Source organism: Petromyzon marinus, chromosome 27, assembly GCF_048934315.1.
Source record: "Petromyzon marinus isolate PM22_M1 ecotype Great Lakes invasive population chromosome 27, UKy_Petmar_22M1.pri1.0, whole genome shotgun sequence".
NCBI classification, from domain to species: Eukaryota; Metazoa; Chordata; class Hyperoartia; order Petromyzontiformes; family Petromyzontidae; genus Petromyzon; species Petromyzon marinus.
In genome coordinates this window covers 638,215-755,544 of record NC_133693.1, presented here as the reverse complement: position 1 = coordinate 755,544, position 117,330 = coordinate 638,215, and the positions used below count along the sequence as shown (strand labels likewise).

Here is a 117,330-nt window from a genome sequence, read left to right as displayed (position 1 = left end):
TTACAAGGGTATGAAGTGACATTGCCACACACAAGGAATAACGCCTATATAAAGATACAAAAAATATACTATTTATACAGTATACGGTTATAGAAAGATACGTACGTAATAGTGCACTTACTATATTGAGTGTATGAACAAGGCATAACGCTTGCCTTCATTTAAATTTGAGTCGTCTGGGGCCGAGGGGCCGTCCATAAATGACGTCACGCGATTTTGGACGATTTTGACCCCCCCCCCCTTTGTCACACGGCGTCCCAAAAAGTCAGACCCCCCCTCAAATATGACGTCACAAAGCTCTGCCCCCCCCCCAAAAATATATAAAACATGCTTCAAATCGCTTTAAACTATTGTCAATGTAGTGCGTATTTAATGTGGCGCTGCACTCTGATGTTGTAGGAGAAAACATTTATTAAAAAGTATTTTTTATTAAGTAGAACGTGCTGTCTATATTTATTTAAAGTTGCGCATTTTGATGTGACGTCACATTTCTCACCCCCCCCATCCCATCGTCACACATCGTCACAAATGTCTGACCCCCCCCCACCCCTAGGTGCGTGACGTCATTTATGGACGGCCCCCGAGCATCGGAAAATATTCCACACTTTGACTTGCAAAATAAAACTTGCTGTCAAGGGGTAGATCAGATGGTTAACAAAAAAATAAACTGGCAGAATTGACGAAAACGGGACCCAAAACCTGCACACAAAACCAGTGCTACGTCCATTGATGACGACATTACGCCTGACGTCATCTCGCGACGTCGCCACTCCACGACTCTCAGTTCCACCGCATGGGAGCAGAGGACAGCGCTAATAAAACATGTTTAAACAATTTAAACCATGGCATCAGCAAAGACCGGTCCACGGAATGTTATAAGGAAGGCAGATGGCCAAGCCTCGTGATCTACTCAAGAGGTAGTCAGTTGCTAGCCGGAGCACAAAAGAGCCGCCGGCCACGACCTGCCCAGACTTCGGTAGACAGTAATCGAGCGGCTACGCAATGGAAAAGCTGCCGGGCTGGGTCCCATCGTGTCGGAGTTCCTGAAATGTGGCGTGAATGGGGGGTTAGCATCACCTTGCTTCATTTGTTCACACTCATTTGGACCTCTTGACATCCCGCGCTGGCCTCTCAGACGTGGACGACCTCAGCTCGTCCTCAGTGAGACGTTCCAGCTGCAGTGTCAAGCTGGTGCTGGCTCACGGAGTGTACTAGAACCAGGGGGTACAGTCACGGAGTGTAATAGAACCAGGGGGTACAGTCACGGAGTGTACTAGAACCAGGGAGTACAGTCACGGAGTGTACTAGAACCAGGGGGTACAGTCACGGAGTGTAATAGAACCAGTGAGTACAGTCACGGAGTGTAATAGAACCAGGGAGTACAGTCACGGAGTGTACTAGAACCAGGGAGTACAGTCACGGAGTGTACTAGAACCAGGGGGTACAGTCACGGAGTGTAATAGAACCAGGGGGTACAGTCACGGAGTGTAATAGAACCAGGGAGTACAGTCACGGAGTGTACTAGAACCAGGGAGTACAGTCACGGAGTGTACTAGAACCAGGGGGTACAGTCACGGAGTGTAATAGAACCAGGGAGTACAGTCACGGAGTGTACTAGAACCAGGGAGTACAGTCACGGAGTGTACTAGAACCAGGGAGTACAGTCACGGAGTGTACAAGAACCAGGGGGTACAGTCACGGAGTGTAATAGAACCAGTGAGTACAGTCACGGAGTGTACTAGAACCAGGGAGTACCGTCACGGAGTGTACTAGAACCAGGGAGTACAGTCACGAAGTGTAATAGAACCAGGGAGTACAGTCACGGAGTGTACTAGAACCAGGGAGTACCGTCACGGAGTGTAATAGAACCAGGGAGTAAAGTCACGGAGTGTACTAGAACCAGGGAGTACCGTCACGGAGTGTACTAGAACCAGGGAGTACAGTCACGGAGTGTACTAGAACCAGGGAGTACAGTCACGGAGTGTACTAGAACCAGGGAGTACAGTCACGGAGTGTAACAGAACCAGGGAGTAAAGTCACGGAGTGTACTAGAACCAGGGAGTACAGTCACGGAGTGTAATAGAACCAGGGAGTACAGTCACGGAGTGTACTAGAACCAGGGAATACAGTCACGGAGTGTACTAGAACCAGGGAGTACAGTCACGGAGTGTAATAGAACCAGGGGGTAAAGTCACGGAGTGTAATAGAACCAGGGGGTAAAGTCACGGAGTGTACTGGAACCAGGGAGTACAGTCACGGAGTGTACTAGAACCAGGGAGTACAGTCACGGAGTGTACTAGAACCAGGGAGTACAGTCACGGAGTGTACTAGAACCAGGGAGTACAGTCACGGAGTGTGATAGAACCAGGGAGTACAGTCACGAAGTGTAATAGAACCAGGGAGTACAGTCACGGAGTGTACTAGAACCAGGGAGTACCGTCACGGAGTGTAATAGAACCAGGGGGTACAGTCACGGAGTGTACTAGAACCAGGGAGTACAGTCACGGAGTGTAATAGAACCAGGGAGTAAAGTCACGGAGTGTACTAGAACCAGGGAGTACAGTCACGGAGTGTACTAGAACCAGGGAGTACAGTCACGGAGTGTAATAGAACCAGGGAGTACAGTCACGGAGTGTACTAGAACCAGGGAGTACAGTCACGGAGTGTACTAGAACCAGGGAGTACAGTCACGGAGTGTAATAGAACCAGGGAGTACAGTCACGGAGTGTAATAGAACCAGGGATTACAGTCACGGGGTGTACTAGAACCAGGGAGTACAGTCACGGAGTGTAATAGAACCAGGGGGTAAAGTCACGGAGTGTACTAGAACCAGGGGGTACAGTCACGGAGTGTAATAGAACCAGGGAGTACAGTCACGGAGTGTAATAGAACCAGGGAGTACAGTCACGGAGTGTACTAGAACCAGGGAGTACAGTCACGGAGTGTAATAGAACCAGGGAGTACAGTCACGGAGTGTGATAGAACCAGTGAGTACAGTCACGGAGTGTGATAGAACCAGGGAGTACCGTCACGGAGTGTACTAGAACCAGGGAGTAGAGTCACGAAGTGTAATAGAACCAGGGAGTACAATCACGGAGTGTACTAGAACCAGTGAGTAAAGTCACGGAGTGTAATAGAACCAGTGAGTACAGTCACGGAGTGTGATAGAACCAGGGAGTACCGTCACGGAGTGTACTAGAACCAGGGAGTAGAGTCACGAAGTGTACTAGAACCAGGGAGTACCGTCACGGAGTGTAATAGAACCAGGGAGTACCGTCACGGAGTGTAATAGAACCAGGGAGTACAGTCACGGAGTGTACTAGAACCAGGGAGTACAGTCACGGAGTGTACTAGAACCAGGGAGTACCGTCACGGAGTGTAATAGAACCAGGGAGTAAAGTCACGGAGTGTACTAGAACCAGGGAGTACCGTCACGGAGTGTACTAGGACCAGGGAGTACAGTCACGGAGTGTAATGGAACCAAGGAGTACAGTCACGGAGTGTACTAGAACCAGGGAGTACAGTCACGTAGTGTAATAGAACCAGGGAGTACAGTCACGGAGTGTACTAGAACCAGGGAGTACAGTCACGGAATGTACTAGAACCAGGGAGTACAGTCACGGAGTGTACTAGAACCAGGGAGTAGAGTCACGGAGTGTACTAGAACCAGGGAGTACAGTCACGGAGTGTACTAGAACCAGGGAGTACAGTCACGGAGTGTACTAGAACCAGGGAGTACAGTCACGGAGTGTACTAGAACCAGGGAGTACAGTCACGGAGTGTACTAGAACCAGGGAGTACAGTCACGGAGTGTACTAGAACCAGGGGGTACAGTCACGGAGTGTACTAGGACCAGGGAGTACAGTCACGGAGTGTACTAGAACCAGGGAGTACAGTCACGGAGTGTAATAGAACCAGGGGGTAAAGTCATGGAGTGTAATAGAACCAGGGGGTAAAGTCACGGAGTGTACTAGAACCAGGGAGTACAGTCACGGAGTGTACTAGAACCAGGGAGTACAGTCACGGAGTGTACTAGAACCAGTGAGTAAAGTCACGGAGTGTACTAGAACCAGGGGGTACAGTCACGGAGTGTACTAGAACCAGGGAGTACAGTCACGGAGTGTACTAGAACCAGGGGGTACAGTCACGGAGTGTACTAGAACCAGGGGGTACAGTCACGGAGTGTACTAGAACCAAGGAGCACAGTCACGGAGTGTACTAGAACCAGGGGGTACAGTCACGGAGTGTACTAGAACCAAGGGGTACAGTCACGGAGTGTACTAGAACCAGGGGGTACAGTCACGGAGTGTACTAGAACCAGGGAGTACAGTCACGGAGTGTACTAGAACCAGGGAGTACAGTCACGGAGTGTACTCCATGCACGTGGGAGCATTCCAAACGGCCCATTGATGGAACGACAACAGCTCGTGGTGTCACTCACGGCTATCGCTAAAGAGTTGAATAGGACTGTGTGGATGCAAATTATTGGATGGTATACGTGTTAAAGCGGAAGACTGTGCAGCCGATTTAAACAGAAGGTAGGAGAGTGGAGGCACCCTGCAGCACGGGACGAGCTCAAGAGGAGATCTCATTCATAATTCATACTAGTGCCACCTCGCGGCCAACATTGTCTATTTGCCGATTCACCCTCAACTACAACGCGGCCAATATGAGATTCAATCTTAGCAACTCAGAAGCTGAGAGTCTCGACAGGAGGCTGCCGAAACGTGCGAAGACGATTGCCCACAAGACCAACCCAGCCACGGCGTCTCGGTGTGACGTGGGGCACCTCATCTCAGCAAGGCGAGGAGGAGGAAGAGGAGGAAGAGGAAGAAGAAAGCTAAACAACGACGCAGTGACCAACAACCCTCCCTGTGTGTGTGTCTGTGGGTCGGCATCCAGCCGCTGGGATACACTCCGGTCGAGTGTTGTGCAGCCAGCAACACTCAACTGAACGCTGTCAAGTGATTAATATAGGATTAGTGATTGATACTTTGAGGGATTATATCGCGATAAGTGATTAATTCGTATCGCCATGATGGATGATATCGCGATAAGTGATTAATATCGTATTGCCGTGAGGGATATCGCGATAAGTGATTAATATCGTATTGCCGTGAGGGATGATATCGCGATAAGTGATTAATATCGTATCACCGTAATAGATATCGCGATAAGTGATTAATATCGTATTACCGTGAGGGATATCGCGATAAGGTATTAATATCGTATTGCCATGAGGGATGATATCGCGATAAGTGATTAATATCGTATTGCCATGAGGGATGATATCGCGATAAGTGATTGATATCGTATCGCCGTGAGGGATATCGCGATATGTGATTAATATCGTATCGCCGTGAGGGATATCGCGATAAGTGATTAATATCGTATCGCCATGAGGGATGATATTGCGATAAGTGATTGATATCGTATCGCCATGAGGGATGATATCGCGATAAGTGATTGATATCGTATCGCCATGAGGGATGATATTGCGATAAGTGATTAAAATCGTATCGCCATGAGGTATATCGCGATAAGTGATTAATATCGTATCACCGTGAGGGATGATATCGCGATAAGTGATTAATATCGTATTGCCATGAGGGATGATATCGCGATAAGTAATTAATATCGTATCGCCGTGAGGGATATCGCGACAAGTGATTAATATCGTATCACCGTAAGGGATATCGCGATGTGATTAATATCGTATCACCGTAAGGGATATCGCGATGTGATTAATATCGTATCACCGTAAGGGATATCGCGATAAGTGATTAATATCGTATCGCCGTGAGGGATATCGCGATAAGTGATTAATATCGTATCGCCATGAGGGATGATATCGCGATAAGTGATTAATATCGTATCGCCGTGAGGGATATCGCGATAAGTGATTAATATCGTATCGCCGTGAGGGATATCGCGATAAGTGATTAATATCGTATCGCCGTGAGGGATATCGCGATAAGTGATTAATATCGTATCGCCGTGAGGGATATCGCGATAAGTGATTAATATCGTATCGCCATGAGGGATGATATCGCGATAAGTGATTAATATCGTATCGCCGTGAGGGATATCGCGATAAGTGATTAATATCGTATCGCCGCGAGGGATATCGCGATAAGTGATTAATATCGTATCGCCATGAGGGATGATATCGCGATAAGTGATTAATATCGTATCGCCATGAGAGATGATATCGCGATAAGTGATTAATATCGTATCGCCATGAGGTATATCGCGATAAGTGATTAATATCGTATCACCGTGAGGGATATCGCGATAAGTGATTAATATCGTATTGCCATGACGGATGATATCGCGATAAGTGATTAATATCGTATCGCCGTGAGGGATATCGTGACAAGTGATTAATATCGTATCACCGTAAGAGATATCGCGATAAGTGATTAATATCGTATCACCGTAAGGGATATCGCGATAAGTGATTAATATCGTATCGCCGTGAGGGATATCGCGATAAGTGATTAATATCGTATCGCCATGAGGGATGATATCGCGATAAATGATTAATATCGTATCGCCGTGAGGGATATCGCGATAAGTGATTAATATCGTATCGCCGTGAGGGATATCGCGATAAGTGATTAATATCGTATGGCCGTGAGGGATATCGCGATAAGTGATTAATATCGTATCGCCGTGAGGGATATCGCGATAAGTGATTAATATCGTATCGCCGTGAGGGATATCGCGATAAGTGATTAATATCGTATCGCCGTGAGGGATATCGCGATAAGTGATTAATATCGTATCGCCATGAGGGATGATATCGCGATAAGTGATTAATCTCGTATCGCCATGAGGGATGATATCGCGATAAGTGATTAATATCGTATCGCCGTGAGGGATATCGCGATAAGTGATTAATATCGTATCGCCATGAGGGATGATATCGCGATAAGTGATTAATATCGTATCGCCGTGAGGGATATCGCGATAAGTGATTAATATCGTTTCGCGGCGACCATGATAAACATGGGGGTGATGGTTTACCGTGACAGCCAATAGCACGCCACATTTCTACCCACGTGACCAAAACTTCCACTTCCCGATTTCCCGATTCTCCGGTTTATTAGATTATTTATTCGATTCTTCGCGGGAGGCCGTTTTAGCGATTCCCCACCGACACAGCGCAACGCGGAATCGAAACGATGTGAAATTAGCAAATGGAATCGCTGCCAACGATTCAAACCCACGAACAACGTTCGTGGGTTTGAATGCGCGGCCGCGTCAGGCTGAGGGAACGCGAAGTGACGGCGAGAGGGTTTATCCTTTCCCGCCCTTTTATTGTTCGTCACAATTCATATTAATTATTCGAGGTTGTATTCTGTCGAACTTATTTTGGCATCGTACGTCGCCGGCCGTGCTAATCGGGTGTGCGGGTAAAGTTTCAACGCCTGCGTGCGGAGTGTGTGCGCGCGCGTGCGAGGTGCGTGTGGTGGTGATGAGTGCTATAGCAAGTAGGGAGACAAAGGCGGCCGTGGTGCTGGCCACCGACCGCCTCGTGTATAGGTGCTCACTAACAGCACTTGCCGCTACAGTGTGTTAACGACTATGGGGGTGGGGTATTTGTTGAGTACGATAGAGGCGGCGCGCAACCCCGATTCGTCTGCTTCCTCTCTCTCACTCGCGCGCATTTGTCTTGTTATGCAGTAATTGTTAATATTAACAGAACAACACTTCAAGTGTTATGGTTTGTGAGAGGCAAACCCTGCGTTGTCTAGTACATATCAAAGATCCCCCGTATAGCCTGAACAGACTGTTGGTACAAGTGCTGTTAGCGAGCGCCAGAACCACGCCCGGCCGCCTTTGTCTCCCCTAGTGGCGATGTTTACTGTACACCGCTACACCAGGTACTCAGGACCAGTTCGGATAATCGTCGCTGGTACAGTATTTCTAGATTTGAACTTTTCGTGACTGCAAGGATCCATACTCTTTGGTTCTTTCGGTAAAGTCACGTAGGTGAAAATTTAATCAAATAAAACAAAATGAAAACATTTTGATTTAAAGCTTTCGTGACTGCAGGGATTCATATTCTTGGTTCTTTTTGTAAAGTCACGTAGAAGGGAAACAATAAAATAAAACAAATCGCGACGTTTCTGGCGCAACACAAGCGTCCGTCATCAGGTGGGGACAACCACAGCGAAAAAACAATCGCTGAACTATGTTTAAGAACAGCTTGTGTTGCGCCCGAAACGTGATTTAGTTTTCATTTTTGTTTTATTTTATCTGATTTTTACCTACGTGACTTTACCGAAAGAACCAAAGAGTGGTACAGTATTGACCGTGAGCGGGAATCGAACTGAGTATCGTCCTCTATAACCCTTTTAAGAACAGCAATATCATTTATTAACCTGGAAAGCTTCACGGAGTCTTAAGACTAATTTTCAGGAGGGTGATGTGCGTCTGGTGTGCGTGTGTAAAGTGTAGTGAGCGCACCGGGCATCTGAAATCGATTCTCTGTCACGACTAACATCAGTGGCGAATTATATCTGAAATTGCCCTGGGTTTTCCGCTTCACAATCCCGCACTGACCAGCATAGTGATGTATGATTTAAAAAAACCCAACCTCCATGACTGACACAGCTTGAGGAGATCGTCATCTGGCAGCTGATTTACAAAGGGCTGTAAATTACACCTGTCCTGGGCCTCTCCTATCAATCGACTCACCATTTCTAGATTTGAAGCTTTCGTGACTGCAAGGATTCATACGCTTTGGTTTTATTCGGTAAAGTCACGTAGATAAAATAAAAGAAAATAATTAAATTATTTTGCTTTATTTTATCTACGTGACTTTACCGAATAAAACCAAAGAGTATGACTCACCATTTATCAAGTGCGCTGGGGAGACGAAGGCGGCCGGGCACTGACCACACCACATTCATGTGCGCCGTGACAGAATTAGTCCGCGTGACTACATGTAATGTCCTGGTCGTTGCTCTTGGCCGTAGGTGTGACGGGCGATGTCTCAGAAACGGAAGACGAGCAGCGACCGTCGAGATGCGGCCAGAAAGGTCCGCCGTGTGCTGGAGGAAGACGAAGAAGACGACGAAGAGCGGGTGGTCAGCCACGGAAAGTCAGCCGAGCCACGTGGACCCTCCCACAATGAGACGCAGGTGTGGGACAAGAGCTGTTCTCGGCACCACTGGTCTTAAACCCTCATCCCATAACTTCAAGCATAACCCCTAAACCAGGAGTGGCCAATATGTGGATTGCAAAATATACATTTTTATCCAGTTACATATAAAGTGGCTTCCCTCATAACAAAAAAATGCTTGGGAATTACAGGGTTAAATCTGGGTAATTGATGGTAATTTATTAGGAAGCCACTGGAGCGATGCACTTTTAAATCTAGATTGAAAACGAATTTCTTTAGAACTGCTTTCCGTTTAGTTTGTTCTTCCCCCGCACCTCCAATTAGCACGGTTGGCTATGTATGGTGCAAAAGAAGTTTAACATACATAAATCAGGTGGATCGCGTAGCCAGTAGAGATCCATAAAAATGAATCCGTGCTTGGTGTATTGGCCACCACTGCCTGAAACTCTAACCCAAAGATTAATCTCTCAACCTGGCGACCTAAAACAGTGGTTCCCAAGTTTTGTTGACTCGCGCAGTACTTCATATTCTTAGTTTTTTCGGTAAAGTCACGTTGAAGAGAAACAACAAAATAATAAAATATATAAAAGCAATAAAAAATATATTTTATTATTTTGTTGTTTCTCTTCAACGTGACTTTACCGAAAAAACTAAGAATATGAATTACTGCAGTCACGAAAGCTTTAAATCAAAATTTAATCGCGCAGTACTGTCAACCCTCCGTTTATTTTCCTGGGCCGCCATCCAATAACATTCCTTTAATTAAAACAATCGTATCTGCAACAGTTCTTTGGGCCACTTCACACAGCGTTGTGCAACTACCAGTGGTCTGCAAACCATAGGTTGGGAACCATTGCCCTAAATGCTATTTTATGCTTGCATATGGCAATATTTAGATGCTAAATGCCAATATTGATCGGTTTCTAGCCCTTAAGGCCTTTTTCGGCTTTTAACTCAAATGATTATATTTGGATCCAATTTAATAACGTCCATTTCACCTGATGGTATTAATTGTGTTTAAGGTAATATGAAACGTGACAGGTGGGTTGCGAAAAGTTCTTGGTATAAAGCCTATTCCTTAACTTTCAATTAAGCCCTCAACATCACATCGCTAGCCCTTAATCTATGACCATAAAGCCTAAACTATGAGAATAGGTTTTCCCCTTTTTTCTGGCAACAAAACAGGTGTTGAGATGTTAAACCTCCAAACTGAAACCTTTTTACAAGGAATCATGTCTGTGTTAACCACAATACTTGTGGTCAGAATGCATTTAACATTTCAACACCTATTTTGTTGCCGAAAAAAGGGGAAAACCTATTCTTATATTTTGGTACTGGCAAAGGAGGTCCCATGATAAAGCCTAAACTGTAAACCTGTCATGGCATGGAGAGGCCTTTATTCAATGGTGAATTGGGAATGACAGGGATATATGAACTTGTAATAGTGTACATTTTTCAGTATGCCAGACATCCCCCATAAAAAGAAAGGCTGTTCCTGAAATAAGTCCAACTTTGAGGGCTTTTATTGTACTGAAAAATAATGTGATGTGTCCAACACCATTCACGATGAGCAGAAGTCTGATGTTTACTGTTGTTAAACTCTTTATTATTCATAGCCTTGAAGTGTTTGCACAACTAAAAATGTGATGTGCAAAATTACACCCTAAACTGTCGACTAATTGCTAAAATGGAGTTGTATTGATCATAAGTAAGAATAGATGCTTGTGTCAAGAGTGTAAGAAATTGTGCCATTTTGTGTCCAACTAATAACGAAGGCGATTTTGTTTTCAGGTGAAGCCAGACTGCGGTGTCATTGAAGCATTAACGCTTAAGAACTTCATGTGCCATTCATTGCTTGGTCCATTCAAATTTGGACCCAATTTAAATTTTGTCACCGGTAATAATGGCAGTAAGTATTTTCACACATTCAGTGAATCTGTATCATGTAATTATTTAATTTCCAGCAGATAAATTATCAGGCAATATCAGCTGGTAAAGTCTTTTAAGTTAAGCAGCTCTTTCACAAGGATGACCGCAACCCTAGACCGTCAGCAGTGGTGGCAGTTACAGGACATTGTAGGGAGAAATTTGCTAACAAACAAGAGGAAAAAACTTTTGACATTTGTTTCATGTAAATAATGCTGCAAACGGAATAAATATTAAATAGTGCTCAAATACAAATAAAAAACAAAAAAAAACCCTGTCAGATGTATGTATGTAATATTTATATCCTGCCTTGGACATAATTTCGCTGTAGCATTTGTAATTGTGGCTGAGGTTATCCAGCAGCATGGCCTATTATATGAAAGAAGGTACATTTGTAATATTAAAACTATTACGAGGACAAATTAGTATCACTGTGTTGAAATACAAGTGATAGAGGATGATTGTTTCAGTCAATTAATAGTTCACTAAATTCAAGCTGAAATTTTATATTTTAAATATCAGTTTAAGCTTAATATCTTTAAATGAACAGATATGTACTGTATTCTCCGCATTAAATAAATCACTTTTTTCCAGTATTGTAAAACACAAGTTGGGAGTCTGTTAAAATCTGTTTGGGGTGTGTGACCAGATTTGTATAACGTGTGACGCCTTGCACATGTTTCAAGTGTATCTTGCTGCAATATTCTCTACATTGCAAGCAGCCAGCAACAAACAGCACTATCAAAGTTGTCATAGATAAGAGTTAACACATTTTTTTAATTGAGGGAAGAAGCAGAAATAAAAGTGTCTGAGTTTTATGGTGGTTGAACACAGTGCATGAGATTAAACAGTCTTGTAGACCAAGGATTCAGTACGGGTGGAGGAATCAACGAGTGAAATTCATGGGAGCAGAAACCATGGTAGTCGTGATAAACGAATCATAAGGAGGTGACTGGCCGAAGGTGAGAGTGACTAGAGTGATTTAATGATCCCTGGATCATCAATCACCCTCACTGTATTATGTCAAAAGCTATAGAATAGAGTAAGGTAAGAAATTATTACTGGTGTGATTTTTTTTCCCCAATAATTATTATTGTAAGTCAAAGTGGTTTGATGTAGCGTGAGTGCTGATAAGACGTGCTCTCTGTGACTTCTACGTCCTTAGGTGGTAAGAGTGCTGTACTCACAGCACTTATCGTGGGGCTGGGAGGCAAAGCGCTCCTCACAAGCAGAGGTTCCTCCGTTAAAACCTTCATAAAGCACGGACAGAGGTACCGATACATAATCTCTTGCACCACTGGCATGCCCCCTCAATAAAATGGAAATACATGGTTCTTAACCCATAATAAAACCTTGATTTCACAATTGTACTATGTAACGTAGTCTTCAACAATTAGTCAAATACACTTAGACCTCGCTTAGTGCTCAAGATGTGTTCCTGGAGAAGTTAGCGCTCATTAAATCGGTGCTAAAAGGGGTCATTATACCATTGTCTATATGGGGATGCGTTCCTGACGGCATTATTTATTACATGTGAGCAATATATGAGAGCTTCGGTGGGGTATCAGTAAGCAAGTTCTGCCTGTATTTCGGTATTCCAGCCAAGCACTTGAATGTTTAGCATTAGTTTGTGATTACGCTTTTTCCAACAGTTCAATCAATAATCACAGGGGAAATGGGTATGGACTAGGGTGAAAAGTAACAGGGGAGGGAAATCGCTGACAACGCATAAAAGGTGCACAGCAATGTGCCAAGTTTCAAGAATATTAGTTCTAACAGGTGAGAACTCAAAAGACCAACATAAGCCTCATTTGCAAGGGTGACTGGGGTCACCAAAGTGACGAAAGTCCAGTAAGAAAGCAAATGGAAATGAGACCCAAAGCAATGGTGTCACGTGAGAAATAGAAAATATTGCACACCCAAATTAGAGTTGAATAATAATTTGGCTTGGGCAAAATCTTTTAAGACTGGTCATAGTACAATTACAATTAAGTTTCAGAAACATAAAATAGTAATAGAGTGAATTGTATTAATATCTAAACAGACGAATATATACTAGTTAAAAGCAATTGCAAATTAAGTTATAAAGAAGCGAAAATTTAGCATCCAATCGTGATTTATCTGAGAGAGTAACTTAGGATATTTTTTTAAGCACTGGAATTCCAGGTTTTGGAGCATAAACAGATTGGGTGAGAACCATGTGTGGTGTATTGCCTTGATGCAATGCACTTTGGGTGTTGTGGGGTGTCTTAAGATTTTAGTCCTCAATAAACATTGAATAGGCAAGGAACTGAATTATGTGTGTGTGCAATAAAGACAAACTTGGTTAAATGTGTCTCCCTCTGAGTTGAAATAGCGTGAAAACCGGCCTCAGTTGAGCTCACAATTATGAGTGGAATAGTTTATTTGTAAGATAAGGCAGTGAGTCCAAGCAGTTATATTATACAGTGGATTGACGTGTTCATGTTGAGCTGTGTTTGTTTGTTCTATGTTAAACAGTTCTGCAGACATCTCCATAACACTGCGGAATGTTGGGGACGACCCGTATAAGCATGACCAGTATGGAGACTCCATCATCATTGACAATCACATAAGTTGTGACGGACAGCGGTACAAACTGAAGAGCAAATCTGGTACGCTCCTTACATCATGCATTTCTTCCCTCTGAAGTGTCTATAGCAAGCTGTCTCACTTCATCAAGCAGACTTGAATCCTGTCCTTTGGGAAGGATGCATATTAATTATTAATCCTCTGGATAAGAATTGGGCATATTTTTTATACTCTTTGGTTCTTTCGGTAAAGTCACGTAGGTAGAAATAAAACAATAAATCACGTTTCGAACGCAACACAAGCGCCCGTCTTCAGGTGAAAATCGCGATAGCCGCGATGTCTGCTGCGAGCAGCACAAGGCAGCAGACATCGTGGCTATCGTGATTTTCACCTGCAGACGGGCGCTTGCATTGCGTTTGAAACGTCGTGATTTATTTTGTTTTATTTCTACCTACGTGACTTTACCGAAAGAACCAAAGAGTATGGATTTCTGCAGTTACGAAAGCTTCAAATCATATTCTTTTTACTTTGCTGGCATGTTATTTTATACTCCACATTATAACATCATGAGAAACCCCATTAACTTCATGAAACTTGATTTTAATACTGACATCATTGAACATGTTTCAGAACCTCCAAAATATGTATTTTACTTTTGATTCTTTTTTGCAGGAAGAATTGTGAGCACAAAAAAAGAAGAACTTACCACTATTTTGGATCATTTCAATATTCAGGTTTGTCAGTAAAATGAACAATAAAATTTGTTAACAGTAAATGCAGGTATTATTCTGTAATTGTTCCCATTACAAAGAGCGGCTGTGGGATATTATCGTCTTATGACAAGAGCCAACCATATTTTCCAATTTTAATAGCTTTTGAATAATTTATTGGCATAAAATGTTTGGTGTCTGGTTTTTCCGTGACAATAAAAAACTATTTTATTTAGGTGGATAATCCTGTTTCCATACTCAACCAAGAAATGAGCAAGCAATTTCTTCATTCAAAGGATGAACATGATAAGTACAAGGTAATTAGGATGTGTTTGAAGTCTACCTGCTGGATATTTTTGGCACCAAAACGTTTTTCTTTGCTGGAAAACATGTATCGTGTTACACATGGGTAAAAAAACATGGTTGCATTCAACCACATTTTTAATTACGAGGAGTTGCTAATTGCTGTAATTGGTTTAATGCACCTTGTAAATTATATTTTCAGTTTTTTATGAAGGCCACTCATTTGGAGCAGATGCAAAATGACTATCAGCAGATCATGGAAACGAAGAAAATCACCGAAGAAAAACTGTGTCGGCAGGAAGGCGTATGTAACCATTAAACCCATGCATTAAAATAAGTTTATCGACACATAAACACAGTTATACAAATGCCCTCATTTACCTATTAACATGTACAAATGTGCACACAATAACAGGTTATGTATGTGGTGTGGAGATGAATGCTTTATTTCGTTTTTCTAAATTATATTCCAATTGTGTTATCAATGTTATGTCATTATATTAAGACATTTTCATTCACAATGTTTGTAGTAAACTGTAATGGCACTCAAGTGAATGCCAAACTTTTTATAGTTCTGAGTATTCGCCCAATATCAGAGGGGCAACGGCTTCTAGAACTAGCTCACTACCTCTAGAACTCTTTTCTGTGTTATGTAAAGGAATGTTAGAAAAATCAAATGTTTATAATAACAATTTTAAAAGTTTTTTAGTTATTTTATTTTTCAGTTTGAGTTTTTATTGTAAAGTCTCCTGCCATGCTCCGCATGCATAGCGCTACATAAAAGCAAACTGTATTATTTGAGAAAATTACCATTGTAAAATTACATCACAGAGCTAATTATGACGTTTCTTAATATTTATCTTATTCACAACAGGTGGTGGTGCACCTTTAAACATAGTTTGCTACAGAAGTGTTCATCCCATGGCAATCAAACCAAATCTCTACTTTATGAGGCGGAATATTCCAAATTCAGTGAAAAGCGACATTTAATATGGTGCTTTGTGCATTCCGAAGTGAACAGGCTGAGAAGATTAACTCGCTACACTTAAGATGCCAATTTGATTACAGATTTGACTTGAGGATCTCGGCAGTGGTGGCTCTGCTCTTAACACTGTATTAGCCCCCTCAGCCAGTTTTCAACATGAATGTCCTTAAGCTATACAGTTATTTTTTTCTTATCTGCTGACATGTTTCCGACTGCTGTGTGGTGTCTAGAGCTTACGTGACCTATCAAAGGTGGTCAGGGAGAAGCAGAAGAAATTTCAGAGAATTGCCAACATGCAGGATCTCGAGCGTTACATCATGGAACTACAGAATCAACTTGCCTGGGCTGAGGCCAGTCCTGCAAATTATTGTTATTTGTACCCACTCATTGCATATTTTTAATGCAGTGCATGAAGCAGGCTATAGCCTGTTACAAGCGGACCTTGAGTTACACCTTGTACGTGCGTTTAGACATGTGTTAATTTGAATTGAATCCATTGTAAACAACCTACACAATGTATTATGTCTAAGGTACACACTGTCTGATTATCACTCTGACTTGCAGGTTCGGGACAAAGAGGTTACCCTGAAGACTCTGCAGGATCAGCTGAGGATGGAGGAGAATCGAACCGTAAAATTTGACCAGAATGTGGAAGAACACCAGGTAACTGGCACTGGTTGACGGTGCAGCAATCTTTAATCCTTCACGTGTAAACTTCAAAATGTGAATTAATGTGCTACAAAAGCACATCATTCTACTCCGTGGGAAAATTATTGTACATTGTCAGTATTCCCATTAAATTCTTGGTTCTTTCGGTAAAGTCACGTAGTACACAAGTAAAATAAAGTATTCCCATTGTGTTTGTGTCCAGAATCCACATTTTGTGCACTGCCTAAAGAGTCAGAAAGGTAATGGATTCTTTATGTGATCCAGCTGTGGCTCCAAGTAGACAATTGGCCACGTGGCATGTCCTCACTTCGCTCTCACTTTTGTTGTGTTTGCCCATTCATGTGGCAACAGAAAAAGCTTCAAGCAGCCGAGTTGAAGTACAAAAGCTTTGAAGATCAGCTAAATCAGCTGAAAAACGATCTTGAACTGTTCATGGAGCAGAATGTGGAAGGCAAACGCAACCTGGATGCAAAGAAGAGCGCTGTGAAAACACAGAAGGTGAATGGGCATCGACCCCTTGGATACCATCCCAGAACAAACCATAACAATCAAACTTTTTGTGTGTACATGCTCATAGATTAATTGGATAATTACTTATGGTATAAACAAAATCTTGACTTGAAGCTATTGTGACTGCAGGAATTCATACTCTTTGGGTCTTTCGGTAAAGTCACGTAGATAGAATTTTTTTTTTTAAATCACGACGTTTCGATCGCAACACAAGCAATCGTCTTCGGGTGAACTGCTGAGGCAGGAGAAATATAGCGGGAGAGCTTCTGCATCAACAGGTTATATAGGTTTGAGATGGGTGTAACCCAAGGGTAAGTGGGTGGGTCTAGAGATGGAATTTACATGTAAATGTAAGATCGGAGAGCCTGATATACCTCACCACTACGGTGCTGAAGAGGCGTCCATTGTATTGCTTGAGATTAGCATGTCAATCTGTAATTTGCATGTAAACGACTGCGGTCGTGAGGTATATCAGGCTCTCCGATCTTACATTTACATGTAAATTCTATCTAGCCCCGTCCACTTACCCTTGGGTTGCACCCATCTCAAATCTATATAACCTCTTGCTGCAGCAGCTCTCCCGCTATATTTCTCCTGCCTCAGCAGTTCGCCTACTGTATTTTTTCACCTGAAGACGATTGCTTGTGTTGCGATCGAAACGTAATTTTTTATTATTATTTTTCTATCTACATGACTTTACCAAAAGACCCAAAGAGTATAAACAAAACCCTTATTTCTAGTTTCATCACTGCTGGATGAAAGCTTCCCCAAGCTGTTCCCATCCACCTCATATCTACGCACCAACTGATTTAATTGCTCCTCTTGAACGTATTCCATTCCTTAACAGCCACTCCATTACTGTCCTTGACCATCGGCCATCATGCCTTGTGATGTGCCTTGCCGAAGCTGTTTTTCTTAACTGTTTGATTGATGTGATGTTGCCTGCATATGTTCTAAAATCAATGTGCTAAGAATCATGTGTTTGACGCAGAGAAATCATATATGTTTCAGGCATTGGTGGACTCTTTACAGAACCAGCTAAGGGTTATTGAAAAGGATTGTGACAAACTGGCCAAGCACATCGATGAGCTCAAAAACAGGTGGACATGTGTTGCATACACCCCACTCAACAATGTCTCGCTTTGAAACACGACCTAGCAAACACGCATGTGTATATGCAGACGTTAAACCACAAAGTGGCGCATACCTACTATAATCACCCAGGAATGTCCTTAACGCTTGTGACGTCACTCCACATCGACCAGTCCCCCTCACTAATAATCATGAGCAAGTGACATCACTTCACATCGAACAGCCCCTTTAATTATGAGCAGCTGACGTCCTCCAAATGGACACCCCCCCATTACCTACTATAATGAGCCAAGAATGTCTGTGCAATGCTCGTGACGTCACTCCACGTCGACCAGCCTCCCTCAATAATAAGGTCGAGGCTCCTCCCCCCTCAGCGTCAACTTACAACCCTCACTACAAAGGCGTCACGCGTACGTCACGCGATCTCTGTAAAGCTATTGAGACATCAAAGTAAAAAAGGACGTCATGGATGAACAAGGGATTATAACCTTAAAATTAAATAGGTCTGTTTCACCGCACCCTTACAAATTGCACATGCATTAATGCAATCAATATCATGTCGCGGTCTGATTATTGTTTAAAAGTTTGAGATTTACTGCAATACACCCGTCCTTGGACGGGCAAAAGGCTAGTATGTTGGAAATACGCATGAGTAAAAAGTATGCTTTACGACTGCCATCAGAATTTTTCCGAATCAGAACTACAGTGGCTCATCGATTATAACCGGGGGAGGGGAAGGGGGTGGCAGGTTTTCCAAAATGGCGAATAATCACAACATTATTTAAAATACCTTATTTTTGCACGTTATTGTATCATTGTGTGTGTGTTTGCATTGGTGTTATGTTTTTTAGTGTTTCACATTTGTTTACTATATGAAATTTGCATAAATAATCATACAAATAGACTAAAAATAAATATATTGTAAAAAGTTACTGTATTTACTGTACGTACCACTCCAATCTCTAAGACTGCATGGGGTGATGTACGTACGCTCTTGTTTCAACAACATGTATTTGATGATTGCCGGACTGATACAGCCTTTAGACCAGTGCTCCGGCGAATGCCGAATGACACACTTTTCGGCGGATCACACTGTATATTTTCAGTTTTTATTACTGTAGTTATTAGTCATGAAAAATGTATGTACGTTCAGTATTTTCATTGTTTAAGTTGTATGTAGTGTATAATGTTCTGTGGAAAATATTTGACACTAAAATCAAGCATAGCTACTTTTTTTGTCATGCACATGGTGGCAATCGCCGGACTGGTAAAGCCTTTGGAATGGTTTTGCCGGTTTCGCCAAATCAGCCCGGGGCCGCCGGATAATGATGGAAGCCGTATAATCACGCGCCAGATAATCGATGATCAACTGCACTTACAAAACAGTGACTTTGTTGTGTTCAACGTCAATGTCTAGAAATGGTCATTCATATCAGCACCTGTCTTGTAAAACAAACTGAATTGTGCAGACGGCACAATGGTAGTGCACCTTGTCGAGACATGGCTGTTAGACGTGCATGTTTCTCTCTGCCAGTACGGAGCAGCAGTTGACGGAAGCGGAGCGAGCGGAAAGGGCCCGGAGAGTGCTATCACTCAAGGAGGAGCTGACAGACTTAAAGGCCCAGGATGACACGCTGATCCAGCAAATCGAGCACTTTAAGCAGGCCATCAACAAGCAGAAGGAGGACTCCTACAAGCTCCGGTGAGTGCTGTGGTTCTTCGGTGGTGACCGTTGTGTTTGCAGGATTGTTACAATAGCGTGCATGATACAACGGGAGTGGATTCTTACTCGCTGCATTTTCTCCTGCTTAGCTGAATAATTACCATTGGTGTTGTTGTGTGTGTGTGCATTGGTGTTATTGTATCAGTTTGTCTCTGCTTTTGCTATAGTAATTATATAAAGAATTCATCACCATCTCAGTTGATGCCATATATGGATACTTTATCACAATTTGGCTCATGTACAGGTTCTAGTTGGATTGTTACATCGCAGGATCTTGCGAGATGGGAATGGCTCATGTGCAGCTTTGTATTGTTTATAGACTGTATGTTGGAGAAGTTAACATCGATGTTTCTTGACAGAAATTGTTTTTAAAGAACTCAGATTTTCTGAAGACATAGTCATTGTAACACCTTATGGGTAAAACCTACAGAGAATGTTGGAGGAACTTAATAATAAAAAAGACTACTGCAAAATTGAGCTCAAAATAAAAATGAGAAAAACAAATGAGAATAGGTTTTCCCCTTTTTACTGGCAACAAAACAGGTGTTAAGATGTAAAAAATACCAAACTGAAATATTTTACAAGGAATCATGTCTGCATTAACCACAATACTTGTGGTCAGAATGCAAACAAAAACATACTCTAATATGCATTGTCTTTGAAACTGATTGGTCCACAACAGAAACAGCTTTCTTTTGAGCCTAGTCTCAAACGGTGTTATACCAAAGAACGCCAAAAGGCGTAGCAAACAAATGTTAACGTTGAACACGTTTGCTAAACAAAATGAGAAATCTGTTGAAGGGACATGACTGGAATACGTATAAGAGTATGTATACCAAGGACTGCTATTGAAAGTGACCAAGACCACAGTAATGCCATTACATTATGGTCAAATCTATATTATACATTTCCAAAGCTAGGATTTAGCCATATTAAGTGCCAAACCAATTTTGATACTATGTTTATTTCGTGAGTTCATTGGTGATTGAGCTGAAACCATCGACTTGCTAAACCCGAGTACCAAGTTTATTCAGGTGCGGTTTCCTGAATATGAACCATAGATCTCAGGGCTGGCAGCTCAGCGTTCTGACTACTGAGTCACCTCATTACCTCTGTACTGTGCCAGCCTTAATAGGTGCTTGCATACAGCACTTGCCCCGAACATTCTATGTAGGCTGCAAAAGGGATTGTCTGAATATTTTTGCGTGCATTTACAGACGAGAGTACCAGGACCAAAAGCGTAGCGTTGACGCTGCAGAAAAGCGGCTGCAGCAGCTGGCCGCCAGTCGCACAGAGAACCTCAGTCGCTTCAACACGAAGTTCCCAGAGTTGCTACAAAAGATCGAGAATGCATATCAGGCTGGGAAGTTCCATCAAAAACCCATTGGCCCCATCGGTAAGCAATATACAAGTGATCCTCACACTGCCTGTCACTAGACCACTCCCAGCAGAATGCATTCACACATGATGGAGAGTTAATCATCATGAGGCGCAAATGCCTTGGGGCATAGCAACCCCCATGAGATACCACCAGGTTATCCTACCCTGTGTTCGCCACCACGCTGAGTGCAGGCCAAGGCCATGGTGGTGAAAATCAACCTCAGGAGTGCGTGTCCGTGTCATCCGGGGTTGTCTTCAATCCCGTGGTGGGCCGTCACCAATTCGGTGGTGGGTCGTCGCCAATTCGGTAGTGGGCCGTCGATGATCGTGCGCAGGTCTCTGGTGTGACCTGCAGAGGCATCCGCCCGTTGAGTGTGTCTGAAGAACCAAAGTCTTCTGGGTCTGATCGTGTCAGATACTGATGGGGCACCCTGTGGAAAGGCAGACCTCGGCGTTGGTGATGTGCTCGATGAAGTGAATGCGGAGTATCGGTCGCTGGGACCACTGGTCGAATGGGCCCAGTTTCTAGTTCAGTGATGCTGTCGTTGACCACGTCTCTGAGCCACAGAGTAGTACAGGAAGGATGTTCACATTGTAGAGGTGGACCGTTGTTTATGCTATTGTAATGCTGAAGCACCCGATGTATTTTGTTGAGCTGTTTTATACACTCGGGTGTAATTGACTCGCATTTTTTTTCTGCTTCGCTACTTCCAGTATGTTGCAAATTACAACCGAGATAAATTAACGAATTTACTACTACAATTGGTACCTGCTATTTGCACTTTAGTTAATTCGAGTGGCTTCTCATCAGGAACAATTATCTGTTCATGTCGATGCATTTAAAGAAAAAAATGTATGTGGAAATTTGCAATCCTGCCCATAATGATGAAGTTTTAAAATTAAACTGTCCTATATTGATGTTGGAAATTGGTTCATCTCTTCAGCCGAGCTAATTTACCCCTGACATTCTTGAAATCTCACCGCTCATTGTGCCGAAGCATTGTCCCCCATTCCTGTCAGCCACTGCTGCCTGAAAGAGGTGAGAGTACAGTGCCTGATCCACTATTTTGTTTTGCCCGACACGGGACAGGTGCGTTTATTAAGGCTCGAGACCCGGAGCTGGCACTGGCCTTGGAGAGCTGCCTCAAGGGGTTACTGTTGGCCTTCTGCTGCGGTCACTCATCTGACGTGGTCATTTTGGAGAAGCTCATGCAAGGCCTCTTCCAGGGTTGGCGACCACAAATCATCTGCGTGAAATTCCAAAACCAGCTACATGACACCAGAGCCAGGTGCCGTTCCACCATTCTCACAAACACGCTGGCAGACAAGCTTAGTGGTGCTTGCTTGCCTCTAGGATTGCCGCAACCTAACTTTTTATGGCACAATGCGTTATCCATTTTCACAATATAGCAATTATTTCTCTATCAGAATAAGAATATTGTTTTAGACTGGAAGAATCTGATGAGCTTTAAAGCTCTTTTCACAGATATCTGTTTCACATAACCATGTAATTGTATTCCACATTTTATTGTTGTTGTGCATTGCTGTATTTGTAATACAAATAGACTACTCTAAACTATGCAACTGCAGTTCACTGAACATATACCTGCCATTATTATTTATAATTGTTATCATATATAATGCTTTTAACACATACTGTCAGTTATACTAACATGTGAAAATGATGAAATTTACTCTGTGAATGCCGTTCATTAATCCAAAAAATGTTTAGCAAAGCACTAACTTTTAATTGCAGAGTTTGATAGTTCATGAATATTTTACTCAGCAATAACTTATTTAAGACATTAAATGAGCAGAAATCACCATTTAACGATATTTTTAAAACGGATGATACAATTATCATGGATTTTATATTGTACGATATGTTGTATCGCTATACCGCAGCAAACTATCCTTGCCAGTGACATGCAGTTGTGCTTTTAATGCAAGCCCATGTGGTGGGGTGTTACCGCAGGGCTGTGAGGCATCCCATATACTCTTCTGTGTTGGAGAGCCTGGAAATAGAGAAACCATTCGTGGCAAACATCTTGATAGACCATCGTGGAATCGAGTCCATTCTACTCATAAAGGTAAGAGGCCTGCATTTAAAAATGTGGAGAATGGTCAGGTACTCTTGAAAGTCTTTGCCTTTGCTCAAAATTGTCCTGTTGTAGAGTCAAGTAAAGCTGGGGCAATATAATTTAGAGACCTGCCAATAATTAATTCTATAAGTGAATTAATGTCAATGTATAAAGTATGTTTACTATATAGTCACTCCTGGCTTAACATTTCGGTTGCATTCCTGGAAAATGCGACTTTAAGTGATCAACATTAAGCGAAACCGATTTTCCCATAAGAAACAATGTAAATAGGGGAGGTTATGTTCCTGAGAAATTTCCTATCACGTGACATAAACTTTCTTCACATACATATTTAATAGAAAATGTAATAATAACACTGCTGATTAACTCTAGCTATACGTCTGGAAAAGGTTAGTTTAGGTTAACCCTCACTAGTGTGTGCTATGAAAAAGGGCTACTGCCCAAAACATCTCTGATATAGTTTTATTTTCAGGCCACACACAGTTTGTATCATTAACAAATGCATTGAGTTTACATTTTTTGGAGAATTCATCTCAGGTCAGCCCGGTTCGTAGCGCAGTTCGCTAACCACTGCACCAAAGACACAGATCCCCCTGCAGCCTTTAACAAACTAGGGGCAAGTGAAGTTAGCAAGTAGCATCTATGAAGGCCGCCACTACCTCTTTTTTACCATCGCTTTTTTCAAACCTTTGGGGAGTGTGTTGCAGTCCCATTTTCTCAGTTAAATATGTGAGCCCCTTTTGATGAGTACATTATTATACACCAGTTATTTTAAGCATTTTAACATGTAGGTTTTCACGACCAATATCCATAATAGAGGTTTTTTTTGTTTAGAACGCATAAATATATAAATGTGTCGTTAAAACCCGCCACCACCCAACACAGCCAACTAGTAAGGGTTGTCACGTAAACAGAACATGCCAATTCGTCACTAGTACAGCACACCTGTGTGTTGGAGAGCGAAGCCACAACATTTACAATGAGTACAACGTTTCGCCAGTAATTCCAGCTAGCTTCATTAGGCGACAGCTAGATTTGTGGAGAAGTCAACCTGTTTCGTTCCTTATATAGATGCATAGATATGGTGATCAAAGGGCTCGCATTATGCGAGCCCTTTGATCGTGTCCTTCCTGTCCATTGTGTGTATTAAAATATTAAAATAAGCATGTTTTCATAATTTTTCTTTTGAACATATGAATCTTTTGTACACGTCAGTTTTGGAAAAGAATGAACACATCGTCATGCCTTTATTAAATTAAGGAGAACAGCTAACCCATTCCGACATGCTTCAAGGTTAAAATTCAATGTGTGAGTAATATTTAATCCACCTAAGGTTTGTAGTTTAGTTTATTTGAAAAATGCTTCATTAAAATAAATAGGCTGCATTCTCGACTTTTATCGCTGTTTGTAGAATGTTTTACACCTTATTTAATTGTTCCGATTTCCTGGAGGTGTTTGGCTGTATGTAGGCTTAGACTTAGAACAGAGCAAATGTGCAGTGCAGCCTGAAGTGATCATGCATACGTGAAGATTTCTGAAACATTTCATAATTTGCTTCGACTTCAAAGCCCACTGGCTCTCAGGTGGCCATTAAGTGGCTTTGTGATCCTTTCATTATGGACTTTTGAGTGTCATTCCCTCGTTCTTGTGGATTTTATCCGGTTGCTCCGTTACTTCCCCTGTACCACACATTTATAGAAAGGAGCCAATTTCCTGAAAATGTTATTGAAGCTTACCTGAGTAAATGACATAATTAACAGCAATAGCAGGTAGAGTCACATTCTCCACTTTGCAGGAAAACGCCACCGCCCGCCAAGTGATGCAAAGTGATGTGCCACCCAAGAATTGCAGGGAAGCCTTCACCAAGAACGGTGACCAGGTGTTCGCCGACCGATACTACTCGTGTGCTTTTTTTAATCCAAAATACCTCCACGAAGACATTGAAAAGGAGGTCAGGTACGTGTGCTTGCAGTCGGGGTAATGTTTCCCAAGTGTCACTTCATTGCTTGCAGAGTGCACAGTGGCACCAAGTATGCTAGGCTTAAATCTTGACTTAAAGCTTTCGTGACTGCAGGAATTCATATTCTTTGGGTCTTTTGGTAAAGTCACTTAGGTTGAAATAAAATAACAAAAAGCTACGACGTTTCGATCGCAACACAAGCTATCGTCATCAGCACGAAAGACCCAAAGAATATGCTATGTTTTTTTTAAATATTTAAACTAGCCAGTGTATTTGTTTATCCTTGGAATGCATTCTTTGTGCTTGCACAACACCATCTACAAAGGGTTTCCACTAGGGTTGCTACGATATCACCTCTCACCATATGCTTTATTAATGTTTATAATATATTTCCCATAACTTAGTTATATTTAAAAAAAATGTATTTTTGCTGTTTGCTTCCAGTAGGAATAAATATTTACTTAAAAGTTCAACTGCAGGTTACTCATGATACAGGTTTTTTGGGTTAGATCGCATAAATATATAAAGGTGTTGTTAAACCCGCCACCATCAGACAGTCAATTGGTAAGGTTTGTCACAAAAACAGAACATGCAAATTCCTTATTTGTACAGCACACCAGTGTGTTGGAGAGCAAAACCACAACATTTACAATCTGAGTACGACGTTTCGCCAGTACAGTAAAACCTTGGATTGCAAGCATAATTCGTTCCGGAAACGTGTTTTGTAATCCAAAGCACTCGTATATCAAAGCACTCGTATATCAGTTGTGATCACGTGACGCTCGGCAGACAAAGCGTATACGTACAACTCGTATTGCAAGACCTCGCTCGTTTATCAAATTAATACTTATTTTAAAAATTTGCTCGTCTTGCAAAACACTCGCAGACCAAGTTACTTGTAATCCAAGGTTTTACTGTCATTACAACTGTAGTGTCTTCAAAAATTACTCACACCGACACGTTGTAACAAGTCACCTGCTTACACTTTATTCACCTGTTCTTGCACCAGTTATAGGCACTCCTATAACTATTTGTACGGTTATATATACTTAACTTCTCCCCGCTATTATCTATTCTGCACCTCACTTATCCTGCACTCAGCAGCTGTGCTCTCAGCGACTCCACACACAGCAGCTTTGCACCCAGCGACTCCGCACACAGTGTCTCCGCACTCAGCGACTCCACACACAGCGTCTTCGCACCCAGCGACTCCACACACAGCGTCTCCGCACTCAGCGACATCCGCACACAGCGTCTTCGCACTCAGCGACTCCGAAAACAGCGTCATCGCACTCAGCGACTCCGCACACAGTGTCTTGGCACCCAGCGACTCCGCACACAGCGTCTTCGCACTCAGCGACTCCGCACACAGTGTCTTGGCACCCAGCGACTCCGCACACAGCGTCTTCGCACCCAGCGACTCCGCACACAGCATCTTCGCACCCAGCGACTCCACACACAGCGTCTCCGCACTCAGCGACATCCGCACACAGCGTCTTCGCACTCAGCGACTCCGAAAACAGCGTCATCGCACTCAGCGACTCCGCACACAGTGTCTTGGCACCCAGCGACTCCGCACACAGCGTCTTCGCACTCAGCGACTCCGCACACAGCGTCTTCGCACTCAGCGACTCCGCACACAGCGTCTTCGCACTCAGCGACTCCGCACACAGCGTCTTCACACTCAGCGACTCCGCACACAGCGTCTTCGCACTCAGCGACTCCGCACACAGCAGCTTTGCACACAGCGACTCCGCACACAGCGTCTTCGCACTCAGCGACTCCGAACACACAGCGACTCTGCACACAGCGTCTTCGCCAGTAATTGCATCAGCCAAAACTGGCTTTTGCCTGATGGCGGGTTTAATGACACATTTATATATTTACGCGATCTAACCCAAAAAACCTATATTATTCATGATATTGGTCGCGAAAGCCGACGTGTTCAACTGCAGTTTACTCAACTTAAGCCTGCAATGAGTCTTTAAATAATTGTGAAATCTTGTCATGACATGCTGCTCGTTACATAGTAATTGATTAATTATATCACTAAAATCGTCTTCAAACTAAAATATTTGTGATGCAAGAAAACAAGCATGTATAATGAGTAATATAGCATGAATTAACAAATATTTAGTCAGGAAATAGGATTAAAAAAATGAACTATATAACTATATTTTGCTCAACAGACAATACGGTTATCGAGGACTGTATTTTGTGCGATATATTTTTGTCTAGCTATGTTGCAACAACCATAGTTTACACTTGGTATTTGACTTCGTCGATGTATGTTCTGTTTTATAGAGATTACTTTGGATGCTTTGAGTGGTCTCTATGTTGTGACACATGCCGTTGGTATGCTGCTGTGTCACATGCTTACTTGTTTCTTTAATCCTTCTTGTGCTCAAAGGCAGCTTCAGACTGAGAAAGCGAACAGACAAGTGCAGCTCCAAAAAGCATCAGAGAGTATAAAGTTCAACCAGGAAGAGAACTGCAAAAATGAGACGCAGCTGACCAATAAAGTTCAACAACAAATGATAATTCAGGTAATGTATATCAGCTTATATTTATGTATGTACATCCAGTTGTAAAGGTGGCATACTTACTATCAACGGTAAAAGGAAAGTACAGTCCTCCAATTGCTTGCTCATGCCACTGCTGGCAGATGGGCCTTCATGAGAAGCTGTCAAGACCCCCCTCTAGAAGGTATTTGGCCTACTCTTCCACGATCACCATATGTGACCTCCTGGTCGACTAACTGGTTGCTGTACCCATTTATACTGCTGGTTGGACAGGCAGAAGGATTAAATAACATGCCCATATTTCAGAACTGCCACACCGGGAGATTAAGTCGAGCCAGCAACCTTTGGATTGCAAGTCCAGCGTGTGCTTACCGCTACACCACGGCAGTGTCAAGTTTTCCATATTTGAAATATGTGTGTGTTTGTGTTTCTACAGGGAAATATAAATAAACTCAGTGTGCAGATCGTGCAAATAGAAAACATGGAAGAGCCTCCTCCCTTGGATATCAGTGTCTTGGTAAGATTTTGTTACATCTCAGTGGAATAAATACTCCATTGTTTTCTAGACATTACATGCACCTCTCTCTACCTACCTTTATCAGAGGTACTCCTTAACTGGATGTTTTTAAATACAGTTTAAACATAAAATAGCCTTTTAACATGATTAGAACTTGTATGTTAAATTTTTTATTTAAAGCTTTCGTGACTGCAGGGATTCATATTCTTGGTTCTTTCGGTAAAGTCACGTAGAAGGGAAACAATAAAATAAAAAATATATTAAACAATAAAATTATCACGACGTTTCGACTGCAACACAAACATTCATCATCAGGTGTGAAAACCACAACAAGAAAATTCTACGTTTAATGTTTTTCTTTCATTGAATAATTTTTAAAAAAATATATATATAGCTTTGTATCTGTAGTTTTGTAATTACTTCCCTATATAATGGTTTTTGTATTTATGTATGTTTAGTACTTGGGGTGTTTTGCATGAATGGTGCTGTAAATGTAAAGTTTATTATATTATTACACACGCATGTTCGCTATTGGGTGAATTATCGTCTTACTTTCTCTTTTGTAATGCAAAACAAGCATTAACGTAATATACATACAGTAGTATTTTCCCCATGGCATTCCATTCGTGCAACTTAAATATATATTTACAATACGGACCAGACCTGCATTTTTCCATATCCAGGGGAAGAAAGACTCTATTAAAGGCATCTCAACATTCTCAGTAGGATGTCTTAATAATTTAGAACATTTGGTATTCACGCCATTCTAAAAGCACAAGTTAATCACAAAGGCACTATGTTTCACAGATGTCAGTAGTTTCAAGTAGGTGTTAATGTTACCGTGTGCAATGGAATAATCTGCAGGTAATTTTTTAAAATTTTGATCATGACACTAGTATACGATGTCCTATTGTTTGAATGACATCAGGGGATGTTTCGTATCCACTGTGAAGCAGATACCGCTTACTTTATGGTTAATACATCCGCAGCAATAACCAAGGCGGTCTGCCAGATTAGAACCGCAAACTTCTGCAACAAGCTGCGGATGCACTACTGCTGAGCCATGTCACCACTTAATTAGGGCACTGCATTGTATGATGGGACATCAGGAGGAGGAGATGCGGGAGTATTCTGAGCGCAAGGAGAGCGTGGACGCATCGCTGAAAGAGGCTTTGGTTCGGAACCAGGAGGCCACCTCCGAGCTGCAGGTCGCGAACAGTGCCTACAAAGACATCAGAGACAAAATGGATGCAATGAGGGAAAAGGCTGGACCCATAAAGGTATATTGAGAATTCTCTTAAACATTTTGCAACTGAACTGGTTGTGCTTTTTAGATTTTTTGGGTCTTTCGGTAAAGTCATGTAGATGATTGTGCTTTCGCTGGTTTATTTACTGGGTGAGTGCATTTGCGCTCTATTTTCTTTTATTGCGTTTTTATGTCACAGACTAAACTATAGAGATTACTTGTACCTGTACCTAATTTTTTCAGGCACCTCTTGCTAATTTATTTGCACTTATGATTTGCGTGTATTTAATTTACGACCATTAAATAGTTTGTTTCTCGTACAATATTCCTTAAGGACCCTGCGCTCATTCTCTGCAATGTTGTTTCTGTTGCTGCTGTGCTCATGCACCAAGGATCTGCCTTGTAAATTAGCCAGGCAACTGGTTAAATGGGATCATCCATGTAACAAAATAAACTCAAATAATTTTTTGCAACTTCTCATTTTGTAGCAGTGATGTCACTGACTCCTAGTGCTATGCTTCTACCTCTTTAGCATAATTTGACTCCAGCCAGCAATGACGTTGAAGAACACAGTCACAACCTAAGTCACTATGAGGCCAAACGCAGGGAGCACCTGAGGAAGATTGCAGAAAAGAAGACAGAGCTGGACAAAGTTGAGCATACCATCACTGTGAGTCACACATGGGACAAGAACAAAAAATGTATTAATAAGGGAGCCCTTTGTGGTTATAATTACAGTTCATTTAATTGGTTTCTCATCTAGACCGCAGATAATTGCATAGTTGATTTGATGTAAAATTTTGACTTTGCATGTGAAGTATGGAAGGCAAGACCCTGCCCTATTTTAGTGGTGTGGAAAAAGGTGGTGAAGCCTTCCAGAGAAGAAAGACTGGACCACCCAGAGAATATACCTGTCAGCTACAACTGGATTCTGTCCAATACATTTTGACAAAATAACATTTTACATTTAGAAGATGAATTACATCCCAGATATCTGTATCATTCATTCACCATTATTTTTTATAATGCACAGTTCCCAACACACAACTAATTGTACACTTGTTCAGGTGAGATATTGTTGTCCTGTACATGTTAATGAAGCTGGATCTGTCTTCCTGTGAGCCAGGAGGCCGTGGAGATGGCACAGAGGATTTGCCCGCAACGTGTGGAAGTGACGAAAACCACAAAAGCCATCATCCTGGAGTTGAAGACCAAGCAGGACAGGGTTAATCAGGAGCTGGATGTGATTGAAGACACTGAGGCCGTCACTCGGTGCGTCACGCAGCATACTACAGCACACACCTTAAAAGTTGGCTAACCCTGGCTCGTGGCGCTAAATGCATGTGTCAAGCCAACATAGACATGACCACAACTCTCACCCTCTGCAAGAAGTCCTTGCTTCGCATTGCACCATTTATTTTAATATGCATCTGCAATTTTGGATTGTCCTTTAATTTTAACTCCCAATTATTTTCAATCGTGTCAAACCAGTATTCCACTTCCATACAGTTTACTGAGAATGTTTAAAGAATGCGTACATGTTTTTCTTCTTTTTGTGAGGATTTTTATTGTGCAAACACACTTCCACAACAAGCAGAATGTTTGTTAGGTGAAATCTGGAGTGTTCTTCATTGTTACTCAATAACAATGTTTCTGTCTTGTTGCTGTAACAGTTTAACAGGTATGCCTGAAGATTGGGCAGCTTTGTCAAGTTTTTGCATTAGTTGAAGATGTTCCCAAATATTCTCGAAAAACCTAAGCACAATAGTTTCACATCCCTGTGATGCTAAATGCACTTAATTTCATGCATTTTTTTAGAAGAACCTTCAACATGTCAAGTGTGTTTTGCTGGATCGAGTATCATTTCGGTATTTTTTAGGATGCATTTTCTCAGACCGTGTACTAATTCATAAGGAACAATTTGTCTTGCTATAAGCCTTTGGAAAGTGAGCCCTGAATATATTGATGATGAGTGGTGGACTCCTATTTAATTAGATGTTGTTTCTCTTGTTTTCACAGAGAGTACCACGATGCTGTTAAAAAATATGAAAATTCCAAAAAGCAGTTAAAGACAATTAGGTATTTTGTTAATGTCTTAGATAAAATTATGGATGAGAGACAACATAACTACAGTCAGTTCATGAGGTGAGTGTCATCTCCCACAGTAGTGTTTTCCATATGTAAGTGGTTTCAGGTTCGAGTTTGTTTTGTTTAACTAGGTGAGAACTCCAGCGACAATAATAGTCTCATTTTCCATAGTGACCTGGGTTTAATTGCAATGAAAATGTAATTCAAATGGTACAGCTATATATCTCCCATTCACAAAAACAAATTTGTAAAAACACTGATGTGCTAATCTGCAAATATAACTGCCATCCGTAAGACAAATAGCGATTGAAGATCAGCATTTTGGCTCTACTGGGCTGTCCAACACCACTTTGAATGATGTTGAGAAAAAATGTTTTAAAGTCCTGGTCAGGTATACAATTGTAGCACTGGAGTTACACCACTGCAACATAACTCCTACATTTATGTTAATACAGTGGAATCTCTAGCCCTCTGACAGCACACCTGTTATTGATTTTAAAATATATTTTTTTCGTGAGCAAAAAACCTTCAGACATTTCAGAGCCTGGAAAACAGCCAAGGTGTTTTATCTGCAAGAGAAGAGCTATTTTCTGGATTGTATATTTTATACATAAGATTAAGATGCCCCTTACTATATTTTTTAGTACATTACATTTAATTGTGTTGGATTAAACAGATTCCACATGAACATTTTTTATCAGCCTACACACCTGGACAAATGTTAGTCAGCAGTATTTGTTAAGCCATGAAAGTCTAAACCGGTTTTAACACGACTGCATCTAGATTTTTTTTGGTTTAACACGTAGGCTTTTGCGACCAATATCCTGACTACAGTTTTTTGGGTTAGATCGTTTTCTAACCCACAACCGTATTATGGTTTATTTTTTTTCGTTTAATGAAAATCGTGTACTTAATACCAGGCTAAATATATAATTAAGTATTATAAAAATAGAAAGAGCAATACAAAATATTAGGTAAATGAACTTCACTAAAATCACAAGCCGATCCTGGAATGCAAAATCCAGTGTTATCATCGTATGGTTTTACAGTGGGACACCCTGGTGTGTGATGTTTATGTGCGTCAAGTTAGCCTTTAGAGCCCGTTACATTTTTGAGCTTCATGAATACAGCTTTACAGTTGCTACACTTTTTTTCTGACATTTTTAGTCTCCCATCTCAAAGAAAGATTTTGTTATGTGCAGGACACTATTTGCACTCACATATTTTTGGAGGGCCCATTGCAGTTTTCAGCTTTTGATGATATTTTGTATTGTCGCTTCCGTAGATATATTTCGTGCCGGTGTAAGTACAACTTTGACATGATGCTCGCCAAGTTGATGTACCAGGGGAAGATAACGTTCGACCATGGGAAAAAGACGTTGCAAATCGCGGTGAGCAAGGCAGAGCCATCGAGAGGCTCTCACTTCCCCCCCCAAGCAGTGGGCTACCTTAAATCCTATCCATCCTGGCTACGGCGGTAGAAATTAAAAGCATAGTCCAAAATGCAAGTGCGGCGCACCGCAGTAAACAGTGCAATGTATCGTGAACTTACATCCACTACGAGCATTTTCTGAGTCCACTTGATGTCTTCTGAAGCCAGTAGCTAGGATTCACAACTTTTAGATCAATCTATAGTTGCTACTCTATATATTCCCATACGAAAGAACAAATACAGCACGAGCAGCAACAGTGGGCACTGTTTCTCAATTTTTCTTGACTCATTAACCCAGCCAAGCTGGCGGTGGGATTCCTTGTCCTCCTCAGTAAGACGGCATCATTAGTGGCTCATTTGTGAGGATGGGGTGGATAATTAACTTGGGCTTGCATTGATCTTCCATCCCATTTTTGTCAACTGAATTATTTCTTGAGGATTGTTGAAGTTGGGCCCCAGTCAGTGTGGATGTGTGCGGGCTTGTTCTTGGGGTTTTTCCTGCATTTTCCCCATAAAAAACATCAGACATTGTGCTGAACAACATGCAGCACATCCATAAAATACATAGGAAAACTATAAAGCAGTATTAGCACAACTACAAAAATATATTCAATGATGCACATGGGTAAGACTCTGAGCCTTCAGGCTCACGGTTCTGTTGTAAAAAAACTAAGAAACTTTTCCTTGGCGCCTATATAGATCGGTGTGAATGAAGGGATTTTTCAGCTAATGTGATTTATGCAACTGGCCACGGGGATTTAGCTGCAGTGGATGGGAGGAGTACCGAGCTGATAGTGGCATGGGTGCACGCGTGCAGGTGCAAACGTCGCGAGGCGACGGAGACAAAGCTACAGGCGACGTGCGCTTGCTGTCCGGCGGAGAGAGGTCCTTCTCTACCGTGTGCTTCCTCCTCTCGCTCTGGAATGCCATGGAGTCACCCTTTCGCTGCCTCGACGAGTTCGACGTGTTTATGGTATTTAAATTACGCGCCTCAGAAAGAGTTAATGATTTCCTGCTAAAATGACCATTGAGGTGGTGCTCTTTAGTTTACATCCTTGTGCCAGTGGTGGGCATTACACGTTCCTATGGTAGGGTTAAAGTATATCCATAAGATGACCTTTGTTGACACCGCCACAAAGTCGTTCTTATCGAGCCTAGAGGGATGATGTGCCAAGTCAACCGCAAACCAAGATTTGAATTCACAACATTCTGATTGCGAGCCGCTCGTTCTGTTGAGCCTCCATATATGATCTGTAATTGGTACCAAATTACACACTTTAGAGTATTAATCACAGGTTGCTGGACACCTGGATATCTCGTCGACACCAAGCAAGAAAACCACATTTTAATTCGCTGGACCCATGGCCCGGAACTTGCAGCTGAAGGAACAGAAGGACAAAGACATCTCTCTCAAAATTTTAACTTGAACTAAAAACTCACCTTTTACATTGCAGCTATGCAGCATGCTTGAGATGTTTTGACATGACAGCGCATTCTTTAAAATTCTAATTATCAAATTGATCATTTGTTTTTTAATTGCACAAGAAATAGTTAATTGGTCATTTGTATCTGTATTATATTTCCTCCTTTTGTAATTTAAATGTATTTGCCCATCTTTTCGAGTGAATCAAAGCAGTGAGTTGTATTTGACTGTGCAGGACATGGTGAACAGGCGCGTATCCATGGACATGATGCTGAAACTCGCCAAAACCCAGCAGTACCGCCAGTTCATCTTCCTCACCCCGCAGAACATGAAGTGAGGCACACCGCACATTAAAATCCTCACATGAATAGGAAACAATGTGTCTTTGTACATGTGTAGTGCAGTAGAACCACGCGGAGATGAGGAATTATATAAAACACTGTTACACTCGACATCCTACGCTCACACCAGTGCAGGTGCACTCTGTCTCAGTTCTTTACCCCGGACACTGAATACTATTTGGGTCTTACCCCCCTCTACGCTATGGGCTCTCTCACTCGTCTCCTCAGAGTGGGGGTTCAGCCAACACCACTCCGCAACGAGGAGAGAGAGAGAGAGACCCTCTTCCAGTCGACCCTTTACTGAATACCTACGGACCCTACCCTCGGCTATCCCCTTGGCTCTCCCGTTAGTCTGCCCAGAGCGGGGGTTCAGCCAACACCGCTCCGCGACGAGGAGAGAGACCCTCTTCCAGCCGATCCTTACCCTCGCTCCCTACGACGACCCCGCCTCCGTCATGGGGCCCCCCTTAAGAACCCTTTGTGAGGCTCCTCCCCCCGGCTTGGCTCCGCCCATGTTCCCGAAGGTGCTCTCCAAAGCCTCTTACGTAACCCGTGACGTTACATCATTCTTGACTGTCAACCCGCTCGCACCTCCTCCTGCTCACCCCCTCATTGGTATCTCACAATACTCCTCTACACATGCATACATTACATATTGAAATATTGTAAACATATAGTCATGAAATGGCACAAATGTTAGCTGTGTGTTTTTATAGTTTACTGCAATGCTAGATTGATGAAGAGGTGGTGAGGTGGACTAATTGATTGAATGGCCGATATGTGATGATTTATCTTCCCACCCACGCCCTAATGGTTCGGTGAATTGTCCTGTTTTGGAGGACGCATATTGATTAATGAATCACATATTTGGTATCATTTGTAATTTGTTCAGTCTCATGATCTTGTTAATTTCAGTAGTTCAAGATAAAATTTTCATATAAACTGTGTAAGTTTTAGTAATTTCTTCAATGCGTAGTTTTTTACACGTCGTAAGTCTAATTTAGTCAATACATCTTTTCACGCCAAAGGCGGCTGCCACGTCCAAATTGCCCATTTAGTAGACGAGGGGGTCTGCAGTCAACGTTGCCGTCCTATTGAGGTTACGTTCATAGTAACCACACACTCTGCCGTGAACGACTTATGTTCATAGTGAGTTTTACACTTTTACTTGTTACAAATATTTTACCTGAAAAAGCCATTGAAGTGGAACATCTAATTTTCAAGGGTTTCCTGGGTGTCAAGTGATAATCTACAGCTTATGTAGTACAGTTAAACCTGGGATTGCGAGTAACTTGGTCTGCGAGTGTTTGGCAAGACGAGCATTTTTTTTTAAATAATTTGATAAACGAGTGATGTCTTGCAATACGAGCAGTGCGTACAGTATACGCTTTGTCTGCCGAGCGTCACGTGATCACAACTGAGCCAATGGTTCTTCTCTCTGGCTGTGGGATCGTGAGTAATCATCTCCCATGCTCGGTCTCAGTCGGCGTGCCTCACTCGTATAGTTAACATCCGTGCGAGTGTATACTGTTTACAGTATAGTGTTGTGATCACGTGTGTGTGCGTAAAGCATTTTTTATTTTGTGTCCAAGTGTAGCGACTCTTCTTTAGTAACTGTATTGCAGTTGCAAGTGAAAGTCGTCCTACACACTTACCCTGCCTCCTCTCTGTCGTCTCCCTCACACCAGCCACGATTAAATGTAATTAATAAATTAGATTACTTTATATTAAATTTAAATAATAAAAATATAAAAGGTATTTTGTATTAATCATTTTTATATTAATACAGTATTTTTGGGTTGTGGAACGAATCATCTGAGTTTCCATTATTTCTTATAGGGAAATTCGCTTTGATATATGAGTTCTTTGGATTACGAGCACGTTTCCGGAATGAATTATGCTCGCAATCCAAGGTTTCACTGTATACATTTGTTGTGTCAACGATTCGGATACGAGGTTTGTAGGAGGCACCTTTTATTTAGAACATTCAGTCTGGCCTGCACACTCTCTACAGTCGCTTAGCCAAGCCGATACACAACACTAGCCATCTAAAACTGACGGCACTGACTGAGACAGCCAACACCTATCTGGCAGCACTATCGAGCGAAGATGGCAGCCACAACGGCGACGAGACGACAGCAATGACAAGACGAATCCAATCCCAGAACCAGCAGCCTCAAGCTCCCGCTCTCATTTCCTTTTATCCTACCAATGCGGCCTAACTCTGGCCTGGCCGCGCCTCCCTGCTCGAACCCACTAGCAGGTTCCAGGGGCTTCCAGACGGGGTCCTCTGTGACCCTTGCACCAGTTCCTCCGCCCTGCCGACACACCCGTGCACACGCTCACCTGCCTGTGTACTGTCTGTCCACCACAGTTGCCATTGCTGCCCACCAGCCGGTGCTATTACACTACACATTTATACAATGTCGGATACATTCATAGAGAATTAAGAAAAGGAACAAGATGGCTGAGGCAGCCCATATGAGCATCACACCACAAATCAAACACAAATAGTGCACAATGCTGAATGTTCTCCAGTTGTAACATATGAAATCGTAGAGCAACTGAGCTGCTGCTGCTGTTGTTCTGACTCTGCCATTCAGCAGCAGCCTACCAGTGAACCGGCTGGTAAAGATCCTCAAGCTGGACGACCCCATGCGGGGCCAGACAACCCTGCCATTCAGAGCTGTGCATCAGGCGAGTGACGAAGAGAGCACAGATGACGAGAGCTGAATGTAGCACGTGCCAGCGTCACACACTGGGCTGCCTGGTGACGGTGACTAAAGTGATGATGCTCATGCATAGCCATCGCCAGCAGAAAATCCACATCAAAATGTGTTGTGCACACAACTGACTGTATGGGACATCCGTGTGCAAGACTTCCTTAAGCCACTTGTCATTTTGGAGCTTGTGTTACTTTTCTATAACTTTGCGATCCTGTGCAAAATAGATTTAAGATAATCAGACTTCACTTTGTGCTATTGTTTTTGTGTAGAAGACCCTGCACTAGGCCATTTCATTGCCTCTTATTTTTCCAGTTTAAGAATGTTCTCTTTCTTGCCAGGAAAGTGTTACCACGGCAAAGCAATTTTTTTTATGAAAATGGCAAAAAAGATGTACCACGTGTTTGCCACTTTAGTGGTGACGATGCATAGTTACCTGGAGCTTCAAATGGTTGTAAAGTGCATCTCAGGTGGCGACTGGCCACAAATGTTAATCAATTAAAATTGCAGTCCCTGGATTAAACGCATTTAGCAAACTGAGATGGTAGGCGCAGTAAAGTTGTGAGTGTACAGACACGTGTAATGGACAGGCTTGACAGGCCCTTGGGAATGTATGTCTCGGCAAAAAGTATGTATGAAACAAAAAAATACTTTTGATTGACATTTTTTTCGATATTTTCAGTGCTTTCTGAAAGCAGAATTATTAAATGTATATATGTGCTAAAGAAGGACTAGCTTAAACATTTTTAAATACGAATTGGTTTGTAAACTATTTTTATAATAAGAAATGTATATCTAACCGCTTTGCTACATTTTTACTCCATTTTTTATTTGCACAATGTACAAAGCAAAATATTTCCTGGTGGTAGCGATGTCACCCTCGTGTCGGTGTTTAGCCGGGTTCATTTGTGCTTGTGAGGTCACACCCCCCCACCCACCCTTCACCTCTACAGCAATGGTTATACATTACTAAATCCTAAAAATGTCAATTGTAAAAATAACAAAAATTCTAATCCATTCAGCAGGTTTATTACCTGCGATTATGTTATGGTCCACCGGAGTTTTCTGCCAGCTATGATCCAGCATTTCCCCCATTTGACGGACTTGATTGGAGGGACATAAAAATACCAAATTGCACTCAAAGCTTGCAACTTAGTTTGCAAAGCAATGCAGATTAATTAAGCACACCACATTGTCTGCACCTATAAACAAAGTCCCATTAGCCTGTTGGCTTTCCAGACCAATATCCAAAACAGTACTGTATTGCTATGTTATTTGCGCACAATCGTCTGCTTGTTTTTGTGTTTACCCACAATTCTGCACAACGCACGAGTTTGCCGTGTCCTGCTTTTATTGTACTGTATGGCAACTACAGTTCGTGCATCCACAATCGGCTTGTGTTGTGGTCTTTATCTTCCTTTTTAATGATTAAACTTGTTTACACTAAATAACATTGCAAGCTGTAAAGAGAGATAATTTGGTTTGCACGATTAGCATAGTTAATATACTGGGGCAGCCCACCCTTTAGTTGCCTCGGTATGAACACTACCCTGTATAATGCAATTCAGAAGTTTAAAAACGAAACTGCCTGTGTGAACTCTGATGTTTTCCACTCAAGTATTGTTTGTTCTCCAATCAACTCGGTCTGATAGTTTATTTCGAGCCGATCAAAAAACGTTTATTAAATGTGTAAGTGTATTTCACACTGACCGACGATGCAAAATACAAGCATTCCTGAAACTGTAAACACCACCAAGCCATTCTACGTTTTGATTGCCTCTGGGATAAGCCGACGTTCATTTTCTCATGCAAATATTTCATCATAAGTTGTATAAAATAAACCAAAATTGGAATGCACAGTTCATGTCTTCTTGCAGTAGAAATCCCTATGGATAGTCTTGCTAATCATGCAATAAGTGAATTGCAATACAGTATAAGCGACAGGCAATGTTTAACTTTCAACAATACAACTGCTAAACAAAAACACATTAAAATTAACAAGTTTAGTTCAGCCTTTGAACAGCAAGTGTAAGGCAAGTAAAACATGTATTTGGTGCTAGATTACATTAGGATATTTTTCATTGAGCCTTGAAAATCAAATAATACTATTTAAACATACGGACTAAATAAAAAATAAAATTAACACTAAATAGAGTAGGAATGAATAGCTAGCCTGTTAATAGATTGTTATATAGCACGACAGTTGGCATGTTCACATGCATACGGTGGAGAAATGAGTAAATGGTGGATGCAAAGTTCAAAGGCGTTTCTTCTTTCTGGAAACGACTCCCAGTTTCACACTTCAGGGATCGAATGATCCATCTGGTTCTTGAGAACGCTGGAAGCCATCCTGCAGGAAATGGAAACGCTACGTGTGAGTGATGCCCCATAGCACGGACACTGCCAGCCCAAAATAACTTTTTTATTACAGCCACAACTATCGAATTGAAATAATCTTTATCATTGTAACATTTCTTATTTACCCAAAAAAGCCTTAGTTTCAAGACTTTCAGAAGGGTCATAAGTTTGTTGTTTAACATTAGAGGGTGATATTGTCAACTGAGTCATTTGCGGATTTTTTTTATTTGGTAAATTTGACCCATGACGCTGGCACACGCGGCTTACTCTTTTTCAAATAATATCACGTAGATATTTAATGTCCATTGTGAGGTGGACTGTGTTTTTGCACGATTAACACACCCGGCGGTATTAACCAGGGCGGCCGTGGGTCTTGATTTGAAAATTTGCAACAAGAGGCAAATGCGCTACATCTTGGTGATCGATCTTATCAAGTAAACTGAATAAATAGCACACCTTAAATAAAGCACCTGACTGCAATGTTTACATCTTGGTTACCATGAATAAATCTTTAAGCTTGTCAGACAGCCTGTGACACAGCCTGGGTAGGTTTCTGCATAATTAGAGACGCTTGGTTTTGCGTATTCCTTTTATGGTGTCTAACTCCCACGCAGCATTAAGCAAAACACTACATTTTGCATTAAGATATGTGCGCATGTGTGACGTGTTACAGTGGGGGACGGTGACGTGGCCACACGTTCAGGTTTTTATTGCAGAGGTTTACAGTTCAAGACAAGTGTCCACCCTGATGACAACTCGGTGTAATAACCGTGAAAATATTACGCGCAGTCTGCTTCAGTGGACGTTAAAGATCCCCTGGCATCAGTTTAACACGTAGGCTTTCGCGTCCAATATCATCCATAGTACATTTTTGGGTTAGATATCGTAAATATAAAATGTGTCATTAAACCCGACAGCCAATTAGTAAGGTGTGTCACTTAAACGGAATCTTACCCATAAAACCTATTTTGGATCCCCTGATATAATTTCCAAAAGTAGGCCATTGTGTGTCAGGGTCTAGATTCGCCAAAATAAAAATTACTCTTAAATTACTCCCAATCGGGACTATACATGGCAGACTAAAGCCCCAGGTCAATTGCAAACGTCACTATCCTGGTCTCTTGAGATCTCACCTGGTTTAACAAAATAAACTTGAGACTACATATTCCGAGCCTTGCCATGAATCACCTTTTGATGATGTGGTCATAGATGAAGGAGGGCATGATGGTCAGGGTGATGGTTGAGCCAGAAGCTGTCAGAATTTCGCTGACTTGCGAGTCCTGAAAGAAAGAGAAAACATTGAAATGTGCACTCAGCAGTTTTTTTTCTGCAGTCCTGCTATCGACGCTGCTAAAATACTACCTGCACTGGAAAAAAACATGAATTAAGGTTGGATGATGTGAAAATAAAATAACTCATCCACGAGCTAATGGATCTTCAGGATCAAAGCTTTCCAGCAGGATATGCTCAAGCAGTCAAGATTCTGGACTTTGATTAGAGGTGGAGTTGTTTTAAACTATGGCTGTTTCTGTAGTGTTAACATGGGTTTACTATGGACTAGATTGGAGATATCTGTATTGAAATAATCAATGACTAACGATTATCGGTTAAATTCTACTCGACTAAATCGGATGACATGGAAATTGTAAGAAGAAAAGTCTCGCCACGTGTGCTACTGGACGGGATGTGATGGGTGGAGTTTGTGACATCACCGGCATTGTCGACTGCATCACAAAGGATATGGATTGTAGGGGGTTTCCCACCTTCGGGAGATACGATGTGGGGCAGCCACCATTTTTAAAGGCGTCCGAGTAATTGACCACAAAAAGTAGTCAATGACAAATTGAATTGGTTGATTTACTTAATTGATTAATGGCCCCGGCTCTACTTTGGAGTATGAACAAGCAGCTGGTGTCCTCCATTAGTGGTTACTACTGAAGTCCCAAAAACCCTCGACACCATAACCACCATATCTGCTCATCCCAATCCCCACTCAATCCCGTAAACCCACGTGTGCACCCACAGTGGGCATGCCTCACCTTGAGGCCCACGACGTTCTGCCCGTTGAGCTCGCACACATTGTGCTCCGTGAGCAGGCCATTGCGCGCGGCCGAGCTATCCTTGGTGATGGACACGATGCGGCCGTTTTTGAACACGAATCCCACGTAGCCCAGGCTGTCCTTGTGCATGGTGATGGTGCGCTCAAACGGCCTGACGGGACGAAACGCGCCACATCGAGGACACAGACAAGTTGAACTCGATTGTGCGCCTCCAATTAAAACGTCAAGTATTTTTTCGCCCATGAGCCTGGCCTACGGGCTTTCTAGAGCAGTATTATGCAGCAGTATTTCACTTATCAACGACATGAGTGGAGAAATCCTTTCAGTGTGCACATAAATGCACATTTTCTCAGTCCATTGGCCTATTGGCTTTTGAGAGGTAATATTCAGCAGCATTATGCAAGCAAACTGTTAGTTTCGATACCGTTCAATTTACTTTATTATTGTGAATGCTCTATAGCTATCGAGCGGCAGGCAGTGCAACTGCACTGTGGCTCACGGCCGGAGGCGCCCAGGTGCTGAGAGATTAAGAGGGTTGAGAGGAACTGGATAGGATGGGGTTGGAAGACATTTAACTCCATGCAGCACCAGGGCCCTTGCGAACTGCCCTACGCCATCGTGCTACCTCAAATAGAAAACGTAATGTCACCAGGCGCCAGCCGACTCACCTGTCACGCACGGCCATCACGATCCTTTCCGGCGCCGCTTTCTTCAGCACTTTGTGCGCCTTGTCCGTGTCCCACGCGGCACAGTTCTCGCCATTGATCTGCAGCACCTGGTCGCCGAAGCGAAGCCCAGCCAACGAGGCCGGCGAGCCCCCCTGCACCAGCTGCACAAAGATGCCCTGCGCAAGCGGTGCGGCGCAACCATTGGCAAAAAACAGTCAACTTTGACGCCAGCGGCCGATTCCTCTTCGTTAAAATCGGCGCAATTACGATGTGGGTTTTTAAAGCATCTGGACGAGACCGCGGTGCGGAAACGGTGGGCGTATTTACGTCGTCATATATGTAATCGTGGAGCGGAACTTGCGTGTAATAAAGCACGACACAAGGTCTCGTAAGAATGTGACCACCGATGCAGGTTTTGCAACTTGCTCACCATCCTTTAATTCACCTAACATCGAAGTTGTGCCCAAGTGCACTGGCGCATTGCCAGGGTTTGAACCATGATGTGGGTCTCACGATTTAATCACGAACCACACTCAAATCACTGTTAAGAGAAGGTTACACCTCAACTTAAAAAATGCGTGAATCTAAAATCATATTTATGTCCGTCACCTCATGAGGTTATGCACAAATGTTTTCCAACAGCATTTTTTCAAGCATGCATCCTCTAGATTGGTCTCGACTTTCTGAGTTTCATCACCAGATAGAAATAGGATTTACCTCTGTTGCAGTAAATGTGTGTCCTACCAACTGACCCCTTTGCAACTTTCCAGTGAGGCTTTGGGTCGTAGCGCGTGTTGCTCGACACGATGGCCGCGCAACACGCGCTACGACCCAAAGACACATCAGATCGGAGAGTGGCGGTGCGGCGCAAACCGTGGGAATCCCGGAGAAGTGAGCGTACCACCCCCCCCCCCTTCACCTTACCTTGTCAACGGCCTTGAGGCGCAGGCCCAGCTTCCCGTCCTGGTCTTTGCACAGGATGACCTCGCGGACGCCCTGCTTCACCTCGGCGCGCCGCACACCCACGTCGGATCCCGTCACAGGCCCCAGGGCCATGCTGGAGCCGGACGGCCGAGCCACCAGGGCCTACGGGACAACGTGCCCGGTCAGCATCTCTACGCGCGCTGGCAGCGTCGTCATCCACGGCAGCTACGTTACATGGCGCAAATTCGGCCCGAGGTGGAATGCTGCTGCAGCTGTCGTATCTGGGGTGGAGCACCCAGCTCCCACCTCACTACACAAGACAATGCAATGTTAAACATTCGGGGCGATTGCTGCTCCGGCAATCGTTGCCACTCGCTCACCGGCGGTCAATCACCTCCTTATCACTCTGTCACCACTACCATGGGTTACTATTCCTGTGAAATCCACTTATTCAGTGCTCCGCCCATGTTGAGGACCTGGTGTACCATGCTGTTTTGTCTGATCCACACTGTTCAACCACCGCTCAACCACTCACCCATTCACCCCACCCACTCGCTCGCTCACTCGCCCACCCACTCACCACACCACAGGTCAAACCACTTTTCCTTCTGCTTCTTCTCTCACACTGCATGGCTTTGAAATGCCCTCCCATCATCTCTTCCCAAGCAATTGCAACCTTTCTCAATTCAAGAAACGTGTTAACTCTTATATTTTACAATCTTGAAAGGGCTGTTTGTCGCTGGCCGTTTGACATTTTGGGCCTTTGGGCACCGTGCTCAGCAATTGTGTTCAACAAAAACTCAGCCATCTCGGTCACAGCAACACCATGACGTCATGAAACTATCGACAGTTTACATCCTGTGCAAAACCGAGATAACCATCAAAACGGCAGGATCCCTGACACTGGAAAAAACTTTATCGAGCACCACCGGGAAAATATTGTTCAGCTCCAATAAGTTACCAGGATGGCATTGCTCTCGGCTGATACAGAGCTCATTGTGCCGCCGCCGTCTCGGAGGGCCGCCGTCAAGACGCTTTTGTAGTCCACAAAGTCCAACACCCTTGATGGGGGATTACACTTTGTACAGCACGCTGCCAGGCTGTGTGAACCAAGAGGTATGAGGCCGCCCTTGTCATCACTCGGCATTGCGGATGCGTCTTGCTGGGGGCTGAGTAAGACTTTCAAGTAGCTTGGGCGGGCAACAACACATTACCACACACCTCAGCGATATCCACTCAAAACGGAATTCATATTTAGGGCTCACCTTTAAAGGTGACCAAACCTGCTAAAATGAGAAACGGTGTGGTTGGTAGATTAAAAATATTCCACTCCCTCTAGTACCCGATGAGTGTGGATAAGAAGGCAGCATTAATCGACCTTGTTTGGCTGTGGCCACGTGTTCTCCTGTACAGCCACAGGGAACAACTGCAGACTTACGCTCCACAGTTAGCCACCGCAGACCCTCTCACCCGCGCTCATCCCTCTCACCGTGGCGCAAGCAATCCACGACAACAGGAGGAACTTGGTTGCACTTACACCAGGAGTGACACTCAACAGTAAACATCTTTAAGGATGTACACGGTCTTTAAATGTTATAAGCTACAATCCCAACCTCGAATCTGAAGTAGAGCCATAGTTTGAAAAAAATACTTGTCTTACACATTTCAGTTCCTGGGACCCCCCCGCCCTCTTCACCAACCCCCACTGAGCAGCGTGGGCAAAGATGGCCAAACAATCCCCATGAGCAAAGGTCTTGCAGGGGCCTTGTACACCACTGACATTGCACGCAAACCAATATTTATCATGTATTATTTTTAGTCTAATGATATTTAATTATTTTATAACCTCCAATTGTGTTATTAGATGCACTCATTCACAGAGAGCCATAACAAAAATATAAGGAAGAAAAATCATGCACATGCACGAATATTGAAATCCTTTATGACTTGCGTTATTCTTGAAAGTATTCTATTAGCGATGATAACCATGTAGTTGGATATAGTTCGAGAGGAAGTAAACAAGGGAAATGGATGCATGTAAAACGCTATCGTTGGCCAACATACCCCGGAGGAAGCTGAGGCCGCCACCATGGGCATGTTGAGGCGGATCTCCTCGTCAGAGAGGCTGAGGCCCATATACTCGCGCAGCTCGGGGTAGAGGGTCGGCGTCGGGTACAGGTCACCTGCACACGCGCACAGGCACGCAGGTACGCACACAGGCACGCACGCGCACACGAACGCATACGGGCAAACATTAGCCTAGAATTCCCGAGCACCCGAAACCACATTCACAAAATCAGCATCACTGATGTCCCTTTCAGTGCCTTGAGATAGACGGAAGTGTTCAAAGGGTTAAAGAGTCGCTCTGCTCACAATACTGCTGGCAGAAGGGTCTCCCCACTCGAGTGAGTTCTACAGAGCCCCGCCAGAGGGTGTTTACACCGACTTTTACACACTGGCCAGGCGCCTTGGAGAAGGTCGGCGATTCGCGACTTGACCCGACTGGTACAACTTTGTCAACTTTAGCCATTCGGTAAGCCTAAGCCACAGACAGCACCATGAGAAGGTCGGTAAAAGATCGTTAGTTAGAAGCGGATGGCTAGGGGTGGGGGGCGTTTAAGAAATATTGAGCAGTGCCAACTGCCGCACCAGGAGACTGAACTGGCGACTTCTCCATTGCAACCATTACACCGTGGCAGCACGCCGATGTCCTAAGCTGATAGATGATCACACTGCCACGCTCTTGCTCGAGCATTAACCATCCGCTAATCGGTGTTGGAGGGGTAGGCTGTTGTGTGTATTAGGGCACCAATGATGAATGTGAAAATTTAAAGTGCCTTAAGTGTATGAAAATATGCAACTGGTTCCCTAGACTCAGTTGAAAAAAATTGCAATTAATGAGACTCAATATAGCTGCCTAGAGCAGCTATATTGAGTCAACATGTGCAGTAGCCTGCCTGTAAAATGAACCTCAGCAGCACTGCCTAGAAAACAGAAACCAAAGCCCAGACCCTGGCACAGCCAGCAACAACCGTCCTGCGCCATCCCTACCTCGACACCGACTACACATTCACGAGCAAAACAATGAGAAAATAAGAGAACACATTTGCAGACAGGAAATTGCATGGCGAGGCTGCCTCTGTAATGCAAAACAAGGTCAACGCCAATTACATCAGTGCACAGCATTGCGTTCCATCCCACAGGGTCAGAGTTAGCGCGTGTTGCAACAACTGGATTTAAAGTTTCGCCGTAAATGACATCACGTGGTCCCCTTGTTTTTCTGCAGCATTCTGGGAGGCTAAGTTATACAAACACATTTAAGGTAAGGTTAGAGTTTGCACAAGCATACTGTTACGGACTGGGCTTGTGATTGGAAGATGTTTTTTAACTGTCATCGCATTTCAAGGGTGCACAAATGCGTGTGGATGTTGTTGAGACTGTAGTTATGGTTGAGCATGTGCCTGTGGTGGTGGTTGGGTCCGTGGCTGTGGTTATGACTGTCCCTACAACAAGCTCGTTTTTTTAACTGTATTTGTAAATATCAGTGTGATATTCATGACAATCATCGTCAGACTTTATCAATCCACTGCTGGATGAAGCCATCACCATCTCACAATTCATAAAACTGAAATCTGCAAAATCGGGCCATGAGCCACTGATTCTAGCCAATTCATTACTAGACTACTCCTTTTCCACTTCCACGCGTGCCGAGCCAGCAAGGGACCCTCACACGACAGAGGTGATATTACAAACCGTGATACTCTCGTCTCACAAGATGTGAAATCTGGCTCAGAAGTCAAGCAGGTCCAGGGGCAGGATTGATATATTTTTTGTCAATTGTTGCATAAGCAGATGCCGATATCACACGCTAGTTGCGTGTAAGGTCGGCAGCACGGCTCAGTTTTCTGCAGTGGAACAACAACCCGGGCACCTCCCGAGCCGTGCTGGCTCAGGACGGCCTCGGCACGGCAGAAGAAAGCGGTAGCGCGCGCTCTACGTGTTGGATGGAGTTTGGAGTGGCGGTGGCCGCGAGGGGGAAGCTGCCCGAGCGTTTCGTACCGCTGGCCATGGGGTCCGTCGACGCGGCGATGGCCACCGCCCCCATGTAGCCCTGCTGCTCTGCCAGTCGAGTCTGAGCCTGCACGCACGCATGCACGCACACAAAAACAAATATCCCCGTATAGCTTTAATAGACTGCTGGGGCAAGGTCTGTTAGTGAGCATCTGTGAAGCCCGGCACGGCATACAAGGGGGTGGGTTGCCAGCATCAAGCCCGACTGCCTTTGTCTTCCAAGTGGAAACGTTTACACACTGCACTAGGTACTCATTTGAGGCTGAGACAACCTAGGGGAAGCCCAGAACCAATTCAGATAATCATCACTGGTGTTGACCGTGAGCAAGAATCAAACTCAGGTCGCTGGGTTTGTAACGAAGCACTCTAACCATTACACTGCCGCTCTCCACGCACACATGCACACACACACGCAGAGCCTCGATAACACACGCAACCCGTGACCGGCTGTCGTCCTGGCAATGAGCTCCTTGTCTTGTGTGCACACTACGGGAAAGTTCGTTACACACTGACCCCAATCCAGGGGGCTGGCCCCCAGAATAGGTTGATGCATTGCCAGCTTCATAAGTTACTGGTTACATTCGGTAGAGTTCTGGTTAATCTTTAACCATGCACCATTTGGCAGCTCCCAGCACTCACATGCTGCTCAGCATGAGACTCTGGGGGTCATCATCTTGTAAAATCATGTGGCCTCTTGTATATCTGTGTTTTTTACTCCAATTTTATCTAGATAGTTCTGTGGGTGTCATGTCATTCGACCAAGTTAGAGAATGGCTCTCGGAAGCAGATATCACAGAGCTACTTCTGAGACCCATTCAAGTGACCTGCTTTGTGCAGAACTTCATTGCATCATAGCCAAACCGATAACTCTCATTCATAGAGCTCACATGAATCCATTCTATTTAATTTGCAGGCTGACACCGTCAATTCACTGCAGTTGACATCTGACTTTAATCACAGGTGACTACTTAGATTTGATACCAGGATCTCAGCAGGGTCAATTTAGAAATCCGAGCTACATGACCAACCATTTTCTTAATTATTTTTAAAATGCATTTAATTTTTTTCAACGTGAACCTATTATCAGTACCAGGAAAATCTAGTGTCATCATAACAGCATATGATGACAAGAGTTGAATTACATCCACCAAACGTGGTGAACGATGGACCCGATGCAGCAAGTGGTACCGCGAGTTGACTTGAGGGAATGCTGCCGGTACTCAGAGGGAACTTTAATAATTTAGACTGAGCAGGATGTGTCTGTGTAGGCTCTGAATGCGAGAACAATGACTACGTGTGCGCACTACGCCCAAAGTTATTAAGCCTTCAGGCTGGTTGGGAGCACTGTTGTGGGTACACAAAGCCACCGATTGTGTTTACACAGCAGTGCACGTGAACATTGTGTTAACGAGCATCGTGTCTCGCACAACTGGGCCAAATGCCGCAAATGTGCACTTGCGTCTGCTCTTCAAGTTGGGGGGCATCCTGAAATATTGATGGCGGTGGCCGCCCCTGTTCACGGTCGCGGAAAGCCGTGGCCGTTTCATCTCTCCGATACGTATTCTGCTCAAGCCACTTGCTGTTCGGCAGGACGCTTCGCTCCACGCACAGACAAGCTTCTTCAGAAACCAAATGGTTCCCGAACTTAACTGTTTCCTGAAGAAGCTCCGAGGAAATTAGAACGGAAATGTCGGACATCGTGCCAAAAAGCACACGGAGAAAACGAAAGGACGACCTGCTATTTAGCTTATTTAGCAACTGATTATTTCTTGCACCGAACCATTCCCTCAAGCAGCTCGCAACATGCGGAGTGAAACGTCGGGCATCACGGTGAACTACGCGCCGCACCAAAAGAAAATGCACCGCAGCACTGTACAAAACAAGCGCAAGGATCGAGGCAGCAGACGGTGGCTGCCTTGTGCGGCGCTGCAAGAGCACGCGATGTTTATGTGTGCGTTGTGTGCCATGTGTGTGTGTGCGTTGTGTGTGTGTGGTGTGTGTTTGTGCGTTGTGAGCGGTGTTTGTGTGCAGTGGGTGTGTGTGCGGTGTGTGTGCAGTGTGTGTATGTGCGGTGTGTTTGTGTGCAGTGTGTTTGTGTGCAGTGTGTGTTGTGCGGTGTGTTTGTGTGCAGTGTGTTTGTGTGCAGTGTGTGGTGTGTGTAGTGTGTGTGTGCGGTGTGTTTGTGTGCAGTGTGTTTGTGTGTAGTGTGTTTGTGCGGTGTGTTTGTGTGGGGTGTGTTTGTGTGTAGTGTGTGTGTGCGGTGTGTTTGTGTGCAGTGTGTTGTGTGCAGTGTGTTTGTGTGTAGTGTGTTTGTGTGGTGTGTGTTTGTGTGTAGTGTGTGTGTGCGGTGTGTTTGTGTGCAGTGTGTTGTGTGTAGTGTGTTTGTGCGGTGTGTTTGTGTGGTGTGTGTTTGTGTGTAGTGTGTGTGTGCGGTGTGTTTGTGTGCAGTGTGTTGTGTGCAGTGTGTTTGTGTGTAGTGTGTTTGTGCGGTGTGTTTGTGTGGTGTGTGTTTGTGTGTAGTGTGTTTGTGCGGTGTGTTTGTGTGCAGTGTGTTGTGTGCAGTGTGTTTGTGTGTAGTGTGTTTGTGCGGTGTGTTTGTGTGGTGTGTGTTTGTGTGTAGTGTGTTTGTGCGGTGTGTTTGTGTGCAGTGTGTTGTGTGTAGTGTGTTTGTGTGCAGTGTGTTGTGTGCGGTGTGTTTGTGTGTAGTGTGTTTGTGCGGTGTGTTTGTGTGGTGTGTTTGTGTGTAGTGTGTTTGTGCGGTGTGTTTGTGTGGTGTGTGTTTGTGTGTAGTGTGTTTGTGCGGTGTGTTTGTGTGCAGTGTGTTGCGCGCGTGTTTTAGTGCAGTGTTGGTGCGGTGAGCGTTGTGCTCGTTGTGTTTGATCGCGGTGTGTGCGTTTGTTCGCACGCACAGCACTCAGAGCAGTAAAACCTGCTCCTCAGGAAACCGGGGGCACACGCCCATGAGTCACAGTGCGACCTCGTGACGGCAACATCACGCACGCAACAGGAGCACGTGATAGGGCCCCTTGTCTGATTTGGCTCGCGACTTGGAGTCAAGTGCTGACGTCACAGGATCGAGTTGTCGCTCCGAACAAAACATTCCGAGAAGCTTAATCCTGCGCGGTGTACACAACAGCTGATCGACACGTCGGTGTGTCTTTAATTTGTGCACTTAATTAACAAAAATGTCCCCACCCTATAATAAATAAATAAGTGAGGTCTGTTATTATTTTGTACCTAGTTATGATTATTTTGATATGTCGGGTTCTCTACAGCATTCGTGATACAATTCAATAATTAATATCACTATCCCCCCCCTGACGAGGACTGGCTAATTGATTGCGACGCGTTTAGTTGTAACATATTGAAGGGATAAAGCAACGCTCTTCGATGCAGTGTACCATGAACGCCTTTTTTCCCTTAAACCGTACTGTACCCAAACACAGGTTTGCCTTGACTCAGCTCAACCCATGTAAAGATTCAGAAAAGGAATTTCCTGTTTAATTTGTTTCCCCTATTCTCAAATGCCAACATTGGCGAGAGTCAGGGGTCTATATAAAACACACCAAAAGCTGTCTCAAGGAATGAATTGCGCCTACATGAGAACACAACAGCGCTAAACCGCAAGTGTGTGAAGACGGGACAGCGACCAGCGCTGGTGGAACGTGGAGGAACGTACCTGGATCACCTTGTCCACCTTCATATCTTCCAGAGATGGGTAGAGAGACATTTTGGCTTCTTTTTAACTCCACGAGCAGACCTGCGCACGAGATAAGGCATTACCACTGCACTACATCACCACCGGTGGCTCAGCGGTAGAGCGATCGGCTCGCAATCAGAAGGTCGCGAGTTAAAATCCTGGCTGGGAGTTGATTCAGTCCCATAATCCCTCCGTCCAGCGTCGATAAAATAGTACCACACTCTGGGGAAGTGAACAGTGGTTTTCCTATGGATAGACTCATCCCTGTGCTAGAAATGAGTAATGTCCAGCACTGGCTCAGTGCTGTATACAGGAGACAAGCATTGGTTCAATGCTTGTTGGAGTAGGAAATCCCTTTGACTGCACTATCTTCTGCTTCCATCAGAAAGCTCAGTAACCTAAAGCACCTGTTATGCACCATGGCGGTCATCCATCCAAAGCACGATCTAGGCTCAAATCTGCTCAGCTTACGAGCTCGCGCTCATTCCGGCTGATGGGCCATCGGCTTCGTCACATGATTAATGTATGCAGTGGACGAAGTCTTTACGCAAGAACATTCTTTGGCACGGATACAAAGCAAGTAGGAGTGACGCATGTGGTAAGCTTTGCAAGGTGTGACTTGTTGTTTTGGCGGGCTTGTGTATGAATACACCTTAATGTAAATACCCAATACAGTAATAGTGCCACTCTGCAGACCTTGGTCCCTATAGGCGTTTGTGTTGGCAACGTTGGCCTAGGAACGGACATGACTGAGTTGAGAGTCTCTTCATTAGTTTTTCTATTCATTGCTCAGTAATTGTCTTCTTGGGTTGGAGCAGTGGCGAGCGCAGTAGGTCACACGCTGCACTATGAGTCTAGCGACCTGAGCGTAGCTTCCCGGCCATGGCTAACATCAGCGGCGAGTTCATTCTCAGCAAGTCCACCCTTCACCAACCCGTGTTGACAACGCGGTAAGTATGGCCAAACAACTTCCACGACCAACGCAACATGGGGAGGCCTTCTCCGGTAGTAGCTTGACAGAGGGACACAATGACCATCACCATTTAAACCGTTACCATGCGAAGTCTGGAAATGAAAGAAGTATTGTTTTAATGGCTATGCTTCAGATCAGCGATAAGCCACTTTAAATACGAATTCCACTGGCTTATTTGCCTTGGCTATGTTCATACTTGACCTCACCGACTTAGCCGCAAGAAGCACATGACCAAGTCATTGCAGGAGTGTACATAGTTCTCAGAAGTGTTTTCGGTTTGTGCCGCGTGTCGTTCCGCATGATGTCCGACGTTTCGCTCCACGTGCTAGGAACTTGTTGAGGAACTGCTCCCAGCACACGGGGGGAAACGTTGGGCATGACGCCGGACAACGCGCGCTCCAAGCCAAAGACGTGTCAGAATGCTCATGTATAATCAGCGCAACTGCGAAAAACCTACCCATTAGAATTGTATACATAGTGATGCAGATCAGCATCGGAAGTATAAAAAGCTCACCGTAGCTGTTATCGAAGAGCAACAGAAGGGCACCAGGCAAATAATCTGTACATAATGCGCCATTAGTTCAGAGGAAGCACAACGCCGCATTTGCACAAATGGGCCATTTAAAATATACTGCATATTTAATAATGGCATCAGAAACCACTGTCGCGTCAACATGCAGAAGGGATCTCCCTGTTAGCAAGTTTTGGTCGGGGATTCTTGAGAAGCAGGTGACAACCAATAAGACAGAATATATTTATTTTTAAAATTTGGCATGCTGGAACTTTTTTCAACACAATTTGAATGTATGTAGCATGTTAGCATAATTGCACCTCAAGACACTGTAGTGTGACCGTGCATCATGTAGAAGGTTACACATGCAATTTACATATTGTATCCTATATTCTTGGTTCTTTCGGTAAAGTCACGTAGAAGGGAAACAATAAAATAATAAAAATATAAAACAATAAAATTCTCACGACGTTTCGACTGCAACACAAGCAATCATCATCAGGTGTGAAAACCACAGCAAGAAAATTTGGTTTTCACACCTGATGATGATTGCTTGTGTTGCAGTCGAAACGTCGTGAGAATTTTATTGTTTTATATTTTTATTATTTTGTTTCCCTTCTACGTGACTTTACCCAAAGAACCAATAATATGAATCTCTGCAGTCACAAACGCTTTAAATCAAAATATTGTATCCTGTATGTTATTTTTCGATGACTGTCAGAAGAGAAGGCATGTGCCTGGACTTCTGCATCAGAATATTTATTTATACTGGAGGAATCCGCGGAGTGATACAGCTCTTTTTCACAGATGTCCAGTCACCCAAACACATACAAATAAAACTAAACCATCCCCATCCCACCAGGCAAAGCCCACTGAGGTATTAACTTATTTTTCAGAAGCGACCTGGCCACAAATGATAGGGGCAGGGAGTCAACAGTCTGGCTGATTGGGTTAAATGAGTTCCATATTGCAGGTGACATTTAACCAGGTGACAGCCAATTTAAATCATTATTACTATTCATGACTTCAGGTGTCAATGGGCTTTACATGGTCACAAATAAAGGTCAGGTATCTAACTGGCAGAACATTGCATAATTGTCACATTTACCCAAAGACGTCCCATAAACGTTGCCATCAATTATGGTCGCAAGGGTCATGGAACTTGCGCCACTTGCAATAAAAACTCCATGGTCAGGCCGAGCCAAGCGTTGTGAAATCATAGGGCGTGTATGCCTACCCCAGATACCGTGCGTCTCGTCACCCACTCACGTGATCATGTGATCGGGCTAATATTAGAGTACAGTTGCTCAAGCGTCGTGACATCATGAATTGGTCTGAATACATTGTACAGGATTGTATTATCGTGCAATTATACAAACTAGTTTGTCTGTTATAGTTAAGTGTTCGGTGGTTATCGTTGTGTACCATGAACCCTGCGAACCCAGTTTGTATCCTTACCACGGCGGACATCAGTGGCCATTGATATCTGAACTACTCCTGGGTAACCATCCATTAACTTCAGCAACGGTTAAGAATGGTCAATACAACCCCCCATCACAGCTCGCACACCCGTGGTTGGAGAAGGCAGCAAACACAACCGTGGTGATGCTGCACCGTCCTTTGCTGACCCGAGCACCTCAGCTCCGAGTCCGCCTATGGCAACCCGGCGTGCACGGTGGTCGCCCATCCAGGCATCAACCAGGCTTGACCCTGCTTCGCTTCCCCGATGAACTCCGGGAATTTGGCCATACCCACCCGAAAAGCCACTTCCACAATTGAGCAAACCCTACACAGTCTACATAAGCAAACACATGCTCATCACACATGCTCATCGCACATACTGGGGGGTGCAGTTTTAATGTTAATATCTATCGTTTCAAAACATATGGGTAATTTATGGAATATGTCAATGGTTTGACACGCACGCGAACTTGGATGTACCACCATCACGTCCCGTCGTGGATGAAAGCTCGCTTTTTGTCTCAGTCCGTCCAACACCACAGTAGCGAGCTTGAACATCTCTCCCGTATCAAGCCAAGCGGACAAAAGATTTCTCTCCAAATAACAAGGCGATAGTAATTGCTTTGACACACTATACCCATGGTAAAGCCCATGGTAAACAGCCCCTCATTGATTACACGAATTATCACCCACATCTTTAAAAGTTATTTACTGAAATCATCATCAGCTATGGTCAATCCACTGCTGTATAAAAATGCCACAATGTAATAATCCACCTGGCACCTAAAATCGAGCTGATTTCATCACTCCATCTCCATTGGGCGGTCCAATTCCATCCCTCGGCTGCCGCTCCGTCACAATTATTGACCCATTGGCCATCAGCAAGCCTCTCTAGCTGCGTGTCCCAGCCCCAAGCCCGCTTCTCCGTCATCGCAGAACTGGCAAAACAACCCTCTTCGTACGTTAAAACACCGCGACATCTGAGACAGCCAGTCTCTTAGTCAGGCCGGGTCACACTCGAAACACACAACGCCACGGCTTGGCCATTTTGGGGACATCTCTCTTCCTCCCTCTCGCGTTTCTTGGGAGACATTTGGGGAGAGCTGCGACGTAGCAGGGTAAACGTGAACACTTTGGCGAGACGGAGTAAAACACGTGTGCGTGGTGAAGTGACGCTCCTCACCTTCAAATCGTGCTTGGCAAGTGTCTCGATACTCGAGCAGACCCGGGGGGGACGAGAGAGCAGCGGCAGGAGGTCGATGATGTTCAGCGCCCGCTTGTAACGCAGCGCCCAACGCAAGGAACGGATGCGGAGAGGAACTCGCAGACTAATTGAGGATGCCAAGAGATTTCCGGAGGCGAGGCTCCCCTTTCCCATTGGCTGGGAGGAGGCACGTCACACACTCACGGGGTAGAAACACCGACTTCTGTCTGCCCTTTGGGTTGCCGCCGCTGCTGACGCACGGTCATGCGCCTTCGTGGTTGTGCCGGTGACGTCTCAGAGATCCCGATTGCAGGAATGCACTTTTACGGGCAGTTTCCTTCGCATTGCGGACTGTGGGGAGTTATTTATTTGTTAAACATACTTCACCACGCTGGTCATTGTGGATATACGTATACTACACCCGTCTTGAGCGCATGGTGCTCACCCATCCAAGCACTGGCCAGGCTCATCACTGCTTAGCTTTCGAGATCGGGCACATTCCAGGGGATGTGATATCACTGCTGAGTAGAGCTTACATCGTAACGCGTGAACTAACCTCTTTTCTTAGGAGTCATTTTTAGAACGGCTCGCTGCATTGGCAGGAGTTGGGCATTTCATGATCATCTATCCATGGTTGGATGATGTCCCCTGCCCATGCCAACCCTCGGCGTCCTCCAATGCCACAATCCATCTCGCTCATGAGTATCATCATCACCATGAGTTGTCTTTGCAATACAGCTTTTTTTTTGGGGGGGGGGGGGTCAGATCGCGTAAATATGAATGTGTCATTAAACAAATGTTGTGGATTTGCTCTCCGACACACCGGTGTGCTGTACTCGTAACGAATTGGCATCTTCTGTTTAGGTGACAAACCTTACTAATTGGCTGTCGGGTGGTGGCGGGTTTAACGACACATTTACACAATCTAACCCAAAAAACCCCAAACCTCTTATGGATGATATTAGTCGCAAAAGCCTACGTGTTAAACTGCCTTAGCAATGCTGAATGAAGGCCTCTCACCGCCATCATGATAAACCAATTCTGTCCATTGCTGAATGAAGGCATCCTCATGAACATCATCTTAACCGTACGAGATGATAGCCTATCCACACGCTCATGAAACACTGTCTATCAACTGCTGGATGAAGTCGCCTCCCACATGCTTCATCGTCCTGCAACGCCACAATCCATCTCGCTGCTGCACATGAGCTGCTCTTGTAGTTCCATCTGCGGTGGTCGTCCTCTCGGGAAGATTCCCTCCCTTGGCTGCCATTCCGTCGCCAGTCTCGTCCATTGCTCCTATAGCCATGATGCGCCCTGCCCAAGTTAACGACTCCCAAGTCAACACGTCGAATGAGATGTTTTCCCCTGAACCGAGCATGTGCCTCTCCATGTCTTTTCACCACACAAGCTCTGCCGTGACGTGCGCGCACACATGCAGCCATGACCACGGTGGTGAGGGTGTTCTTACATGTGTGCTATTTGATTAATTTGATCAATTTCACGTTGAAAACGAAACAAAATTTGTTTTGGGGGCCACGTATTGTTGAAAGATGCCGCCGTGGTGTAAATGAATGGTGAGTAACACTGGACTTGCATTCCAGAGGTTGCCGGTTCGATCTCCCAGCGCGGCACGTTAAAACGATAACGTGTCCTGAATCCCGTCATCTGTCCACCCATCATCAGCAGTTTAAATGTGTGCGACAGTGAGCTGATCCGCAGGTGGCTTGTCAGAATCAGAATATTTGTTTATATTGAAGGAATCCGATGAGCTTTAAATATATTTTTCACAGATGTCCAGCAGTTTCACAAATGTCCAGTAGATTGGGTTAAGAGTGGATACCCCCACCTCTTCCAAGGGGCTCTCACCGAAATATGGAGGACATCTTCAAATGTTCAGCAGACTTCTAGTACCATAATACAGGTGTTCTTTTGGGTCAGATCGCGTAAATAAGTGTGTAAGGGATCTGCGAGCCACCCTGACGCACACGCACCATGCAGACACGACATCTGTGATGCCACGACATTGAAGCCGCTCCGCCGAGACCGGGGCCGTCGCTGTGCTGCTGCAGCCGAGGAGCCACCCGGCTCCCGTCACAACGCTCCCCCCACCACCCCCCCACATAAAACACACACACACGCACTCACGTAGGGCCTTGTGGGGAGGTCACCTGCCCCTGAGTTTTCACCCGAGGGCCCCCCCCTCGTGGGGGTGCTCCACGGTTTCTCAGGGCCAGGGAATTGGCAGCCCCCCCCCCCCCCCCCCCCAGGCCGATTGGTACTGCGGCGCCGTAGATTTACTTAAAATCGCATGACCACGGCGGGCTCAATGAGAACCGCAATGAAGAAAGCCAAAAAGCACACGCGGACCAGGAGGCAGGTGGGGAGCGGGGCGGCGCAGGTTGATGCCTATGATGCGGTCGTGCACGCGGTTAAACAATAGGGGGCGGGGCGTCGGAGAAGGAGGATAACCCGATTGGCCAGGGGCCAGCGGATTAGCGGCGCTTGGACTGAAAGTGGGGGCATAAAAGGGAGTGAGATTGGGAAGCAAGGTCTCTTTTCGCTGGGGATCAACTGGAGAGAGGAATCGAGGAGTCGTCATCTCCCTGCTTCTCGAACGTCCGTGAGACGGGTCAGAGAGCAGCCGGGTTCAGTTTCCCAGCAAAAGCCACGGGCAGCATCATCTTTCCGCGACCTCCAACACCACGAAGTCGGATGGTAAAGTACGAAGAGGAGAGGTAAGGCAAGGGGAGAAATCCTGAGAGAGAGATAATAGAGAGAGGACAGGCCACTTGAGTATCAGACCGCAGAGAGATAGGTTAGATCTGTCCAGCTGGTGCACCGTGACACGGGTAGATTAACTCTAATTAAATAGAGAATAAACCACCAGGAGACACTAACCCGTGTCGGGGAGGGAGGGCAATGCATGGTGTGGTGAGCCTGTGCCCGCGCGTGCGCGTTCGCCGTGCACGTTAACTGTGAGCCTGTGCGTTGTGGTGCGCCGCGTGTTCTGTACGCGGGGGCACTCTCGCCATTGCGCGGCTCGTGGTTGGCTTGTACGAGACGGGCACCGCGGCATATCTGCGAGTTGGTTATTACAGCTATTTAAATCATGCTTCTGCGAGGAGCAGCAGCGAGCGGGGGAGCAGGGGAGAGCGGAGGGGCACAGGAGAATGAGGAGTCGAGGGGCAGCAGCCCTAACACATCTCTGCAGTCACGACAACACGCACCAATCACACGCGCGGGAATACGCGGGACGGGGGTCAGGGGTCACCCGGGCCAGGTGTACCCACCGTGGATGTGTATTGGGAAGGAGGGCGGAGATGGAGGGGTTAAAAGGGGCTGTGGGACGTGTGTTCGGGGTTGGTCTTGGAACGAGTGTTGCTGTGCGTTGGTGCAATAAATAAGTGCTTAAACCATTCTACGACTCCTCTTCATCTAGTGGCAATGGTGGGATGTAACGCCTCAACCGACGCAAGAACCCAAAGGGGGAGACACAGCATGAGGATGCTCTAGGTGCCCGGGACGAGATTTGCTCCAAAACGGAACCGACGAGTCGGGATTTGTCTCCCAGCTCATCGACGAGATCCGTGGCAGCTGCTCGTCCCGTGTGGCCACCTTCCTCCACCAACCCGGCCGTGCAGACACAGCGCCGCAGCCGCCGCAGATCATCCTCGAGGGATCGGAGGATGGATCTGCTGCTGGAGGCAGTCACCGCGCTGCTTAGCCGGCTGGGTCCTGAGCTCGAACGAGCGGGGGGAACCTCAGCCGCACCACCTCCCCAGCGAGGATACGGGGGCCACGGTCAGTCTTCCTGACCAGGCACTCCGCAGCATCTCTCCGGGGATGGAGTCAGACATCATATCGCCATCGACGAGTCCGTGGGGGGCGCCGGTTGTATTGGTTAAGAAATCGGATGGATCCTTGCATTTTTGCAGTACTCGCTCCGCATTGACCAAGCGACCAGATGGTTGGAGCGGCTGCAGGAGTACACATATTGAGTGGTGCATCGGAAAGAAGTCAGGCATACGAACGCCGATGCTTTGTCCAGACTGGCGGCCCCTGTTAAGTGCGCTTGCGGCAACGGATCCACGCGCTGTGGACCGCCGGCCGTGGCGCAACCCGAGATCGTGGCGCCGGTTTCCGCCGGGGACACGGACCGGGCGGGGCCGCCGGTATCGCTGGATAGCGACTTAGGGCTCACCCTACGGGAACGGAGGGACCGGCAGCAGGCAGATGCATCTTTGGCACCGTTTCGCCGCCTGGCGGAGACGGCACGCACTGATGATCTCCCCACGTCAGGGAGGTTTTTCCTCATGTGGGAAGGTTTGTTGATGCGCTGGGACGTGACTTTGAACCGTAAAGTTCTGGTGGTGCCCTCTTCCCTGCGAAGTCAGCTGTGCTCCGATGTTCAAGTCCGACAGTTGCTCCAACTAGGTAGCCGTAAGACCAAGGCTGCGCTACGCCTTCGCTATTTTTGGCCGGGCATGTCCGCCGATATCCGCCGTCGGGTAGCTGCGTGCGCGGACTGCGCATGCAGGAAGCTCCTACCGGTCGTGCAAACCACTCCCCTGCAGTCCATTAAAGTAATGCCGGGTAAACGAGCTCGTGGGTCTCGATATCTTGGGCCCCTTCCCCGCCACCCCTTGAGGGTGTAGATATCTACTGGTGGGGATGGAGTACTTTATACGATGGCCCTTTGCCTGCCCGTTGCCCGACCAGACGGCGGCGTCCATAGCGGACGCCTTTGTAAATGGCTATGTCACTGACAAGGGGGCTCCGGAGCAGCTGCTGACGGACCAAAGCAGAAACTTTTCCTCCAAACTGTTCCAGGAGGTGTGTGACATGCTGGGTGTCAAAAAGGTGCGGACGTCCCCTTACCACCCACAAACGGACGGGATGGTGGAACACTTTAACCGCACCATCTCGGGGATGCTGTGTCACTTGGTCAATGACCAGCAGACCCACTGGGATTTGCACATCCCTGGGGTTTTGACGGCCTATCGCTCGGCTCCGCATGCATCAACGGGATATTCACCATTTTTCTTGATGTATGGACGTGAGCCGAGCCCTCCAATTGAGGCACAGTTGCGCCCTGTCCCGTCTCGTGCGGGAGACTGGCCAGCCGCGTTCCGCCACTCGCTTAAGTATTTGCGCGAGGCTTGCGTGGCGGCCTCGGCAGCATCCGCGTCTGCGCAAGCTGCGAACGAGCGCGTGCGGGCTGAGCTGCCGTTCACGCATCCCTTTGCAGTGGGTGACCTGGCTTGGCTGCACTGCCCGCAGGTACCGTTGTGGACGTCAGCGAAACTGCACCGGCCCTGGCAGGGCCCAGTCACAGTGCTGCAGGTATTGCGACCTCAGTGTGTTCGCATTCAGATGGGAAAGTGTAGGTGGTACATTCACCCTTCGAGGCTAAAACGTTATGTCACGGCCGAGCCGCCCCTACCAGCATCGTATCCTTCACCACCTTCATCGTCAGTTCGGCCGTGTGGGAAGAGGCTGTCACACTCGTGGCCTACTACGCGACCGACTGACAATGCAGACACTGTCCATCCTGCAGGACTACAGGTGACCGGAACGCCAGCACCAGACCCGTTGCCGTGGCTGAAGACGCAGCCGCAACAGAGGACTTGGCCACAGGACGGAGCCCCTTGACCCGCTCACGCCGCCTCATCGCAGCTGTCGACACGGACATCCCTGAAACCCTGTTGTGTTCGGTCGACGGATCGGATCGGGGGGGAAGTCGGCGACAGAGGCAACACTCTTGATAACAAGGAGACGGAAGGGAAATTGTGTGGTGTTACTTTTGCTTTATTGCACTTTTTTTTTGTGTTTTGTTTGACTTTTGCTTCATTGCACAATTTTATTTGGATGGCATCCGCCCGGCCGCAGTTGGCTTTGAACAGCCGAGGCATACATTTGTTGAGCCGAGGACGGCTTGGTCTCAAGGATGGGGGGGGGGGGGTGATGTAAGGGATCTGTGAGCCACCCTCACGCACCATGCAGACACGACATCTCCGCTCTCACGACAACACGCACCAATCACACGCGCGGGAATGCGCGGGACGGGGTCAGGGGTCAAAAGGCAGTGACGTCACCCGGGCCAGGCCTACCCGCCGTGGATGTGTATGGGGAGCGAGGGCGGAGATGGAGGGGTTAAAAGGGGCTGTGGGACGTGTGTTCGGGGTTGATCTTGGAACGAGTGTTGCTGTGCGTTGGTACAATAAAGAAGTGCTTAAACCATTTACGACTCCTCTTCACGTGTTACACAAACTTGTGGTGCATTACTTGTTTTGCTCATATGTATATTTACCCCAAGTTTGCGGCCTAAAGTTCTTCGATCATGGCCCTGGAGTTAATTTCTAAATTGCAAATAATAACTGTCATCAGCTCATCCGATGAGGTAGTTGATATTCTCTACATTGACCTTTACGTCTTTGTTTCCCCAGCGCCAAAGTTCGATTGGATGACGTTGGTGAGAACCGCATCTTCTTGTCCGGCCCGTCACGTAAACGTATTTAGATTTGTTACACAGAGGCGTACACAGTGTGCCATCGTTTCCCTGCCACTGAAGTGCATCGTCGTCATCCGCGTGCATTCTATTCTGCCCCTTGGAATCGTTTTTGCAACTTTGGGCGTTCTGCACTCATGAATTCAGCATGAAGGGGGAAAAACCAAGTAGCACGATTTTTTCAAAAGCCGTTTGACAACAGCTGCCCTCTTGTATGGACATCCTTAATTTCAGGTATCCATTTTCTTGCACATGTCGTAAGATATCCCTGCTCGAGTTAGGGTTATATTCCTGTTACCTGGGCCCAGTGGTGCATCAGTTGAATGTTGTTTTCCTTGAATGTTACTCGGCGCCTGCAACGTCATGGTTATTACGTTGTAACTTTATTTTTTACACCAAGGAACTCAGCGGGTCATTGATATCTGGGGCGCGTGGGTGGGGGGAGGGGGTTACGGGGTTATATCCATTTGCTGATTGGTCGGCTAAATCACAGGTAGGCGTGGTTCTAGCGAATTGTACCTTTTGATTTAAAGCTTTCGTGACTGCAGGCATTCATATTCTTGGTGCTTTCCCTTCTACGTGACTTTACCGAAAGAACCAAGAATACGAATTGTACCTCTTAAGCGGAGCGGCCTTAGTGGATGGGCGCGCTCCCCTGTCGCTGATTGGCTGCTACGTGAGAATAAAGGCAGGTCCCCTCCCCCCGGAAGGCGTGGCTTGCAGGAGGAGGAGAAGGAGGCGTGGTCACGCGGCGCCCCTCCCTCTCCCCCCTCGCGAGTCTTGAGGCAGAGGCCGAGGCGCACGGCTACTACCATGGGCGTTCAAGTGGAGACCATCACCCCTGGCGACGGTCAGCGACAGTAATTTTTTATATAAAGCTTTCACCTCAGATTTATAAACAAACAACAGTCACGTTGGGCGAGCTTTTGATTTTGGCGGTGTTGTTGTGTGGTGCAATGACGATGGTTGTTGTCGGTGTCCGCCCACAGGCCAGACGTTTCCCAAGAAAGGGCAGACCGTGGTGGTGCACTATACGGGTGAGCGCTTCGGTTCCATTGCGGTTTATCTCGGGTGGAGTTTTAATGCCATCGTGATAATTATAACGTGCGCATTCAAAGACTGTTTTTTTTTGCGTTCGCGCGATAATGGCGGTGTTATCGTTGCCGTGTTTTTTCGTGGCGTAGTGAATTGTGCCGTTGATTTGTGGGGATCCACTGGCTAGTCGGGCTGTGTGATGGTGGTGGTGGTGAGGAGCGGGGCGCGGTGCCTCCGCGATTAAAATGGCGCGGCGGTGGTCGTGATCGTCGTGGCTGTGTTGAGGACGCCTGCGATGGGAGTGGTAACGATGACAGTGGTCATGATGGCGGTGGTGGGAGTGGTGGTTGTTTTGGTGGTGGTGGTGATCGTGATGGCGGCGGTAGTGGTTATGATAGTTGTCATGAATGGCGGTGTTTATGGTAGTGCTGTGGTGATGTCTATGCTGGTGGCCATGGTGGTAACCGTGGTGGCGATTGTGCCGCTGCTGATCACGATTCATTGGTTGCCTTAAAAGTCCCTGCTTCTCGCCGGTGCAACGCCCGACTGTAGTTACCGATGATTATTGGCGAGACTTCTGCTTTCGCTACTGCTTTTATGATGCTCGCACCCATTAAATGGACCTATAGCGGTATAGGGAATTGTTTCCAACCCGGTACATCAACGTGTGCTCTGCAAACCATTCCACCATCTCGCCGACCATCAACCCCCCGCCTGCTTCACGACCCGAGAGGCTCTCGCAGCAGCTGCTGCTGCCCGCCCCCCTCCACCCTGAGCGCGGTCGGGTGGGCAGGCAGGCAGGGAGGGCAGGTGTCGGCAGGGCCACGGGGAAGGGAGGGCGGTCGTAGCGTGGTTGCGCACAGACCGACATGGCCGCATTGCAGGCAGCATCCGCCCACCAAGCCTTGGGGGGCGCTGATGGGGAGGGATGGTGGATATGTGATGTAGAATGGGGGGTAGAATTGCGGTGGTGTAGTACTCTCGTGGATGTTGCGCCTGGTTGCAGCGCGCAACACTGAGTAACGCACGTTCATAAAAAGCCACGAGGAATTCATCTCAACAGAAGTCATGCATTTGACGCACCCGGTAATGGCCGGCTCTGAAGCATCGCTGACCCGGTTGTGGTGTGTATGGTTCAATAATGCACACATCACTCCACTGCTGGATGAAGGCCTCCTCACTCCCGTGTCAGTCGTGTGGGTTATTTGACCATACTGTACCACTACTCTCTATGGGTGGTGGATGGTGGGTCAGCATCGGTTCAGATGTCATTGATGCGATGTTTCCATCCAGACATGCGCCGTTTAGCAACAGCAAGAGTGGCCGTCAGTGTGAGGTGATGACACAAGGCATGCCGGCAATTACTGGGCGACAACGATGCTTCAATTACAATCACTGATTGCATTTATGATATATTCTTGCGAGCGGGAATGTTATTTCCTCTCTATGCACATTAAATACTAATATACAGTTGGCCTGGTAAAAAGAGCAAGTCAATAAATGACGTGGTGCAGACGAGACGGACAATACAAATGAGATAGAATTAGGCGGTCACAAAACAAACGGTTTAAAATAAATGGATGCTGGAAACTAATTTATACGCTGAATCTTGACAATTCATCTAGTTGCAGGGTAAGTGCACGCACGGTTGGTTACATACATATTAGCCATACTAATACACATGTAAGGAAATCCTTTTTAATATATATAAAAACTATAACCTCTGCATCGTAATGCTCAACTTAACGAACTGTAGTGGTAACATGTGAATCGAAAAAATAACCAATGGCAATCCGTGAGCGTGCATCCAACGGAACGCATTGAAAACCCACGACGGCATCATCGGCTTGACGAGGGTGGGCGGAGCGACGAGGGATGGCCGCGTGGGTCGGCTATAAATAGTCACGTGGGGAAGTCGTAGAGAGCAGTCGATAGTGTGGGCCTCCCAATTAGCAATCATGATCACACACGGGGCTTTACAAGGAGACGTCGTGGGTGATGATGCTGCTGTTATCGTCGTAAGGTCCAATTCACCCTTGATTGACTGCTTGTCCGGCAACAACGGGGTGTGATGGTGTGAGAGCAGTTCTTGGTGGTCGTCTCTACTGAGCAACAGATGGCAAAGGGTACAGGCGAGGTGTGGCTGCGTCTAAACTTGGTCTCGACATCTTGATCATAAACTATTAACTGCTAGCAAATGGCTAATTCAAGCAGACTACGGGTTGTCAGTTTGTTTTTAACACCCACCAGTTATTTTTTTCTCATTTATACATTTTATCTTAAGCATAAATGCTAATCGAGCCTGACTATGAAGGCCATTTTTCGATTTAAAGGTTTCGTGACTGCAGGGATTCGTCTTCTGGGTTCTTTCGGTAAAGTCACGTAGAATGGGAATAAAATAATAAAAATACCAGTGGCTAGCCATGTATTATTGTTGCTTTTATAATCCTGTCCATGGTATTTTAGCACTCGCATGGTTAAAGAATTTGCAAAATTGTCATCAAAAACTTACTAGGATTGTGGCAGTGCTTCGGTTAATTGATATAATATTTTTTTACGCTCAGGATAAATTACTGGAATTGTGCATCTACGATATTTAATTTGTTTACCTTGCATTGTTATGGGTTCACGTGACATCTGCTGTTGGAGGTCACTATTCACCACAGTTGTCTGCCTAGAACTTACCCACTGCTGTGGCAGACAGTACTTGTAATGCAATATGTGGAATAAAGAATTAAAGCTTTCGTGACTGCATAAATTACTCATTGGTTTTTTTCGGTAAAGTCACGTATGTAGTAAAATATTTTAATATAATTTTGCTACATACGTGACTTTACCGAAAAAACCAATGAGTAATATGTGGAATGTCAAACATTTGTAAATGGATTGCTGCATGCTTTTAATAACGGAGTGCTCTTATTTTCTTAGATCCTATCAGCTTTCCGACATGCTCATAATTCTAACCAAAGTATATTAATAAAATAATATTTCAAGTGCCCTTTTGGAGGGAAGTATGTAAATTCAAAGATAACAAATATTACATAACATTCACATAAATATGTATGGAGTGTGGTAGAATGAACCTTTTTAATCCAGAACATTGGAAACAAAGATTTGTGGAATTGCCAAACATGCTCGACTGCGAGGTAGCCAGAAGATTGTATTAAACCAGATGGGTTCATCAACCAATTTGTTAATGCACCTAAATGTGCAAGCAAACGATAATCGCATGTGAAACAGTGTTATTTTAAAGGCCTTGCTCTTATATTGCAAATACTAATCTTACCAATGATTGTCATTGGAGTTTCATCCCATATGTAACACACTAATTTTATTGGATTGGTAATTTACATTTAATTATAAACTGTGCTTTGCTTTCCCAGGCACTCTTGAGGATGGCAAGAAGTTTGACTCATCTCGTGACCGAGATAAGCCATTCAAGTTTAAGATAGGCAAGCAGGAAGTCATTCGTGGCTGGGAGGAAGGCGTGGCCCAGGTAACCAAATATGCATACAAGGAACCATTTTAAGCATGGAGGCAAACACCACAACATTTAGAAAGTGACAGTTAATACATTAACATTAACAAATACTTTTAGCCTCAACTTTCGTTAAGAATTATGCTTTGCTTTTAACGGTTTGAATGTGGCCACGCACACAAAGGGGGGGGTGGGTGTCTCACTGTAGTAGGCCTGGCTGCTCGGTGAAGTGGGTGAGGCTTTGAATTCCGATCCAGCCAGATACCTAACTACGTATTCATTATTTGGCAGGATCGTAAAAGATGCTATTTGGTGCACCCCTGTTTCACCATCGTGTTTTTTAGGCAAGCGCAAAAGAAAAAAACCTTTTTAAACATTAAAATAAATGCTATTAAGTAACTGACAGCTTAAGTAAACAGTGAGGATTGTTTAAATAAATCCATTGAGTAACTAAAATGTTGGAACAAATAAAATGTTGACTTGGTTGTCACTGTTGTAACTCGCTAATTCAGTCAACATTTTGTAGCATTTGCAGATTAGATGACTAAATGTTTTTTTTTATCAAATGCATACTTTTTGCTTTATGGTAATTTTTTTAAATATGCGTAGTCTCGTTTTGTCTAACTATGAATCTTAATGAGAAGTTGCATTGACTTTGGCCACGTTGGATTGCCGCAATGCAGAAATGTAATGCTGTGTTCTCTTTGCCTAGATGAGCGTTGGGCAGCGAGCACGACTGACGTGCTCGCCTGATTTTGCGTACGGTGCCATTGGGCATCCTGGTGTCATCCCACCCAATGCCACACTCTTGTTTGATGTGGAGCTTCTCAGGCTGGAGTAGGATGGTCACCCGCTCCCTGGTAAATCATTTGATACAGCCACCCTTGGTTTAAAAAAATGTTTTTATTTCATTCATGAGACAAAAAAACTAGGTCAATCTGCAGCCCTGCAAATTTCTTGCTCATGCCACCGAATAGAACTCTCCACGAGAGTGTATTTTGAGATGTACTTCCACATTCACCGCACTTCTTGGCCAGGTATCTTGAATGTTGACTAGACACCGCACAGACCTGCCGCTTGGCTAGCTGAGGTGTACTCATTTTTACTGCTGGGTGGGCAGGGTATTTAATAAATGTGCCAATTTATTAAACTGAAAAAAACAATGCTGTTCATTCCAAAAGCCAAATTATAACGCTTGACTTAAGATCACATGTGTTCAGGGTGGTTTGGGAATCGTGGATAGGTCGAACTTTCTGTAATCAAATAAAAGTTTGCGATGTGGGGTAAGTTAGATACTTTTCGAATGTAATGCTGTACAATCTCATTTTGTGTAACACTTTTTGATCAAGTTGGTCAAATTTCTTTTTGTCTGTTGCAGAGCTGAAGCCAGAGAAAGCAATGCCTGTCATGATGTCTATGAAGGAAAGGCATGGATAGCACCTAGCTTGTTACCATGATAGTTATTAAAGCCCATTGCATTATTTAGCTTCTGTTAAACTGTCCTTAACACTTAAATCCCATTGTTTTTGCTATGTAATGATCACAGTATGTATTCTCTTAAGATGAGTGTATGTACCTATTATGAGGTTGGTGTTTGAGTATCATGTGTCCTGTGGTGCGATTGATAATCTAGAAAACAGGATGCTGGAGATCTTGAGATGTTGTCTCAGGTCACCAGCTGGTTTCTCTGGATGTTTTTGTATCCTGTATAATGAAACCTTTCGGGACAGATTTATACAATCATGAACACAACTATAATAAAGCCTTTCTAGAACACATTTTTGGCTAATCATTTTATAATACTGTGCCGATGTTAACATTTGAATCACATTTTAAGTAAGCACATCGTGTCAAATTGCAGTAGCTCACTTGAGCCTATAGCATGCATCAATATACTTGTAGTAATAAGTACTTTCACTTCCTCAATTCTAATTAAAATATTTAATTTGATGGCTAGTAAATGGTAACTATTTTATGCATGTTTGTGGTATTTGTTTTGCTATCTTTTCAAGACAAATGAACAATTTCAATTATTGGGGTCCAATATTTTACATCCTCAGCTTGTCGGTTTCTACTGTGTATGCCTTGTGGAGACCAAGAGTGGTGCTGTGCCCTTTATGCCCAGTACACATGGGTTCCACATCGAGCCAATTTAAAGTGTTATTTCCCAAACTGATGCAGTTAAACTTCGGAAGCATAACTCTCTCATAGCGTATATATTTACAGTAACGAATGAACACAAATCTGGGTCTCAGTGTACAACACATGTATGCCAATGTTTTACTAATAGCTACAGATGGTCTGGACTAATTTTATCTTCAAACCTGAGCATGAAACTGTTCCACCACTGCATCTGCCATGCTGGCTGTTAAAGTTATTTAAGAACAGTGCGTGGGCGTGCATTGAATGTAAACCGTGTTTGGGGAGCGCCTGTGTGTACCAAGCAGCGCCTTTGCAGTGTTTCCTTGGCCTGCTACGGGTCGTCTCGGCTGCTCAGTACTTTTCACATTTTGGTGACTATGGATAAATTGCTCTTATTTACTAACAGTGATACCGTTTAACTCCTTTTGGTGTGATGCTAATACTGTGCTTTCTAGAGTTCATTATTAATGTATTCATTTGCTGCTTAGGGAAATCTTGATAACATTCTTGATTGAACTTATGTGGGTGGATTTGGTGAGTGTTTTGCATGGCGAGGGTGATCGACTGGTGGTTTCACTTTGTGTGACTGTTTGGAACTAACCAAAAGTTTATCTTTATAAAATCGAGCACGCGTGAAAATGGATACATTGTTCCTCTTGCTTTGCAGAGCATTCTATATAAATTGATTATTGAATATTCGTACATTTTGCAGTTTTGACTTTTTATTCAGTTGCTAATTACATAACGGAGTTTGCGAACTGTTAGCATCTCGCTACATTTTCAAATAGCTCTTGAGTTACAAGTTCACGTGTCATACATTCATATCGGGCAGATGCACTAGCCGTAATAGTATTTCTGAAGTGCAGATTTGCTGTCCTGACATCTGTGTAATTGCAGCTGTGTGGATTGGACTTATTTTTGAACAAGCCATTGTATTCAATGGTGACAATCCCACACAGCTGTTTGGATGATTGGGTTTTGGAAATACTGTTGTGCTGAAAGGTCTTCTATCTTGAAGCAAGCCTTCGTACGGATGCTCGCCGTATACAGAAGTACATCGTAACACCATCTAACTTGCGTTTTGGTTAAGTGAGTTTCACCAAACTATATTTATACATCTTCTGAACTCATTTGGCCAGCTAATATGTATGGCTAAAATGTATAGCTATGACCAGTATACGACATGAAAATATATATCTGAATACAATACTGGAGAGACTTGAATATCAGATTCCACCTTGTGTTTTCGGTTGAAGCAGTTTTAGCCACTCATGAAGCCATTTGCTTTTGATCGAGTTTCCCTAAACTCAGACTCTTGCTTCAATAACTGGGCGGGCCGCATGATGCTGTGTTGTTTTCGATGCAGTGTAGTTCATTTTTGCATTTGTTCTGTATGCCAATCCACTCACATTTTTCCAATAAAGCCAAAACCTGCTTGTCTTTACACTGTTCCATGCGTTCAGAAAGCTTGTCAAGTCTGAACATGAAGTTTCAGTCGCGCAAAGAAAACACTTCGTCTCTCATGTGCCTTTATTGCCCACTTGCTGTGGAAAAGTTGCTGATTAGAATGCGTGTTTTGTATTTGTATTATTTCCCTTAATTACATTCAAGTGTTGGTGAGCGATGACAGGCATGGGCAAATATTGTCTGCCCACTTGTAACCAGAAATGGATTTGGTACAGTGTCAATGTTAAGTTTAGCCCATTATAATTATAGAAGGTAAGCATGTCCTGGGTTATAAAGTTGCTTTGTAAGATGCTACAAACAACCCAATAGTGAAACTATGCAAATCCACGTTTGGTCTGGAAATTGACGACTGTTAAATTCTGAAGATTCAAGTTACATTGACAAGGCATTTCATATTTAAATAAAAAACAATTTAAGACATTGCATAGGCGGTGGTGTAAAACTACGATTTATAAAAACGCGCTACCTTCATTAACCTTTCGGGCAATGGCACTTAAGTTCATTCTTCAAAAACACCGATCTGTCGTATGTGCACACAGCACGTCACACATCCGCCCGAACCAATTATCCACCCACATCCAGTCAATATTTTGTGGTGCAACTCTTAGATGTTAAAGATTAATTTTTGATAGTTTTCTCTCGTGTACATTCGCTTCTAAACTGCGTCTTGCTTCAAGCATTTTTTTCTTTGGCCAGTAGCCTCCACCGTGTGACGGTCACTTGTACGTTCGCACATCTAGCGACACCTTGGGCTGTGAGTCCGATATTCAATGTACTGTTTTATGTTTGGCGGCAATGTGCAGCCTAATATGTTTTATAAGGTGGTGTCACTGGCAAAGATTTGGACCGCTTCACCGGAACCACAAACCACGAGAAATGTAAACATTTATATGCTGAAACCAGTTCCCCATGGAAGTTACTCATTGCCCAATGGGTTTTACCAGTGCCAATAAAAAAACCCTGATGCACGAGTGGGAAATCGAACACGTCCTGCGTGCGACTGCTGCTTCGGGCTCCAACCCATGAACCACAGCACCTCCCAGTACCCCAAACAGACAGCGAAGCAGTGGGCGGTTGCATCGACAATTCACCCAGTCAACGTGGTTGGTTCGCTAAATCGCTTTCGTCTGAATCTCCAAAAAGTTGCCCTTCATAGGCCATACGAAAGAAGAATTCTACCGGTGGTGGGGGTTTTAATCCTAGCATTTCAATCACGTGCACCGGTTCTCTGAATTGTTTAACCCAGGGCCGTGAAAGACAGAGCGAGGAGCGCGATCGCGGGGCCAAGGGGCGCGCGAGGAGGCGCGGCGCTCCGGAGGTCGACGCACCCCTCGTAGGCATCAAAGTCCACCTCCCCGATGGCGCAGTAGTGGTCGTCCCGGCACGCCGCGTCGCACGCCCTCTTGTCGTAGCTCACGGAGTTGAAGTTGTAGTACTTCTGGAACAAGTCCGGGTCTGCGTTCATCTTCTGCAGCAAGGAGTCGAGCGCGGCCGTGGACGCGTCCGGCACCGAGAAGTCCAGGCGAAGGCTGTACTCCTGGCTCCACACGGGATCCAAGTTGCCGCTGTTTGCCGTCTGCAGGTCTATGTAGTGCGTGAGCATATCCTGCACGCACATTGCCAGCGTCAGATTAGACTAACGCCTCCTGCGCCCTGCTTCACAAAGGTTTTGTGGGTCAGATCGCGTAAATAACAATGCGTCGTTAACCCATCAAACAATCAGTAAGGTTTGGCACGTAAACAAAACGTGCCAATTAGTTACTGCTTCAGCACACCGGTGTGTTGAACAGTATTACGAATAATATGGGTCGCGAAAGCCTTCGTGTCAAACTGCTTTATGCTTGTACAGTATTCTGGAATATTTCTGGGCTCAATGATACAATTTTTTTACATCAAATTTGCTTAGCAAAAGCTCTAAGTTCTGTGGCCAGCAACAAAAAAAATCAGTATTTAATGTGTAACTTTAAAGTGTGAATACGCTTCTTGAATTGAGAGAGGGGTAATAACGAACTTGGCATAAGAAACCACTGGAGGGAGTTCCAAAGGCGAGCAGTGCGACTCCGAATGGGCACGTGGTGGGCAGCCGTCCGTGTTTTACTGGAGATGTGTGTTGGGTGTGGACATGTGGCCTGGGTTGCTGACCCGGATGACATTAGGCACTGCTCTTGCGTCCAGCCGATAGTATCTGAGATTTCACCACTTTGGTCGAAAGTCACCAGCGGCTGTCCTACGGGCAAGGCTTGGTCCCTGGCACCTGAGCGTGGGGCAGTCGAGCGCAGATGAAGTTTCGTTTCACAATGGTCGTTCATGAGCCAAGGTACAAACCGGTTTAACACGCAGGAGGCTTTCGCGACCAATATCACCCGTAATCAGGTGTTTTTTCGGGGTTAGATCGCATACATTTTTAAATGTGTCGTTAAACCCGCCACCACCCGACACAGTCAATTAGTAAGGTTTGTCACGTAAACGGAACGTGCCAACTCGTCACTAGTACAGCACACCGGTGTGTTGGAGAGCCAAGCCACAACATTTACAATCTGAGTACGACGTTTCGCCAGTAATTACAACTAGCTTCATCAGGCGACAGCCAGATTTGTGGATAAGTCCACCTGCCTCGTTCCTTATATAGAGGCGTAGATGTGGTGACCACGCTTCTGCGCTCTTGCGCAAAGTGGGGGGGTGGGGGGGATTAATGAGTGAACGTACATAACTCATGTGCATTATGCGAGCCCATTGATCTTGTACTCCCTGTCCATTGTGTGTACTAATATGCATGTATAGGCATGCATTTAAAAATGTTATATCAATGTTATATTCTCATGGCCAATAAGAGAGTCATGTGGCCTTTATCCTGCAGTAGTTTGATCATGGTGATTGTTGGTCAAAAAAATGTTTATTACATTTTTCCAGTTGGGGTGATACCGACAAGTGAAATATTTGTGGTGCGTCCCACATGCGCGTGCGCGCTGTCGTGTTTGTGCGGCAGGAACGATGCCCCTGGCCGTCGTGAGTCGCTCCACCTGGAGCTGCAGAGTGGCTTTGTCGTATTCAAACACTCGGATGCCGGGGTTGTTAGCGCCATCGTCCACGCCAGGCAGCGTGGTCTTCCAGGGCGTTATTCCCGGGGCGATGAGCATGGAGCTCACGGCGTTGCCTGCACCCCTCACAAGCCACACGGCACGCACGCTGACGGGTAGCCGGGCCGACTGAGGCTCGTCACGCCATCCCTGCCTCTCACCGCACGCCCTTCGAATGTCCCTTCGCACTCAGTTCGCCCCTTCCCCCCCCCCGAGTGTATCCCGATTGTGCGCTCGTTGTCACGCGATGAGGCCACGCATCTAGACGGATCTCTCGCGCAGCGACGCAACCCCTTCGTGTTTGAGAACGGCCCAGGGGAGCGGATTTCACAGAGCCACGTCTGAGATCTCTTCAAGTGACCTTTGTTGGTACGCAAGAGGTGGCAGCACCTTCCCACCAGCCGTGCCACGGAGTAATGTTTGTCACAATAACAACCAAATCGAGTGCGGGACTACATTTAATGCGATCGGGGATTTTTTAGCAGTCATTGGTGACCGGGCTGAATCCAACTTCACTACGCTTGAGAAGCCGGTTTAATCACAGGCGCCTATCTTCATTTAAATCCATGCCTTCTTGACGCTAGTATTTACCTGAAAGCGTACACAGTGTATATGGTATGCGACGTTCCAGGTAAGAGTGACTCTACCCCTCTGGCCTCTCTACGTGCCGTGAAGGCCATTGCCAGAAACGTCTCCTATTTTCAACATTTTATTCATTTTTTTTAAATCCACGGTGTTCTTGACAAATGTGTTGAATTTTTCTCATACGCGGAGGGCGGTTTTGGGGCCATATCTGAAGTTCCTCCTCCAACCCACCCCCTGTGCCACGACCAGCCGCGTCTCTGACCCCCCTGGCTTCTCCCTGACCCCTCCCGCGTCTCACTGACCTCGCGTCTCCCCGACCCCTCCCGCGTCTCACTGACCTCACGTCTCCCCGACCCCTCCCGGGTCTCACTGACCTCACGTCTCCCCGACCCCTCCCGCGTCTCACTGACCTCGCGTCTCCCCGACCCCTCCCGGGTCTCACTGACCTCACGTCTCCCCGACCCCTCCTGCATCTCACTGACCTCGCGTCTCCCCGACCCCTCCCGGGTCTCACTGACCTCGCGTCTCCCCGACCCCTCCCGGGTCTCACTGACCTCACGTCTCCCCGACCCCTCCCGCGTCTCACTGACCTCACGTCTCCCCGACCCCTCCCGGGTCTCACTGACCTCGCGTCTCCCCGACCCCTCCCGCGACTCACTGACCTCACGTCTCCCCGACCCCTCCTGCGTCTCACTGACCTCGCGTCTCCCCGACCCCTCCCGGGTCTCACTGACCTCACGTCTCCCCGACCCCTCCTGCGTCTCACTGACTTCGCGTCTCCCCGACCCCTCCCGGGTCTCACTGACCTCGCGTCTCCCCGACCCCTCCCGGGTCTCACTGACCTCACGTCTCCCCGACCCCTCCCGCGTCTCACTGACCTCACGTCTCCCCGACCCCTCCCGGGTCTCACTGACCTCGCGTCTCCCCGACCCCTCCCGCGACTCACTGACCTCACGTCTCCCCGACCCCTCCTGCGTCTCACTGACCTCGCGTCTCCCCGACCCCTCCCGCGACTCACTGACCTCGCGTCTCCCCGACCCCTCCCGCGTCTCACTGACCCCGCTCGTCCCGGAAAAGGCGGAAGCTGTCCGTGTGATGGTGCCCGAAGAACTGCCCGGCGATCACGGCGTGGTGCTTGAGCACCAGCTGCACGTAGCGCCGGTTGGACTCCTCCGTGAACCACGCCTTGCCGCGGAGTTTCTCAAACATGCCGGGGGGCACGTGGCCGATGATGAACACCTGGCGAGTTAGCACACAGTCCAGGCGGTGGGAGAGGATCTCAGCCTCTGGATTGGTCGGGCGCTGGCATGCCTCTGCACACCCCAAAACGCCTCTTGTCAAGATCTCGTCTCAACCGCTGCAATGCGGATCCAAGGTGGGGGGATGGAGGCAATCACCCTCCTCCCTCCCGTTGAGACCCCGAAACTCGGTACTGTATTGATATTTACCAGATAAAGTACATTATTCACGTCGGGCCCTATTTAAGATGCTCTGTATTTTGGAAGCCTCTCCTCGGGGACTTTCTAGATCCGCCCCTGGCAGGGGCTGCCATTACGCTGTTTCGCGTCGATCATTTGAAGGTTGTTTCCCCTGGTTCTCTCTGTCTGAAAATACAAATAAAATAAATATAGATCTACCGCACTGTTGCTGCTGTATAGATGGATTCTCTTAACTCGCTGTATTGAATAATTATGACATCACTGCAAGTGAGTGTCGTTTACAGATGTACAGTCTTTCTGATGAATGCCTCCCAATGCCGTGTCAGTCGTGGGGGTTGTTGACCATACTTCACCACGCTGGTCAGTGCGGGTGAATGAAGGGGGGGGGGGGTGAGCTCCCAGAACCGGTTAAAAAATCACTCCCCACTGACGCTGTGGCCAGAAATGTAACTCGGGCCTCCGGGTAAATCGGAGTGCAATGCATGGCACCGCTTCGCCACCGCTCCACCCAAGCTCGTACTGTACCGCGTTTAGCCCCAGAGGAATCGTCTTTATTGTGCGACGCCTAGGCTAGACATGACACCTCCTTCTTCCTGAAGAAACCTCTCCCTGGCTCCCTGGCTGCCTGACCTCACCCAGTTAGCACCACCACCGCTGCCCGTGTGTGCTATGTCTTGCTGTGGCTTCGTGTTGTGTGGCCAGGGTGTGCGGGCGCCACAGTAGCGAGATGTTAACTACCTCGCCTGGTATACAGGAGGTCATGGGTTCGATCCCGAACCTGACGCCTGTATATTTGGAGTTTGTGTGTTCTCCCTGTGGTTGCGTGGATTTTTCTCCGAGTCCTGGTTTTTCCCTCCACATTTAGAAACATGTGTTTCTAGTATTTGGCTGCTATACATTTCCACATGATAAGCCACTTCGTTGACCTATCATTTGTGGCTAGGTCGCTGTTAAAAAATAGAGCCATATAGCTTAGTGGGGCCGCACCTGGTAAAATAAAATAAAAGTTATCGTGTGTCTCTTGTGCGTTTCATCAGCGAGCTTCTCGCCGCTCCATCACAATGCGTTAATCAACCACGCTTAGCCCATGATTGTGGGTTTTCCACCGCCCCTGTGCTAAATTTAAAGGCTCATGACCATCTGGCAGAGGCTGCCCCCCTTTCTTGATGATATGTCTAACATAATGACATCCTTTGGGGGCGGGTGCCCCCTGGCGTGCCATTGAGACGGGCGTCAGGATGGAGTGCATAGGTTGGGTTCTGGCTGTTGTGCCTGGCAGTTGGGATGAAGGCTGTCAAAGTGATTGCTGCCTTGAAAGCTTTGTTGTTCGGGAGTTCTAACCTGCTAAAAATAAAGGTATGCAATCGCTAAAGACCCCGTTATGCAGACGTATTCTTAAACATTGGATGGATCATTAATCACTGCGTGCCAAAACAGGTACATAAAGCAATTTGCCATAACCAAATGACATACTTCATCTGCATGTCCAGTACTGAATATCCAGTGGTTCTCGCACTGCACTGCGAATCTGGCGACGTGAGTACGATTCCTGGCCACAGCTCACATCAGTGGCGAGTGATATCTGATGCGGTCCTGGGCCCCCCCCCCTCCACCAGGGTGGTGAAGTACGACAGCCGACATGACCGACACGGCGTGGGGTGGCCTTCAATCCAGCAGTGGATTGAGAAAGGGCTGTAAATTCATGTTTGACACCATTATTCAGATTAGTCTGTAATTGTTCATGGATTTGCAACCCAGAATTTATATTGGTTTTAATTTCGTGATATATTTAAAAATATACATAGCTTTTAACCCACTTGGCAGTTGTTGCATTGTTTTTATTTTGATGTGAAACGCTTTGAGACGCTGTGACATTTAAGCCTCCACCACATGCCAAGCCTTGTCCTGAACACGGCTTCAACGAGGAGTTCAGAGCCTATGTCCCTGTGCCCTCTACGGACAGAACCCGGCGTAGCATGCAGAAGCGTCGGATAACGCGACGTCGTGCGAGTATCGTGGTCATCAACAGGATTGGCGTTTCCAATGGTGGACAAGACAGGGCCTGTGTGAGTGTGAACGTGTGCCAGGGAAGCGGGTCACTGATTCCACCAGTGGGCGGCCCCAGGCACAAGTAAACGGAGCAAAAGCTCAAAGGACCCTGAATTCGCTAAAATATAGTGCTTAAAATATCAGCGCACATTCAGACACAAATAAACATTAAAACATAATGAACATCAAACATTTGAATTCATATCTCGCAACTCTCTCTTGTCTCCATGTCTCCATCTTTGTTCTCAACATTACTCTAATTGTACTACATCTAGACAATCTGGATCTCACCACAAGTACGTGTGTGGTTAATGCAGACAGGATTCTTTCAATAAGGATTCTGTTTTGTGTTTGAACACCTTGACAAAAACCTATTGTTATATATGTATATATGTTGAGCTTATTCCACACACCGTATGTAGCCAACCGTGCTCATGGTAGTAATGTGTTGCGTGGTGCTGTTTGGACCACTACCTTCTCCTTGTTGGCGCTGGCGTTGGTCAAGACTTTGTCGAGCCAGTCGAACTGCCCGGCAGGATCGGCGAGGCCGGCGGTCTGCACGTTACTGGCGTAGTACAAGTTCGTGTTCAGCACCACGATGCGCTGACCCGCCCTGCCCACCAGTTTCTCGGAGTAGTAGGCTCCTGTAAAACATCAACAAAAATAGCAGCAGCAGTAGCTCGGCTTCTCTATACTCAACGCTAAACACATATTTAACACGTAGTGGACCTTTGCAGCCAATATGATAGATTTATGAGTCAAATTCCTGGATTTTAAGCTGACTTTGTGGAATTTCCTGAAGATGCCCGGCGTAGTTGCAAGCGAAACGTCGTACCCAATTGCTGTTAAATGTGGCTGAGAGGATCGTTCTTCAGCTTAGCGGTGAGCGAGCTGGCACAACAGTAGCCGTCGCGTTAAATGCTTGAACACCGCGTGCCAATTTAATTCCTTTGGCTGTGTCAGATTGGTGGAGGGTCTTACGATTAAAAAAGAAACTCGTTATGAAACAATGAATATTTGGTCGGCGTTGCCAGCGTCCACAGGATGGTGTCATTCGGTACATTTAGCATGATGTTTGTGGGCACCGCCACTTGGCGACTGTCCCCAAAGAGCTTTCTCTGCATCAGCGCAGGGCCTGAGCACCCCCCCACCCCATGCCAGCCCGTGGGCCTGCGATGCGGTCGCACCACGCGGCAGCAGCGCCCTCCACTGGCCGCGCGCGTCTCCGCGTGGCTGTTGTGTGGTTGCCGCGGGGTGGTTGTGCTGCTGCCGCTACCCTTGTGGAAGGTGCCCAGGGACTCCGGCGCCATCCAGTGCTGCCACATGCTTCCCACTCGGGAGTAGATGCTGTTGTTGTGCGGAGGCAGCTGGTTCTTTGGGTGGAAGTCGTGGTTGCCCAGGGCGGAGTACACGGTCACGCCTGCGTGGCGACACGGCGACACGGCCCCGCGCTTACAACAGGCTACGGCACGGGTACCGTGGAGGAGACGTTTGGAACGTTTTACGTCGAACGTCAGGAATGCTAATTACACAACGTGACGCAAATGCCTCGCAAACACCGCATTGACCAGGAGGCGTGGACAAGTGATATCTCTGTGCCCCTGTGGCCTTAGAAGTTGGAGGGGCATGGGGATCCAGGGAGGGGTTGGGGGCCACCCCATAGCCAACGTGTTGGAACCCACTGGCTCGCAGAGGTGGCACCACACGGGGGCAGGCAGCTCGCCCCCACGCCACCTGGGAGACTTTGGGTCGGGCGCAAGCAACGAACTTTACTCCCCTGCTAAAGTGTGGCAGGAGCTACTGTAGGAGCCATCCTCATCAGCCATGGTCATTCCACTGCCAGCTGAAGGCCTCGCTAAGCGACCAGTTGGCTTACATGTAACACTATAAAGTAGTAGGTGTTGTTTAAATAGTCATGCATAGATTTACTGTAAAAACGATCCATCTAAACAGTTGTATAGTAGCACAGGTTTAGCCAAAAAAATAATAACTGTTTTTTTTACTCGCCCCACAGCTGTGGGTATGCAGCACTCAATTGCATGACAATAGACTGCACACCATAGGTAAGGTAAAGGCGCAGCTCTGCAAGTGCCCCTCTAGTCAACATTTATATTTTCTCAAAATGTTATCCTGTGCACGGTGGCGTATTTGGCGTGGTCTGAATGGACCTTGGTGCAAGGAATGGGCCCTGGTGGTGCAAGGAATGAAATGGGCCCCTCTGTCCAGTTTTCTCTGTCTTTGTAGCCCAGAACCCGTGCCTCTCTGGCCCTTGGGCCCCGTGTAGCTGCACAGTCTGCACACTCCGTAGCTACGCCACTGCCCAGGCAGTGGTCCTAAGCCGCTGGTAAAGGAAATTCCACAGGCTTTGAAAATATGGATATAATCTCTGGCGTTTGAACATTCTTGAAATTACACTCATTACTGACCTATATTATCCGGCCCGGTGGCTCACCAGGAGAGCAAGCGACTCTCAATTGTAGGGTTATGAGGTCAACTCATGTTTGGGGGTTCATTCAGCCTATCATTCATCTGGAGTCGATAAAATAGTACCACTTTGCGGGGAAGTCAACGATGGTCGTCCTATGGATAGACTCACCTCCACCATAGGAGCGTGTGATTCCCACCACTGGCTCAGGGCTGTAAACAGGAAATTTGAGCCGCCTCAATGCTCATTTGAGTGGCAGGATATCACTCGGCTTTTGAGTTGTATTGAGTTGAACCCGGACGTGAAAATGATGGTGTCGATCACTCACCAGGGAAGGCTGCCGTGATGATGTCGGTTAAGTTTTTGATAATTTCCAGGACGGCTTCTTCTCCCAGTGCACTGTCAGGCACGTGTGGAGTGTCATCTCTGAAATTCAGCCAAACGAAACAAATGGGAGAATGAAAACCAGGTTCGTGGGTGCCTCTCGTACAATGCGGATTAAAGATCGAGGTGAAGCCCTGTAATCTCTCGCTTGTGACACTACCGGGAGAAGGGCCTCCACTCGAGGGAGCTCTCGAGAGCCCCTCTGGACGGTACTCTGGCCTGCTCCTCCATGCGGGCCAGACATTTTGGAAGAGGTGGGAGTGACCCACAATTTAGCACGTGTGACCTGCCAATCAACTGTGACGAACCCAAGATATTTGCACCAACGTTTAAACTTCCGCGCCAGCATTCTGTGAAATATTATTGAAATAACATTCAATAATATTTCACAGAATCTATTTTAGACAAAGTATTTCACGGCTCCATCTTCTTCACTAACCCACAGTGACCCAGCGTGGTGAAGTATAGTCAAAGTAATAAAAAATGGCCAAGGCAATTACATATTTTATTTCTGGGACGCTATTTTTTCCAGGGGTGTAACTTAACTCTGCGACTGGGGTACCAATCAATCCGAAATCAGTGCTACTCCGCGTTGTCGAAACACAGCGAGGACGATTGCGCTGAAACCTTGAACGCCCGCATGCACCGTAGCGGTGCATCGTGTACAGCTCGTCGAGATGAGTCGATTGCCGCGTCGCCGACTATCAACAGACTAAAAATGACTGCATCACGGACATTATGCGAGAGCCGGGGTACTATGGTACTACGGGGTACTATGGGACCACGGGGTACTATGGTACCACGGGGTACTATGGGACCACGGGGTACTATGGTACCCCGGGGTACCGCTATAAGGTTCAAATGCAAAAAAAAACCCTCAAAACGTAAACATTTTGAGTTGTTTTCACGTCGACGGCTCTCTGATCAACACGATAAGAAAGTAATTAAATAAACGCTGACATTACACACTTGCGTCATCCCTTGAGTTTGTGAGCTTAACTATCTCCTTTGTTGTCTAAAATAGGTACAAACCCTGTCGGTTTATGGCTTCTGCTGTGTGAGATTGCCCCTCAAATCCTGCCTGGTGGAGGAAGCGGGCAGTGCACGCCCAGCGGTTCCCAGCGAGCCTCCCTTCGACGCCAGATCACAGCCCCAGCAGGTGACGTGAACGCGTCGCAGTGGAGTTACTGGCAGTCGCGTGCCCGTGACATTAACTGCGTCGTCCTGAAGCGTGTTCTCAACTCTAGTCAACTCACTCCGTCGTGGTTTTTTTGGGTTGTATCGCATATTTCAAGTTTATTTCGTTAAACCCAGGCGAGAACTGAAGATAATGGGATAGTCTCGCTTGCAAGAGCGACCGGGAGGCATTGGTCCATCAGCAGGGGTGATTATTGGTGCTGTTGCTGCTGCTGCGTGCATAGCCCAAATGAAGTAACTTGCAGGGTCATTTTCGAATTTCGCAAATTTGGACCCTGAAGCCAGCACACAACAGCCTACTCTTGTGAATGACGTCAGGGGATCTTTAACGTCCGCTCTGAAGCAGGTGGTGCGTAGTGTGATTACGTTTACTACACACCGCCGCCGTATTAACCAGGGCGGCCGCTGGAGTCGAACCGTGAACTTCTGCAACGAACGGCGCTACCGCTGGGCCCCGTCACCACCCGCGTGTTGTTTGGCACGAAGTCCGACAAAGGAAGAGACTGCCGGCACGTGACACGGAACGTCGGACATCGTGCCGAACAACACGACTCGAAAAGCTCATCGAAGAGTGGTACAGCAGCACAACCTCCACTCTCACTCAACTCTACAGCTACGAATTCTACAGAAGATACTGAAAGCTACAGCTTGCGCTCACCTTATCCCTAACAGTGCCACAAGTCTGACGTCGGCCTCGTGGCTGTAGCCAATAGGGAAACAGCTCAAGCCCTGCCTCTTGTTGACGCGTCGAGGATGCAGTTGACATGTATCTTTTTGGAAATTTATGGCGTGCCTCAGATCAAGGCGCTTTGCATAGACTAAAAAGCGTAAACAAAAATTTAGTGATTTAGATGGCAGGAGCGTGCAAGGTCCAAGGAATGAGTGACCATAACAGAGGGCACATAGGGGTCACGAGAGGGCAGGGGAGGGACGAGAAGGAGTGGAGGGGCGAGAAGATGGAAGAAGAAGAGAATGGGCAATGGAGATGAGGTGTGGCTTTAAGAAAGGAATGGAAGGAGGTTAAGGAGGGGGACTGCTTAATGTGCAGGGGAAGTTGATTCCAGTGGAGGGGTGCAAAGAGTGAGAAATATCTAAAACGGCCACCTTTGTCTCACCAGCCCCAGTGGCCAAGTAACAGGAGGGACAGAGAGACAGAGAAGATGGTGAACGAGGAGAGAGGACATAAAAAGAGATGATGGAGGCAAGATGAGGTGGGGGGCCAAGGCCATGGAAATAATTAAAGGCGAGTGTAAGGGATTTGAAAAGACAGCGGTGCAGTCAACAGGAAACCAGGGAAGTTGTAGAAGAAGAGGAAAAATGTGATGGTTAATTGGGAGACTGAAAATAACCCACACGGAAACATTTTTAATATGTTGGAGGGGATTGAGGGCAGAGGTAGGGAGACCAAGAAGAAGAGAATTGCAGACCGGGTAAAGATGAGAGCATGAATCAGGAGTTTGGTGGCAGAAAGTGAAATGAGAGGGCACATTTTCCACCCTCATACTCGAGCTCTCCTCGAGACTCTCCGCCCTGGTTGGACACCTGCTTGAGCTTTCTGGTCAGTATTGGACCCAGTACGTGTCTAGCCGTAGTCGGCGTGACCTCTCGTGTCAGGTGGCAGGTGCCGACGGCTGCATCCGGCACGCCGCCGGTGGTCGGTGAGCGATGGCCGAGGCGTACCCGGTCCACAGGATGAAGTCGGGGTTTTTGAGGATCCTCTTCATGTTGTTGAGCGCCGAATGGATGAGGGCCCATGGCGCGTCACATTGGTAGTGGCCCAGTGGGCCAGGGTTGAGCACGGGATCGCGGGATGACGGGCACACGGCCGTCGAGTTATCTGTCACCTGGTACGCCGGGTCCACGTGCAGGTCCGTGATGTGCCAGAATTTACCGGCTACAGACGCACGCACGCACGCATGCATGCACGTAAGCGCGCGGTAAGCAGAGACACCTCATTTATATGGACGGTGACACCCCTACCAACCGGGCTTAACCCTGCTTCCCGTCCGCAGCGTATTCGAGACGACTTGGTCGTCCGCTACCTCCGTGGACTTGACCCAGCGGTGGGCGTCGATGGACGTGGCCCACCGCCTCGCTTCACGTTGCTTGCGGGGCCACTGGATGCCTACCACACCTCCGATTAGCACAGTCGGCTACATACGGTGCGGAAGAAATTAATCCTACCACTTTGAAACGGCCAACAAATATTTACCAAAGACTGCAAGCAATATTGACCACAATAATGTTCACCGCACTAATCACCGTGTTTTAATTAGTAGCAGGCCAAAAGCAGTTCTCAGCACACGGTCAATGGGCACAATCCGAGTTCAATCAAAGTTTAGTATCAAGTCACGTGTGTATGAATCCTTGCAGTCACGAAAGCTTCAAATCTGGAAAGTCACGTGTGGTTTCGCACCAAGAGTATCTGAAGGTCCTATTCGATGCCCATTAAGGAGAGGGCTCCCCACCGCTGCCTGAACATGTACCTGTCTGAAGATGAACTCCAGGGATGACTGCAGTCAGCAGAAGGACGAGAGAGATCCCCGCAGATCGCATTTTTCTCTGTTGGTTCGGACGCCAGCCGCCCCGATGTGCCGAGCAAGCGGATTTCAATCACCCCTTGGTCACTGTGCCAGCCGCTCAGCAGTGCCGTCCCTGGACCGTCACGACGGGTTGCATCAGAAGGGGCGCCCCGCTTCACCCGGTGAATGTTCCCGCTGCCTCTCGACTGCACAGCGCTTGCCAAAAATGGATGAGATCAAAAAAAGAAGTGCATTTTTGAGGTGCATTTTTTACGTGAATCTATGAGTCACTATGTGAGTCAACGAGTCTCTATATGGATCTCTGATGACCAGGCTGAAACCATCAACTTAATTATACTGGATAAAACTCGATGGCATTCTGGGTAGCTGAAACCCGGATTCGAACCCAGCTTCTCAGCGGTGCTGGCTCAGCGCTGGAACCTTTGAACTGCCCGGTGACCTCCGCCAACGTGAGCCGCGGTAGCACACGGACAGGATTACCGTACAGTGCATTCGTCTGCGGTGCGGTGGTTAAATCTTTTCACGAAACAACTGAGGTACAGCGGAACATCTACATCAGCCTGGGCAGGTATCTCCCCGATGCGTCATCCAGTCGCCCGTAAATACAAGACATTGTGCGTTCACTCAGCATCTCAAGACGCCGAACACCGTGCAAACACTCGTCTTACAGAGCGAGGCAGGCAGTCTCATACTAAATACTGCACGCGCACCTATAGCTATAGCAGCGACGGTCTGACATTAATCCACAGCCATGCAACGGAGAGGACAAACTCTGACCCGCATCAGAGCGCACGTGTTTGTCCTGCAACGTAAACGCCGCGACGTCCTCACCTCACGGCCAGGGCCTGCGTCGTCAGCACCACACCTCCGTCTAGCGCCAGGAGTTGCCACGATTCAAATCACGTTTCACGTCTCGTTTACAATACTGGGCAGTGCAGATTCGCGACGGATAACCGGGGTCTAAGTCCTCCTCCCGACGGCCGAAGCACGCGCAGCTGTGAGGCAGAAAACAGGACGAGAGCAGGGAGCGAGTCGATGAGAGAGAGGGGAAGGAAACGCAGAAAAATGTCAATGCCAACGCCTTAACATTCAACATTTACTGACACGTTCAACGTCGCAGACATTTACATGGCGCTCATGAAACTGAGAACACTTCTGTGACGGAAGGTCCAGCGAGATGTTTTGCAATTAGAACAAATGAGGTGTGTTTAATTACTGGATACACTACACCAAGTGTTTGGTGATGCATCTGCGTTGACAAGTAGTGCACAGATGCAATCAACACCAAAACTCAGCACGTTGGTCAATAACGCTGTGGCCTTAAAACGAAATATACAGGGTGGCCCAAAAGTCTGGACACATCGGGTTATTTCGTTTATTTTAACATTTGAATTTAAAAGATTGTAATTGTTTATTCTTGAAGTTAATATTGTACCTATTATCGTTATTACTATCTATTTTTCTTCTTCCCGTGAGGCCACCTCAATTCCGTCATTAACACAACTCGACCAACAACCCGGAGTGAATGGAGACAAATTCAAATTGACGAATGTTCAAAGATTACTCAGCTGAAGACCTTTAAAAAAAATCTGGAATTTATTTAAAAGCAGAATGAATGCATCATGAGTTAATGGTAGTCACTTTAAACATTTCTTATAACTTAAACGACCCAGTGTGATTTGTTAAATAAATATATAATGACCCTACGCCGCCTGACTTTTGGGCCACATGTTCACCTTTTATACAATGTGCTGAGTTTTATTTATAAGCGGTGTTAAAATCGGCGTGCCACATTTTAAGTGGAATCGCTTACCGACGCCGAGAGCTCCTCTGCTGTCAGCTTCGCCTCGTCTGGAGTCGAACTGCGACAACCGCACCCGAGGGCACACGGGGGGGGGGGGGGGGGGGGGTCGGGGGGGGGGGCTCAGAGCCGTCGCTACGAGCCACGCGATTGGCTCCGAGCGGCGCGGCAGCTGGTCGGTCCAACCGCAAGGCCCACGTGGTCTGCCTCGTGGGGTGGGTGGGTGGGGTGGTTCTATATTATTATTAAAGCCTCACTGAGTCTCAAGACTCTTGTTCAAGAGGGCCCTGCCGAGTTTTCAAACTAGGGGGCGATGTACGGGATGTTGAACTTCTTTCGCACCGTACGTAGCCAAGCGTGCTAATCGGAGGTGCGATGTTGCTGTGTGCGATCTCAATCGAATAACTTGCAGGTATTTTTTTTGTATTGTGAAATTTGGCCAATACGCGTTATCTTGTACAGTTTTATACATTTTTGTTATTGGAGGAAACTGGAAAACCCAGAGGAAACCCGCTCAGAATAGGGGGGGACATGCAAGCGTCATACAGAAAGACACCCACGTCGGGAATCCAACCCAGGCGCTTTTTGCTGTGAGGCACGAACGTTAACCACTGTGCTGCCACCCTGCTACCATAGGGGCGAACACCACCCCCTTCTCAAGACACGCTGTCAATCGGTATTTCGTCGATATCACCTGAGGAACACATATTGATTTAATTTGTATGACTGTAGGGCCCGATTTAAAATGCTTGAAATGTTGTGACCCTGTCCCGCCCCTTTGAGGTGTTCCTCGACCCCATGCCTGCTGCAAGGAGCCTGGTTAGAGGCAAAGTCCGATGCAAACCAACAATATATCGGAATGGGTAAATAGGTGCACAGTATAGTGTGGTCCTTGAACGCAAAAGAGGCCTGTTCAGATCCATAAAGTGTTACAAATTAACTTCAGAAAGATAACGGGGACGTCATGTACGGTGCGTTGCACTTGAAATCGATTTTAGTTAACCAGCTGAGAACTCAACAGACCAGGAGTGACCCGGGTCACCAACATGACAAAGACAAAATTAAATAACTTACGGCATGACTCTTGCAAAAGTTGTTTCCTCGACTAGTCTGCCCCAGTGGCTCAACCTGCCTCCATCCTGAACCACACAACACTACGGCTCTCCACCCAGACCCACACGCTCCTCACGAACGGGACCCGACACTACGGTTCTACACCCAGACCCACACACTCCTCACGCACGGGACCCGACACTACGGCTCTCCACCCAGACCCACACACTCCTCACGAACGGGACCCGACACTACGGCTCTCCACCCAGACCCACACACTCCTCACGAACGGGACCCGACACTACGGCTCTCCACCCAGACCCACACGCTCCTCACGCACGGGACCCAACGCCACGTCGAGACGATGTCGGAAGGTCATGCATGGTACCAGCCGTATCAAAACCGGCTTTAAACGGCTCATGGCGTCAAATCCCTCGAGTCCCCTACCCAGTTGTGGGCCTTTGGCTCAAGTGGCCTCCATCCTGTCCGCTCTCGAGCTCTCTCCTTCTGCTTCTCCGATTCACCGCACGCCCCTTTTGCTTCCTCTAGCAGCATCGTCCGTTTCCTGCCTCTCGCCCTCTCTCCCAACGTCTCTCGCCCTCTTTCCCAACGTCTCTCGCCCTTTCTCCCAACGTCTCTCGCCCTCTTTCCCAACGTCTCTCGTCCTCTCTCCCAACGTCTCCCGCCCTCTTTCCCAACGTCACTCGCCCTCTTTCCCAACGTCTCTCGTCCTCTCTCCCAACGTCTCTCGCCCTCTCTCCCAACGTCTCTCACCCTCTCCCCCAACGTCTCTCGCACTCTCTCCCAACGTCTCTCGTCCTCTCTCCCAACGTCTCTCGCCCTCTCTCCCAACGTCTCTCGCCCTCTCTCCCAACGTCTCTCACCCTCTCTCCCAACGTCTCTCACCCTCTCTCCCAACGTCTCTCACCCTCTTTCCCAACGTCTCTCGCCCTCTCTCCCAACGTCTCTCGCCCTCTTTCCCAATGTCTCTCACCCTCTCTCCCAACGTCTCTCGCCCTCTCTCCCAACGTCTCTCACCCTCTCTCCCAACGTCTCTCGCACTCTCTCCCAACGTCTCTCGCCCTCTTTCCCAACGTCTCTCACCCTCTCTCCCAACGTCTCTCGCCCTCTCTCCCAACGTCTCTCACCCTCTCCCCCAACGTCTCTCGCACTCTCTCCCAACGTCTCTCGCCCTCTTTCCCAACGTCTCTTGCCCTCTTTCCCAACGTCTCTCGCCCTCTCTCCCAACGTCTCTCACCCTCTCTCCCAACGTCTCTCGCACTCTCTCCCAACGTCTCTCACCCTCTTTCCCAACGTCTCTTGCCCACTTTCCCAACGTCTCTTGCCCTTTCAGAACGTCATTCGAGCTCTCGCCTCCAAGGATCTGTCTGATCCACATCTATTGCCTTTTTGTTGAGATGATTTTACTTTTCTCCTCCTTAACCTGCTCTACAGCTAATCTCTCCTCCCTAACCTGCTCTACAGCTAAGCTCTCTCTATCCATCTCTCTCCATTCGATGCTAAAACCCACTCTTCAAGGCTTTCAAGTCCTCTTACGTCTTCCTCACTCGGTTTCTACCGCACACAACATTGCACTCCAAGCCATTTTCCGAGTCATATCTGTTGAGTCCAAATGACACGGGCGGTAAATATAAACGATAACGTGGACAAAGTCCGCTCCTCTTACTCGACTGTGACCACAACTCTGCATATCAAGGGCAGCTAATTTGTGAACTTTACCGATTTGTGCGTGACTTACTTATGATGGCATCTGCACCGATAAAGGCTACATTACCACCGAGTATCGATTTACTCGGTGTGAAATCATTCTAAATATTTAGTTCCTGAAAGAAGCTCCCAGCTAGTAGAGTGAAACGTCGGACATCATGTTGAACGACACGTGGCCCAACCCAAAAATGTCTGAAAGCTATGCAGCACAACCGCGAAAACGTAGTCCATGGTGTTGTGAAATAACGAGGGTGTTTCCTCGACTGTTATTGTAGTTCTGTGTGTTGGCCAGCGTGAGTCGAACAAGCAGCTCGTCTGGTGAAAATAAACCACGATCTCGACAAGTGATTGGCAGTTTGATTCTTTGCTTTTATTTAGCAAATGCCACGGCTCGCGTGTAATAATAAATCACAGGACACGCACGTCGAGGTTCATGGGCATCACGGTTGATTTGCGTCAGCCACAGTCTCACGGGTAAACATGGCACGGGCGACGCGCGCATCATCACCTGAAACTCCCGATTTCATTAAAGCCTTGCGCTCGCAATTCCAATTCGACCGATTTGACTTTTTCTGAAATTTGTCAGAAAATCAACTTCAATCGCCAAACGCGTCCATCAAGCGGGGCGGCGCGTCCGTGGCTCGTGCCGTCGCGCGTGCCCTCACTTGTGCTTGGCGCCCCGCGCCAGCGCCCGACGGTTCGCCGGCGCGCCCCACAACGTGCCGAAAACGTCCCTCTCGGCGCGCAGCGCCTCCTCCAGGGGAAGCTCGGCGCCGGACAGCGCCACCTTCTTGGCGGCTCGCACCACCTCGGGGGCGCCGGCCACCCGGGGCTCCAGCCAGCTCAGGGCGGCGCGCAGCGCGGCTCCGCCATCGCCGCCGTCGTCGTCGGGGGTCGAGGATGACGGCGAGGAGACCGGTTCCAAGAGGGCATCGGCGAGACCCAGCGCCAGCGCTTCCTGCGGCCCGGCGGCCTCGGCGCCGCTCAGCAGCCGCAGCGCGTGGCGGTAGCCGACGAGGCGCACGAGGCGAGCGGCACCGCCCCAGCCCGGCACCAGCCCCATGTGCCGGTGGACGAAGCGGATCTGGCTCCCCGGCACCATCAGCCTGTCGAGACGCGGGAGTCGCGACCGCCGCTGTCGTGTGTGCGACTCGCCACCGATTGGCCGTTTGGTAGGGAGAGCGAGCGACACCGCAGCGACGTCCACAGAGGACGGCTCTCCGGCGCGTTGTACCGAGTGCTGCTCGGCATAATGTCCGACGTTTCGCTCCACGTGCTTGGAGCTTTTAAAAAACTAAATGTTTAGTTCTGAAAATACATCGGAGAACTGTCGAGCAGAATCACGAGTGCCCATGCAGTGGTTTCGATAGAGCATGCCCTACCGTGTTTGTGAATACTACAAACTACCACTATTCTATGTTACCAGGTAAAGCCCACTGAGCTATGAGCTATTTTCCAGACACGACCTGCCCACACATGATATCTCATTGAAGTGCCTTATATCATGTGGAATATATAGGAGTGACCAAATAATCTAAACGCATATTTCTGAACGCGGAGGGAAAAACCAGAGAACACGGAGAAAAATCCATGCGACCATGGGGAATAGAACTCACAACCTCCGGTGTACCAGGCAAGGGAGATAATACCTCGCCACTGCGGCGCCGTGGTTTAATTGTGTCCACTTATTAAGTTTTACAACTGTAGTCGGTTTAGTTTATTGGTTGCATCTTACTTAAAGCGAACAAGGCAGCCTTTGATGTTTTGTTCTCTGGAATTTAGCGATCGCCATTCAATGCCTGTACGGACCCCGATATTAACGTCGCATGGTTTATTTTACGCACCAAGAGCCTCACCTGAAATCACAGGCAGTGGTCAGTTCAGCGCCCCCTCCCAAGGCCTTCCCTTCCACCAGCGCCACGCTGATTAGGGGCAGCCTGCGGAGCGAAGGGTCGGAGGTGAGCAGTGCTGTCAACGTGGTGCCATTTGACCAGGTGGTCCTCACCCAGTGAAGCTGTTATGGCAAGGTCACTCGTGTGTGTGCGTCTCACCAGGCGAGAACCCAACAGACCAGGTTGTTCTAGTTTGTTTGAGTTACATTACGTTAGTTCAGTGGTTCTCAACGTTTTGCTAAGACGGCCTCCCAATCATGACCACGGGTCTCCCACTCCCCCATGCCTCCCCCCCACTCCTCTGCCAGGTTACCAAGGCCACAAGATAGGGAGATCACAAGTCCACACCTCGAGTGAACGTCGTGTGGGGAAGGTATGCGTTTCACGTTGTGTGTTGGTGTGCTCAGCCCCGCAACGTGCACAATCAATCAATGACACACAGCCTGCGCCCTCCCTGAAAGGCTTTATTTGTCGGTGAAATATAAAGAGAATTTTATACAAAAATGAAAAGGGTTGGCACCTCCCACAGAGATATATTTATGCCGAGAGACACACGGTATTGAGCGCAGAAGCCAGTCATGTGAAGTCGTCTCATCAAACAAGGATTCCAACTGGGATTCGAAATGAGGGCGTGAGCACATGCAGAGAAATCACATCTTTTCTGTACGTGCGCACGTGGCAAAGCCTCCCGAGTGCCTGGTGAACACAACTCGATTCCTACAGTGAGGGAAAAAAGTATTTGATCCCCTGCTGATTTTGTACGTTTGCCCACTGACAAAGAAATGATCAATCTATAATTTTAATGGTAGGTTTATTTGAACAGTGAGAGACAGAATAACAACAAAAAAAATCCAGAAAAACGCATGTCAAAAATGTTATAAATTGATTTGCATTTTAATGAGGGAAATGAGTATTTGACCCCCTCTCAATCAGAAAGAGTTCTGGCTCCCAGGTGTCTTTTATACAGGTAACGAGCTAAATATTAGGAGCACACTCTTAATGGGAGTGCTCCTAATCTCAGCTTGTTACCTGTATAAAAGGCACCTGTCCACATAAGCAATCAATCAATCAGATTCCAAACTCTGTACCATGCCCAAGACCAAAGGATGTCAGGGACAAGATTGTAGACCTACACAAGGCTGGAATGGGCTACAAGACCATTGCCAAGCAGCTTGGTGAGAAGGTGACAACAGTTGGTGCGATTATTCGCAAATGGAAGAAACACAAAATAACTGTCAATCTCCCTCGGCCTGGGGCTCCATGCAAGATCTCACCTCGTGGAATTGCAATGATCATGAGAACGGTGAGGAATCAGCCCAGAACGTCACGGGAGGATCTTGTCAATGATCTCAAGGCAGCTGGGACCATCGTCACCAAGAAAACAATTGGTAACAACACTACGCCGTGAAGGACTGAAATCCTGCAGCGCCCACAAGGTCCCCCTGCTCAAGAAAGCACATATACATGCCCATCTGAAGTTTGCCAATGAACATCTGAATGATTCAGAGGACAACTGGGTGAAAGTGTTGTGGTCAGATGAAACCAAAATGGAGCTCTTTGGCATCAACTCAACTCGCCGTGTTTGAAGGAGGAGGAATGCTGCCTATGACCCCAAGAACACCATCCCCACCGTCAAACATGGAGGTGGAAACATTATGCTTTGGGGGTGTTTTTCTGCTAAGGGGACAGGACAACTTCACCGCATCAAAGGGACGATGGACGGGGCTATGTACCGTCAAATCTTGGGTGAGAACCTCCTTCCCTCAGCCAGGGCATTGAAAATGGGTCGTGGATGGGTATTCCAGCATGACAATGACCCAAAACAAACAGCCAAGGCAACAAAGTAGTGGCTTAAGAAGAAGCACATTAAGGTCCTGGAGTAGCCTAGCTAGTCTCCAGACGTTAATCCCATAGAAAATCTGTGGAGGGAGCTGAAGGTTCGAGTTACCAAACGTCAGCCTAGAAACCTTAATGACATGGTGAAGATCTGCAAAGAGGAGTGGGACAAAATCCCTCCTGAGATGTGTGCAAACCTGGTGGCCAACTACAAGAAACGTCTGACCTCTGTGATTGCCAACAAGCGTTTTGCCACCAAGTACTAAGTCATGTTTTGCAGAGGGACCAAATACTTATTTCCCTCATTAAAATGCAAATCAATTTATAACATTTTTGACATGCGTTTTTCTGGATTTTTTGTTGTTGTTATTCTGTCTCTCACTGTTCAAATAAACCTACATAAAAATTATAGACTGATCATTTCTTTGTCAGTGGGCAAACGTACAAAATCAGCAGGGGATCAAATACTTTTTTCCCTCATTTTAAGTCTGGGCCACCAGCAAGGAGATGGCCTGGTAACTGAGGTCAGAGGTTAGAACTGGCACAGCTGAGATTATGGGTTCGAATCCAAGCAGCTGCCTGTGATTAACCAGGTCAAGTCAAGAGAGCTGATGATATCAGCCCAGTCACCAGTGACTGTACATGGTTCTGCACTTCACTTGGCTGCATTTAAAATATTAACTCGACTGTCGCGTGAAGAACCTCACTCTAACATGGCAAAATGGGTAGTGTTGCCCTATACTGTATGGGCCAGAAGGCACTTGAAGGAATCTCAGGGGTAGCTCTGTGACATCCACTTAGTGGGCCATTCTGCTCAGTGAGAGATCCGGAGTCTTCGTCTCGTGATCCGACGCCGATAGCGGAACCGAGATAACATTTTGGGGAAAGATCAAAACAAAAATCGGGGGAAAGCACTCACCTCATCAGCCTCGTCAGAGTGTTCTGCATGTACATGCACATCTTTAGCCCATCCTACAAGGGTGAAACAAAGTTTTACACGTTGGCTTTCGCGACCAATATCATCCAAAATAGTTTTTTTTTAAGTTAGATCGCCTAAATATAAATGTCGTTAAACCCGCCACCACCTAACACAGCCAATTAGTAAGGTTTGTCACATAAAGAGAACATGCCAATTCGTTACTAGTACAGAACACTGGTGTATTGGAGAGCAAAGCCACAACATTCGCAATCTGAGTACGACGTTTCGCCAGTAATTAAAACAAGCTTCATCAGGCGACAGCCAGTTTGAAACAAAATTGTTAAACAATAGAAAAATCGCCAGTACATTGAGTACTGAGTGGGCCCTTTGCTTAGTGTGGTCCTACTGCCCACATCATTTGGCAGCACCACAATTCCCCGGGATTCAAATATTCTTTTGCAGGTACCACCGACGACATACTGGAGGCTTTGCTGCCTTTGGTAATTCCAGGGCTTAATTTGTCATTTAATATTTGCCGGGTCCTGGATAGACTGGCGTAAGTGGCACGTGACTGGCAGTAGCCACGGTCGTAGTAACGAGAGCTATACTGGGTGTGGTGTGCCATGTGTGGAAACATTTTCTGAGCCGCCGACTGGGCGGCTCAGACACGGCTGAAATTAATCGCTGGGTCACGTGATGATAGTGCAGTGCCTTGCTGTGACTGTGAATGCCACTACAGTCCCAGAGGCCCCAGTGTTGTGGCAGTTGTACTGCACATGGCGTGTCATTACTCCAGATGCCTTCTTGTTTGTGGAGGAACATGCTTGTCAAACCAATACTGGATGAGGGCATCCCCAAGCCGTGCGGGGCATGTTGGTTATCCGACCATACTTCACCACGCTGGTCAGTGTGGGTCGGTGAAGAGTGTAGACACGTGAGCATAGAAGTATAGTACAACAATGGATGTTACTGCACTGCCCTCTGCTGCCCACCACGTGGCCGCTCGTATCATCGAGCTCAAATTGACCGCACACTGAGAGTTCTAATCCTGGATGGGGTTGAATCAGCCCATCATCCCACTGGGGTCCATAAAGTGAACACCACTTTTCTGAAAAGCCAACAGTGGTGGTCCTATGAATAGACTCGCCCTCACCATGGGAACGTGGAATTTCCACTCCTGGGTTAGAGTTGTAAATGAAGGTTCAGCACCACCGGATGGTTCATCCGAGCAGGAAATCACTCTGGCTGTTTGAGTTGAGCACAAGGAGACGAACGTGCGAGGGTGCATGAGGGTCAACCCGAGCTGCGTTCACAGTGAAGGGTGAAGAGGCCCTGGGGACCAAGGGCGCCGTGCCTGCGACGACTCGAGGGCCCGCACGGCGTTGAGGTCGGAGCCCGAGCAGAATGTGGAGTTGGCTCCGTGCAGGAGCAGCCCCTTCCCCTCGGGCCAGCGCTCCAGCTGCTGCACAGCGTCGTGCAGATCCACCATCATGGAGCCTGCACCCACGCGCGCGAGTACAGACGCGTGGACACACGCACACACACACGGACCTGGATGCACAAACGAAGTGTATATACACATACTGATATTCTCAAATCTCGGAGCTAGAACCTGGCCAACTTATATGAAAAGGTGACCAGGCAATGATCAACAACTCACTTCACTTGACGTCCAGGTTTCATCACGAGCGTCTGAAACCCGGACTGGAACTCAGGCTCTCAGCAATGCCGGCTCAGGCTTCTGACCCCCGAGGGCACTCGCCCAGCTCATGAACACGCTGACAAGCACCGTGTTCGCACGAGAGGAGGTGATGTCTCCGTGCACCAGAGACTCAACGTTCCCACGGACCACCGAGTTTCAATCAAAGTTTTCACAAATTTACAGCGGCATAAAACTACGTGATTATACGACGTATAATTTTCATCCAGCAGTGGACTGACCACGAGTGAAGGTGGTGAAACGATGCGAAGTGAAAGGCGGAGTGTGCACCGTCAGCTCAATGTACATTCTGCAAATGCGTTCCAACGACTGTGCGGTTAATGTATGTTAATGTATTAACGAGCCAACTCCGAACACGATGCTGGAACCCTGATGTAAGCAGACGTTTCACTACAGGCAGAGGCCACAACAGCAGAGAGCAAAGGTCGTGGATGCTGTTTCAGCCACACTGGAACGGAGGGGGCAACCAAGGATAGAAAATGAGAGGGGGGGTGGGAGTGCGTACACAATATTACCGTACGGCAGCGGCAGAAGCAGCCAGCTCATACTCCAACACACAGCTGGTGCATGGATGCAATGTTGACTGCTTTGTTATTTTCACTCTTCTACTGTTTACTGCACAGACATACAAAGAGTGTACAGCTGGGAATGCATTCTGCGCGAGACTTGCAATCTGTAAGTTGCGAGTTCAAATCCCGTCAGGAGTCGACTCGGCCCACTATCTTTATCTTCTCCGCGGTTGATAAACCCGCAGAATTAACCAGGGCGGCCAGTGTTCGAACCGTGAACGTCGCCCACGTCGGCGCCGGATCCTGCGGTCCGTTGTTGCGTAGCGGCAGTGGCCGCGCGCTCCACCCCCCCCCCGCGTACCCGTGAAGGCGTTCATGCGGCCCGGGTTGTTGACGGTCACGACGGCGATGCCGCCCTCCTCCTCCTTGCGCACGTCGATGGATCCCCCGGGGAAGCGTAGCAGCTGGTCGCGGATCTCCGCCTCGTGGAACCCGTGCGCTGCGTCGTGCACGCCGCGCACCGCGGCCGGCAATCGCCTCATGGCGAGCGGCACCGCGGCGGACAGCCGGAGCGCCATCCCGCGGCGGGGCCTCCTGCGACGGCACGGCCACAGCCCGCGTCGTCACCCCCCCATGCCCAGCGGAGACTCACGGCTCCATTCTTATTAACGCTCTCCAACTAAGTCAAAAAACGTGAATGCATCAGCGCTGTCCATGTGTAACGGGGGGGGGCATGAAAACCCTTATAAATATTGAGTTTTTATAAAGTTGTATTGCTATCAGAGACACTACAGGAAACACAACATACATATTGTGCCGTGCTATGAGCACAATTGGTAAACACAAAGGGTCAAATAATATTTAAATGAAATGTGAATCCAGGCCTGCAAAAGTCAGAGTTTAACATCCACAAACCAACATGCTCCATTATGCTGAAATCAGGACATTTTCCATTTTTGACTCCACAAAAGTGTGAGGGCAAACATTTTGACCATTACACTTTTGAACTCAGGCCTACTAAATTCCCGCGTGAAGGCTTTAATAAAGGTGTACTAGATCCCAATAACATCACATTCTCAAGAACACGTCCGTTTTGTGTTATTTGAAGCGTTGCTCTCATAGGTCAACGGATCCGAGCCTCCTGCGTGGCTCTCTAACTCGCTGGGGATGGCTCCACTAGGGGGTGCCTGTGGCTCGTCGATGTTGGTGTTGGTGGTGGTGTGTACAGCGTTTTGAGATGCCACGGCAGATTTTGTAACTGTACACAATTCTATGATTTTGTTACACAATTAAAATATGTTGGGACCCACGTCTAACAGAGACGGTCCTTGCCTATAACATCTGACCGTTCACCAGCGTTGGTTCAAGCGAGCCTGCTGATGGGACGCTGTGTGTCGAAGCCAATCCAGAGTTTGCTCGTACTGAATCAATGCTGCTGAAATGATACACTCCCAGAAGGCCGTGGGGCACGGGTTGAGTAAGACAAAGTCTGTTTCATCTATTCTGTCATTTATATTATCCACAACGGCGCTCATGAGCAATGTTTATGTATATGAGTAGAGAACCCGCTGGTCTGCAAAGGAAACAAGCAAGCGGGTGGTGTCATCGTCTTCCCACTCGTGGAGCGCTACAAGGAGTCTTCCATGTTGTAGAGGCGGGGGGGAGCTCTCTACTGCTCCCTCTAGCCGAGGCCAGCAGTGGTCTTGGCAGAGCACCTTCACCTCTCTCTAGAGTGTCAATGTGGACGTGGTGGACGTGCACCGATAGGGGTGGGGGCGCAGTGGGCCCGGGGCCCCTGGCGGTCACACGCGCAGCTTCCTCTCGCGCGGGACACGCGCCCCGCGTCCTTGCGCGAGCAGCACACGGCCGCCTTTGTGTCCCGCCCTCCCCCCTCTCGACATAGCTCGTATTTGTATTGCAGTCGCAGGGCGCTCGTGGGTAGAAGCTGGCCATTGTGAACCCCTTGGGTTCAGCATGAACCGGCCTGAGGGCCGATCTTACTTCTGCGTGGCGGTCGACGTGAGCGTGGTCGCCAGGCGCGTCGTGGGGACGGCCGGGCGAAGGGGACTCAGGGCCCTGAGCTGCGTGGGTACCGGGACGGGAGGAGTGGTGGGACGGGAGGAGTCGTGGGACTGGAGGAGTCGTGGGACAGAGGGAGTGGTGGGACGGGAGGAGTGGTGGGACGGGAGGAGTGGTGGGACGGGAGGAGTGGTGGGACGGGAGGAGTCGTGGGACGGGAGGAGTCGTGGGACGGGAGGAGTCGTGGGACAGGGGGAGTGGTGGGACAGGGGGAGTCGTGGGACAGGAGGAGTCGCCGTGAACCTTGCGCGAGCCCAGAGGCCGCGGCACCGCGCACGGAGGCGACCTTGAGCCGCGTCACATCCGGGGCGGTGCCGCCCGGACCCGGCGGCTGCCGCTGCCAATCAGAGACCCGGGCCCCCCCCCCTCCCCCCCCGTGCGTGGCGCTCTGGGGGGGCCCGGCTCTGAGCGAGCCCCCCCCCCCCCCGTTCAGGCTGCCGCTGCCAATCAGAGACCCGGGCCCCCCCCTCCCTCACACATGGACACGTTTAATCAACCACTGTCGTCTGCGTGCGTATTGTCGGTAGCTATGGTCAATCCACTGCTGGATGAAATCATCCCCAAGTCGTCGACATCCGCGATACAACAATCATCGCTCCGTCTCCCGGGCGCCTGTCCACAATGCCTGCCACTCCGTAGTCCGCGTGCATCTCCTTCGCACCGTACATAGCCACGCGTGTTAATCAGAGGTGTTACTGAAACGTAATTCCAAGCATAAACATGAACTGCCCATATAGGACTCACCACTGTGATATCTACATTGGGTCAAACTTAACATCTCTTAATGTTCGACGGATTGTGCACCAGGTCTTATTTATTCACGATATACTTACAAAAAAATCCGCAGACTACCGGCTGGATCTCCTCTCTGTTTCAAAGAAGAAATTTGGCCTCAGGTCTTCGCTCATTTACCAGCTTCACATTCCCTATTGCCGTACAAAAACTGGAGGAAGGGCCTTTGCTATTGATGCCCCCAGGGTCTGAAATGCTATTGCCAATAAACTGCAACTTGAATCGCTACCAATGAGATCTTCTCTCAAAACTGCTCTAGAGGAGTTGTACACCCCTAGCTGCCACTGCTATTCAGTGGCCTAAAATAAATTAAAATGTTTCGCTCCGGATGACGCTGCAAAGTATTATCTGTATTTTGATTTTGTGTGCTGATCTTTAAGGTGCATTGAAAAATTTGATACTCCGACTGATGCTTCTGTTGTTGTGGAGTAACTCATGCAGCCAGCTATGGCTCTAGGATTTGGTGTTACATGTTATTTATGTAGTTTATTGTAAAAATTCGGTCACAGTCCCTGTGATCACTGTTACGTTGCAATTATGGCTTTATTTTTTTGGTGATTTCGAAAACTTTTTTGGTTTGGACATGTTTGTTTTGTTGTAGTATGGAGTTAGACTGATGGCCTTAATCTAAGTTTTCTTGTTGTTGTTTGACTTGCATCCCACTGGGATTTTTTGCACCCAGCGTTGGTGTACGGTGCTTTTTTCAGGAATATTTTGCTGTTTTTTTCATGGATTTTCTGTTTGCACAGTCACAAAGTAACTTTAAGATGTTTTTCTTGTTCGTGTTTTTGTTTGTTGTGGTTGCACCCGATTCCAGACCCGAATGGCTCACAGGGCTATACCGAAATAAATCAACTGAAACTGAAACTCTCCGGCTTCTTTGCAGTCTTTGTTTTCCATGTGTTCATGTAAGTTACAATATATATTACATTACTAAACATTTTAGAAATTAACCAAGGGGCCGTCCATAAATGACGTCACGCGATTTTGAACAATTTTTGACCCCCTCCCCTCGTCACACGGCGTCACAAAAAATCAGACCCCCCTCAAATATGACGTCACGAAGCTCTGCCCCCCCCCTCCCAAACCATATTTCCATTTTGAAAATAAAACATGCTTCAAATCGCTTTACACTATTGTCATTGGCGCTGCACTCTAATGTTGTAGGAGAAAACATTTATTTAAAAGTCTTTTTAATTAAGTTGAACGTGTTGTCTGTATTTAAAGTTGCGCATTTTGATGTGACGTCACATTTCTCAAACTCCCCCCCCCCCCTCATATTCTTGGTTCTTTCGGTAAAGTCACGTAGAAGGGAAACAATAAAATAATAAAACACTAAAATTCTCACGACGTTTCGACTGCAACACAAGCAATCATCATCAGGTGTGAAAAACCACAGCAAGAAAATTTGAAAAAAGTGGCGTTTTTATTTGAAACTTTAGCACCATGTAGAGCGATTTGACAGTTTGTTGAGATGGACGAGTCCATCTATGTTCGGAAAAGAGGAGGGGGGAGACGAAAAATAATGGATGCGGTCTGAAAACCACCTTAAGCGTGATCAATCAATTAAGACCCGAAATGGTTTATCAAATCCATCCAATGATTGCTAAGCCAGAATCCATCTTCTCGATTGAAATTGTCTCTGAGTTTGTATATGTGGATATCCTCATGAACGAATCTCTCATGGTAGCCAGATGGCTTACAAAGAACCTCTGTCTTGGAGAAGTCAATGTCATGTGAGCCTACTGAATTATAACAGTGATCTGCCACGGCCAAGGTGTTGGTCCTACCGTGTTTTAGGTCTGCTTTGTGTTCACGAATGCGGTCCGAGACATGTCGTTTGGTTTCTCCAATGTAACTACACTGAGGTACCCCCCCTGGTGAGACACTGCTTAACCAATACATACTTCACTTGGAATGGAACTTTCTACAAACAAACTGAGGGCACCCCAATGGGCTCTCCCCTATCTCCGGTTATAGCTAACATTTTCATGGAGAAATTTGAGACTGACGCCATCCAGACTGACACTCTGCGCCCAACCTTATGGAAGAGGTACGTGGATGACACTTTTGTCATCTGGCCACATGGCCGGCCTGCTCTAGACCAATTCTTCGACCACATCAATTTCATACACCCAGCCATCAGATTTACCATGGAAGTCGAAAAAGATGGCAAGCTACCTTTTTTGGATGTCCTAATAAAAAAGAGACCTGATGGTTCAATGAGCCACTCTGTCTACAGGAAAGATACCCATACGGATGCTTACCTGAAACCGGATTCCCACCACCATCCATCCCAGAAGAATTCCCTCATCAAGACTCTGCACCATAGAGCCCAATGCATATCCGACCAGGAACACATAGCCAGTGAACTCAAGCACGTACACCAAGCTCTTAAGGCTAATGGTTATTCCGACTACACAATCCGTAAAACTATCGCTCCAACCATGAAGAAGGACCCTCTTGAGGAGCCTTTCAAAACCATCACTTTACCCTACATTACGGGGATCACAAAAAAGACCTCCAAAATTTTGAACAAACACAAGATCCAGGTCCGATTCAACACATTACATAAAATCCGTGATCTGGTTCCGTCTGTAAAAGATGTGATTCCGGACATACAGTACCCTGGCGTCTACAAACCAAGTTGCCTCTGTGGTAGTAGTTACATTGGAGAAACCAAACGACATGTCTCGGACCGCATTCGTGAACACAAAGCAGACCTAAAACACGGTAGGACCAACACCTCGGCCGTGGCAGATCATTGTTATAATTTAGTAGGCTCACATGACATTGACTTCTCCAAGACAGAGTTTCTTTGTAAGCCATCTGGCTACCATGAGAGATTCGTTCATGAGGCTATCCACATATACAAGCACAGAGACAATTTCAATCGAGAAGATGGATTCTGGCTTAGCAATCATTGGAAGGATTTGATAAACCATTTCGGGTCTTAATTGATTGATCACGCTTAAGGTGGTTTTCAGACCGCATCCATTATTTTTCGTCTCCCCCCTCTTTTCCGAACATAGATGGACTCGTCCATCTGAACAAACTGTCAAATCGCTCTCCGTTGTGCTAACGTTTAAAAAAACCGCCACTTTTTTCAATTTTTATTCCTGTGGTTTTTCACACCTGATGATGATTGCTTGTGTTGCAGTCGAAACGTCGTGAGAATTTAATTGTTTTATATTTTTATTATTTTATTGTTTCCTTTCTACGTGACTTAACCGAAGAACCAAGAATATGAATCACTGCAGTCACGAAAGCTTTAAATCAAAATTCCCCCCCTCGTCACACACGTCACAAATGTCTGACCCCCCCCCCACCCCAGGTGCGTGACGTCATTTATGGACGGCCCCCAATCGCATCTGTTGACGTTTTAACATTCGCATGAAATGTCATAAATTGTATATAATCTAAAAGCTTCGAATCCTGGCAGGAGATTCAATCCGTCGGGCGCGGCTGTAACGAGGCACGGCGCACGGTAAAGGCGCAGCCCTGCAATGACTGCTCACACCACCGCTCGCGGAAAGAGAAACTCAGATCGTGGACTCTCGAGGGTCCGTGTAGGGAGCGCCCGAACTTTACCCCACCACGCGAGACTGCGATCGACTGTGGTGGACTCCCGGGTAGGACGCCTACGAGGGCAGCTTGGTGAACCTGCCCATTGTTTCACTCACCGCCCCGGGATATCTTCCCGGCGACCTCTACGAACGAACTCGGTGTCATTTCGATTTGACTTGCGCCTCAGCTGGGCCATCTGTGCCACTCTTGTACAGAGTGAGCGTGCGTCCATCACAGGCTCCAGGACACGCGTCATCGTCACGGTGAAACAGACAAAGTTCGCTCGGTTTCGAGTTGTTCACCCATCGGTGGCGTTTATTCACACGGTCACAAACCACGCCATTTAATTGATAACTATATACCTTCTATGAGTTGTATAAATCCATTACTGTATTGACGTATATTGATAATTCAGCCCCGCAGCTGAGTGAATGGGTAGACTAAGGTCGCTAGCCAGACATCACCTACGTTTCTGCACACACAACATCATAATAATATAACCACTGAGAGGCGTTGTGGAGAATGTTAATACGCGAGAAAGAATGCCTTTAGACTTTAATCAGTTACGTTTAAGCAAACACTGGGCCAATTGGGTAGATTGGGTATCATCAGCGGAGTGGGGCTTCCAGCAGCCGCCTGCAGGTAGCGCTGTAGCACAGGTGAGTGACGGTGCCTGACGGGCATGGAGCATCCGGGGGGCTCCCCACTCTCAACAACTTCGCGTGCCGCGTCCTCGAGACCGTAACACGATTCGGAAAGTAAGACGCACCCCACATTTTGGCCTGGCGTCAATGAACTTAAACAAATCTGGTCTCGCACACGCAACACACACAGTGGATTATAAGACGCAACCCCAACTTTTACTTTGAAATGCAGGGAAAGAAAGTGCGTCGTATAATCCGGTAAGCAAGTAACTGGTGGTAGTGATGTGAAGGCTCCGAATTGGAATGGCGAAAAAGCGAATCGGTTGCCTGCCGGGGACCCACGCACTCCCCCACCCCGCGTGCTGCGCGACGTTCCCTGGACTCTGTTGTTCCACTTCTTTGGGTCTTTCGGTAAAGCCACGTAGATAGAAAAAAATCATCAAAATAATAACAATTTAAGGACGTTCCGATCGCAACGCAAGCAATCGCCTTCTGTTGTTTCTTTGAGCCGGATCGGATGAGCCGCTCTGTGGTCGCTAGCGATGAGCGGCTGTCAAGTAGCAGGTCGCTACTTGCACGGCCCTTTCTTGCCGCCGATTGTCACGATGTTGGTGTAGACATTTTTGTCGTCTTCGCGAAAATCTGAAATGGAGAGAAGTACGTAGGTTGAACTTCTATCGCGCCGTACGTCGCCAACCGTGCTGATCGGCGGTGCGAGAAGATCGTTAACAGTGCTCCCTGCGCAGATGACGATGGCAACCGCTCATGCGAGAGTTCTCCAGGGCAGACTTAACATCTGCCAGAAAAAAAATCTTGCTAAAAACTCATTTGCATTCGTATCTGCAAATCGGTGTCTGATTGGAAATGAAGATGCATACAAAACTGTGCAACTCATTATCTGCTTGTCCTCTAGATGGCCGCTTTGCCGACTTGGGCGCGTTGCAATTGGGGGACTCACACTGATATATAACGATGACCTTGCTGTCGTAGAATCTTTTGTTTCAATCGGCTGGTGTACTGCAGCTCGCCACGAGAAAAAATAAACATTCACTGACAGCCAACGTTCAGCTGAACGGTGCTTGAATGTGCTCAACACAGAGTAAATGTATCGTTTAATTGAAGCTGCTAAGGAGCACTCTTAGGTACGCACCGCTCTGCGTACGTAGCAAGTCCCAGAGTGGCACGTCGGTGTTGAGCGCTCCAAAACCCTCAAGCTGCCTTTGGAGATTAATTTATTGTTCAACGTGTGTGATGAGCGGCTTTGAAATGGCACGTGGCGACCACATTGGCACCACCATCTGCTACGCTGCTGCCCAATGGCAGCACTACGGAGCGTTGGGGCAGCGCCCCACCTATTATTTCAAATATATACTTCTATAATTTAATATAAGAAAAATAAAAGTTAATAAAAGTTCGTTTATAATAAGTGGCTAATTTTAGTTCTCATTTTTGGAGGGCATTTCGAATCACTTCGGTTAGGATCTACGAGGAAATGCGAGATGTTGATGTAACATTATGAAAAACTATTCTTACGGGAGAAAATGAAATTGTATTTAATGACCTGCTGACAGAACCGAGTACAAAAGAATCGACATTTGGGAGCCCGGTTTGTCCGCTCCAATGAGATGTATATTCAGCAATCTTATTGGCCGAATCAATTTACTCCCACTTAGTGCTGCCACCGCTTGAAGAAAATGAAGCAGAAAGGGCCCAAGTAATTCTGCCCCTGGCCAATGACAAGCCGCCATTGCAAAGCCATCTTCACAAGGACAGTCACCCCAGCGCCTCGTCATCACGACGCCGGCATTGTCCCACCGCATACTTGGGTCCACAGCGGCCACCGCTCCTGTTGAACTACTCCACCTCACCTTCTTGTGCTCTGCTGGCCGCTTCTTGGGCAATAATGAACTCCATCGTTTCCGACGGCAGGCCAATGTCGCTGTAACTGTCGTCACTGTCCCTAGATGCTTCTGCAAAAAACAAAATTCACCTAACAATAGTCATGCGAGGAAGGCCTTGCGCAGCGGGCAGCGTACTGCACTGCGGACCCGCGTGTCGCGGGTTGACTTGCGGTCCCGGCTAACATTGGTGGCGACTCATATTCCAACGGGTTCGTAGTGCAGTGGGCTAACCAATGCCCCACACACACACTGGAACTCATTTACAATTAACAGCGCAGTGTAATTGAGCGATGTTATAATGTGTGAAGGTGACCCTGATGTCCAAGATCAAGACCGGAATTAGACTCGACAGGATTGTGTTGCTGTTTGTATAGATTATGTCTTCAGATACAAGTCCAAGTGGTAAAGGTGCTACCCTGCAATTGATTTCTCATTACACTACCGGCAGAAGTTCCTCCGCACTGCGAATGCTCCTGCTGTAACTTGGGTGGTGTGTGTCGGTGTGGCGTCTTTACCTGACTGAGAGGGCTCCGCCTCCACATAGACATCTTCGTAGTCGTCATCATCATCGCTGCCCGAGGCGGCTGGTATAAAACAAACCCGTGTCATCGTTTATTTAAAGTTTATTAAAATAATTCTCCTGAAATATTCAGCATGCCCACATTCATAAGCTGATGACAACGTGCAGGTTTAAATTGATGGGAATAACACTACTTTTACAGGCTGAAATATGAAATCGCTCTGCAATATTTATAAAACAATGACAAATGGCGACGCTCGGGGAATGATGAAGACCGTGCAGAAGTTTCAGAATGCTAATTCGCGTCGGTGAAACGGCCGTACCTCTCCCCATGTCTTCCCCTGCCGTGGTCTGGATTTTCAGGCTGCATGACCGCTCAGCAACATTCGGCGTCGACAATTCCAACGGAGACGATTGGCCATCCTGGTTTGGGGAAGAAAAAAAATAAACTACATTAATGGATGGCTCATTTGGGGCACGATTGTGTGTTTGCTTTTACACTAATTCATGTTTAATCCTAACTGCCAGGTGCTAGCGGTGAGCATTTGCTCTGTTTCAGCTGAACGTTCGTGCAATAAACACGTGTCGTGATGATGTTGTACTCACGTGTGGCTAGTCTACTCAAGTTGACCCTAGTCCAACTGTAGATTACGAAGGAGTTTTAAATGTTCTCATCGCGTCACAAGATGCCTCGTGACGCCACTGTTGGCGGACGAAGCACGAACGTGACGACATCGCATCACTCGCTGCGATCTCATGGAATTGACGTCATTGCTGTGACATTTTCAGATAACACAACACCTTATATCAAGAGCTGATTTTCAGATGTGCAGATTTTTTTCGAATTCGTATCAAAATGGGGGAGGGGGGGGTGTTATTCGAAATCCCGGCGTAGTCACCTTTCCTGACGTCGCTGGCCCTCTCTCCTTCGAAATGGCTTTGTCTCTGGTGAACCTCATGGGCACCGGCGGGCAGCCCTTGTTCGCCGAATTGATTCCCCTGAAGTTGCTCAGAAAATACGACGGCACCTTTTCCAGGTTCATCTGCGGCGGGGGCACAGGCCACGTGCTGCCCTTCTCCAACACTTGCACCTTCATGTGCACCCTGTTGATGGGGATCTCGAAGCAGCCGGCGGCGATCTCCCCGCTCACGATCAAGCAGGGGTCCTCGAAGTGCCCCTCCACCGTGATGGAGGAGGATGCGAGCGGATCGTCTGGCAGGAGCGGGTCGCCCGCCACCACCTTGACGTTGACGGGGATGGGGCCGTCCTCCACCACCTGCGCCAGCGACAATCGCCGTTGCTCCTTCACCACCTCCACAAAGCTGCCCTGCACGTAGAGGGGCAGGTGGACGACGGCGGCGGCGTGGGGGGCGCCCGAGGGGGCGCTCCGCAGGCACCGCAGGGTCTCCAGCTCCTCGTAACGGTCGTTGCTTTTGATGCGGAGCAACTCCCGGCCCCGGACTGTCAGCCGGTCCCCTTGCGCCAGTGAACCGAGCTCCTCGTGGTCGGCCTTGTAGTCCATCGTGGCCCGCACCTCCAGATCCTCGTCGCCTTTGGCCCACGCGGCGTCGATGTCGAACGTCGAGCAGAAGACCCGGGGACGCTTGGTCACCAGGCCGTGGTAGAACAGCGGCACGAGGAAGTTCTGCGGCGGCAGAGCGAGGCGCTCGCGCGTCACCAGAACCTTGCGGACCTCCATGGCCCGGTGGACCGTGAACTGAGCGCCGACCTCGAACTTGACCTTCGGGCAGGATGAGTAGCACCGCTGCGCCTCCAGAACAAGCATGGACAGCGGGAAGCGGTCGGCCGGGTATTTGAAGATCTCCACCAGCGTGACTGGCATGACGAATGTCTTCTGCCTGTACTCTTCGGTGACATCTCTGACCTCGACGTCCAGGTTAGATGGAACGATGACCTCTCCCATGGCATCTGATAAACAGGGTGCACAGAATAGAGGAGCGGTGCTTCGTTAGAACAGAGGTTGTGGAGCGAAACGTCGGACATCATGCTAAACGACACTCGGTGCAAACCGAGAACGCATGGGAGAGAGATGCAGCATGATCGTGGCTGTTTCTTGATGCGCCCCTGCCGTTTCCACAAGGGTTCATTAGGTTGATAAATTCTTCCTCTCGTGTGTTCATTGTCAATCATCCTAAAGCTCGCTGCTATTCAACAAGTCCCATTCCCAGATGAGATCTGGCCTGAATGAGCGTGGCTTAGCAGCAGTAGGCAAGGAGATTAATCATTCTGATAACACTGCTCGGATAATATGAAACCTTGGCCGGGGCGTTATCATCGTCCGTCTCAAAATAAGCAGCACAAACACCGCATTGTTTATAGGTCTTTTAATTCTCCTAATAAGATTGTTTCCTCGAGTTCAGCCCTGTTAGAGACATCAGATGCTTTATTTCTCAGTGGCTTTCACCTCAAAAACTTCACTCACTGACATCCTCTACTTGCGTGGCAATACAAAAATAAAAGGTGCAGCCCTGCAATTTCTAGCTCACGCCACTGTCGATGGAAGGGCCTTCACGATATGGAAGGTACTCTCGAGGGTATTTAGGCCTACTCTTTAGTGCTGATCAGACGTCTTAGAAGAGGTAGGAGTACCCACTCTTTACCCCACCACACACGACCTGCTGATCAATGGACTGTGATTGAAGCCACGTGTACTGCTGTGTCGAGAGAGGCCGCATAGGGGGGGTCTAAGAAACCTGCACCGTTTCTTCAATAACAAATCAAACCGGCGACCACTGAACTGCAAGTCGACCGCGGCAGCACTCCTTGTCAAAGTGTTTGCTTTGGAATTGTTCCATCGTCCCCAATTTCACCCCATCTGCGCTGCTCCGCCCCAATTGCCGTGAAGCGACCGCGGCAGTGTTTGACGGCACCTCGAGACCGAGACGACGGAGAGCGGGGAACTCACCGTTGACAAAGCCCACGATGGAGCTTCTGGCCGTGAGCTTGAGCACGCCCTGGAAGCCGCTCGGCAGGTGCTGCACGCCCTGCGTGGACGTGAGCGGCCGCACCATCCGCGTGCCGTCCTGCAGCAGCCGCCAGTGGATCACCTCGAGCAACGTGTAGTGGCCGTTGTCCCGCGCCTCGTAGAAGTCGCCCTTGAAACGCAGCGGCAGCAGCAGCGTGGCCCCCGCGCCGCCGCCGCCGCGGCCCTTGCGCTCGCAGCGCCACCGGACGCACGGGGGGTCGTCGTCGTCGTGGTCGCGGTGCCCCCCCTCGCCGTGCCGCTCCTCCAGCGCCAGCGGCACCAGCCGCTCGCCTGCCTTGACGGTGACGTCGCCGGCGCGGATCTCCACGGAGGCGTGGAACGCCAGGTGCCAGCCGCCGCGCCGGGCCAGCTTGTAGCACTCGGCGATGTCCTCGAATGTGGCGTAAATGCGCTTGCTCGGCTGGATCTGGAAAAGGCCTGCGGTGGCCACGTCCAGTCAAAGCAAAAGCACGCGGGCACGGTGACTGGAGTTGTTGCATTTTCTCCCCTAGCTCCCAATCTCCTCCCACTCGCAGCCGTGGTTGGTGATTTACAGCGATGCAGGTTGGTGATTTACAGCGATGTTGGTGTGTGATTTACAGCGATGTGTGTGTGATTTATAGCGATATAGGTTGGTGATTTATAGCGATATTGGTGTGTGATTTACAGCGATGTGTGTGTGATTTATAGCGATGTAGGTTGGTGATTTATAGCGATATTGGTGTGTGATTTACAGCGATGTGTGTGTGATTTATAGCGATGATGGTTGGTGATTCACAGCGATGTAGGTCTATGATTTACAGCGATGTTGGTGTGTGATTTACAGCGATGTAGGTGTGTGCTTTATAGCGATATAGGTGTGTGATTTACAGCGATGTGTGTGTGATTTATAGCGATGTAGGTTGGTGATTTATAGCGATGATGGTTGGTGATTTACAGCAATGTTGGTGTGTGATTTACAGCGATGTATGTGTGTGATTTATAGCGATGTAGGTTGGTGATTTATAGCGATGATGGTTGGTGATTTACAGCGATGTAGGTTGATGATTTACAGCGATGTTGGTGTGTGATTTACAGCGATGTAGGTTTGGCAGAGATTGTGTATGAGTTCGCTCAGCGGTCGTGCGACGTAGGGCGTGCTGGATCTTTGCCCTTTATTTTGATTGCCGGGTACTGACCCAAAGCCCCAAAATGTGAAGCAGCCAGCAACAAACTGCGCTTTCAAAGCGTCAATGATTATCGTATTGAACAGAGAATTTAGCAAGGCTGCAAGGCCTGTTTTGCACGGCTTGCTTGGAGAACTTTAAACGTGTTTTAACAGAAGTTGTAATCCATACCTGTGTAATCGGTTGGGATTTCCATGATGATGCCGCGAGGGACGATGCACTCTTTGCCGTCCATGGCCACCACTTTCACCAGAATCTTATCGAGCTTGATCTTGGTGATCCTTATCACGTCGCCGTTGGACAGAGTGATTTCGCTGCCTCCCATGTCGTAGATGGATCCTTGGAACGGAGCACGCGGGGGAGGGGCGAGGGGAATCAGCGGCGTTTCTCTCTTGCCCTGCCGGGGCTCCCACACCCCTTCTCCACTGGCACATCCGAGCCGAGTCAGCCCAAAGACTTCACGGTCGAGCCGGAACAAAACCGTGATATGATGGCCTCACGACCGTGTCTGCAGTTCGACGTTTAATAATGCAGCACTCGGATCTACCGCGGCCAAAAGTTTGCTGCGATTATTGCTTCTGACAAAGGCTGGCATGCTATTTGTAGTGTGAACAGCATTCCATACGAACTTAAGCTGGTGCTCGCAACATTTTCCGAATTATTTGTAGTGACTCTATAGCATATTAAACCTAATATTTTTCGCCTGAAATTATTTAAAGAATTATAAAAAATATATTTCATTATGATACAGTGAAGTGGCTTGCTAAATACATCGTGTGCGTTACCTCTGCCTTTCGTGACTCCTCGTCCCCTCCTCCCTCGTACGGCGTGTCCCCATCAGAAAGCGATATTGCTTTCAAATGTAAAGTACGATATAAGTATATAATGCAATGGTTATAGCACCGTGCTACAAACCTGGTGCCCTCACCCGGTGAGTTCAGTTCCCGGCCACGGCTAACATCAGCGGCGAGTAACACCTGAGCCAGTGATGGCCACTTTCGCCGACCCGCACCGACGAGCTCGTTACGACCGTGCGCAGACATTCCCCGTGAGAGACGCTACTTAGGGAGGCCATCGTTCAGCTGTAGGTTCTCAAACGGCTTTAAGAATTTACATTTTTCCGAATAGTTTGTCAACGTCTCGCCTTCTCCGTGATCTTATTTACTTTGTTATGGATTTTTTTACGGAAGGTTGTTTGAAGGGATCTGAATTTACCGAACGCGAAAATCCGCTCGGGCCTCACGTTACAATGGCTGCGTGAGAATTAATTTCCGCGAGTTCCAGCTCCGCAGGTTTCCTCTATAAACGTCGCGGCCGCCGTTAATCCCTCTCGCCCAGCAATGTAGCGCGCCGCTCTGTTACGTCAAATAAACATTCCCGAAATCCGATTGAAAACGTGTAAGTCTGTGAATTGCGCAGCGTGCTCTGGGCATTAATTCTACATCAAGACGACATCGGACTCGTCAAAGCATCGACGAGGCGTTCGTTTGCCGCAATGGAGCGGTTGATTGCAATGGAGATGAATTTCCAAGGGAGCCCAACATTTTTCTAAAACTATTTCGGCGATGCTCTCGTGAGCCGCAAAGTAAATTGCTAAACCTTAACTGTAAAAGTTGTTATCTACTCCACTTTGATTTGTTTACATGTGAGAAAAACATCACATTCCTTGAGGTCTACAACGCTGTTCCCCAGAGCGCTCGTGAATCGCCATCACCACGAGCGTTGAGCGGTCCCACCAGCCTCGAGGTGATGCCGCAGTGATCACAGCCAGGGGTGGTGGCGCGCGGATCCAGCGAGGGTCGGTGCATCGCGGACAGATTTGTGAAGCTTCTGAAGCCGCGGGGTGGCGGGATGTCCCACGGATGGCAGTACAACAAGTGGGTACATACAGCCGTCTGTGCGGACCTCTGAGTGTTTTGACCTTGTATGCGCCATAGGTTAGGTGGCCAAATAAGAGGCAAATTGGCCAAATACCCCAATCCGGATGACAGGGAAAGGTGCAGCGCTACAATTGCTCGCTCACACCATTGCTGGCGGGAGGGCCTCCACGAGGGGAAGCTCATAAGAGCCCCTCTAGAGTGTATTTGGCCTACTCTTCCACGCTGGTCTAATGTCTTGGAAGAGATTGGCGTACCCATACTATACCCCACCACCTGTGACCCGCAGATCGGCTGTGGTGACCCTATTTATATTGCTGTTGGGGAAGGTGGTTAGGGGATATGGGATATGGGAATGTTGCCCATTTTTTCTCCGCCGCACCGGTAGATGGAAACCCGTGACGTCTAGATTGCAAGTCTACGTGCAGATCGTGACACCGCAGCAGCGTCCCTGCCACGACAGCACCCTCTTGAACAATCCGTGACGCTCGGTGAGGCTTTTCTGGGTAAATAATTAGCATGAGTTGATGAATATAAGGTGATGACAGGTGATGGCGTTCTGTGACGGTACCTCCGATGTACACGCCCGACGTGACTTCGGCGAAGCGCGGCAGGACGTCCCATGGCACCGTGTGCACGTAGGCAAGCAGCGGCATGGGCCGCGCGGGCGCCGAGCCTGTCATGCTGCGGCAGAGCGGGTCCGGCCGAGAGTCGTCGGGTCGCTGGTACACCTCTCGAGTGAGCGCCACGCTTAAAATGCTCGCTTCCGGCAGTAACCCACAAGGAAATACCCAACGCGCATTGTTGCCCGCCGTGTGTTTGGCCAATTACACGATCTTTACCGACACCCCAAATGGTCACGATCAGTTTCCCGAAAAGTGTAAATTTTGTAACTTTTTTTGCCTCCTGTTTTAGGCCGAAAAGTTCCGCGCCAGGCCGATACTTAGCCCGGCGGAGATGTTGATCGAGAGGTTGCGTGTGATGGGGCAAAGTGTGGCCATCGTGGAAGAGTAGGCCAAATACCCACTAGATCTCTTGAGCTTCCCTCGAGTGGAAGCCCTCCCACTATCAGTACCACAAGCAGGACATTCTAGGGCTTTATCATTGCCGAATGTTAAAGAGGAATATATTTAAAAAATACATTTTTGTTTCGTCTTTTCCCCCCACTGTTACCCTAATTGTGCTCCTGGCATCTGAGACAAAATAAGAATCTATTGAGATACGCTTACAGAGAGAGAATGGCATCATTTCATGTTAGCAGAGAAATCACAGAGTTGCTCGTAAAATATCTTCAAATGGCCTATCTCCATACAAAAGCCACTGTACTTACTCATACACCCTGCTACAGAGAGAAATATTAATTGCATGACCGTCAGACCGATATTTTTTAATTATCAAAACTCGCTACACTTGAGAACGTGGTTTAATCACCGGCGGCTGTTGGATTTCAACCCATGACTTCGGCAGTGCCGGCCCAGTGCTCTGACCTCTGGAGCATCTCTTGAATATTTCAGAATCTAATATCTCTAATGTTGGAAACACAATGGCAGGAGCTTCTAAAAATATGAAAAACCAAGTCTTGACATTTCAAAATTTTACCTTTGTGAAAATGTTGCTAAAATTGGCTGAGTATCAGGGCTCTGACCAAACAGGGGAAACGAATGTATTGTACGATTTGTGCTTCGAGCTACACAACACTAATCTAGTCATTAATGTAGTCATTAAGTTTTAGAAACTTCTAGTTTGGCAATGGGCATGTAAACACTATGTCACCTTCATCGAGTAGACAATCATCATTGTTTATATCGTCTCCAGGTGGATAATCGTAGGCCACGTAGTTCGACTAAATCATGAAATTTACTCTGCGTCTCGGCTCTTTACTCGCAGTATAATCCATCTCTTAAGCAGCCAATCTACAATTTACAAACAATTCTAATCACTTCCATGCTGCCGCGGTGCAGCAGTAATCAGTGCACCGGATTTGCAATCCAGAGGTCGCCGCTCCAATTCCATCTCCTGGCGCAACAGCTGACACTTCGGTGCCAGGGTTTCAATGCCCCCGACCCCACCACCTCTGTCCACCTGGCAACATTGCATCATAAATGGGTCCAGCACAATCAATCGGCAGGTCGCGTGCGGTGGCGTAAAGCGTGGGAGCTCCCAACTCTCCCAAGTTATCCAGTCAGTATGGAGGAAGAGTAAAAGCTCAAATTCCCCGTCTGGGGGGGGGGGGGGGGGCTCTCTCTCTCGTGGAGGCCGTACTTGGCAGTGGTGGCTGTGCGCGCCTCTAACCCAGCATTGTGGAGGCAGCATCGAGAGTTGGTGCATCACTGCACAAGTTTTGTGAAACTCCCTTCCCGTAGGCGTCGAGGTGCCACATACCCTGGCTTGCCAGGAGAAGGGCGGTACAGCAAGTGGACGAATCACCATCGGTTTCCATCTGTACGGGGATAGAGCGTTGCCCCCTCGTGTGCGTGAGTTTTATCTGCGTACACCGGTTTCGTCCCACTTACATAATAAACGTTCATCATTAATTGGCTGAAAACGCCTTAAAATGAAAACCGAAAATGCTCCACCGCCCTAAAAACGAGTCAGGCGACATAGCGTGGCTCTCCTGGATAAACAAGTAACACATTTAGTGGACGCGCCTTTTTCAGGACTGCACCTTCAGCTTTGCACCGAATCTCTTTACAATGAGCACAGCTGCAGGTGTTGATTTACCCACCGAATCGATAAACGTTCTCACTTGTACACAAATGAAACCCAAATGGAAAGAAAACCTGGTCTATGCCCCGCAATGGCGTTGTGGGAAGGCGTGGAGAGATGTTATCTGGGGCTGCCTTCGTGGTGCCCGCAGGAAGCACACAGCCTTTTCCTGCGGCAGCCATGTGGCGCGATGCACTCTGACGCACAGCGGTGCCCAAGCTGTTGCGGTTTCCGCAACAGCTACGTGTGGTCAACTGGGGTGCCTATACGTGCCAGGTGCACGGATGTCGAACTTACCTCGTTACGATCGTCACGCAACAACGATGGCCGATTTGAGGACTCGCGGAGGTCCCAAACGATGAGCACCTCAAAGAATCAGAATCAGAATCAGAAAGGGTTTTATTCGCCATGAAAGTTCACACCGACACGGAATTTACTTTGGCAGGATGGTGCATACATTCAACATATAGGAATCTAAAATCTTAAATAAGTTTTAAACAAGTCTTACTATAATAATAAGGGTTCAAAGTCTAACTAACACCAAGGGGCTGAAGTATATAAAATTGAATAAATATCGAATATAAAATACTTTAAGATATAATTTAAAAATAAAAAATACAAATAGGTTGACATAGTTAATATCGGCAAGGTGTCTTTATGTAGATAAAATGTTAAAATCAGTGTAAGCCCTTGGCCTTGTTTAACAGGCCAGCAGCAGATGGGAAGAAACTGTTTTTATGGCGTGAGGTTTTGGTCCTGATGGACCGAAGCCTTCTGCCGGAGGGGAGTAGCTGAAACAGAGAGTGTCCAGGGTGGGAGGAATCGGCCACAATCTTCCTCGCTCGCCTCATGGTCCTTGTCGTGTGCAGGTCCTCGAGGGTTGGTAGATTGCAGGCAATTACCTTCTCAGCAGTGTGGATGATACGCTGCAGTCTGCTCTTGTCCTTGGCAGTGGCAGCAGCGTACCAGACGGTTATGGAGGAGGTGAGGATGGATTCAATGATCGCTGTATAGAATTGCACCATCATTGTCTTTGGCAGGTTGAATTTCTTCAGCTGCTGTAGAAAGTACATCCTCTGTTGAGCTCTCTTGGTGAGGGAGCTAAAGGGATGATGGCTTGCCTGTGCCTGTAATCCTGTGCGCTGCTCCAGTATACTGCACACGTGTCTTATTGTGAGTCTTAGTAAGTATGGTTTACGAGCCACGTTGACCTGACCAAGAGTGAACGCGTGCTTTTGTGTCTCTCGACTCGCCACGCAAGGGTCCGTAATAGACGAAGTGTGCAGAACCAAACATAATCCGATGCAGCTCCCACGTAGACCCACCACGGAGGTGGTCACACCTCAGTGAGGGCCTTAGCCACGTCGCGTGCGCAGCCTGGCCCCAATTTCCAGCGTCGTGACCACCACCACAGCTTGTAGGCGGTGAGTGCTCCGTGCGAGGTTCCGTTGATTCGTATCTTCGTGGCTTCATGGTCGTCGCCTTTGTTTGGCAGGCTACTGTCGATTGACTCTTGAGCTTTGACAATTTCAGTTGCCAATTTTTAAAGAGGCACCACAGTGGGCTCATTTCACGGTATTTGGTTGATCGGTTTGAAGATGAGCACCAATGAGCGTCGAGGGTGGCCTTATGGTTCGCGGGTCAGAAACGTTGAGCCAGCACCCCTTAAGGATCTTGGATTCGACTCCAGGTTTCGGCCCCCCTTGATGACACCGGGTTCTCAAGTGCAGCGAGTTGATGCTCTCAGGCTGGTCACCGATGACGCCACAAAAAAAATCACAGCGCATTCAATTTGGTTCTGCGCTTAACTTGTTTCCATTCCAGCTCTGACAGTTAAAATATCGGGTTCAAGGTCATGCGACGCGGGTGGTTTAGTGCAGCCCTCTAATATGCAAGGACCAGATGCCATTTGAAGGGACTTCAGAGGTAGCTCTGGGATATCTACTTCCGTGGGCCATTCTTTAACACGCCGCAGCACAATTGGAATAAACTGGGAGAAAAAAAATACAAAATGTGTACAATTAAATGGAGAACAAATGAGCGTCAGCTTTATTTCAAATGAGCTGCGTTACCGCGCCGGGCGTCTGCGTGCCGGCCAGCGGGAGACATCGGCAGAGGCCGCACGAGTGAAAATGACGCTCGGAACTAAACTTGAACAATGCGAGCTGCTCGTTGTCGAGGTTAGAGCGCGGGGAGGTCCCCCTCCTCGCCCCTTCTCCCACCGCGGCTTCCGTGCCTCCCTCCCCCACTACGTTAGCGGCCGGCCGCCACTTCGCACGGGTGCAGCGCCGTCCCCTCGGGCCTGCTCGTGCCGTGCAAGCGCCCCGCGGTGAGTCCACCACCACCATCACTGCGGGGCGCCTTGGCCACAGTGAGCAAACGAGCCGCGGTGCTAGCGAGAGAGAGGATCGACTTTAACGAAAGAGCTTCGGGGTGGCTTTCGATTTAAAGCTTTCGTGACTGCAATGATTCATCTTCTTTGGTTCTTTCGGTAAAGTCACGTAGAATGAGAATAAAATAATAAATTGATAAAATAAAATAACACAATATATTAATCAATTTATTATTTTATTCTCATTCTACGTGACTTTACCGAAAGAACCAAAGAAGACTTCGGGGTGGCTTTTGTCACTTATTCTTTTTCTGACGAGGCTCACATCTGCCGGATAAAATACCGCCGAGAGCGGAGCCCCCCTTGCCCGGACGCCACGCGGGGGGCACAGAGCGCGGTTTGCGTGTGCGGCTCGCTGCCGTGCGCGTCGCGCTGTGCACGCCGCGCAAGGGTGGGGCTGCGGCTCTCCGCGCTTGAGGCCGCCTCGGCGCCGCCACGTCAAGAGGCGGTGGAAACTTTTTTACGTTACGGGAAACAAAAATGCAAGATTTTCCTGTCCCGATAATGCTCGAGATTTCCAGTGGAACATTTACACGAAGTCTCTGATATTACGTGTGGAAGAGGCGGCCCGATTGGCCCAGAGGTCAGCCAGGGCACTGAGCTGTAACTGCTGACAGCCTTGGATCGAACCTGGGTATTCAGGTGCGGTGAGTTCATGGCCTCAGCCCGGTCACCATTGACGGCACGAAAAAAATTAAGGTAAATTTGCTTCTGCACGTAATTTGGATACATTCCAGTTCTGGGAATTAAGTATATCTTTACGCATTATGCAATGAGCATTACTCTCAGTGGCAGGACCTGTGGGAAATCGCTGACCTCTTCTGTGTGAACCAGACGTCACGTGAAGGGATGTCAGAGGTAGCTCTGTGATATTAATTTTTGCCAGCCATCCTCACGAAGGTTTGCACTGTTGCACGCGAGATCCAAATGGGTTCTCCATCTCATGACGTGATGGTTATAGCACAATCGCTATACCATTGTGGGGAAAGGCATGAACAAAGCTAAGCATGCAGAAGGGAGAATTAAAGAGCTCGCAAATCTCCTTTGCCACGTGGGCGTAAGAGTCGTTTGTCACGCACAGAATGCTCTTTGAAACATCGATCGACTCCTACCCACAAATGAAAACAAGGAGGCGCTTGTTATTTCTGGTCAGACAGACGTGAGTTTACATTTCCCGTCACCCGTTCGCGATGCCCAACGTGGAATCTCCACCACTGGCCCAGGGCCACCACCAGGTTTGAACGACCTCCCTGCACACCGCTCGTGTGAGCACAGACAGGGCACGCCTTGAATTGGAATCGCAGACCACGGATTCAACAAAAATCGATAGAGGACGAAAGATAAATCGGTGATCAGGCGCTCCTACTTATCTGCCGAAAACAGTGCAAGCGCAGGGTTTTTAATCTTGTCATTTGTATCTTGTCATTCTCTCGGACGGGTACTGGCTGCAGGAGTCTCCCAGCTACGGGCGCTGGTGCTGCTGGTGCTGCGTGAGGCCTTACCAAATGGAGCCGTGACGACGGCACCCTTGGCCCAGTTTGTTTCGGGTCACTTCACGGGGTCCTTCCCTCCCCACCACCGTGACACGCACACCACGCGCAGCGGCAAATACGGTACAATACACATGACAGTAATGCGGTACAG

At 47.3% G+C, this 117,330-nt stretch overlaps 6 protein-coding genes and 1 long non-coding RNA gene across 13 annotated transcripts; 3 read left to right on the top strand and 4 right to left on the bottom strand.

Annotated features, from left to right (window-relative positions):
• Positions 1-7,197: 7,197 nt before the first annotated feature.
• On the top strand, positions 7,198-39,192 carry SMC6 (structural maintenance of chromosomes 6). 6 transcript variants are annotated; one of them, XM_032961887.2, is made up of 27 exons: positions 7,198-7,355; positions 8,988-9,152; positions 10,925-11,042; positions 12,225-12,330; positions 13,559-13,692; positions 14,282-14,343; positions 14,556-14,636; positions 14,825-14,926; positions 15,838-15,957; positions 16,172-16,270; positions 16,628-16,774; positions 17,798-17,886; positions 19,413-19,580; positions 20,819-20,997; positions 22,072-22,270; positions 22,957-23,071; positions 24,879-25,039; positions 27,454-27,589; positions 28,002-28,082; positions 29,192-29,362; positions 29,861-29,998; positions 30,455-30,600; positions 31,348-31,473; positions 32,702-32,807; positions 33,666-33,821; positions 34,507-34,604; positions 37,219-39,192. In XM_032961887.2, the coding sequence occupies exons 2-27, from the start codon at positions 9,000-9,002 to the stop codon at positions 37,343-37,345; spliced, it is 3,318 nt and encodes a 1,105-aa protein (XP_032817778.1). In that variant the 5' UTR covers positions 7,198-7,355; positions 8,988-8,999; the 3' UTR covers positions 37,346-39,192. The 6 variants fall into 6 exon arrangements, with proteins under 6 accessions (XP_032817778.1, XP_032817777.1, XP_032817775.1 ...); XM_032961886.2 differs by having other exon boundaries at positions 7,210-7,410; XM_032961884.2 differs by having other exon boundaries at positions 7,210-7,418.
• On the bottom strand, positions 38,976-55,410 carry SDCBP (syndecan binding protein). The gene is made up of 9 exons (XM_032961891.2): positions 55,245-55,410; positions 51,096-51,176; positions 47,405-47,483; positions 45,410-45,528; positions 43,346-43,507; positions 42,422-42,597; positions 41,733-41,904; positions 40,882-40,973; positions 38,976-39,685 (listed from the first exon to the last, which is right to left on the bottom strand). Exons 2-9 carry the CDS (start codon positions 51,144-51,146, stop codon positions 39,631-39,633), a joined length of 906 nt encoding a protein of 301 aa, XP_032817782.1. The 5' UTR covers positions 51,147-51,176; positions 55,245-55,410; the 3' UTR covers positions 38,976-39,630.
• Positions 55,411-57,616: 2,206 nt separating this feature from the next.
• LOC142929222 (uncharacterized) lies at positions 57,617-61,508 on the top strand. Its single transcript, XR_012945438.1, has 2 exons — positions 57,617-58,003; positions 60,826-61,508. It is a non-coding gene; the product is annotated as an uncharacterized LOC142929222 (long non-coding RNA).
• Positions 61,509-62,486: 978 nt separating this feature from the next.
• LOC116946685 (peptidyl-prolyl cis-trans isomerase FKBP1A) lies at positions 62,487-69,875 on the top strand. Its single transcript, XM_032961893.2, has 5 exons — positions 62,487-62,626; positions 62,766-62,813; positions 66,195-66,307; positions 67,002-67,149; positions 67,668-69,875. Exons 1-4 carry the CDS (start codon positions 62,590-62,592, stop codon positions 67,128-67,130), a joined length of 327 nt encoding a protein of 108 aa, XP_032817784.1. The 5' UTR covers positions 62,487-62,589; the 3' UTR covers positions 67,131-67,149; positions 67,668-69,875.
• Positions 68,208-85,481, bottom strand: SMPDL3B (sphingomyelin phosphodiesterase acid like 3B). Of its 2 annotated transcripts, none has more exons than XM_032961892.2 (10): positions 85,411-85,481; positions 84,429-84,592; positions 83,541-83,792; positions 82,735-82,948; positions 79,802-79,899; positions 78,325-78,468; positions 77,523-77,692; positions 74,619-74,799; positions 72,919-73,052; positions 68,208-71,504 (listed from the first exon to the last, which is right to left on the bottom strand). In XM_032961892.2, exons 3-10 carry the CDS (start codon positions 83,608-83,610, stop codon positions 71,136-71,138), a joined length of 1,380 nt encoding a protein of 459 aa, XP_032817783.1. In that variant the 5' UTR covers positions 83,611-83,792; positions 84,429-84,592; positions 85,411-85,481; the 3' UTR covers positions 68,208-71,135. The 2 variants fall into 2 exon arrangements, with proteins under 2 accessions (XP_032817783.1, XP_075926106.1); XM_076069991.1 differs by having other exon boundaries at positions 83,541-83,782.
• A 3,046-nt stretch (positions 85,482-88,527) lies between these two features.
• On the bottom strand, positions 88,528-97,449 carry ECHDC1 (ethylmalonyl-CoA decarboxylase 1). The gene is made up of 6 exons (XM_032961894.2): positions 97,057-97,449; positions 95,417-95,649; positions 94,181-94,323; positions 92,827-92,879; positions 90,036-90,116; positions 88,528-89,285 (listed from the first exon to the last, which is right to left on the bottom strand). Exons 2-6 carry the CDS (start codon positions 95,631-95,633, stop codon positions 88,841-88,843), a joined length of 939 nt encoding a protein of 312 aa, XP_032817785.2. The 5' UTR covers positions 95,634-95,649; positions 97,057-97,449; the 3' UTR covers positions 88,528-88,840.
• A 4,331-nt stretch (positions 97,450-101,780) lies between these two features.
• Positions 101,781-109,206, bottom strand: THEMIS (thymocyte selection associated). The gene is made up of 7 exons (XM_076069990.1): positions 108,883-109,206; positions 107,486-107,983; positions 105,458-106,488; positions 104,882-104,981; positions 104,554-104,622; positions 104,006-104,107; positions 101,781-102,779 (listed from the first exon to the last, which is right to left on the bottom strand). Exons 1-7 carry the CDS (start codon positions 109,034-109,036, stop codon positions 102,706-102,708), a joined length of 2,028 nt encoding a protein of 675 aa, XP_075926105.1. The 5' UTR covers positions 109,037-109,206; the 3' UTR covers positions 101,781-102,705.
• Between the last annotated feature and the right edge of the window lie 8,124 nt (positions 109,207-117,330).

What these genes read in the sequence shown, in the direction of transcription:
- SDCBP (XM_032961891.2), bottom strand. Translation starts at nt 51,146, where the DNA reads ATGTCTCTCTACCCATCTCTGGAAGATATGAAGGTGGACAAGGTGATC. An exon ending in GACGGACCCCATGGCCAGCG is followed by an intron (nt 45,529 to 47,404) that starts GTACGAAACGCT and finishes GCGCGTGTGCAG; the next exon opens with GTGACCTGTACCCGACGCCG. An exon ending in AGAACGTCGTGGGCCTCAAG is followed by an intron (nt 40,974 to 41,732) that starts GTGAGGCATGCC and finishes TCTTTCTTTCAG; the next exon opens with GACTCGCAAGTCAGCGAAAT.
- LOC116946685 (XM_032961893.2), top strand. Translation starts at nt 62,590, where the DNA reads ATGGGCGTTCAAGTGGAGACCATCACCCCTGGCGACG. An exon ending in GACCATCACCCCTGGCGACG is followed by an intron (nt 62,627 to 62,765) that starts GTCAGCGACAGT and finishes GTCCGCCCACAG; the next exon opens with GCCAGACGTTTCCCAAGAAA. An exon ending in CGTGGTGGTGCACTATACGG is followed by an intron (nt 62,814 to 66,194) that starts GTGAGCGCTTCG and finishes TTGCTTTCCCAG; the next exon opens with GCACTCTTGAGGATGGCAAG.
- ECHDC1 (XM_032961894.2), bottom strand. Translation starts at nt 95,633, where the DNA reads ATGGCGCTCCGGCTGTCCGCCGCGGTGCCGCTCGCCATGAGGCGATTG. An exon ending in GGGCCCTCGAGTCGTCGCAG is followed by an intron (nt 92,880 to 94,180) that starts GCACGGCGCCCT and finishes TCACCCTTGTAG; the next exon opens with GATGGGCTAAAGATGTGCAT. An exon ending in ACTCTGACGAGGCTGATGAG is followed by an intron (nt 90,117 to 92,826) that starts GTGAGTGCTTTC and finishes TTCGCTCCGCAG; the next exon opens with GCTGCCCCTAATCAGCGTGG.
- SMC6 (XM_032961887.2), top strand. Translation starts at nt 9,000, where the DNA reads ATGTCTCAGAAACGGAAGACGAGCAGCGACCGTCGAGATGCGGCCAGA. An exon ending in GCGCTGTGAAAACACAGAAG is followed by an intron (nt 16,775 to 17,797) that starts GTGAATGGGCAT and finishes TATATGTTTCAG; the next exon opens with GCATTGGTGGACTCTTTACA. An exon ending in AAAAGGCTGGACCCATAAAG is followed by an intron (nt 29,363 to 29,860) that starts GTATATTGAGAA and finishes CTACCTCTTTAG; the next exon opens with CATAATTTGACTCCAGCCAG.
- SMPDL3B (XM_032961892.2), bottom strand. Translation starts at nt 83,610, where the DNA reads ATGCGATCTGCGGGGATCTCTCTCGTCCTTCTGCTGACTGCAGTCATC. An exon ending in CATCACGGCAGCCTTCCCTG is followed by an intron (nt 78,469 to 79,801) that starts GTGAGTGATCGA and finishes GTCGCCACGCAG; the next exon opens with GCGTGACCGTGTACTCCGCC. An exon ending in AAGCCACTCTGCAGCTCCAG is followed by an intron (nt 71,505 to 72,918) that starts GTGGAGCGACTC and finishes ATGTGCGTGCAG; the next exon opens with GATATGCTCACGCACTACAT.
- THEMIS (XM_076069990.1), bottom strand. Translation starts at nt 109,036, where the DNA reads ATGGGAGGCAGCGAAATCACTCTGTCCAACGGCGACGTGATAAGGATC. An exon ending in AATCCCAACCGATTACACAG is followed by an intron (nt 107,984 to 108,882) that starts GTATGGATTACA and finishes TGGCCACCGCAG; the next exon opens with GCCTTTTCCAGATCCAGCCG. An exon ending in CATCGTGGGCTTTGTCAACG is followed by an intron (nt 106,489 to 107,485) that starts GTGAGTTCCCCG and finishes CCTGTTTATCAG; the next exon opens with ATGCCATGGGAGAGGTCATC.